The sequence below is a fragment of the Rattus norvegicus genome, chromosome 8, assembly GCF_036323735.1.
Source record: "Rattus norvegicus strain BN/NHsdMcwi chromosome 8, GRCr8, whole genome shotgun sequence".
NCBI lineage: Eukaryota > Metazoa > Chordata > Mammalia > Rodentia > Muridae > Rattus > Rattus norvegicus.
Window position 1 is genome coordinate 131,871,188 of NC_086026.1, and position 123,383 is coordinate 131,994,570.

At 44.4% G+C, this 123,383-nt stretch overlaps 1 protein-coding gene across 3 annotated transcripts; it reads left to right on the plus strand.

The window, feature by feature from the left end:
• Positions 1–16,540: 16,540 nt before the first annotated feature.
• On the plus strand, positions 16,541–112,679 carry Lars2 (leucyl-tRNA synthetase 2, mitochondrial). 3 transcript variants are annotated; one of them, NM_001413842.1, is made up of 21 exons: positions 16,569–16,736; positions 22,534–22,782; positions 29,082–29,210; positions 46,988–47,079; positions 48,998–49,058; positions 61,688–61,777; positions 64,113–64,256; positions 70,214–70,321; positions 70,681–70,840; positions 79,894–79,998; positions 84,218–84,333; positions 88,380–88,663; positions 90,328–90,426; positions 93,975–94,112; positions 101,858–101,958; positions 102,367–102,549; positions 103,627–103,796; positions 105,068–105,145; positions 106,037–106,148; positions 109,534–109,661; positions 111,501–112,679. In NM_001413842.1, exons 2-21 carry the CDS (start codon positions 22,552–22,554, stop codon positions 111,678–111,680), a joined length of 2,709 nt encoding a protein of 902 aa, NP_001400771.1. In that variant the 5' UTR covers positions 16,569–16,736; positions 22,534–22,551; the 3' UTR covers positions 111,681–112,679. The 3 variants fall into 3 exon arrangements, with proteins under 3 accessions (XP_063121930.1, XP_008764949.1, NP_001400771.1); XM_008766727.4 differs by lacking the exons at positions 46,988–47,079; positions 48,998–49,058 and having other exon boundaries at positions 16,545–16,736; XM_063265860.1 differs by lacking the exons at positions 101,858–101,958; positions 102,367–102,549; positions 103,627–103,796; ... (2 more) ...; positions 109,534–109,661; positions 111,501–112,679 and adding an exon at positions 99,088–101,851 and having other exon boundaries at positions 16,541–16,736.
• The last annotated feature ends 10,704 nt before the right edge of the window (positions 112,680–123,383 follow it).

Here is a 123,383-nt window from a genome sequence, read left to right on the forward strand (position 1 = left end):
GCAGTTTATATCAATATCAATTGGTTGTGAGTTTATTGTGTGGACGTTTTGTGGAGTGAGAATTTACTGGTATAAATCTGATTGATAAATTACAAGCTTCTAGAGTTTTGATTGTAACAGGTTACTGGGGGTTGTGACTATAACCACAGGGGGTGGATGACTGAATGGGGCTGGCATGGCGGTGACCCATGCCATGGGAACTAGAAGGGCCGCTGCAGGGCTGGGAGAGTAGCCGGTGATGGAAATTGGAAACTTAGTGAGTCAGATGGAGAGGTTTTGAGAGCTCTTGACTGACTGAGATGAAAACACTCCGCAGATGCCATGTGGCCCTATGGTGCCGGTGATAGCGTGGGTTAGTGTCTCTTTTTTATTTATATTATTTACTACAACAGAATTCTCTCTGTTTTCTTTTTATTGGTTATTTTACTTATTTACATTTCAAATGTTATCACCCTTCCTGATTGAGGTTAGGAATATGAGTTCCCAGTGATTCCTGCCACCATGCCTGCTTTCCTGAAGTGATGATGGACTCTTATCCCTCTGGAATTGTTAGCCAAAAGTTAACCCTTCCTTCTATAAGTTGGTCATTGTGTTTTATTACTGTAACAGACAAGTAACTACTATATGACCCATCCTATTCCTAAGCCTTTCCTCAAGGATATTCTATTCCCATCCTATTCCCAAGTTGACAGTTAATAGGGATGTGTGATGTGTGTGTGATGTGTGTGTGTGTGTATGTGTGTGTGTGTGTGTATGCGTGTATGTGTATGTGTGTATGTCTGTGTGTGTATGTGTTTGTGTATGTGTGTTTGTGTATGTGTGTATGTGTATGTGTGTGTGATGTGTGTGTATGTCTGTGTGTATGTGTGTTGATGCTGAATAATAAATAACTAAAACTTAATGGGGCTGGCAAGATAGTTCAGCAGTCAAGAACACTTGTTGCTCAGTCCTGGGGAATAAAGTTCAGATCCCAGGATCCAAGTCAGGCTGTTCATAGACACCTGTAACTCTAGGGCAGTGGTTCTCAACCTGTGGGTCATGACCCCTTTTCACAGGGGTCATAGAGCAGGTAAGATATTTTCATTACGATTCATAACAGCAGCAAAATTACAGTTATGAAATTGCAATGAGAATAATTTTATGGTTTGGGGTCAACATGGCATGAGAAACTGTATTAAAGGGTCACAGCATTGGGAAGTTGAGAACCACTATAAGGGATCTAGTACCCTCTTCTGGCTTCTGAGCTGTGTATATACACTCATGTAAACCCACAAACATACACACGAAAATAAATAAATAAATAAAATAGTACAATTTAAAACTTTGTTGGTGCTCACAAGGTGAAGTACATGAATCAAGGCTGCTTGGATGTTAAAGAGGAGCAGCTGAGGCTCACTATGCAGAGACGACAGCACTGACCTTCAAGAGTAGGCAACCAACACCGCTTTCACCTTTTCTTTCGTTTGTGGAGAGAATAGGTGGTTATATGGGGGTGATGATCGGGTGACACACTTGTTGATTTTTCAGACATTTAACTCCCTTTCTTCAAGTAAATTTGGGCAGCAAGCACAAAGAGAGGCAGTCTGGCTTTAGTGGGAAAGAGCTTAGACTCTGGAGCCAGACAACATTGAAACATTTTACAACTGTGTTGCAGTGCTGGCTAGTTTTATATCAACTTGACACAAACTAGAGTTGTTTGGAAAGTGGGAACCTCAATTAAGAAAATGACTTCCATAAGACTGGCCCGTGGGCAAGCTTGTGGTGCATTTTCTTAATAGTGATTGGTATGGAAGGGCTCAGCCCACTGTGGTTGGTTCCACTCCAGGGCAGGTTGTCCTATGGTGTATAAGAAAGCAGGCTAAGTTGGGCTGGAGAGATGGCTCAGTGGTTTAGAGCATCTGTTGCTCTTTCTTGGCAGCAGACCCAGGGTCAATTCCCAGTACTCACACGGTGGCTCAAAACCATTGGTAACTGCATTTTCAGAGGATTAATGCTTTCTTTTGGCCTTCATTGGCACCAGTCATACATGTGGTGCACGTATATACCTGCCAGCCAAACATACATATAAAATAAAATAAATATTTTTTAAAAAGTTGACAGAAGGGAGAGAGAGAGGAGGGAGGAAACAGGCTAAGCAAGCCTTGGAGAACAAGCCAGTAAGCAGTACTCTTCATGGCTTCTGCTTCACTTCCTGCCTTGTTTGAATTCCTGGCTTGACTTTCTTCAATGATGGAATCGATGTGTAAATATAAACCAAATAAACCCTTTCCTCCCCAATTTGCTTTTGGTCATGATGTTTGATCATAGCTATAAAGACAGCATTGTCGAACAATATTCATAGACTCTCAGTGCTCCAATTTCTTCAAAGTGTCCTGATTTCTGCAAAATGATGATGGTAGACACACTGTCACCAACCAGATGGCTGATGGTCCAGCTCTCAGCCTGTGGTCTAAGACCTTGTTCCTATCACTTGGCATTTCTCTGGAACACTTCTGGTGACCTGTACCTCTAGGTTCTCTTCTGTGGCTCCCTGTACCCTTTTACTCTCCTTTATTCATCTTTCCATTCTCTTCTATTACCTATTTCCTTGTTCCTTCTCCCTGGCTTGGTTGCTCTTGAATGGTTCAGCTACTCCTTCAGCCTAACCTCCCCTACAATTTGGTGGCTCACTGTTGAGAGGACTCAGGATATCCACCTGTGTTTGAGAGCTGCTAGGACCCCAGTTTGCTGTTTAAGAGCTGGGTACATGGCACGACTGGGGCTACTCAGGTGCAGATGTCCATTTTTGATCAGCCACCAGGCAGGCCTGGTACAGGCCTACTAAGTAACACCAGATGGTATTAAGTTCCAGGTGTACCTGCAGGATCTATTGGCCTGACAGCATTTCAATTGATAAAATGAATCCGAAGTGTATTTGGGTTTTTTCTTTTCTTTTGCTATCTTTTTGTGCATGTCTATAAGTGAACTCAAAAGAAATATGAATATTATTATAAATGTAAACTTTTATTCATGAAATGCAATTGTCATCTTGGAGGCTTACTGCTGAATAAACTCACCCTTTCTAGTTCTTTCTGAACTCTGGCTGGCTGACTGATTCAAACTGGCTTCTCTTGGCTTCTGACTGAATTGCTCTGCTTGGCCTCAAACTAACTCTGTCAATCTGTTCTAATCTTCTGGATCATTCTCATTCTCTGACTCATTTTGTCTTTACCTGCAACCTGTCTCTATAAAATTGTCTCAGCATCCTGTCAAATCCTTGTTTGATTTGTCACTTTGTCTGCCCCTCAATTAGACATCATTCTTTGGGTTTAAAGGTATGCCCTAAAGGTGTTTCTATATTCCAGCCAGAAGGATTAAAGGTATGCCATTCCAGTCAGATCACACAGACCTAAAAAGTCTTTGAATGTGATCCCTTGCCAGAGTAGCCATGTTGCTGGATTAAAATTCTCCATACTATCAATTTTGGAGTCCCACATCAACTTCAGCAAATAGAGTCACAAATGCAGAATCTGTGATTAGTGGGAATCTATTTCATATTCTCTATGCAAAAAGAACACACTGAGATGATGTAATGTCACATGCTTGTAATCACAGTGCTCGGAAGGCTGAGGCTGGAGAATCTAGTGAGTTCTAGAATGCTCTGGGCTACTTGGTGAGACTCTGTCTCAAATGTATAGAACAAAATTCAGTAAGAGGGGTCAAAGCACTTGTTGCCAAACCTGACAACCTAAGTTTGATATCAAGGACACACATGGTGGAAAGAAAAAAAACTGACTCCCAAAAGTTGTCCTCTGACTACCACACACATACCATAGCAAAGCACCTCTGATACAAATAATAAATAAACATAACAGTAATAAAGACTAGAGGTTCTTTGGAAGACTTGAGAGAGGGAAGGAACACCTAGGCAGGAGGATTTTAACAGATACATGATGCCGTGGAGGAACATGGGAGATACTTGAGAGGACAGACAGCAGGACTTTTATGGGGAAAGATGGAAAGTTTATGTCAGTTGAGTATGTGGGGATAGAAGATGGGTTTACTACAATGAACAGAAAGTTTGAGATGTGGCTTAAATACTTACTAAGAGTCCTTATTAGCTCCTGTGCATGGGAGCCCAAGGAGCAATGTGGATTGCAGGCAGAACTTGATCTTACAAGCCATTTCACGCAATCTTAGCAAGTTTCCCCATTCTGGTTCTAGATGGTGTTGGGGAGGAAGGAGAGAGACAGGGAGGGAGAAGGCCAGGCTCCTTAATATGGAAGACAGCAGAGGAGACAGTGAGAGATGCAGGAACACACAGGTAAGAGAGGAACTGAGAAAGCGTGGTGGAGCCTGTCTAGAGGCGTCTGTCCTGTTATCATTGTGTGCCTAACCCCTGCCACAGAGCCTGGATGCCATGGTATTCATGGAACTATTTGAATGAATATCACAGCAGAGTGGGAAGGAGCACAGGGTGGTAGGAAGTGAGATGATATGGGTGGGAGGAGTAAAGCGATCAAATATCTTAAAGAGAAACACTGGAAGAAAAAGGGATTTCCCCCATTTCTATTGTGCGGAAGCCTCTTGTGATATGGGCAAGGTGGTGATTCTGTGAATTTTGAAAAAGGGTTGTCCCTTGAGTCAAAAGAACCTTGGCTCTGGCTTAAGCCTCTCGCTGGGTGAGTCATGAACTTTAACGGTGCTGATCAAAGCACATCAAAGAATCCACTCTTTTTTTCTGACAAAATCTAATAAGCATGCTGATGGTCTGTGGTTACAGTCAAAACCTGTCTTGACCTCTTTGTGGTCTATGTTTAGTAAGACTTCACTTGAATTTCCCCAATCTATGTTTTTAGCTATCAGCATTCTTTTCTAATTCGTAGACCTGTACAGTGCCTCTCCTAAGCCCTACGATAATCTAATTTTTGAAACAAACAAACAAACAAACAAAAAAACTGCTTTGGATGAAAGTAACTATACCAGGGACTGGCAAGATGACCTGAATTTGAGCCTCAAAACCGATATAAAGGTAGAAGGAGAGAGCCAACCCCACAAAGTTTTCTTCTGATCTCCACAGGAGTGCCATGGAACAAGACCCCCTCCTCCCTATATCATACACACCAAAGATAATGGAGATAACCTGAAGCCCACGCAGTCTTCCCTCCTAGTTAGGAAAAGGCCTTTTTACTGTGAGAGCTGACGTCTCCAGAAGCCCATCACAGGGCCCCCTCAATATTTACTGATGAGGGAAAGAGGAGAACTGTGGCAATAATATGCTACTCCCTTGGGGATGGATTCCCCATTACTCCCCCAATATTAGGAACTATATGCTATATCTATTTAGCCCTAAAAGAAGTCAATAGGCCTTTCAATCTTTTTTCAGACAATGTATATGCTGTTAATTTGCTTGTCCTGGTTATCAAGATCTGTTGTCAAAACAGTTGCTAATCCCCTCTGCTCTTATAAACTCTGCTAATTAAGGTCAACGTCCACCATGACCAGATAGCCTCTGGGCTCGGAGCAGTATGAGAGACTCTCTTCATTAGTGGAGTTTCTCCTTATCTGACCTTATCTGGGGGATTCTAAGTCCCTACTTAAGGAATGTCATGTAGCCTTCTCAATTAGATTACAGGATCAATTTCCTTTTTCCTGATAAAACCAGTTGAGCCAGCACCTGAGATTCCTGAAATGCTTCCACTTGCTAAAGAGGCATTCCAGGTGCCCTAAGCCTCCAGCCTATGACCTTTGCCCATCATAGATGTTCCTACTCTCAGTCCCCCAACACTTTATAAGCCTTGAATCACCCTACGTTAATTTGATCTGCATCAAGATCTGGGACCGAGAGCTGGTCCCAGTGTGGTCACTCACCGTTTGTTCTCACAGGGCTTCCAACCTCCTGCTGGACGCCTCTGCTCCTTTTGGCCTTGTGGATCAAATAAGCCAAAGATGGCTAGGAGAACCACACTCCTATAGGTTTCCACCCTTTTACAGGGGCCAATCGGGATCTGGTTCAAAATACCCAGCATGGAGACTGATGACTATGATGACACCTCCCCTTTATAAAGCAAAAAGGGGTTGGTGTGGATCCAGAAGGCCATTTGATGTGGGTGGGTGGGGTGTGGTGTCTAGAGCAAGAGTGAGGTTGAAATGTGTCCAACCCCCCCAAAATCTCATTCTGAGATGAGCAGGAAAGTGTAGGCTGTTTCCTCTGTGCTCTGAGCCTGCATGTCCCAGCTCATGTATGTTGTTGCTGTCCTTGGGGTGGTCATGTAGCCTGGTGGTCAGGTTTCAGGTTAAATGTCCTCTCTCCCTATAAGGATAAGTTCAGCTAGCACCTGGAATTCCTCTTCATGTAAATGAAACGTTCCTAGCATCTGGGCCTCAGTCAATGATAAACATTCACTCCAAAAGTCCCTACCCACTCCCCAAGGTTTATATAGCCCTTTGTCTTAGTTAGGGTTTTACTTCTGTGAACAGACACCATGACCAAAGCACGTCTTTTTTTTTTTTTTTTTTTTTTGGTTCTTTTTTTTTTCGGAGCTGGGGACCGAACCCAGGGCCTTGCGCTTCCTAGGTAAGCGCTCTACCACTGAGCTAAATCCCCAGCCCCCCCCCCCTTTTTTTTAAGATTTGTTTATTTATTTTATGAGTACACTGTAACTGTCTTCATGCACACCAGAAGAGGGCATCAGATCCTATTACAGATGGTTGTGAGTCACCATTTGGTAGCAGGGAAAGAGCAGTCAGTGCTCTTAACCACTGAGCCATCTCTCCAGCCCTCAAAGCAAGTCTTATAAAGGACAACATTTAATTGGGGCTGGCTTACAGGTTCAGAGGTTCTGTCCATTATCATCAAGGCATAAACATGGCAGCATCCAGGCAGGCATGGTGCAGGTAAAGCTGAGAGTTCTACATCTTCATCTGAAGGCTGCTAGTTGAAGACTAATTCCGGGCAGCTACAGTGAGGGTCTTAAGCCTACATCCATAGTGACACACCTAGCACAACAAGGCCACACCTACTCCAACAAGATCTAATAGTGCCACTCCCTAGGCCAAGCATATACAAACCATCACACCCTTGTTTCCCCCAATTTAGAGAGCTGCTTCGCTGAAAATCGTCTACAGTGAAGGTTGTTTTTCCCTTACTTACACCAACTGGATTCTGCCTAACCCTGAGCTAAGCTTCATTCTTTCCAGTCCAGCCAGGTATGCAATGGTTTCTGGATACCCCAAGGGGAAAATCAGATCCCCAAAGCCATATCTACTTAAAACTATGAGCCTGATTAAATGTCTATGGGGAACAAGAACATATAGGTTGGGAACCAAATTATCTTGAACTGTCTTTTCCCCTGAAATAACCATTCACGACCTCTGTTTTTGTGTGACCTAACATCCTTGTGACTTTTAGGTCAAATCCTTTGGGAATGAACAAACAGGCCTCTCAGTTCCAATGTCCGGTTGTCATCTATTGCAGGGCTCTCAGGGTCCTGCTTGGGGTTTAATAATAAAGACACAAAGACATCTGTGTAGTATAAGGCTGTTGCTTGTTTTCTGGGGTAGCCATAATGTAACCGGACTTCTCTGCAATTGCACCCCTCCACGTGCCTCTCACTGCTCTGCCCCCCTTCTGTCTCCTGTGTCTGTCTTCTGTCCCAGCTCTGGCTAAACAGCCACACTCCTTACTTATCTAGTTGGCATTGGTAGCAACATGACCTACCCAAACTACTCCATGGTACCTTGCCTTTTGGGGCAGGTGAGAAAGTGACAAACAGTTACATAGCCTGGTGCAGCTGGCCCAGCAATTAATACAGGAACAAGTCTTACAATATGTGCAGGGATATATTATCCCAGTCATCAGATAGCATCTGAGGTCTATAGCAGATTTCCCCATTTTACTGTAACCCACTCTCCTGATGTTTCTTCTAATGTGTTTGAAAATTGACTTGTTGTTAGTGTACAGGCAATTCCACTGGCCTGCTGGCCTGCACTCCTCTTGGGGACCCAGCAGGTGCTTACATCATGACCCTGTTGCAGCTGCCAGGTGTGCCAGGGGTGGGCACTGGATAAAAAGGACTCTCTCTCTCTCTCTCTCTCTCTCTCTCTCTCTCTCCTGTGTGCTTTCTTTCCTCTGCTCCCACTCTCTCTGTTCTCATGGCTCTCTGTTCCCTATTTGTCTGTCTGTCTGCCTACATGCCCACTTATCTGTCTCTATCCTTCCCCCAGGTCCTCACTCTTCTCCCCTTCCCCAGTAAAGCACTTTCAGCACCAAATCTGTTGCATGGCATAATTTGTCAGTGGTACACCTTGGTATGGGTTAGGGTTAGGGCCCACCAAACGTACCTCCGCTTGCTGCATTATATTTCGTAATGCTTGGTTTATAACTTCCCTTGTTCTGTTGCTATAGAAACTTCATAATTGTTACTGTGTTGGAATGCGATTTTGAGGATAACCTGAGTCTGTGTTCTCTGGCATGATCATTCATAGCCCATTCCAGAACAAACCATTTCTTATTCTTTTTGAGTCAATTATCTTACAACTCGGTCTATGTATCTTCCGGCCTTTGTCTCATGAATTTCTGTGCATTCTCTTCAGGCACGATGGGGAGAAATTAGAAGGAACCTGCTCCTGGCCAAGCAATAAATCTAGTTCACTTAATTGATTTCCGTTTTCTAATTCTCATGGAATGCAGGGAAATGAAGTGCTACATTGAATCAGGATTCTTATAACAAGCAGAACAAGAGAGGGGTTGGTTTATAGACCTAGGCAAATGAGGGGAGAAACAAAAAGAAGTTAGTCATTTCCAAGCTTCTTTCCTTGTAAGGCAGGAGCAGGGAACAGCACGAGGAAATAGTAGATTAGTCAACACTGGGATTTTCCTGATTACTTCTTTTATGTGAAGATTAAAGCAGACAAATGGAACTATATTATCAGCTCAATTTCCCTGGACTTGTTGAGAAACCTACCCATTCTTTCTCTAATCCTGAGCTCTTAGGTCCACTAAACAGCTTGGTGATATAGAACTTGATGTGAATGATTCCACCTGGCCTGGGACTGTTGGAACCAACAGCAAGGCTTAGAAAGACTAATGGATTTCTCTAGTTTTTATTTAGTCATGGGGAGTCATTACCTATGGAGGCTGGAGAGAGAAACTCTCTTGTTTTCTAATTTTTTAAAAGATTTATTTATTTAATGTATGTGAGTACAGTGTCGCTGACTTCAGACACACCAGAAGAGGACATTGGTTCTCATTACAGATGGTTGTGAGCCACCATGTGGTTGCTGGGAATTGAACTCAGGACCTCTGGAAGAGCAGTCAATGCTCTTAACCACTGAGCCATCTCTCCAGCCCTTTGTTTTCTAATTTTTGATAAGATACATAAGCATATAATTTACCACTTCAACCATGGTAGAAAAGCAAACACTCTATCCTAGTCATCTTTTTTACTTTACTTTTTGTTCTGAGTCAGGGGCTCATTAAGTTGTAAGGTAATCTTGGATGTGATGTCCTCCTGACTCAGCTTCCCAAGTATTTGGAATTACAGGCATGCACATCACTCCTGACTTAGTAATCCTCCTTCCTTAATGTCAGGTAAATTTGAAATACAAGCATAGATTACAGTGTCTGACTTCCTTTTCTAAAAAAGAAGGAGGAGGAAGAGGAAAAGAGGAAGAAGAAAAGAAAAAAAAGATGTAACACACTTTACATAGCAAGCTACTTGTCTCTTATTTAATAATGCATCTTTGCAGCATGATCTTTAAAAGTGAAAGGATTTACTTTCATGCTACTGTCTTTGATGTAAAAATAGTTACTTTTCAGAAAGGCAAATGACTTTTAGGAAAATTCCACTTGAAATAATCTTCTAAAAATGTCAATGTTAACTTTACTTTGTAAGAGGACAGAGAGATTTTGAACCAGAATAAGGATGGAGGTTGTATGTCCATGTACTGGGGGAAAGGCATTCTGGTTATATATGGATACAGACATTAAGAGTGACATGTTCAAGGTATGCTGCCCAGAGCTCTCTCTCTTTCTCTCTCTCTCTCTCTCTCTCTCTCTCTCTCTCTCTCTCTCTCTCTCTCTCTCTCTTCCTCTCTCTCTCTCTCTCTTCCCCCACTCTCCCCCCAGCACTGAAGCGGACCACCAGCTGCAGCCTTCTCTCACTTCTGCCTATATCTTCTGTGGATCCCACAAACCATTCTCTCCTAAAGTCTCTCCCCCTACTCGTTGATTTGTTTCAGACTCCAACTCCAGGAGGCACCCCCTACTAACTCAAGGACCTCTCCTCTCAAGACAAGTAGGCTGAAGGCAGACCCACACCTCTCTTACTGCTCCCAAGATCTAATTCTCTTAGTCTTATCCCCAGCTCTGTAACTAAAGACTAGCTGTGGTCACCACTTCCTCTTTGACCCATCCCTAAAGGATCACAAAGACCTTCTCCTCCACACTTCCTTTCACCAACCTATCCCAGTACCCCACACTCCAACATGAACAGATATTCTCTGTGAATGAACCAACTGAACGAGCCAGGAAAATAGGCAACACACAGCTATCACACTTTCCCAAATCCAGAGAGGAAACAAACCAAGGAAAAAAACACCCACCTGACAAAGATAAATCCAGAAGGTAACACCTAGACCTACAATCATCTCAGACCTACAACCCAGACACCTAGACACTAGCATAAAAAATATCAAAACCATCCAGGGCAGTACGTCTTTACTAGAACCCAGCTATCCTACCACAGCAGGCTCTGAATATCACATCATAGCTGAAGCACGAGAAAAGGAGCTTAAGACCGCCTTTATGAATATGATAGAAGTCCTCAAAGAGGAAATGTAAAACACCCTTAAAGAAATCCAGGAAAACACAATTAAACACTGAAAGGAAATAAAGAAAACTGTTCAAGACCTGAAATTGGAAATACAATCAATAAAGGAAACACAAACTGAGGGAAATCTGGAAAAATTATCTAGGAGTTTGAATGGGAACCACAGAGGCAAACTTCACCAACAGAATACAAGAGATAAGGGAGATAATCTCAGGAATTGAAGATACAATTGAAGAAATGAATACATTGACCAAAGAAAATGTTAAATCTAAAAAGACCCCTGAGGAAAAACCTCCAGGATATCTGGGACATTATGAGAAGACCAAACCTAGGAATGATAGCTATAGAGGAAGGAGAATAAACCCAGCTCATAGGCCTAGAAAATGTTCTCAACAAAATCATAGAAGAAAAATGTTCTAACCTAAAGAAGGAATTACCTATAAAGGTACAAGAAGCATACAGACCATCAAACAGATTGGACCACAAAAGAAAGTCCCCTCAGCACACAATAATCAAAACACATAGAGAACAAAAATATAAAAACTGCAAGGAAAAAAGACCATCATATAAAGGCAGATTTATTAGAATTAAACCTTACTTCTCAATGGAGACTATAAAAGCCTTACACAAATATGCTGCAGACACTAAGAGATCATGGATACCACTACTATACCCAGCAAAACTTTCAATCACCATAGATGGAAAAATAAGATAGTTCATGATAAATTCAAATTCTAACAATATCTATTTATAAATCTAGCCCTACAGATGGTTCTAGAAGGAAAATTCCAACCTAAGGAGGTTAACTACACCCATGAAATAAATGAATCTCACAACAGCAAAATCAAAAGAAGACACACACACACACACACACACACACACACACACTCACACAGCCACCACCACCACTATAACCACCACCACAAAAATAACAGAATTCAACACAATTTATTGTTCAATGATATCTCTCATTATCAATGGCCTCGGTTTCCCCCAAAAATGATACAAACTAACAAAATAGATGTTAAAATAAGATACATTCTTCTGCTGCATTAAAAAAATACACTTCCAGATCAAGGATAGACATAACCTCAGAGTAAAGGGTAGAAAAAGATTTTCCAAGTAAATGGACTTAGGAAGCAAGCTGGTGTAGCTATTTTAATATCTAAAAAAAAAGACATCAAAACAAAACTGAATCAAAAGATACAGGTAGAGGTACTACATACTCACAAAAGAAAAAATCCATTAAAACGATGTTTCGACTCTTAACATTTATGCCCCAAACAAGGGCACACAAGTTTGTAAAAGAAATACTACTACAGCTTAAATCACATATTGACTCTGACACAATGATAACAGGAGACTTCAATATCCTATTCTCACCAATGGACAGGTTATCCAGGCCAAAACCAAACAGGAAAATACTAAACCTAACAGATATTACAAACCAAATGGACCTAACAGATATTTACAGAACTTTTCTCTTGAACATAGAAGAATATACCTTTCTACTCTGCAACCTCACGGAACATTCTCCAAAATTGGCCACATATTCAGACTCAAAGATACAAGACTTCAATAGATACAAGAAAATTAGAATAACTCCCTGCATTTTACCAGACCACCATGGATTAAAGTTGGATATCAGCAATAACAGAAAGCTTACAAACTTGTGGAAACTGGACAACTCTCTACTGAGTAAAAAATGGGTCAAGACAGAAATAAAGACTTTCTAGAATTCGATGAAAATGAAAGCACAACATACCCAAACTTTTGGGACACAATGAAAGCAGTGTTAAAAGGGAAGTTCATAGCACTAAGTGCCTACATAAAAAGATTGGAGAGATCTCATACTAGCAACTTAATAGCACACCCAAAAGAGTAGATGGCAAGAAACTGAAGACCAAGATCAATAAAATAGAAACAAAGAGAACAGTACAAAGAATCAATGAAAGGAAGCATTGGTTCTTTGAGAAAATCAACAGGGTAGTCAAATCCTTATCCTAACTAACTAAAAAACAGAAAAATATCCAAATTAATAAAATCAGAAATGAAAGGGGGACATAAAAACAGACACAGAAGAGATAGAGAATTTATATCTACTTTAAAAACCTGTACTCTACCAAGCTGGAAAATATAAAAGAAATGCATATTTTTCTTGATAGGTACCACTTACCTAAATTAAATCAAGATCAGACAAACAATTTAAATAGAACTATAACCTTGGTGAAATAGGAGCAGACATTAAAAGGCTCACAACCAAAACGGCCCAGAACCAGATGGTTTTAGTACAGAAGTATATCAGACTTTTAAAGAAGAGTTAATGCCAATGCTCCTAAAATTATTCCACAAAATAGAAGCAGAAGAACACTGAGCAATTCATTTTATGAAGTCATAGTTACCCTGATATCCAAATAACATATAAAGAGTCAACAAAGAAAGAGACTTACAGACCAATTTCCCTTAGGAACATAGATGCAAAAATATTCAAGGAAATACTTACAAACTAAATCCAGGAACAAATCAAAAATATGCACCATAATCAAGAAGGCTTCATCTTAGGGATGCTTGGATGGTTCAACATACAAAAATCAGTAAATATAATCTACCGTATAAACAAGCAAAATAAAAATCCACACGATGATCTCATTAGATGCAGGAAAGGTTTTTGATCAAATCTAATACCCCTCATGTTAAAAGTCTTGGAGATATCAGGGATACAAGGGGCATACCTAAACATAACTAAGGCAATATACAGCGAGCTGTTAGCCAATAGCAAATGAAATGGACATATGCTCAAAGCAATTCCATTAAAACCAGGAACAAGACAAGGCTGTCCACCCTCTCCAGATCTTTTTAATGCAGTACTCAAAGTTTTAACTAGAGGACTAGTTAAACAATAAATAAAAAATTATAAATAAATAATAAATAATAAAAAATAAAACGACTGAAAGAGATCAAGGGGATACAATTTGGAAAGGAACAAGTCTAAGTATCTTTTTTTTTTCTAGATTTTTTTCCCACGGTACACATAAGTAACCCTAAAAAATTCACCAGGGAACTCCCTACAGCTGATAAACACTTTCAGCAAAGTGGCTGAAATAAGATTAACTTAAAAATAGTCAGTAGTTCTTCTATATATAAATGATAAATGAATTGGGAAAGAAATCAGGAGCAACATCTCTCACAATAACCTCAAATAATATAAAATACCTTGGAGTAACTCTAACTAAGCAAGTAAAAGACTTGTATGATAAGAACTTCAATTCTCTGGCGAAAGAAATTGAAGATGATATCAGAAGATGGAAAGATCTCCCATGCTCAAGGATTGGTAGGATTAACAGTAAAAATGGCCATCCTACCAAAAGCAGTCTACACATTCAGTGCAATCCCTATCAAATTCCAACACAATTCTTTACAGACATTGAAAGGACAAGTCTCAAACTCCCATAGAAAAACAAACAAACAAAAACAACATAGCTAAGACAATTCTGAACAATAAAAGAACTGCTGAATGTCCCACCATTCTTAATTTCAAGGCATAGAAACAGACATGTTGATCAATGGAATCAAACTGAAGATCCAGACATAAATTCATACACTTGTGGACCCTGAGTTTTGATAGAGAAGTCAGAAATACACAATGGAAAAAAGATAGCATCTTCAACAAATGGTTCTGGTCAAATTGGATATCTGTATGTAGAAGAATGTAAATATATCCATATGTATCACCCTATATACAATTGAAGTTCAAGTGGATCAAAGATCTCAACGTAAAACCAGATACATTGAACCTGATAGAGGAGAGAGTGGGGAATAGCCTTGAATGCCTTAACATAGTAGAAGACTTTCTGAACAGAACACCAATAGTGCAGTCAGTAAGCTCAACAATTAATAAATTGGACCCCATAAAACCGAACAGCTTCTGTAAAACAAAGGACACCATCAACTGAACAAAACAGCAGCCCACACATTGGGAAAAGATTTTTTACCAACTCCACATATGATAGAGGACTAATATCCAAAATATATAAAGAATCCAAGAAACTAGATATAAAAAAACCCAAAACAAACAACAAAACAAAAGAACAAAACAAAAACCCAACAATTCATTTCAAGAATGAGGTACAGATCTAAACAGAATTCTCAATGGAGTAGTCTAAAATGGCTAAGAAACTCTTAAGGAAATGTTCAATATCTTGAGCCATCAGGGAAATGCAAAAACAAAACCACTTGCTCAACCATGTTCATTGTTGCTTTATTCATAATAGCCAGAAACTAGAAACAACCCATATGTCCCTCAACAGAAGAATGGACAAAGAAAACGTGGTTCATTTTCACAACGGAGTATTATTACTTTGCTGTTAAAAAAATTATGAAATTTGCAGGAAAATGGATGGAACTAGGAAAAAAAATCACCCCGAGTGATGTAACCCAGAATCTGAAAGATAATTATGCCATGTATTTATTTCTAAGGGGATCTTAGCCATTCAACAAATGAAAATCAAGCTACAATCCGTAGAAACAGAGAGGTTATTTATAGAGGGGTGAGGGGTCTGGGGAGACTTTGGAACCTACCTGGGAGGTAGAATAGATTTTATGGGAGGATCATGGGGGGGGGGGTGAGGTGGGAGGGGATTGTGGGGAGGAGAGAAGGCTGGAATTGGAGGGCACTTCTGGGGTGTGTGTGGGAAACCAGTACAGTGGAAACCTAATGGGAAATATACCAGGGCAATGATGACACAGAGCGGTTTCCAGGTGAGGTTTGATGTTGGTCTAGAACAACATGGTGTTTTGAGCTTTAAATTATCAGGAATCTGTTGTCGTTGTTTAAATCTTGGAAATGGACAAAAGCTTCCTATGTTTTCTGGGTGGCACGCAGAATAAAGTTTTATTCTGTAGGAGTGTACACACACGCCTGCTGGCCTCCTTCTGGACTACATTAACCCATGTAACGACAGAAACTATGATGGAGAATATGCAGCGACTGGATGGATTGTCCGTGAGGGTACAATCATCTTCAGCCCTGTAGCAAAAGATGGCACTCGGACATTGTTTTCTGCTGTACTGGGTATCAACCATTTCGCACTATTAGCAAATCTCAGTATTCTGGAATTCTCTCGTGTGTCCTTAAAGATTCTTCCTTAAAAAGAAAGAGTGCGATTATACCGTTGTTCCTTTGCACTTCCTTGATTTATTACAGGCAAGAAGCACTTGCTCCAGTGTTTGCAGGACGATGGGGCACATTAACCCCATAAGGAAGGTGGTCAGACAGCTTGTCAGTACATTTTGTTCCTGCTCTACTCTGGGTTTAGTAATTCTCCTCCTGGGTTTAGAAGATCTTCTGATACGGTGGATGAAAACTGCTTCAACCCTCAATAGGCACATAATGGATCAAAAAGTCGGACAAAGCAGCCCAGTAGGCAGCTTCTGCGTCGCTGAGATTCAAACCCTGGCCTTGAGCCACCCCAGAGCTCTTTTTACCACCTGTCACCTTCATTCTTTAGCATCTCCCCTGTTTCTGTTCTAATTGTAGAAATTCTGAAGACCTGCAGGTCCTAGTTAATACTGTGGGTCCAGGAAAGTAGACTTTGTTCAAATCTGGAGAGCCCGCGTAGAGGGCAAGGCCTGGGCGGGGCCAGCCCCCGGCGAGAACAGTCTGGGGGCGGAGCCAGCGCCGTCGCTCAGGCACGTTGCCTTTCCCCCTTGGCTCCGCCTCTCCTGTCTGTGTCCGCGGCCTCCGCTTCCGATAAAGTTGTTGTTTTGCCAACATGGCGGCGCCCATAGTGACTGGCCAGGTCTTGTTCGTGTAATGCTTGAAGAACGAGGCAGAAGGGAGCAGCTGGCCAGAGCCTGTGCACAGAAAGCCCCTACTGGGGCTCAGGAGGACGAGAGACAGGCCCCACTTAGCCCCAGGAGTTAAAGGTGCGGACAGGCCTGGGAGCCCCGGGACCGTGCAGTTTTCCAAACTGGGAAAAGCCCCGAGATTCTAGTCTATAGGCTCTTTTCAGCCATGGACCCTGTTGACAGCCTCGGACTCTTGCTCGGAGAACGCACATCTTCACATGGCTTTGTATTCGAATTCTCCTCTACCCCTCGCTCGCCCCGGGTGCCTGGATCTTTGCTCTGGGGGTGGGGGTTTAGACCCAGACGAGGACCATCAATAGTACATCTTTGGGGGTCCCCAAAGTATTAACTAGGACCTGCAGGTCTTCAGAAGTCGTCTGGGTCTTACAAGCTCACAGCTTACAGAGAAGGTGGAGTTACAGCTACGAAATAACTTGTCTGAGATCCTGCAGGAAATTAGAAGTAGTAGCATGTGCTTTTTAACATTTACGTTTTGCAGGACATGTTTTTTGACATTTGTGTTTTTGTAAGACATGTTTGTTGGGGTGAGGTGTGTGTTTACTTACTCGTAAAGGCTGATCTCTAACTTACAATCAGTCCACATGTTCAGCCTTCTGAGCTGAGTGTTAGGATCAGGGATCAGGGGCATGTATCCACCACTGTGCCAGACCTACCTTGGTTTCCTTCCTTACCCCCTGTTTGACTATATTTTTGAAACAGGGTTTTATGAAGCTGGCCTTGAACTCCTAATCCTCCTGCCTTTGCCTTTAATTAGATTTCTTGCATATTCTTTTGGGAGCACATGGATGCCGTTGTGTGCTTCTACCTAGTGTTCTCATTCTTCACCTGTTTCCTACTACTGCCCTAGGTTTCTCTGTTTATGATCATAATTTTGGGCCTATTTCTCAGGTCCTTCATATTCTCAAGTACTTTAACCTTAAGCCTCATGTGAAGTGAGGTCAGGTCAGGTCTAACTTCTTGAAAGAGGAGTACTGGTGGGCTATGCTTTGGGAAGGGGCAGAGGAGACAATAACCCGTCAAGTCAAGAAATAAGTTGAGGCAGAGCTAAGGAAGAAAGGGTCCAAGTTGGTTGTAAATGTAAAATGGGAGTCACATCTTTCCCATTCAGTGTATCCACACCACCCTCTACTAAAATGGCTGCTTTTGATGCCAGGAAGAGGCAATACCTATTAGGACTTCTGTGGAGAGTTACTTGAAATGGCCCAGAGCTGTGCCTAGGAAGTAAAAGATGGTTGAAATCTGAAAGTTATGTAAATTCATAGGTACGAACACAGACTGTTTTTAGTATATTCCCCTAGTGGACAGAGTCTGAGGGTGATCTTGGACCTATGCCTAAGGGTGTGGGCTTTGTTTGTTTGTTTGTTTATTTTTTGCACTGCTCAGGATGGAACCAATGGCCTCAAATAGTGTCAGAGAATTACTCTATCACTAAACTATATCTACAGCCCCCACATTTACAATATTTATTTTATTTTGTTTTTGGTGCTGGGGATTGATCCCAGGAATATGCTGAACATCTGTTTTATATACCTAGTCCTTGGATTTTCTTAACAAATTTGTTTTTGTTTTAAGACTTATTTTTAATTGTCTTTGTGTGTGCGTGTGCGAGTGTGCGTGTGTATATGTGTGTGTGTGTATGTATGTGTGTGTGCGCGCGTGCGTGCGTGTGTGTGTGTGTGTGTGTGTGTGTGCACGCGCGCGTACTCACTCATGAAAGTGTGGGTGCCCATGCAGGCCAGAGGCTTCAGATCTTCCTGAAGCTGGAATCATAGGCAGTTGTGAGGCACCCACTGTGAGTGATGGGAACCGAATGGGGATCCTGTGCAAGGGCGGTATGCTCTCTTAACTGCTGTGTCATCTTTCCTGCCCCTTGTTTGTTTGTTTAAAAACAGGGTCTCGCTAAAAGCCCAAGCTTCCCTACAACTCATGGTAGCCCAGGTTGTACTGGAACTCTTGACAGCCCCCGTACCTCAGCCTCCCGAGCTACTGGCATTCCAGGTGTGAGATATCACAGTTTCTTAACACTCTTGGCATACATACATTGTCAAATTGCTTCAGAGAGGTGTTCTCAATTTACATCTACCAATAGTGTACACACATAATTATCTGCATTGAAACCATAAGCAAGATATTTGTTTTTATTTCTTTAATTAGTTGTAAAGTCTATTTTTTCATGTTTCTTAGCTTTCGTCCTCTGTCTTATCCTCCCCTTGGGGCACCAATGCCCCTTTCCTGGTTCTAGGGATTGAGTCCAGGGCTGTGGGCTTGCTAAGCAAGTGCTCTAGCACTGAGTTGTACTTCCATGCCTAAACCTTTGCCTACTTTAAACGTGTTTTTGTGGTTCTTTCCTCATATGTGAACTCTTAATGGAGTTGTATAGCCTTTTGTCACTGTAGTTTGGGACAAATAATTTCCTTCAGCAAATTGTTTACTCTTTAGTAATTTGTTCATCTTTCTTTTCTTTAAGGCAGGGTCTCCCTGTGTACCTGTGTACCTCAGGCTGGCCTTGGACTTAAGATCCTCCTGTCACAGCCTCCTTAGTGCTGAGATTACCAGCATGTTTTACCCCACCAACTTAATACATATTTGGTATACAGATATTTTATGGTTTTGGAGTAAGATTGATTAATTGTGGTACTTAAAAAACAGTGTTTATTAGCTAAGTTTGATGGTGTATGGTGCCTGTAAACATTTGGGAGGCAGAAGCAGGGAGATCAGGAGTTCAAGGTCATCCTTGTCTGTAATGCTAGTTCAAGGACAGCCTGAGCTAGATGAACCCTGTCTCAAATTCCCACACCCCTCCAAAACAGTGGGATTCATGTCAGTTTATGGTTTACGTTGGGGCTGTAATTTAAATTTTTCTCAAATATATTGAACAATTGGTCATTTTCAGAGCTGGCTGTGGTGGTATACATGTAATCCCAGCTCCGAGGTGGCTGAGGCAAAAGAATAGAGAATTAGAGGGCAGCCTGGGCTATATAGTGATATCCTGTTATTTTTATTTGGATGTACATATTTGAATATACAAGTATACACATGTTGAGTCCAGAGGTCCATGTTTGGTGTTTTAAAAAATATGTTCATTTAACTTTATGTGTATTATTTAATGAATTTTATGTGTATTTGTGTGTGCCTGAGTGTATGTCTGTATATCATATGTGTGCAGAAACCCTTGGAGGTCAGGAGACATCAGATCCCTTAAACTGGAGGTAAAGATTACTTGAGTGCTCTATAGGAGCTGTAGTACTCTTGTAAAGTAAGCTATCTCTCCGGCCCCCAGTGTTAAAATGTTCGTTCTCTCTCTCTCTCTCTCTCTCTCTCTCTCTCTCTCTCTCTCCATTAGTTTTTGTGACAGGGTCTCTCACTGAAACTGAAGCTCAGTAATTGGCTAACTTGACTGGTCAGCGAGCTCCAGGGGTCTTCTTGTTTCCACAAGCCCCACCTCCAGTTCTGGAGTTACAAGCACACATGGTATCATATGTGTGGGGGCTTTTTACACGCATGATGGGGATCTGAAGGTAGATCTTTATGCTTATGCGTCAAGCACCTGGCCCACTGAGCCACCTAAGCCACAGAGACAGTTCCCTATTACTTTCTAATATGCATGTGCTTTTCTCTAATTGCATCACTCACTTGTTTGAGGGCACATGTGCCATGGTCACATGTGAAGGCCAGTAGTCAAACATTTAGGAGTTGGTGGGTCTTAGGGATCAGACTTGGGTTGTGAGGTTTGGTAGCAGGAGCCTTCACCAGATGAGCCATTTACCAGCACTCATCATGAGCTCTGAAAGCTTGTATACACTTGGATCTGTTCTAATGTTCTTAGTTCATTAATTTAAGCAGAGGAGAAGTCATCAGGGAGCCTGTAAAGCGTCTTGTTCGACAGCCTCGAGTGCTGCTGTGCTTTCATATTGCTCCTGTTGATTGCTCATCAGCACTTCGCACATCACGATGGGGACTTGAGTCCCAAACAGCGGCTCCGGTCAAGTTGTATCTTATCATCCTATTATCTATGTAACCGAATAGTCCAGAATGCTCTCCTTATGTGCATCTAGGAAAGAAATGTCGAATATCTGTCTAGGTGCCTGCTGCTAATAGTCAGTCTGTGGTTTCAGAATGTTTACTTAGTAAGAAAACCGTAAAATCCCTAACGCACATAGATAGTTCTAATAATACACAAGTCTAAGCCCTAAAAAGAAATGCAATTGCCTTCCTTATATAAAGCTGGCCGTATAGAATTGCTAATAGCCAGCTTCAAGTAGTTCATTCTAATTTCTATATAGTTGTATTGACCTGTTTTAAAATATCCAAACCCAACTGACAGAGCAGTTCCTTACCCTCCCAGTCTGTCACTTATTCTAGTCCTAAAAGATTAAGAGATGTTGAGTATGGCGGGACGTGGTATGTCAAGAACCTGTGCAGACCGACTTGTGGCAGCAAGTGCCACAGTTCCATGTTCTGTGATGTGCACTCCTCTTTTAGAGCCTGTAGTTACCCCCTGGCAACCTTTGATCCAGTGCCTTCATGTAAGTAACATGCCAAACCCCAGTAGACAAGGGAAAGATTTCAAGAGGATCAGCTGATTTATACCAGTTCAGAATGCCAGGTTCTCTTCTGTCTCTCTTGTCTTTTCACCTCTCCATTGCTGCTACGCAGCGAGGCAGAATGTTTAGGGTGTTTATTTATTTAGTACCACATTCTAAACGTGTGATGAAATCTCACCTAAGCCCCTGAAAGGGGAAAAAGCAGGGAAGTTCTTCATCAAGGCTGTTTCTGCCATTCACCCGAGGAGGGAACCAGGGAAATACCCGAATTAAGATTTGAATCCCAGGTGGTTATCCTGCTGGACCCCTGCACGGTGTTGTAATCTAAAGAGTTCTATAACAGAACCACTGCATCTTATGTCATAGGTTCGTCTGTCATACCTGCTTCTCTGTGTAGATGGTCGCTGTGAAAGAGGGCACTTTGTCCCTTATTTTTCTTTGCTAGGGCTTAGCACATGGCAGGCATATGCTCTTGTGTGTTACACACCCAGCCTGGGACTCTTTTGCTATGTAGTGCTTGGAGCAGTGTATGGACCTAAGATCATTCAATAAGTATTTGGCAAATGAAGAAACAAATGAATACGTAGTTTTCTAAGTAATGATTATTTTTTTGCTTAGTCTGTAAGGGTCTTTTGAACTCATAACACATACAAATATGAATATGAAAAATGTTAATTTTGTTTAGAATTTCTGGTCCTTCTGGGAGACCTGTGTCAAATACCTTCTGGGCACATAGCTAGGTCAAGATGTGCTTAGAGTTCTTCTGGAGTTCAGAGAGACAGCAGTTGGTATGTTAGGAGGGAGGGACTCCATTGCCTCCTATGCTGCTGGAAGGGTGTGTAGAAACTGGCCTTTTGGTGGCTTCCCTTTGTTTCTGTGAGGGTTTTGTATATTTGGTGTTTGGGGCATGGATTACCTTTATTTCTTTTTCATTTTTTAAGATTTATTTATTTTATACATGTGAGTACACTGTAGCTGTCTTCAGACACACCAGAAGAGCATCAGATCCCATTACAGATGATTGCGAGCCACCATGTGGTTGCTGGGAACTGAACTCAGGACCTCTTGAAGAGCAGTCAGTGCTCTTAACCGCAGAGCCATCTCTCCAGCCCACCTTTATTTTTTTCTAATAAAAAGTTGTATATAATTCACCAGAACTTCTAAAATGTTCTGTTAGGAAACGATTACCAAAAGAAGAAGAGAAATCATGTGGACAGGCAGTAAATGCTGAGCTGTGTTGATCAGAAGGACCAGTCGGTCTTGGGTGGGTCTGGGTGGTATATCTCATGTTTCTTTGCCCTCTTTTCTAGGGTCTTCCCCCCTGAAGAATGGCATCAGCCTGTCAGAGGCTGAGTTTTTGTGTCTCTCCTCTGAAAAGGCAGCTAGTTAGTGGGCTACCTGTCATCCTATGGGAAAGAATAATTCCAGGGTGTTCCAGAAGCATCTACAGCGCCACCGGGAAGTGGACAAAGGAGTACACACTGCAGACAAGGAAGGACGTGGAGAAGTGGTGGCACCAACAGATAAAGGTGCAGGCATCCAAAATCTCAGAGGAAGATGTGAGTACTCTAAGGGGGCAGATGCTAAACACCTGATAAGCAGCACCCTAAGGGAAGAAGAGTCTGCATGGTTTACAGTCTGAGGGGATAAGGTTCATCATGGCATGTCAGGTAAGGTGTGGCAGACTGTAGGAATGTGAGGTGGCTGGTCACATCGAGTCTGTAGTTAGGAAGTAGAGAATGGACTGGAAATGGGGCTGGACTATAGACCATCAACTTCAGCAAAGCTCTACCTCCTAAAGCTTCCACAGCCATTACAAATGGCACCACCAGCTAGGGATCAAGTGTGCAAACACATGGCCCTCTGGGGACATTGCACATTCAGTCCACATTAGTAGAGAAGAGGAGCTAAGGACTCGGACTCTGGGCTCAGACTGCTTGGTTTAGGATAAGTTAGATTAATGGCCTTAAACAAAATAATTGAGTATCTCTGTGCTTCCCTCTTCTTACCTAAAATGGAGGGTGATAATAGCACTCACTTGGTTCCCAGGAGGGTTGTTGAGAGGAGCAAAGGAGGTGATATAAGGTTAGGGCGTAAAAAACTTTCCAATGTGGTAGATGTGTCCATGTTAATATTGTACATGATTGTGTGACAGGCAGCCCCGTAGTAGATATTCTGGAGCAGCTTTGGTTAGGGAAAACACAACAAAACAGAAGTACTAGCAGGTGCAGGGTCCTCTTTGACCCTTGGGTGGTAGGATGGAACCCACGGATCTGATAGGTCATAGATGAAATTACCAGAGAGGCCAATGGATCTGACAGGAGGTAGCATGTGCCTGTTCTGTTATGGACTTGGCCAGCAACCTGCTTTGCCTTGAGCATCAAGATCTGAGGAGGGCAGCCAGCATATGCTTTGATGTGATCTGAGGTTGGGGTCTAGCCTTCAGCGTCTCAGTAGATCACTTGGTTTTTGGTCCCAGTCCTCTACCCTAAAGCAGTTGTATGATACATTTGGCTGCTATTGATTTCTTCAGAAAATTCTCTGCCTCCTATTATAATTGGGTCAGAGCAAATACTGGAAGACTTTTATACTAATGGACTTTCCCTTTGTAATAGCAGCAACGGAATAATAATGACATTTGTGGAATTCATCAGATGCGGACAAGGCAAGAAGCTAGTGTCCCTGCTGCTGACACAGTATTGGACTTGCCTTTTCTTGTCTCCTAATTCTTACTAGAGTCACACTCATTCCTTCTGAGAGTGTGAGCTCTTTATTTCAGCTGGAAAGTAGTTTTGGCATTGTTTAGAAAGAAGTCTGTAATTAAGAGAGAAGTAATATCAAATAAATAAATGAACATTGAAAAAAGAAAGTTGAGAAATTTACGAGGAAGACTTGGCCTTTCTCTTAACCCCATGGTTCTCAGTTCCTTACATTGTTTATCTTACAGGTTTTTTTTTGAAAAATCAAATGAGAAAATGTAACTGAACATTTTTGTGATGGTTTATATATGCTTGGCCCAGGGAGTGGCACTATTAGGAGGTGTAGCCTTGTTGGAGTAGGTGTGTCACTGTGGGTGGTATGCGCTTTAAGACCCTCACCCTAGCTGCCTGGAAGCCAGTCTTCTGTTTGAAGCCTTTAGATGAAGACATAGAACTCTCAGTTCTGCCTGAACCATGCCTGTCAGATGCTGCCATGCTCCCACCTTGATAATGTACTGAACCTCTGAACCTGTAAGCCAGCTCATGGTATCTGTTCACATCAGTAAAAGCCCCAGTAAGGCAATTTTCAAACTGAAGACTTCTAAACTGAAGTGCTAGATAGATAGATAGATAGATAGATAGATAGATAGATAGATAGATAGATAGATAGATATGAATATAAAGAAAAAGGGAAGAAAGAAAGGAAGGAAGGAAGGAAGGAAGAAAGAAAGAAAGAAAGAAAGAAAGAAAGAAAGAAAGAGAGAAAGAAAAGGAAGGAAGGAAGGAAGAAAGGAAGAAAGAAAGAAAGAAAGGTCGTGTGCTATTTTTTACCTGGGACTGAGAACCCGACTGAATACTGGTGTATATGAAGATTTAGAATTCACCTCACATTGGTATTATGTTTGAAATCCATCCAAGTGAGTTTTTAGAAGCCAAGTGTCTTGCCACCATCATCAAACCACCATTAAAACAAACAAACAAATAACAATAATAAAAACCCAAAACAAAAACTCCCACAACTTCTTTTACCATGTACTGGTACCATTTTCACTGGTTGAGTTACTTAATATGGGAACAGCCTTGAGATTAGGCATTGCCCTTAACTGGGGAGTTAGAAGCCGGGACCCAGCCCAACCCTCTGAGAGCCTTTGGTCTCTGAAAATTCCAGATATCAGTCATTGATGGAGAATAGACTGATCCTGAGAAGGCATGGGAATTTGACTGAGTCCTCACAGCTCATGGCAAAATAGAGGCCCTGCCTGTATGGGTTCTGTTACAGCTTCAGAGAGCAGTCCCCAGAGATGCAGAAGTCATGCTCTAAATCACAGTCTGATGGAAATAGGGAGCCAGCTCTTAAAAATCACCCTCTTCCCATCGCTGGCATTTGTACTTTCTCTTAAAGGCTTGAATCCCTGCACTTTTATGTAATTATGAAAATTTCCCTTTCAGTCAGATTCCTACTCAATTATAACACAAACTCCTGTCATTTCTTCTCTTTCCACCTCCGGATGATGGAACTCATTTCATTGTCACAGAGGAAAATGACTTAATTCACACAGAAGAGCACAAGGCAGGGACAGGCAGTAGGCTGAATGTATTTCTGCAAAACAAAAATGTTCGTGACTATCGAAGGCTCAGTAGCATTGCTTTTCTGTGTCTCTGAGCTCAGGGTTGGAGGTCAGCTGTGCTTGTCCATGATTATTTGATGTTGCCATTAATTTACTCTTCATTGAATAAACATACCAAAAAGGAGAGGCTACTGAGGAAGCTGTGTATAGAAAAGTCTTGGACAAGGTTGTTAATTAATATGATATAGTAAATAGTACAAGAAGATTGGGTGATTATAATAGAAGAAAATTGTTTTATATAATTACTTGAAAGTCAAGAACGAGAAATTGGCCAGGTGTGGTACAGGCCTGAAGTCCCAGCACTCAAGAGGCCTGAGGCCATCCTGGGCTACACAGCAAGACCCAGTCTCAGAAAGCAAACCTGAGGCCATCCTGGGCTACACAGCAAGACCCAGTCTCAGAAATCAAGCCTGAGGCCAGCCTGGGCTACACAGCAAGACCCATTCTCAGAAAGCAAAAAAAAACAAACAAACAAACAAAACCACCACAAATGTACATGTCAAGGATTTTTACTTCTTTTCTAGCTCCCATGATTATAGTTTTGTTTTTTTTTTCCTGTAGCCCTAAAAGTTCCCAGAGAGAAGCTATGGGGTCTAATCTATTGCAGATAGGAGAAAGGGTTCAGTAAAGGAGACAGTTTTATTTTTGCACCCAGTAGAAAATAGCTGTTGTACTTTTTATAAGAACTTGTTCACAAGGGGAAAGGATTTTCTGTCACTTTGCCTTTTCATTCCCCCCAGTGCTAGGGATAAGGCCCGTGACCGTGAGCTTGCACAAGCTAGGCAAGTACTGTATCATGGTGCTAAGTCACCCCCCCAACCCAGCCTTCTTAAAAGCAGTGAAGCCCACGAGTGTACACCAGCCCCTGCCTCAGGGCCTCCTCACTCCTGAGGTCTTCCGTCCCCCACCTGCCACTTTGCTTATTTAAATCGTTGTCACCAATGGTGCAGAGGACACTTTGATTTTGTATTCTCCAGATTCTGAGAAAAGCTTTAAAAAGTGTTCCTTCTCCAGGTGGTATTGCTCTCCTACTTACCCTGGTCATTGCTAGAGGATACATGGAGTGAAGAAAAGCTGTGCTTAGCATTTTTGCAGGGTGGTGGTTGGGTGATGGTGGTGATGGTGGTGGTGGTGGTGGTGGTGGTTGTGGTGATGGTGGTGGTGGTGGTGGTAGGTGGTGGTGGTGGTGGTGGTGGTGATGGTGGTGGTGATTTTGGTGGTGGTGATTTTGGTGGTGGTGGTGATGGTGGTGGTGGTGGTGGTGGTGATGGTGGTTGGGTGGTGGTGGTGGTGGTGGTGGTGGTGGTGGTGATGGTGGTTGGGTGGTGATGGTGGTGGTGGTGGTTGGGTGGTGGTGGTGATGGTGGTGGTAGTGGTAGGTGATGGTGGTGGTGGTGGTAGGTGGTGGTGATGGTGGTGGTAGGTGGTGGTAGGTGGTGGTGGTGGTGGTGGTAGGTGGTAGGTGGTAGGTGGTGGTGGTGGTGGTGGTAGGTGGTAGGTGGTAGGTGGTGGTGGTGGTGGTGGTGGTGGTGGTGGTGGTGGTGGTGGTAGGTGGTAGATGGTAGTGGTTAGCTATTGTTCATGGTTTTGTTAAAGATTTAAAACCTTCAATGAAACTTAAGAACTTGGCAAGAAGCTGGACATGGCATAGCAACATGTGTCAACTAACACCTGAAATCCCAGCACTCTGGAGGCAGAGGCAGGAGGATTGTTGCAAGTTTGAGGCCATCTCATACTACATGTCAACATCCTGTATCCAAAAAACAAAAACAAAAACCTTTGCTGCAATTTGATTTCTAGTTCTGCTTCCCTAATTAAAGTTGTGTATTAGTTATTCTTGTTGTGATCAAATGCCAGGCAGAAACAACATAAGAAAAGGTTCATTTTGTTTCACAGTTTCAGAGAATGCAGTCTACCATGCATGAATACAGTCTACAGTAGGCAAGCAGAGACAGATGAATGCAGCTACTATTCCTGCCCTCTCTCTTTTTCAGTTCCAGACCTGAGTCCATGGAACAGTACCACTCACAATTAGGCTGGGTCTTCCTACCTTAGTTAACTTAGGTTGGCTGACATGCCCTGAGTCCTGCTTCCTTGGTGATTCTAGGACCTGTCAGGTTAACAGTTGGTATTAACTATCACAAGCAGGCTCTGCCTACCATCACTCATGAAAATACAAGCCAGCGGCGTTTAAAAAGCACCTCCCACACGTGCACAGGAAGGGGTTAGATTTTTCTCTCTGTTTGTGTTCAGTGCTTTAGTGCTTAGGCAAGGCCTTGGTGCCTCCTAAAGCTCAGGAAGAAGTAGGATCTAAGAAGGGAGAGCCAGAAGCCGGAATTAGCAACAGTGTGACAGTAGATGGCCTGTCCTTGTTGACCACCAGCAGCGATGGTCTCTCCCCGATACCCCTTGGCAGAATTTGAGGCCCAGTTAGAGGAGCCTCCAGTTACCTGGACAGGATTTGTAAAGTCTGCTGGGGGATGGCTGTGTCTTTGGTAGAAGGTGCTTCCCAAAGGCCAACAATCACTCATTCAAGAGTTACTGTAGTCCTGTGGGGTGGCAGGAAGGTAAATATCGAGGTGATTAACACATAATCCTGGGGCTGTGCATGAAGTACAGCACTCACCTAACAGGTCTGAGGTCCTCAGTTCTCTCCTCAGCACTGCAGAACTTTCCACCAGAAATGTCAAGTCTTCCATAAGTAATCATCTCCGTAACTAGACCCATTCCTTTGGGCCCTTGTCCTCTGATGTGCATGAGCTCTTGACAGCATTTGACATCCTGCCAGTGGAAGTCTGAGGGTGCCCAAAGGCAGGGACCTCACGGGACTCTGTGCCCTGTCTTCATTATAGTCAGATGTGTAGATTTTCTGTGTTGGTTCATGTTGCTGCTGCCAGAAGCTGGAGAATCATGTGACTCTGATCTGTTTGTCACCACTGGGACACAAGCAGTGCATGTTCCCTCCTCGTTTCCTCCACTTGAGCCTTTCTGTTAAAGAGAGACTCGGAATGTGCTGGTTAGACTTCAAGGCCTACCTGGTCTGAACAGGGGTCTAGTACCAGGAGACCCCGTTGTCAGCACCGGATCTCAGGTGGATGCAACCATGGGGAGCTGAGCAAGGGACTCTAGTTTTGGAGATCTCTGAGTAATTGAACCTCTTCCACTTGAATAATGTGGATGTCTATGTTAGAGGCTCATTGGAAAAACAGTTCTTTAAGATCTGGATAGAAACTGCTTTAGGAGAGAAGCTTCGAAAAGAAGGAGAAAAGTTGAAAACACCTATGCTGGTTAGCCCTTAGCACATTGTTCTGAATTGTTGTGGACATTCTTTAGCTTAAACCAGGACCTTTGAATCTCGGAGTTTTAAATACATTTTTGTCAATTTACATAGTGAGAACAGTTTTTTTTTTCTTCAAGGAATCTTTAAAATGTTAAATTATTACCTTGAATAAAGCATAGAAATATTGTATGCAGAGCTTCCAGAAAATACGTAATAAAAACTTTCTGTCATCCTTTGTTCCTCTTTCCTAGAAATTAAAGCCCAAATTCTACTTGCTGTCCATGTTCCCATATCCTTCTGGCAAGCTGCACATGGGCCATGTCCGTGTCTACACCCTCAGCGACACCATTGCACGGTTCCAGAAGATGAGAGGCATGCAGGTAAGGACACGCACCGTCGTCACTCCAGACAGGAGTGTAGTGCAGTCATATGTGCTCAAGATAATGAAGAAAGCCAGCTCTAGTTAGGATTGAATGGCTTTAAGTGTGAACACAAACAGCTCAGTTTCCTTGTGTGCAGAGAAGCCTCATAGTGAAGCATCTGGGTAAATGTGGAGCAGCTGTAAGGGTTTAGGGTATTATGCTGGGGCTGGACATGGGTGGGCTTGGGGAAGGCAAGAACAGATGTGGGGAAGGCAAGAACAGATGTGGGTAATGCTGCTCCTTTCTCAGGAGGAGCTCTCCCATACGCAGTCACTGTACAGTGAAGCCAATGGTCAACTCTGCACCTCTGTAGAAAGTACCTGCGATCTGGAGATGGCTATTGAGAAAGAAAGAAGGCTTTCTTGTGGCTCCTGGTCTTACAGATACAGTGCATGATTCCAGGGACTCAGTGCATTTGGGCCTCTGCTGAGGATATTGGATAGCCATGGTGAAGAGCACCTCAGAGCACAACTGTTAACCCATGGCTAGGAAGCAGAAGGATGGGCATGCCCAGGATTTCCTTCAAGGGCATGCCCCTCATGATCCAAAGACCTCTCATTAGACCCTGCCTCATTTGCTGAGTGCCAGAGGGGAATAAACCCAGAGCTTCATATGAGCTAGGCAGTGTCCTGTCACTGAGCTACATCCTTAGCTCCTCTTCCCAATTTTAGTTTGAGACAGTGTTTCTCTAAGTTGTCCAGACTGGCTTTGAACTTGAACAGAAGAGCCTTTACTTCTGCCTCAGGCTCTGGAGTAATTGGGAGGCTTGTGCCACTGGACCCCACTAGTCCCTACCTCTAGAAAATTCCACTATTATCCAGTAGCAGCACCCTGGGATAAGGCCTTTAACAACACCTTGGCCTTTGAGTATGCTCCTGATCCTAACTATAAAGCTCTGTGTAGTAGCATACAACTATAATCCCTGCACTTGAAAGTTGAGGAGGAGAATCAGGAGTTCAAGACTAGCTTTGGCTACATTGTGATTTTGGACATCACAAGAGAGATTTTCCCCCTTGTTATTGGATATTTTTTATGTTCTCTGATGAACATGCATTTATTTTATAGTGGGAAAATTTTTCATAGGAAAAATATTTGGGGAATGATAACTGTGGGGAATGGAAAAGAATCCCGTAAAGAGGGACCATCTTATCTTATTACATTTATGTTTTGGTAGGGGTCACATGCTGTGTTATATACAGAGGTCAGAGGATGACCTGCCCAAGTCCATTTTCTTCCGTTATGTGGGTACTAAGGATCAAATTCAGGGTTGATGGCAAGAATCTTTGTTTGCTGAGCCATCTCACTGACCCAGAGGGGCTACCTGTTAATGGTCTTGAAAGACAAATGAAACCTAAAGAAGAAGAAAGAGGATGTACCTGTTCCTTGGCTGATGTGAGTCAGTCCCTTATAGTTGGTTATTCTCTTTCTTTTTAAAAGATTTAAAAATTATGTGCATGTTGGTGTGTGCATGTGAGTGTAGTGGCTGAGTAGGTCAGAGGCATCAGATCCTCTCCGATCTGGAGTTAAGATGTGGATGCTGAGACCTGAACAAAGGCCCTGTCAAGATCAGTAAGTGCTCTCAACCACTGAACGGTACAAGAGTAGAGAAAAGAGAGCTGAGCACAAAATACCCATGCGTTCATTCTCTGCTCTTAATTGTGGCTGTAAGAACCTGCTTCAGGTTCTTGCTGCTGTAATTTCCCTGCAGCAATGGACTAACATGGACCTGGGAGCTAAGATAACCTCTTCTCCCCAGGTTGCTTTGATCAAGGAATTTTATCATAGCAACAGGAAATGAAACCAACACAGTCCCAGAGCCTTCTCTGTAGCCTTTCAACACCTTGTCTATAAGATGGGGTGGAAATAATCAATCATTGTATCTTGCTTAATCACCCACAGAAAGCAAGAGGGGAGATCATACAGTGGCTGAGTAGGAGATGGGGGCCAGATTACCAGGATTCAAATCCAGATTGTATGATCTTTATTCAGTTAGTTACCTCTTCAAGACCTAATTTCTTTGCATCTCTAGGATGAGGATAAAATCGGTTTTCTAGAGTAAAAGAGTCTTTAGAATGAATTTCTCTCTCTCTCTCTCTCTCTCTCTCTCTCTCTCTCTCTCTCTCTTATTCATATATCTAGATCTGGCTATGAATGGAAAAATCCAGGTTACTTGGCCCACAAGGCTGCATGTCTCAGCTGGTCTTTAGTAGATGCTGGAATCTCTAAGAAGTAGGCTTTGATGTGGTGAAGGAATGGACTTGCTAGTAGGGTGAGGGCAAGCAGGCAAAGAGCAAAAGCTCCTTCTTCCATGACCTTTAATCACAGGGCATGGTAGCAACCAAGAGATGCCCTAAAGCAGTGGTTTCCAATCTTCCTAATGCTGCAACCCTTCAGTAGTTTCTCATATTGTGGTGACTCCCTTAGCCATACAGTTATCTTCATTGCTACTTCCTAACTATAATGAATCACAATGAAATACCTGATATGCAGCATATCTGATATGCGACCACTATGTGCCATCACGGATTGAGAACCACTGCAGCAGATACACACTTGGCAGCAGATGTTATTGTAACAGGAGTAGAAACCGTGGGCATTTGGGCAGCTTCTTAATGTAACTTGCTTGTGCCTTCAGGACCTAAGTAGTTACTTCCCTTTGGCCTTTCACTGGCATACACTTATCACACTAAATGTAGAAATAAGTATTGGCAGGTGCCTCCTGTGAGCAGAACCTACTCCACTAGCCCCCAAGAACCAGCTGTGTGTGTCTCTGCTGAGTCTGTTTATTGATCATCTTGGAGGCTGGAGATCTGGTGTGGTGGGAATCAGCAATCCTACAAACTGGATTTTTATTCTGTTTGATAAAGGGTCTCAATAACCCAGGCTGACTTCAAGCTTGATTAAGGATGATCTTCTGCCTCTAGCTCCTGGATTCCAGGATGACAGAGGTGTGCTATCATACCTGGGACCACACTGGGACGTTTTCACTCGAGAGCCCATTGTTGTTACATTTATTGGTACAGCAGTGGCCATTGCTCTTAGAAACCTGTCAGGCCCTGTGTACTACCTAATGTGACCTCTTGTACTTCCTAGGCCTTTAGGAAGGTTGATGTATCTCTTGAGACAACTGGCTGGACATTTTTTTGTTGGCAGAGGTATCCTATAAAAACCACAAGGTCATGTTATCACGTGCTTGTCACTTGAGAATTGATAGTTTACATTGCTGAACTCCGGTCTCTATGGAATTGAAAGGTATCAGTGTTATTCATCATCCTGGTTTAGGAAAGATATTTTTCTCAGTCACCCTTCATACTATTTCCTAAACAGAGGCAGTGCAGACTGGAAAGATGCTTGAGCAATTCAGAGCACTGGCTATTCTTGCAGAAGATCCAAGTTCAGTTCTCAAAACTCAAGTAGCTCACTGTAACTCCAGGCCTAGAAAATGAGACACCTTCTTACCCCCACTGGTTCCTGTACCGTGGTGTGCATGTACTCACACACATAAACAAAATTTTAAATCTTAAAAAGGAAAAAAACAACAACAAACCCAACACTGAATTAATTGGCTTTTTGCCTAAAGTCCAGTTTTTTCCCCCCTTTTCATTCCCACATATGTAACCCAGAGTATTGCACATGCTGGGAATGTGTGCATTGTACAAGCTGGGAATGTGTGCTATCACTGAGCTACACCCTGGCCCATCGAAGTGAAACTAACTTCAAGTATATTGTCTTTTTAAAAATGAAGCCACCTTAATTTGATCGATGTATGCAGGCTTCAGGCACATCACTAAGCTGGAGCATTTAAGCAGAAGCATAATTCGGTGCCAGTGTTTAGGGAAGCCTGCCAGCAGATAGGTAAGGGAGGGGGGTACATGTGGGAGTCTAGTTGTCTTGGATAAGATGAGATGTTACCAAAAGATGTACATGAAGAACTGGAGCCTCGAGGCAGCTCAGGGCCATGAAATAAGGGAATGTTTACTCCCATAGCTGAAGTCCAGAGTCAGAGTGGGCAGCATTGGTTTGACCCCTGTTATGCTACTTCCTAACTGAGGGACCCTGTGTAGTCACGTAGCTTTTCAGAATTCCACTTGCCCTAATTGATCTGAAGGAAGGGTTTGGATGTTAGGCAGCAGCAGAGTGCTCACTTAGCTCATGCAAGCATCTAAACCCTGGAGCAGGAAGGAGGGAGAGAGTGAGAGAAAGAGGAAGGAAGGGAGAAAGGGAGAGGGAGAGGAAGGAGTGAGAGATGGGGGGTGTGGGGGGAGAGACACAGACTGATTTCTCCTCGGGTTGCTATGAGGTCACATTAGGTAGTGCATATGCCACATGTCTGGTGCATAATACATCCCTTAATAAATGATAGCTGTAATTATGATTTATACTGATTGATTTGCTCTGAGCTGCTTAGGAAAGTGATTTTGCTCCATTTAATCAATGAGTCCCTGTAGTCTTCTGTTGAGAGCAGGCTATAGGGCTGCCTTGGTGAAGCTGCTGCTGCTGCTCATTGTTGCCAGGTGATGCCTTTTGTTTGCCACTGGCAGAGTCTGGACCTTGGAGATGAAACTGTTACATATTATTAGGGTTAATGTCAGTGTATTAGCCAAGGCTCTCTAGAGGAACAGGAACAGAACTGATTGAATAAATATGTACATAGAAAGAAAGGGGAGGAGGAGAAGGAGGGAGGGAAAGAAAGAGATTTATTAGAGTGGCTCACAGGCTGTGGTCCAGCTAGTCCAACAATGGCAGTCTGCCAACAGAAAGTCCAAGAATTTGGTAGTTGCTCAGCCCACATGGCTGGATGTCTTTAATATATGCTAGAATCCTGAAGAAACAGGCTTTAATGCCACTGAAGGGATGGACTTGCTATCAACAAGGGCAAGCAAAGAGCAAAACTCCCTTCTTCCGTGTCCTTTATGTAGGCTGCCAGCAGAAGGTGTGGCCCAGATTACAGGTGGATCTTCCCACCTCAGAAGATGTGGATTAAAGGTGGGTTTTTCTTCTTCAGATGATTTAATTAAGAAAATTTCCTCACAGATGTGTGCAGTCACTTGGGTTAGTTAATTCCAGATGTAGTCAAGGTGACAACCAAGAATAGTAACTTCCTACAGTGAGCAGGTGTGCTGAGCTGTCCTTTCTCCTTCTGTTTCAGATACTCTCTTTGTTTTTGTTTGATTTTTCAAGACAGGGTTTCTCTGTGTAATAGCCTTGGCTGCCCTGGACTTGTTTTGTAGAGCAGGCTGCTTTTGAACTCACAACTCACTTGTCTCTGCCTCCCAAGTGCTGGGATTAAAGACATGTACCGCCACACCTGGCCCAGGTACTTAGTTTAAGAAGATATTTATTTTACAATTATTTTATCATTGTTGTTTTTTAATCTGTGTGGATGTTTTGCCCGCGCTTCCTGTGACATGTACCACTTGTATGCCTGTTGCCTCCAGAGGTGAGAAGAGGACATTAGATCACTTGGAACTGAAACTAGATAGGGCTGTGAGCTGCCGTGTAGGTGCTGGGACTTGAACCTAGCACCTCTGGAAGAAGAACCAATGCTATTGACTGCTGAGCTGTCTCCCTAGTTATCTCTACCCAGGAACTATTTATCTTTATAGTTCCTATTTAAGTCAGAGCATTGTGTGTGCAATGCCAAACTTGGTGAAAACTCATCAGCCTGGAATTAATGTGGGAAAGAGAAATAGACATCTCTTTTTCTTTCTTCTTCTTTTTCTTTTCCTTTTATCAGGAGTGTTGAAGATGAGTAAGGTAGCATGCATCTGTCTATAAGCCCAGCACTTGGGAGGCTGAGGCAAGAGGATGGAATTTAGGGCCAGCCAGACCAGTCTTGGCTATACAGCAAAACACTTACTCATAAAACCACAAAACAGTGTACAAGAAGGCTTACTGGATGGTTTGCTGGTTTTATAAACTGTCATATGTCAGTACTGATCCCTAAGTAGTCCTTATACTAAATAGGAGGGAGTGTCTGCTCTGGAACGGCCAGACCAGATTGGTGGATTTGTGTGTTGATTAACTTGATCAACCACCAGCTTCATTACAAACTCTTGGTTTCCTTCTGTATCAAATATAAAACTGATGTTTTAGGTAAAAACAGGCAGTGGACCTCTGCCAAATTCTGCTTTTTCTATAACTGTCAAGTCGTTAATTTTAAAAATATGTTTTTATTGGTCCAGTGTGGTGCACATACCATTAATCCCAGCACACAGGAAGGAATCAGAGGCAGGAGGATCACGTGAGTGAGATCCAGGCCAGCCAGAACTGTTACCATATTTATTTTATTTATGTGTGGACATGCACAGAGGTCGGTGTTCTCCCTCCCACCATGTGGGCTCCAGAGACTGAATCTGTTGTTGGACTTTTGCCCCAGCCACCTTGCTGACCATGGTTCTAGTTCGTTTTCCTGGTTCTTCCCATTGAGGCTAAACTGTGCACATGTATGATTTTTGCATAATCTCCCTTTTCTCTGGTTTGCTTGCTCACTTTAGTTTAGTTGCCAGGTTTGTCTTTTTATTGCTCTATGTTGTTTTTAATGTGTCATCTGGATTATTGACCCTGTCAGTGGAGAGCAGTGCAAACATCCCCTCCCAGGCTCCAGACTGTATTTTGGGAGACTAAAGACTATGCAGGTTACAGCTTGGCTCTGAGAGTAGGCAAGAATGGTAATTCAGAAAGTTGAAGGTTTTTCAGATTATGCATAGGGAGGAAATAAGGTTAAGAATGTCTGTAGCCCTGAGGTTCCCAGACATGTCCTTGTCTCTCATGGAAGCTGCCTGAAAGCATGTGGCTCAAGGTTGTTCCAGCACGGGGTGTGAGAACTCAGAGGTATCATCCTTCTTAGAAGACAGTGACCCCCTCCATTTGGAAGCTGTTTCTTAGGCCCAGATTTTAAACCTTGTCATTCTTCCTATTCCAGATAACAGGACAGTTTTCCCGCATCTGTGCCAGAGACTGGCTAGCCGGTATGACTCTCTGATTATGGTCCTCCAGAGCTAATCCAGGACCCTTAAACTGTCTGTAACCGCATTTTGGTTTTCTTTTATAACCATTTAAACTCTTTTCCTTTGTTTCATTTTATATGAATGGGTGTTTTGCCTGTGTGCATGTCTATAGTACTGTGTGACTGTGTGCTTACCTAGTGCCCAGTGAGGCCAGAAGAGTATGACAGATCTCTGAGACTGGACTTGTGGTTGGTTATTAGCCACCATGTGGGTGTGAGGAACAAAACCTACTAGGTTCTCCGGAAGTGTCTAGTGCACTTGACATCTGAGCCAACTCTCTAGCCCATTTATAATGATTTTTTTTCTCTCTGGTCTGCTAGCCTGACCCTTCTGAATCCACAGTCCTTAATGATGTATGTAATTTTTTTCATAGTGAATATCCTTATTCTTACCTCTGGTTTTCTCCCAGGTGTCTCCTTCTTAGAGGATGTCTCATGCTCCCCAATAAGTAAGTCCTTACTATTCTTCAAGGTCCACGTAATCTTCCTTGAACTATAAACTGGGCTTCAGTTCCGTAGCTCACATTTATCAGCACTTATGAGCAGAACCATAGACTACCTCGGCTAAGCTCACAGGTCCTCTGTGTTTCTGTGCTCTTACCATGCACTGACATGAGCTGATCTGGTTCATGCCCTCTATGTAAGTCAGCAGTGCAGATAACCATAGTGTCCCTGGCTTAGCAGTCTTTTTAAGATTATCACTGAATGTGAACACTAGACATTTCAGAACCAGATAAAGGTACTTTGCAAATAAGCCTGATGATGTTCTGAGTTTACTCCTCAGAACCCACATGAAGGTGGAAGGAGAGAATCAACTTAATGAAGTTGTTCTATGACCCCCAATGCCAACAAATCTAAGCCTCGAAAGCCACTGGGGAAGCTGGGTCCCCACAGCATGAGGCTTTCGCCAGCCGGGCAGCATTCAAGCATTCATGCTCTGTAAGCGTTTCTGTTGTGAGTTCCTCACTATGGGTGGAGGTAGGGCTGGAAGTATTCACATTTTGAAAGAGCAGTCTAGGTAGCTGGGCCAGTTCTGTACATGGTAGATGAATGGCATCTCTGCTGGGTCAAATGGACATGGCTGTCTGGGTTTGACATGTGAGAGGAGAGTTAAAGGGCTTTAGCAGCTGACCTTATCCATAGGCACGTGTAGACTGGGTAAGCACTGTGCAAGTGTGGTTTGGGAGTGGTAAGTCAGAGCAGTGATGTTCTGCTTTACTAGAGGTGATGAGCAAAAGAATCCTTGAGACCTGTAGTGCATCCATGGGTATCACATAACTCAGAAATTCCAGGACCCCAGAAGAGGGGGAGGCAGAAAAATCAAGAAATCAAAGGCAGCCTGGGCTATATGAGACTCTTTGTCAAAAGGCAAGCAAATAAAATACTGTGTAATGCCATTTTGAGTGTAACCCAGTTTCAGTGGCCCCAATAAAGCTTTCCTAAGATTCGCATGTTTACTCAAGGGCCATTTGAAGCCAGAATTAAATCCTTTTTCTACAGTCAGAAAAGCTGTCTGGCTGTTGGTTGCTTCTTAAACTTAAAAGAAGCCTGATGACATACTGAAACTTAGCCATACGGTGATTCTGTTGTGTTTTCATATGTTGTATGCACAGATGGTTGGAAAATAAATGTCCTGCCTCCCACCGAAGCTGGTGTCCCCAGCACCTTCTGGTCCAGGAGCAGGGTGATGAAGCATCAGAAGGACTCACTCATTACCTTTGCAGAGCTGGGCTGGGGCTAATTAGTCTCAGGCAGAAAGCCATAGCCTTGTGCAAGTACAGGAAGACGTTGAGGCTCTGTGTCTAGCAGCTATAACCACTGTGTGATCACCCACAAAGGCTAGGTGCCAGGGACATTCTCAGCGAGCAAGCAGCTGTAGATGTTTCTTCAGTTTGCAGTCTGCAGTTAGTGTCTACGATGTGCCCAGAGTGCATGGTGTGGCACTTAGTTCAGCTTTTCAAATCTCTGTGGTATCAGGAGGTAGGCAGTGGATTTCCAGGCTTAAGGTTTCAGGTGTGGTTTGGGAAGAGAAGGCATGTTGATCTAGCACCTTCGTCAGAAAGTGCCTGACTTGGCCACCAGTCAGGCTCTTCTGTGTTTCCGTAGGAGCCAAGACCTTTGGGAATAGGTGCACTGTTTTTTCATATTCTGAAGTAGTTGATTTTTATATCCACTCTGTGATAATGGTGGTTTATTACACTGGCTAAATGAGATTAAACACTGCATTTCTCATTTCTTGGAAATAGAGTGCTGAACTCACTCCAGAGAAGCTAAGACACTGAAAATAGCTTTTCTTTGTGAAGCAGTAACCATGGTTCCTGGATCTGAAGCTGAATTGGTTTCAAATGTAAAGCTTTATTTTATGGGGGAGGGAGAGAAGCTGGCCATCGCTCCCAACTGGCTGGCCCTGTTCTGGAGGCATGCTCCTGTCTCTGGTGGGGACCAGATGCCTCGGTCTCCTTCCTGTCCACCCCCAAACTCATCTTTGCATGACTCCCTCCTGCTTCCTGTGTTAGAAGGACAATGGCCCTTGCTTGTTCTCCACTGCCTTCTTAAAGTATTTTAAAATTGTACATAAGATTCCACTTTGTCTCGTTTGTAAAATAATGAATGTAGGTCAGGCTGTAGCCACTCTTAGCCATGTGTCCTTTTTGCTGAGTCAGCTTGCCTTCAGCCTGCCTGCCAACCCTGAAATGCCCAGGCTCTCAGTTCTGGAGGACTGTGCTCCAGATGCTAGCCAAGACCTAGCTCCCAGGCCTCACTCTCCTTCCAGCTCTGGTCTGACTTATAGAGCGCTGACACACACTACTACATCCTGGGCTAGCCGCTTCTGGTCTGTGAGGACACGGGCTCCCACTTGAGACCACACATGGAAATGCTCCATCTGCTGTGATAGTAGCCAGCTCTGACTCCCACTTGGGACCTCACATGGAGATGTTGCGTCTGTCGTAATAGCGAGCTCTGACTCTTTGAGAAGTCACAGGGGGTGGTCCATCCATCTTCCACAGTAGTAACCAGCTCTGACTCCTCATTGAGACATGTTTTTACACAGTTCCACCCCTTCTATTAAGTTGTGGTTCTCAAGCTGTGGGATCATCTGCCTAGCTGATCTTTTGTTGTGACTATTTGATTTTGTGATCCAATGAGTTTAATTGGGGTAACTTACCAGTAGCTATTACCAGTGAGGAAAATCAGTATCTATTTCTGTCTTTTTGTCTCTGTCTCTGCACCCATCCTTAACAAACACTAACCACTCTTGGGTGGTGGTATTTTATGAGTTCTTCCCCCTTACCGTGGCTGGATTTTAGGCATAGGAAATCTAGGTGGAATTGGAAGGCAGGTAAATGGATAATTAGGAACTTTCCCCCTGTCACCCGCCCAGCCACTGCCCAGCTCCTTGTGGCTCAGGATCATAAGATAAACATTTACATTCCTGCCCTCACATCAGCCTTGGGTCTGGCCACTGCTGCTTTTGTCTCCTGGGCTCTAGGTGTCCATGGTGTCCCCGTCAGGTTTGAGCTAGTCATGATATCCTGCTCTTTTGAATTTTGGGGTGGCTTCACTGTTGCCGTAGCTTCTGACCCAAACTTACATACTAGAGTATTTGTTGTGAAAATTAGATAGACATTGTGGTTTTTCAAATTTTGAAGTGTACTGATTTTTAATTTAAACAACTGTTACTTCTTGATTCAGCCTCTGAATATTTTTACATTTATTATCTTAAAATTATCATTTCTATCTTCTGCTACCTTTCATGATGCCACATTTTCACTGTTCCAAAATTGACATGATGGATATTTAAAAATATATCTTAAGTAATTTATAAAAATAGGTCAAATATCTGGAAAAATGAAGCTGTAGGAAGCATTCGCATCCAAGAAGAGGTTATCTTAGGAAATAAAAAGGGGTTATCTCAGGAAATCGAGTGCTCAGGATGTGCCACACATCCCTTTATTTCAAAAAGGGGGCCAGGTTATTATGTTGCCCAGGTTGGCCTCTTACTCTCAGTAGTTCTTTAGCTTCCTGAGTAGCTGGAATCATAGGTGTAGACCTCCAGACCTAGCTGGGCTCTAGTATATAAATGCAGGTGCCCTTTTTTCTTTAGGACAGATTACCATGTTTGTACATGTGAGCTATAGGTATAGGTTAACTTATTTTAACTGTGGAAGTCCAGTGATATAAAGAAAGCCAAGTCATTTTAAAACTAACCAACAGAGTCTAAAGTTCTTCTAGTGAATGGTTTGGACAGTCTTGGCTCAGAAGTCAGGGATAAGAAACTACGGCTATCCTTTTTTGCCACAGACCACCCAGGGGAGTATATCAGCAGAGGGACCAAGGCTTGGATTTCAGGTAGAGAACGGATTCGGGATTCGGCGTGACAGACAGACACAAACTCGAGGTGTGTGCTGCTGCAAAAAGCTTTACTTCTTGGCATAGATTTAAGTAGTTAGAACAGGTACATCATAATTGGCAATCATCCAGCTCTTATTCATCACCCCACCAAATGTCCCTTGCAAGGAGGAAAGCTGAATGTACAGTCTAGGAAACAATTCTCAGCTGCAAACAGTAGTTTAGAAAACTGCAGTTATACTGCCAGACTTGTGGACACCAGATATGCATTCAACATTTACCTTTGTTTTAATAAAGTTTAAACTCTATATTTATGGCCCCTCAGAATAACAAGGAAACTTTTGTAACCATTTTATAATTTCTTTCATTTCTTGCTCAATGTTAGTTTCTCTTTTCCTTCTAGTTAACTCTTGATAAGTTTGTTCAACTTGTTAGAACTTATCCATGATCTTTCTAAAAGAGTCACTACTATTCCGAATCATGCTAAACAAAACTTTCCCAAAAAGGGGGAGAAAGACTTTTCTGGAACAGTTATGTTCTTAGTAGCTGCAATTACTTTCTCTCCTATTTGCTGGGAACTAATGGGTGCAGCAGTTGAATTCATCGCAGCCGTTGAGTTCATCAGGACCATGATGGTGTGAGACGTTTCCGTCTCTGAACTCTCAGTTCCTGAGACATCTAAAGGTACATGACCATCTTCCCACACTGCTATATTCTTAAAATCAGATATTGTTGACAGGCTTAAAGTTGCTAAGATCACCAAGGCTAGAACACAGAAGGCACCTCCACCACAAGCATAGACCCTGGTCATCATCTGTTTGTAGGGAGACTCCAGGGACCTCCAGGAGGCCGAGCCACTCCAGGCACACGCCTCTGTCTGGACAGAAACGAAGCACAAGAGCTTCACGTCACACAGACTCCACTGGAGTGGGTGTGGCACTTTTTGTTTTGCATCGTTTGGGATCCAGTCTGTGGCTTTGCTTTTCTAAGTGCTTGAAGCCCAGAGATAATCTCATGTGCCGTATTGTGATACATGATACCTTGAGTTTTGTTTCTGAAGCAGGGTCTTAATGTGTAATCCTGGATAACTTAGAACTCATGATCTTCTTCCCTGAGCTTCCTGAACGCTGGAATTACAGATGCATGCAACCCACCGGAGTAGAGTCCACTGCCAAAAGAACAGAGACGTTTGGGCACATTGCAGTGGTGCTGGCCTTTACTCTCCATCTCTCCCACATTGTGAGTGAGATCCTGCATCAAGGGAACAGGCTCCATATGTGATCCCCAGGGCTTATGACCAGGCATCTTCCTGGTTTAAAGAAATTTTGCTTGCAGGGACGTTTAGTTCAGTGTTCTGATGGATGATAGCAAGACAGTGAGTTAAAGAAGGACCTCCCACAGGGGTTAGACAGTTGAGTTTGTTAATTTTTGCCAAGAATCTGAAATATTAAGGAAGCTTAAGATTTTTCTAACTTTATGTTCATAGACTGCTTGGATAACATGTGACCTAAGAGTATCTTTCATGTTAATTCCATCTGGAAATTAAATTAGAAATGAATAAGTTTGTTACATAAATCTAGACTTTGTGTGTGTGTGCGTGTGCGTGTGTGTGTGTGTGTGTGTGTGACAGTGTTTCTCTGTGTTGACTTTATCTAAAAATCAGGACAGCGCCTAATAGAATGTTAGTGGGCAGGAACATTGGAATAATGTCATTGGTAGTTTTGACAAAGACACCAAGTGGTGATTAAGCTCCCCTTTCTGCAGAACAGTTACACAACTAACGTGTTCTTCCCAGGAGCCTGAGAGAATGCAGTGCAGTATGAGCAGAATGCACTTGTAGGCCTGGCAGTATGGAAGAACTCCTGAATAACCTAGACTAGGGCTTTTTAGTTCCTGGGGGGTAAAAACCAACACAGGAGGACTGTGTCATCTGCGGATAAATCAATATTCCCGAGCAGGTCTATGCCAAGGGTATTTGTTTCATGAGGCTTCCTGGCTCCTGGGGACTGAAACCCAGCTTAGACCAACTTCAGCAAAAAAGGAGTTTGGAGGTTTATTTTTTTTTGTTGTTGTTGTTTGTTTGTTTGTTTGTTTTTAACAGATTCTGGTAAAACTCACAGGATCCAAGGAAATGTTGCAAGAGCCCAGGCACCGTGGGTACTTGGACCAGGTCCTTGAGGTTCTTCTGAGTGAACTTGGACCCACCTCAGCTCCCATTCTGCTTTTTCAGATGTCACTGTGAGGTTGATTCACACTAAGAATTCTTGTGGGTTCCCATCACTACAGCAGCCAGCCTAGCTGCAGACTAGTCCAGGGAAGGGTCCAAACCCATGCTTTCCTTCTCTATCAGGGAAGGGTTTTGAAACTGGCCATCCACACCAAGACTGAGTGAAGCTTAAGAGGAAGCAGTTTCTGAGAGGGGCAGATGCTTTTAGGGAGGATGGGACACTGTATAGGTGAGCCATATTTCATGGGAGGAAAGAGACTATATGCCCCAACTGGGTTGGGGTATGTCTAGTCATGTTTCCAAAGCTGTGCAGAATAGATTCACTCAGCAAATGTTAGAATTCTGTTTTAGAGATTTGCATTCATCATACTTAGGCAGGAGTGAGCTTCTGGTAGACAATAAGGGCAAAGGACCCATGGTGAAAACTATAAACCTCCCATATATGCTACAGCAGGAGGGGGCATTAAGATCAAAAGGAAATGTAAGGGTTAAAAAATTAAACCAAGAGCACTAAAAAAATAGAGACAATTATACTTGCATCTGGATATGAGCTGTCCAAGTGGACCATAAGAGACAATTAGGCTTCAAGAAACAAGGCCACTGATAACGGGTTGGCTGGCTAGCTTTCATAAGACCTTTCCCCTTTGGGAGATACGTGCTAGATACTGTTGCTTATTACATATTCTTGCTTTTAATGCATTGCTTCTAATGCAGCTAATTATAATAGCCCAAGGTGTGTAGTAAGGAGGGCTTATAACAAACCAGCCCAATTTCAGGAGAGAGATCCCAAACTATAACGAAGACAAGTCAATAACCAAGACCACTGCAGCTGCTTCTTGGTAGCTGTGAGAATGGAGAGAGCCCCATACAATAAACAGCACTTGGGATACCCAAGAGGTCAGAAGTAGCAACACCAGCTGGCCCCTGACCAATGAATGACATCAGTCAAGACGAAGACTAGCATAGTCAGGGAGCCAAGTTAACAGCAAGACACCTGAAAAATGAAAAGGATGTGACCCTGACCAAAGTAATTGGCAGCTTAGCAGACCATCATGGTCAATAAGCCTGCATAAGAGTTGGACAGAGGGGCCCTCAACTACTCTTAACTGGGGGCAGTGAATGAATATCAGATGATTATTATATTGGTTGGCCTGGGGGGACATGCTGTGAATATGTGGGCCTTCCCCTGGTTTTACCCATGAAAACCCAGAGAATTAACCATTCTCAATTGTGATTACCTCAGTCTTTTGTCCAGTCTCTGTTATTGCCTATAAGAACCGGGGCAAAGAAAATAGTTCTTCTGTTTTGGAGACTCCAACCTCCCTCTTGAGAGTTTCTTCTCACTTTTTCTTAAGTTCTTAGTTGTTTTCTGATAAGTCTTAATAAAGCCAGCTCTCATCTTACATACTCCCATGAGAATCTGTGTCATTAATTTTCATTGGCGTGTGCACTGGCTGGATTTGTGTGTCAACTTGACATAAGCTGGAGTTATCACAGAGAAGGGAGCCTCAGTTGAGGGAATGCCTTCATGAGACCCAGCTGTAAGGCATTTTCTCAACTAGTGATCAAGGGGGACAACCCAGCTCATTGTGGGTGGTGCCATCCCTGGGCTGGTGGTCTTGGATTCTATAAGAGAACAAGCTGAGCAAGCCAGGGGAAGCAAGCCAGTAAGTAACATCCCTCCATGACCTCTGCATCAGCTCCTGCTTCCTGACCTGCTAGAGTTCCAGTCCTGACTTCCTTTGGTGATGAACAGCAACACGGAAGTGTGAGCTGAATAAACCCTTTCCTCCCCGACTTGCTTCTTGGTCGCGATGTTTGCGCATTAATAGGAACCCTAACTAAGACAGTGTGAGACAACAAACAGCACTGGTGTACCAGGCTGATTGGTGTGTGTGTGTGTGTGTGTGTGTGTGTGTGTGTGTGTGTGTGTACTTGAACATCCAGCATCTTAGGTCCTTAGGTTATGCACAACTGTGTTGTGAAAGGTTCCATCACACTCAGAAACTCTGCATCAGTACTTTTGTATTTAGTACAGGTGCCTGTGATGTAATGTTAAATGAAAAAGGCAGGTCATGAAATATTTGTGTATGACTAGTTCTATTCCCTTAAAATCACACATTCCTATATATGTTTGGATGAATACTTAGCCTGCATGTATGTCTGCACTGTGTGCGTATAGCACCCACAGAGGCCAGAAGAGGGCATGGGATGCCCTGGCGCTGGAGTTACACAGTCGTTAACCACCCCATGAGTTTTGGGAATCAAATCTGGGTCCTTTGGAAGAACAGCTAGTCTCTTAACCACTGAGTCATCTCTTCACTTCTAACTATATTGTGTTTTTAATTTGTACAACAGCAAATGAAGAAAAAATAAATCTGTTTCTGGTTGACTCCAGAAGTGTTCTGAATATTGGAACTTGGAGAGGGCAAAAAATCCTTGAGCACACAGATAAACACTGGAGAAGCCATGAAAGTTAAACACGAAGCTGTCCTTCAGAGGAAGGAGATGTTTACCGTCTTCCTCCTGGAATGCTGAGGACGGATGTAGTTTACAACCTGGCTATCCTTTGTCATCTACTGAGCTAACCCCCATCCCCTAGTATTTATGCCTCTCTTATCCCAGATCCTTTGCCCCTAAATTTTGAGCATTGCTTTAGGTCATAAAACCCACTCATAGGAGAGATGTCACATGTTCTTAAAACAGCCTAAGTGACTTCTTTGTATCTTAGGTTCAGGCCAATCCCGACACCCACAGGCATTCTCCCTAGACCTTAAATCATGGGCAGTATCTCTAAGTCAACAGAACTCATCCTTGTGAGGAAGCCAGATATGCTTTGCAAAGAATTTCAATGTAAACATATCTTAAGTTCTGCTATACTCATGGGACTGAATTAATTGTTATCAGAAAGCTTTTTTTTTCTTCAGAATTCTTCTATGCTTAAATATAGTCAAAATAAAGCAACTGGTGTCAGACTCTCAAAGTTTGGCCCAGCACCAGGTACTGAGGTTGGGCTGAATCAAGTTTCATTCTCTCCTTACCTAGAACATCTGTTTCCCTGTCAGCTGTAAAGCCTGCAGGGACAGCCTGAACCATCTACCTACCCCCAACCCCCACCACAGGAACTGACCTATTAAAGTCATAATTAAACCTAAATGTGGCTGGTGACTGCCACATCAGAGAGCAAGGTTCCATAACTGGAAAATTCTGGCAAGAGATGGACATTTTAAAACCCTTGGCATTTTATTTCTCTGAGAACAAAGTCTCCCTGGCTCTTGGTGTTATTGTTAAGCATGATCTCACTATGTAGACCAGACTTCCCTGGAACTCACAGAGATCTGCCTGCCTCTGCTTCTAGAGTGCTGGGATTAAAGGCAAGCCTGGCAGGGCAGGGTCTTTTAACCAACCCTAGCTCTCCAACCTGTTCCCAGGGTTTTTATTTCTACCTTCAGAGTTGTGGATAGAGGGGGGCTTCTATATCCACTGGCGTTTATGTGGGTCCTGGGCATCCAAACTCCCATTCTCTTGCTTCGGAGGCAAGCACTTTAATTACTGAGCCAACGCATCTCCCAAATCCTGTTTAATGAACTAAAGTTTACTCTGAGACACCCTGGAGTGCCTTTTCCTGAGCCAGTGACATGTTTCAGTCAAAAGACAGTGTTCTAGCCTTCCTCTTGGCCAACTTTTTTCATATGTGAATTGTATAAGGCTTATATGAAGTTTTCTGGATATCTCAAACCATTACTCCCACCTCACTGTCCAGGTATGAAGATGCCTCAGGTGTTATGGGATGATTGATAGAGATTCTGCATCTGGAATATGCAACTTGGAATATGTTCTTTGAAGAGTTTGTAGGGCAGAGAGTTGCTCTATCATTTTCTCTGAAAACTTCCTTTAGGCCAGACTCCTGAATCCCTGTTAACAGGTTTCTGTTAAAAATGAAGGAGGGTGATAGGCAAAGGAAGGAGGAATCATGACCAATGTCTGTCCTGGGACAGAGGTACCATGTGAAGAGGGCAGCCTGCTAGGGTCAGGCAGCGGGAGGAAGGTAGCAGAAGAAAAGCTGTTCCTTCCTGGTAAGGCACGGCTCCTTTCACAAACCCATTTTTATTTTTTCTCTTTAGTTCTCACTTTGCTCTGTTATATCAGGTTATCAACCCCATGGGGTGGGATGCGTTTGGATTGCCTGCTGAAAATGCTGCCATAGAGAGGAATTTGCACCCAGAAAGCTGGACCCAAAGGTAAGTATTTAAGACATACTCAAGTACTTACACATAGAGAAATCTTTTAAAAAGCTTTTAAAGCCTATGCACAAGAGAGAACAGAAAGCAAAAAAGAACACAAAACAACTACAACACTGGCAAATTGCCAGGATGTAAACAGACAGGATTGTGTGCACTGGTGTTTGTCTAGCTAGTTAGTCAGTTATGGGGAAGGTGGATGTGTCACAGTGCACATATGGAGGTCGGGACAGTTTGTGGGAGGAAGCTCTCCTCTTTCATCATGTGCACTGTGGGGAATCAGACTCAGGCTGTCAGGCTAGGTGGCAAACACCTTCACCGTTGAGCCACTGCAGCTCCTGACGCTTGCCTTTTAGTCCTGTAATCTGGAGAAGTACAGGAGAAGATGGTGTGTTTGCTTATTCAGGTGTTGTTCAGATGCTTGTTATGTAGAACTTTCTTTCTCGGAGCATTTACCTTCATGGAGGAAACGAGGAGGAGAGAATTGCATTTGTTCAGTTTCAACAGTGCTTCTTGGCTGCAGGACCTGAGTCTGAACCATAGCCAGATGCCACATTCTGATTTTCTATGAAGATTAAATTTTTGTTTTCTTCATTTAAAAGCAAGGAGCAACTTAGTAAGATATATAGCTACTCAAGGCTGGGTGTGGCTTTCCCTTACTGCCCCATGGCCCAGACTTCCTAGCCTTCTCCCTGCTACTCAGGTACTGAACACCACACATCTTCTGGGACCCTGCATCATCTCACTCTTCAGATGTAGGACAGTTCCAGGCCTGCCTGTCTTTGGAACCTTCACTGCCTCCTCCTCTTCCTCCCGTTTCCTCTCTTCCTCTCCCTTCCCCTCCACTGCCCTCCCTCTTTCTCTCCCTTCCCCTCCCCACCCCACTTTTTGTGTAAAATGCATTCACATGAATGTGCCCAGCTGAGCATATGTCTCTTCCTGTGTCACCTTACTGTCCTGAGCAGGGTCTCTCACTGAGATGGAAGCTCACCACTTCAGCTCGTCTGACTGGTCGGTGAGCTCTCAAGACCTGCTTGGCTGTGTCTGCCCCAAGGCAAGCCATGCCTGCCCTTTACAGAGATAGTGGGACTTGGGTTCTTGCACTTGTGAACCCAGCAGCACCCTTCCACACCCCCATCTCCCCGGCCCCTTTACCACCTTTTCTACCCAAAGCTGCATGGCAGCAAACTCACTGTACTCTCTATCCATAATATAATTAATTCTACATTAATGGAAGTGATCAAAAAGAAGAAAAAAGGAAATGACAACTCTAATAAATAGATCAAGCATGGCATGAGCTGATCCAGCAACAAGAATTACAAATTGATCACTTCTCCCTTATCCAGTTGAGAGCAGTTTTAGGTTCTGATAGATGGAACACTGTGTTATTTGTTTTTAATTTCCCCAGTTTATACGTAGAGAATTGTGTGTGTGTGTGTGTGTGTGTGTGTGTGTGTGTGTGTGTGTGACATTTGCACACTCAGTTCTGGGGCTTACACACACCAGGCAAGAGCTTCTTCCACTGAGCTCCAAACCACCCAACGTGTAAGGGTTTGTTTTTGTTTTTGCTTTTAGTTGCTTTCAGACTTGCTTCTTGACCTAACGGTGTAGAACACAGACATATGGAAAGGCCAGGGTAAGGCCAGGGTCACACATCAAGAGGTTGGTTGTTAGAGTGGCCGTGGGAAGACCAGAGTGGCACCTCGTAGATGGGCAAGTCCAGACCAGGGGTGTCTGCTAGCATACTGATATTGTACTAATTCTTAGGGATTGGTTTTTTCCTCGCCAGGGCAAAGCAACAGTTAAACATCCGTGACTGAGCTAAAGTTTTTAAGTTTTCTAAAATATTCTTAAAATGTAGTTTGTCTGTGGTCCTGATCCCCTCTCAAAGTCAAACTTGCTTCCCTTTGTCTCACAGCAACATTAAACACATGAGGAAACAGCTGGACCGCCTCGGCCTGTGCTTCAGCTGGGACAGGGTGAGTCAGCTTTTCTCCCTGGGGCTGTGTTCAGGGAAGGGCCTGATTGAGTGGGGGGAAGAAGAAGGAAGTGACAGATGTCTGGAGAGAAGGCTTAGCACTCCACAAATACAAAACAATCCAGAGTGGGTATTTTGCCTGCATGCAAATAATTTTCTGTGGGATTAAGCTAAGAGAGCTAACTTCTTTTTTTGACTTCATAATGGGTTGGGCCGTGTGTGTGTGTGTGTGTGTGTGTGTGTGTGTGTGTGTGTGTAGCAAAGACTTTGCACAAGGGTTTCTCGCTTACAGCAACAGTTTAAAAGGATTATTGGAATAAACATAAAAGTGATTAAATGTTAACCTGCTGGTCCTTTGGGTGATGGACTGGCCATTTGTTTATATTTCGTTCTGAATTCAGAATTGGTATGTACCAGCCTATGGTGATTCTGGCACGTACAGTCTTTGGTGTGTGACTCTTCCAAAAAGTCACACACCATGTACCTCAGGGTCATGCCAACCGTGAAAGGAGATCTTCAGAGGCCCAGCCCAGGCCTTGGAGGCGTAGGCCGCTGAGTAAGGGAGACTACTATTTGCCCGTGAGTGAAAGGTCTCTTTCATGCCATGATCCCTCTCAGCACTCACTCACTCACAGACTGGGTGGGGTTTTACTGAAGCACTGGGACCCTTCCTTTCCCCATAACCTCTGGAATGAGATGAGTGCAGTGGGAAAAGACAAAGGTGGTGTAGTTGAAAAGGCCTTGGCTTTTTGGTTTTGGTTTTCTTTTCCTGCTTCAGATCATGTTGCCTTGCACACCCAGTGGCGATTTGTTGGCAGAGAGTAAAATGAAAGGCCATCACAGAGCGCCAGTCCCTCAGGGGTAGCATTCATGGTTTCCTTAAGTGTGTGTGTGTGAGTGTGTGTGTGAGTGTGTGTGAGTGTGTGTTTATGTGTGAGTGTGTGTGAATGTGTGTGTGTGAATGTGTGTGTATGTGCATGTGTATGTATGTGTATGTGCGTGTGTGTGTATGTGTGTGTGAATGTGTGTGAGAATGTGTGTGTATGTGTGTGTGAATGTGTGTGTATGTGTGAATGTGTGTGAATGTGTGTGAATGTGTGTGTGTGAGTGTGTGTGTATGTGTGTGAGTGTGTGTGTGAGTGTGAGTGTGTGAGTGTGTGTATATGTGTGTGAATGTGTGAGTGTGTGTATATGTGTGTGAATGTGTGTGTGTATGTGTGTGTATGTGTGTGTATGTGTATGAGTATGTGTGAGTGTGTATGTGTGTGTGAGTGTGTGTGTTGTCCAGCCCCAGCCCATAATTATTTTCTAATTAGAATTTTTTAAATAGGTATATGGGTGTTTTATGTGTATGTCTATACCGTGCACTTGCCTGTTGACTGTGAAGACCAGAAGAAGGTGTCAGATGCCTCGTAATTGGAATCAGAAATGGTTGTGGGTGCAGGAAATCAAACATGGGACTTCTGGAAGAGCAGAAACTGCTCTTAACTGCTGAGTCATCACTTTAGCTCCTCAAATTCAACTTTTTAAAACAGTTGTGGGAGGCTCTTGCAAAGAATCAGAGTTTAGTTTTGTCTTAGTCAGGGTGCTCTAGAGTCACAGAACTTATGGGTAGTCTCTATAGAGTAAGGGAATTTGTTGATGACTTACAGTCTGTAGTTCAACTCCCCAACAATGGTCAGCAGCAGCTGTGAATAGAAGTCTAAGGATCTAGTAGTTACTCAGTCCTACAAGGAAGGCAGGCAAAGAAGAGAGTCTTCCTTCTTCCAATGTCCTTATGTAGATCTCTAGCAGGTGAGTCCCAGATTAAAGATGTGTACCACCATGCCTGGATCTGGGATTTACTTTGTCCCAGATGACCTTGAACTTAGAAATCTCCTTGCCTTAGTCTCCTGGCATTCATAGCCACTTTGCCTCAAGATCTCCATGCCAAGATCCAGGTCAGAAACTTGTATCTCCCGGCCTCAAGATCAGGATCATGGGTGAGCCTTCCAATTCTGGAATGTAGTTCATTCCAGATACAGGCAAGTTGACAGCCGGGAATAGCCACTACAAGTTTCTAACATCCACAGGACAGCTCACAACCAGGGGGAGCTGATCCTTTCTGAAGGTACAATACTTATGTGGTTTACTTACATACAGGCACACAAAGCACTTAATACATATAAAATAAAATTAAAAATTAAAACCATAGTTATAAGTATCCCTTTTTTGTGATTTCTTACATTTGACATTTTGTTTTCTTTTTTCTCTAGGCATATGAAATTATCAGTCCTAGATTATATTCTGCTAAACCATAGCCATAAAGTTTTTGTTTGCTTGTTTTTAGCAACACATGCTAGATATAACCACTAAAAATATAAAATAGCCTTTTACATTTTCCACTTTTGTTATAACCCTGTTGTCAGAAATTTTAGTTTTTGTAAATGAGGGCACAATGAAACTGTGGTTTCTGCTCCATGGGTAGAAAGAAAGGTTTATTGGGGATCAGACAGCCAAGGCTATCTCTCATGGAGGGAAGGGTGGCAGAGAGAATTGAAAAATGGCAGAAAAAGCAATTGGATTTCACCTGACAGTTAGCAGGGTGGGTTGCATTGCTCTTGCATGAGGTCAAACAAACCTTGGAACTGCTGTCCCAGGACACTGCTGTCCTGGGACACTGTCGGTAACTGCAGAGCCGCCCGCTGCACATGAGTAGGAGCCAGGACAGCCAAGCCGCTGTGCTGTGCAGAGCCTGTGTTTGTACCAGGTCAGGGTTTACAGTCTGGATAAGGCTGGGTGTCTGCCGAGAACATCACTGATACTTTACAGCTTGAAAGCTACTAAGAGTGTTGGCTGTCTATACCTTACAGCCTGGTAAGGCCCAGTTGCCACTGAGTGCTTTGTGGCAGCCATGCCCTTTGTCAACTCAAGCATTTTTGTTTCTTTTTCTCTTGCTTTCTCATCTTGGCGTAATTCCATCAGTAAAGAATTCAGGAGGTTCGAGAGGTGACTCAGCAGGTAAAAATGCTTGTCATACAATAATAAGGTCTAGAGTTTGAATCCCAGCACATATATAATTCGTATAACATGAGTCTTACACACATCTGCAACCCCAGATAGAGTGGGGTAGAGACAGCGTGATCTCTTTGGCTAGATTCTAGCCCAGCCAGCAGAATGTGAGTCCCAGGTCCAAAAACAGACCCTGCCTTAAGGGAATAGGCAGAAAGAAATAGAAGAGGATACTCGGGGCTGGGGATTTAGCTCAGTGGTAGAGCGCTTGCCTAGCAAGCACAAGGCCCTGGGTTCGGTCCCCAGCTCCAGAAAAAAAAAAAGAGGATACTCAGTGTTCTCTTCTGGACTCATATGAATGTCTAGGTGCATCTTCCTGCACACATGTGTGTACACATACATGAGGGGAGTGTTGGAAAGAAGAGGGAGGGTAGGAGGGGGAGAAAGAGAGGGCAGGAGGCTGGGGGGACATGCTTTGGAATAGCAGTTTACACATTTTGTATTTCCAGGGCTGTATTGGGATTCTTCATGCCATGGGCTCATTTGTTTCAGCCTTTCCTCCCCCACTGTTAGATGGTGATTACAGTTCAGGAATAATGTCCTCTTCATCCCAAACACACTGCCCCTGCCTGAGTTCATTTTTAGACACCATGGTTAAGCTTACAGAATGAAAAGTCATTATTACTTCAAGGTCCTGGCTCCTTATTTTTGCATCTGACGAAACATCAAATAAGGAAGATTGAAACCCTAGACATAACAAGGCCTACAGGGTAGCAGATACATTCTTAAATAAGGGGTTTTTGTTTATTTGTTTGTTTTTTGTTTATCTTAAAAAGTACTTTGAAGCAGGTAAGTGCCTGACAGCCAGGTTGGGGAGAAGCTTCCATTGTGAGAGCGCAAAGCCAGTTGCCTTGACAACATGTGGCAGGCACTACAAGCATTTGACTAAGCCAGTCTCCTTTTCGGTCCTTACAAGTGAAACCATTTGTCTGTTCAATCTCTAGCTCTGGGTTTCTGGTGTTCCCTTAGAAGAATGAATGCCTCCTGTAGGTGTTCCCTGTACTCCAAACTCACCTTCAAGGGGGCAAGGTGGAACCTTGGAAGTGAATTTGCTGTGTGTCTCTAGATGTTTCAGTCATCCTGAAGTTCTGACCATGTCTTGGCACATGTACATGTCCAGCTAGGCCAATGTTTACCAACCAGCCACTTCTCTTCCTCCACTGGAACCCTCGCCAAAACAAAACAACAAAGAAACAAACACCCCCAAATTTCTAGGTTAGGAGCCGGGAAAATGTTGAGTCACTAAAATGCTTGCTGTACAAGCACAAGCACCTGAATTTGGATACCCAGCACCTACATTACAATCGGGGTTAGGACGGGCATGGAGATAGAAGGATGCCTGGGATCAGCCCAGACAAAATGATAAGCTCAGATTAGTGAGAGACCTTGTCACAAACATAATGGAGAGTGGCCAAAGATGTCCGTCATCTCTTTTCTTGACATGCACATATCTGAACACAGACATGAACATAGACCCTACACACACACACACACACACACACACACACACACACACACACACACACACACATTGCTGGACTATTAGGTATTTTTTTTAATGACTTTTTTTTTAAGTTTATGGTTTCATTTCTTGGTCCTTGTCTCAGGTAAAATTGTTCACACTGTGGCAAGTTTCTCCAACTCCTTGCTTAGTGGAAGCGCATGTAGCTTCTGTGGCTGCCACTGTTGCTTTGTGGCCTGATAAAGAAGGTGTTTGCTTCTAACTCCTGACACTCAACCATGCCTGAAAAAAAAAATGCCTTTACATTCTCAGGAAACCTAGAGAAGCACTTGTGAAAGTATCTGTTGGAAGATTCTACCCTGGTGAACCTAAAAGTTTGAGAATGTTTCAAACCATACATTCTATCAGTGTTCCTTCCTTTTAGAAATATGGAGTGCTGGCCTCTACCCACCTAGACTGACAATGAATTGCAACTGAAACTAATTAATCTCCTCTGTCACTTTATGGAGGGCGTTCTGTCCCTAAATGTCAAGTTAGCAAAGCTGTGCTTTGTTAGAGTACCTTGATGAAATTGTTGTCAGTTGGCAAAGAATACTTACCAAGAAATGTACCAAATTGTTGCTTTTTGTCTGCATATGGGCAGCTCCTAGGACCTTGAGTACTATGGGTTGGAGAAATTGTCAAGATACCAGGTACATGATAAAAGTCATCTATCTCCCTCCTCTCTCTCTCTCTCTCTCTCTCTCTCTCTCTCTCTCTCTCTCTCTCTCTCTCCTTCTCTCTTTTTCCATCTCTCTCCCTCCCTCTCTCCCTCTCCCCTGCCCCTTCTGAAAAGGAGCTATTTGCAATAAGGAAGACAGTGTCTTCAAAACTGTAGGCCCCAATCTCCCTGCTGTTAATATTCTAAATTTTCTTTTAGAAATGTAGAAGTGAACCTTTCAAATCACTTAAGAACTTAACTTGTGGCCTTGGATTGGAAAGCAAGACCTTTAAGAAAAAACCACACACTGTAAAAGCACAGTCGGTGCCTGGCATTTGTCAGTTTTGGTTTTCTTTAAATGTTCATTTTAAGCCTAAAGATAGTCCTGAGTGGAAGAACATAATCACATGAAAATGAGTGCTTAGACAAATTACTCTGATATTAATACCTTTTCCTTCAATTCTGCAAAGGGGTGAGCAGGAAGAAACAGGAGATGCAGATAGAGATGGAAACTGACAGATTTCAGAAGGAAGAGGAACACAACAAAGAGGCTAGGGGAAGGCCACAGGGGTTTCAGTAAGCCTGGCTGAAGGACTGGGAATGATGGTCAGGAAGGGAGGAGGGAGGCCACATAGCCTAGTGTGGTCCTGACAATGTCTGTCAGGAGTCAGGGAAAGATGCAGCAGGACCCTGGCCTCAGAAGCTGTGAACGTAAAGGTGTCAGCAGGCTTGCTTCTCTTTACCCAAAGGGGAAGATGGGAAGGAATGGGGTAGACAGGCATGGATGAAATGTTGAGGAAGATGGTGAGACCGTAAAAGTCCTCAGAATTCTCAGAGGTGGAGGAAAGGTCATCTTCCTGGACCTGAGCCCAGCAGTGTAGAGCCAGACCTGGAATGCCAGCTCTCCCTGTCATTCTCTTCTCTGGAAAGCGCTCTGTGAGTCTGTAGAGTTGAGTTATGAGTGAGTGCATGTGCATAGTGGCAGATCCATTTTTTCCCTCTAACCCCCTTGCCTACTGGTGAGTGTCTTAGCATAAAGACCCATCAGCTGACCTGGTGGCAGTGGTGGCACAAGCCTGTAATCCCAGCAATCAGGAGACAGAGGCAGACAAGTTTCTCTGAGTTTGAGGCCAGCCTGGTCTACAGAGTGAGTTCCATAACCCAGCAGGTGACCTTATTTGGTGTCTTCTCACTGCTGAATTAAAGAGGGCAGAAGTATACTGATGAGCCAGTATGACATCAAATCATTGTGTCTCCTTCCCAAAGGGTTCTGATCTGGAAATTGCTAATGATGAACACAGTTAGTTCTCCATTTGTCTTTGGGGTTTTGCAGACTGTGCACACAGATTTCTTAAATCACTGTACAGTGTGTTAGGGAAGCTCTTCTCAGATGAACTGCTGTGAATAAACCAGGAGCAATGATATACTCCATTCTTTAAAAACATGCTTTATTTATAAAATTATCTAACATTCTGCCTTAGGCCAGAGTTGCTTTACCTTGCTTTGTTTTGTAAAAGAGCATCATGCTGTAGATCAGGCTAGCCTGAAACTCACTGTATAACTCAGGCTGGGCTCACATTCATGGGAATTCTCCTGCCTCAACCTCCTGAGTATGGAATTATGGGTGCATGTTACCACATCTGGCTTTGACTGTTTTGTCAATATGATGACCCTTAACCCCTGGAATGAATGTTTTGTTTAATGAAGACTCATGAGCCTTCAGTACACACCTGAGGGGTTGACAGTATTGGAAAGTCAGCTTGATCCTCATCAGATCCCTTCATTCTTACAGTGGTTGCAACATCTGTGTCAGAAAACACTATTAAGGTCAGAGAGAGTCATCTGATTGCGGTGGTCCAGGTCATCCAGGGCTGGGGCTTCTGCCTGTAGCCCTGCACACCTCCATTTCCTCAGAGTCTGACAGAGTGAGAAGTGCATAAAATTTAGGAGCATGAATAACAAGTCTAGACAGTCTGCACTACATCCTGAATGAGGGAAAGACATTTGGCCTTTAAGCTTTAGCCTAGTTTGGTGGTGGACTGTTCCTCACTTGTCCTTGTCACCGAGTCATTAGCCTCTCTTATTAACAACTTTTCTTGAGGTTTACTTCTTGTTTGGACTTGGGTGGCTTAGCTGGGTCTCCAGTGAAGGCCCAGGCTAGAAGCATGTGTGTGAAAGCAAGCACACTTCCCCGGTGAGCCATCTCGCTGGCCTTCTCGCTGGCCTTCTCTCTTCCCTTCCTTGTACTGGGGATTGAACCTGAGCCCCTTGCATGCTGCACAAGCTCTACCACTAAGCTCTGTGGTAGCTGCCTTTCCAGCACTAGCACCCAGCTCCTTACCCTCACACTTATCCTGCTGCCTCCATCTTGTGAGTAGGTCACTGTCCTTTACTACTTCTCTTTCTTATCATTAACTGTGAAGTGGATGTTTGGAACTCACTGTGAAACCCAGGCTGGCCTCAAACTTTCAGTCTTCCTGCCTCAGTCCCCTGCTATAAGCTTTCTATGGACAAAGAGAAAAAGGAAAAAGCCCCAGACAAAAACCACAGGAAGAGCTAGGAGACCAAACCAGGACTGTGCTAAGCTGTATCACACTGTATGTCCCTTTTCTGCTGGGGATTGCTGAGGGACCTCTGAGTGTCCCTCCCTGACATCACACTCCTCTAGATATTTCTAGAGCAAGGAAGGAGTATTAGAGCACCAGATGGGTTCTGAATGCCACAGTCCTAACATCCAGTGCAAATCTTCTTCTGTACCATAGACATAATCAAGCTGTGCTGCCTCAGCCTCTTGGACATCGTCGATGCCAAACTATTGGGCCACAAGTCACTGTGACATTGGCTTAGATGTTATTCAATGTCATTAGGTGAGGATGGTTGTTTTCCAAGAGGTTGCTTTGACCCTCTTTGTGTTCTGAAAGAGCCTATCTTTTACCTTGGGTCCTATAAATCTATGAAATATTTTCAACACCAACCTCAGACAGTGTAAAGTGTAGGATTGCAATGTGGAGGAGCCACTTAACTGAGATCCCAGATAGACAGCTATATGGTGCTCTCTGGAGCGCACAGGATATAAAAGCTGATACCTTGATAGTGATCTATGTGGAGTGATCTGCTTTTAGAGCTGTGAACTTGAATTACCTGACTTTGTGTTAATGCAGGTGTGGACTTACTTGTGTATGAGTGATTTTCTGCATGTGTGTATGTGCACCAAGTGCATGCCTGAAGAGGGTTCAGATCTATTAGAACTGACTTTACAGACAGGTCTGAGCTGCCAAGTACATGCTTGGGACTAAACCCCAGTCCTTTGCAGTCCTCTCATTTGAAAACAGGGAACTTAGGGGCAATCAGTCTTACTTGCTTTTTCTGATGATCTCACCAAGAAGTCTTACCAACTGGTGCCATCCATGCCTTTGGGCAGATGAGGATGGCAAGGAGCCCCACCCTACAGATGCAGGGTGCCTGAGTGGGCCCTGCAGATGTGGTTGAATCTGGATATTTGGGTTAGATTCCAGATGATCTTTAGATACTTCGGTGTTGACATCTGTTTTGTGGGAGGGAATAAACCAATGTATCAATAACCACATGCCTTTCTGACTTTAAAACAGAAACATTTATTACATGAAAATTTCTAAGTCAGACTGCCACTTGGGGACATATTAAATTATTTAAAATTTAGATATCCCCCCCCCAAAAAAAAATCACTTGTCCCTAGCAAACAGCATTTCAGCCCTGACCTGTGTCTGGTGTGCGGTTCCTGGTGATTTGCCAGTCATATTCAATGGAAAAGCCAAATCTGATGGAAGAGAAAAACTCAGAGAATGGACTAGCCCCAGGAGATGAGATTCAACTTTCTTTGTCACTTTTGTGGACTGCCCACTAAAGAGTTGTCTGTCTAATGTTCCTTTGATCTGCCTGTAGCTTCAGACTGAAAATGAAATAATATAAACCTTTAGATCAACATTGCTCTATTAACATTTAAAGCCGAAAACAGCACAAGGTGCCTCATTCCTGTAATCCTAATACTTGGGAGGGTTAAGACAGGAAGATTATCCCGAGTGTAAAGTATCCTGGTTTATATACAACCCCTTTCCACAAAAATGAAAACTATGTATAGCTAGATAACTCAAGGGGACTGTTTGTTTTGTTTATCAAGACAGGCTCTTTCTGTGTAGCCTTGGCTGTCTGGAACTCACTCCGTAGAACTCACTTGGCCTTGAATTCACAGAGATCCACCTGCTTCTGTCTCCTGAGTACTGGAATTCAAGGTGTGTGCCACCACCGCCAGACTGGCAAATCACCAGGAACCTCACACCAGACACAGCAGACTCTCTTTTATATTAGCTCTGTAGTATTAACTCACATGTCTACTAGTTGATGAGTCTGTGTGCATGTATGTGCTTTGTCTGTCTCTGTCTGTCTCTGTCTCTGTCTCTGTCTGTCCCTCTCTTACACACACACACACACACACACACACACACACACACACACACACACACACACACACAATGGTGACAAAGTTATTTCTAGACATTGCCAGATAATACCCAGGGAACAGAGTTTCTACATTAGAAAGAAGAGAGGGCCTGTTAATATTTTCATGGGTATTAAGCCCAATGGCCTCTTGACTGTAGAACTGTGTTTTGAGTAAGTAGTTCACAGTGAATATCTAAAAGGAAGGTTTGGATTTTTAGTTAATTGGCTAAACTAAAAGCTTTTTAAGTGATATAATTTAAAAAAATGCTTTTGATGATTTTAGAAGACTAGAATTTTCTTTTGTTCTAATGGGTAAATCATGGAAGGCTCCAAAGGGAATCTTGTGATTCTCAAAATGTACATTGTTTGACTTAGTAATAAGAAGCTGGCCTACCACAGTAGGAAGGTGCAGCATGGGGAGCCACAGTAGTCTCCTCAGTCCTCGTCCAGTTGCACAGCAGTGGCCTGGCCACGCAGCAGCTAGCATTATGTCTTCTGTCGGTGGCAGAACAGATAAAACAGGTCAAGTCTGCATGGGACGTCAGGGAGAAAGTGGGGGTGCAGACTCTTTCACCTTGAGCTAATGATGCCCAAAGGAACACAGGTAGATGGTCGGCTAGATGAAGACTCACTCTACCCTTCCTTTTCTACTTCAGGAAAACTGATTTTCAAAACCACAAACCTAGTTGAAGATAATGCTGTTCTGTTGCTATGTGAATTTTACTCAGTGTCTAGAAGCAGATCCAAGGGCTTAGAGAGTATATTATAAGACATTCTTTATAAAATATTTTCATTACAATGCATATTCATTATAATCCATTATATTACATTAATTGGAAAGATTTGATATTTCATTATGAGCAACTCAAATAAATACAAAATAAAGTGTTAATGTTTAACTTTTTAAGATTTAAGTTTGACTTTTTTACATTTGCTTTATGTACTTCCTTAAAACTGTAGTGGATAAAGGTTTTTTTAAAAAAAGATTTCTACAATAACATGGTCTAATATATTTCTCATAATCCTCACCCATTCTACCCTCCAATTCAGTTCTGTTCTCCCTGTGTGTTTGTGACTACAGCGCTCTGAGCGTTTAGCTGTGAGACTTACATGAGGTGCACAGATTTGCTTTTGTATATAGACTCTCATGTGTCTGGTTTATTCTTAATTCAGCAGCATAGTGTTGGAGAGCATAGAATGATGAGTAAAACAGAATAGAAGATGACTCTTGAAATATGTTGATTAAAAATGGAAGTTTTTAAAGGTATTTGTTTAGAAAACTAAGTCTGTGCCACACTAGCAGGTCAGGGCTGAGAAGGCAGCATTGGCACTGATAGCGGGATCTGGGGAGGCGAGCTGCTCCCTGTCTGCTCGCCTGACCCTTGAGCTGGCAGTGTCCTCATGCCTGGCCCCTATCTATCAGGTGCCTGTGGAGTCCTGGGTGCTCATGACTCACGCATGTGGCAGAGAAACCACAGCTTAGCTTTTGGCAGAGTCCAGGCTTGGAACCACCATTAGATTGGCAGATTTGTCTGTGACTCACGATGGGGAGATGGAGCTGGTAGTCAGAGTTGAGCTATTTTGCATCTTTAGAAACTTTTGTTTATTTATTTTATGTATATTGGTGTTTTGCCTGCATGTATGTTTGCACATTACTATAAGACATCGAGTTCCATGAGACTACAGTTATAGATGGTTGTGAGCCACCATGTGGGTGCTAGGAATTGAACTCAAGACCTTCTAGAAGAACAGCCATTTCTCTTTGCTAAGCCAACTCTCAAACCCCTGTTCTGCATTTGTAAATACTTGTTTTCTGGGCTGAGGTTACGGCTCAATGTTGGAGCACTTGTTAGCATGCCTGGGTTCTGGGTTTGATTCCCAGTAACACCCAGATAATGTAATTGTTTTTTAAAAGTAGGACTCTACTACTTAAAACAGCAACAATAACAAAGCACGTATAGAACAACCAAGAAAAGCTAGGGAAACAACCAAGAAAATGCAGCTCAGTTGATAAGAGTCCTCACCTAACATGCATGAAGCCCTGGCTTTTAAAATTCTATATTAAATTTGTTTTTTAGGCAGAAAGTACACTTTAGGAACTTTTGGTTAATCTCCCCATGTAAACAATAGCTTAATTCATATTATATAATAAAAAGAAAAATAATGAGGCTACACAAGCTATTAGACCTAGGATCTATGTAGACAAAAGATTTATTCTGAAATGAGAATCACATTGCAATGAACAAGTACTCTGACATTCATAGTTGCTTTTCAGATGAGCTATATTCTTGGCCCCCAGCATGTGTTTATCCTAGCAAAAAATGTTCCTAGCCGGATTGGAAGGATGGCTCGGCAGTTAAGAGCGTTTGCTGGGGGGTTGGGGATTTAGCTCAGTGGTAGAGCACTTACCTAGGAAGCGCAAGGCCCTGGGTTCGGTCCCCAGCTCCGAAAAAAAGAAACAAAAAAAAAAAAAAAAAAAGAGCGTTTGCTGGTCATCCAGATGGCCCAGGTTCAGTTTCCAACACCCATATCTGGTGTCTTACAGCCACCTGTAACTCCAGTTACAGGGGATCTGACAGCGTCTTCTGGCCTCAGTCAACAACAGCACTCGTGTGCATATACCCCACACCCACACACAGACGAAAACTATTAAATCTTTAAAAACAGTTCATAGCTGTTTCCTGTACTGTAACTTCTTCCATGGATGATAGGGAAGCGACCTGAGACTCTTCTCATTGAACACATCTAGAAAAGATAGGGGAGACAGTTCAATGACATCATCTCTTTCTTCCCAGCATGAATGGCTTCTTCACTCACTTTTAGTGGAAATAGGTTGGTAAATGCTTTGCAATTTAATTGCTTTTAAGAACCGAATCTCTAAGTTGTTGTGTGTGTGGTGGAGTGCCTGACTGTGCATTTATACCTCTTCCCTTTTTGGCAGGAAATCACTACGTGTTTGCCAGATTACTACAAATGGACTCAATACCTGTTTATCAAACTCTACGAAGCTGGACTTGCCTATCAAAAGGAGGTAAGTTCAGCTTCCCTTTTAAAGTTTTATAAATCCTCTCCGTCTTAGAATCATCACTGCTAGCCAAGTGTGGTGGTGCACACCTTTTATCTCAGTATTTGGGAGGCAGAGGCAGGCAGATCTCGGTGAGTTCAGGCCAGCCTGGTCTACACAATGAGTTCCAGGACAACCAGAGCTACATGGTGAGACCTTGTGTCAAAAATATCAAAACAAAACAAGAATTCTAACTTTTAAGTGAGAAACAAAGTCCCGTTTGTACATAATGGTAAAAATGAAGGCCAATTCAGGCTCACAAAATCATTTGCAGCAGGCTGAGCACTACCAAAAGTAAAGAACTGTTTAGTCCTTTCTTTTTACCTCCTGAAATCTCCCTAGTATTAGTGATAATAAAAGATGAGCCAATTTTCTTAGGTTTATGAATCTGAAACTTTTAGGTCCTAGATACTTACTACCCTGGTCGTGTCGTCTCTATACACTTTATGAGGCAAAGACCCATGTTAGAGAAAATAAACTGTTCAGTGCTCGTCTTTCCATCTGATGCCAGACGGCATAACTTCAACTGTTTTGTGACTCTACTACTTGCAGTCGTAAAATCATAACCCAGATTATGGCTCATGGCTAACCTCTCCCAACCCTGACTTTCATGTAAGTGTGGGAAACATCCAACACATCTTGGAAATCCCACTGAAGAGAGAACATAATAAAGGCCCTGACTGTGCTGACTTTAGCACAGCCTGGAAGGCGGGAACGTGTTCAGCACTGGTGACTTTCAGAGAATAAATACCCTTGTCATTTGACTTGGACTGGAGGGGGCAGTGTTTGGCCTCTGACCCAGCAGGACAGGCTGTCTGACAGTGCTGTAGGCTTTAGTAGCACCTACTTCAGCTCACCGTAGTTTCTCACAGAAGGCAAACCAGCCTGTGGGCCAGAGCTCAGGTAGATGCTGGTCATGAGCAGGAAGGGGCACACAGTTGCTAGCACTGTCTCTTACCAGAATTACTGTGAATACTTTTTGGTGCTGAGGAGTTGCACGTGTCGCACAGTCTACCATTAAATTTTTAAGCAGTGCTTCTCAGATGAGCAGAGCAATCCCCAGATTGCTGTGTACTCAGCCCCTTCTTTGTACCAGGAGGCACCTGAATGTCACAAAGTGGTAAGCGTAGGCAGAGGCATTTGTTTCAAACAAAGACCGAAACTAACAGGAACTCTGGAATGCCTTCATCATGGTTAGGACCACGTATTCTACCAGCCAAGTGAATCTGTGAGTAGGACTCGGAGTTGTTACCATTGGGGAACAGTGTTGAAGGGAGAAAGCATAACAGTTTTCTGGAAGTGCTGAGAATGGTTATAGTGGGGGCTGGAGAGATATCTCAGTGGTTAAGAGCTCTGACTGCTCTTCCAGAGATCCTGAGTTCAATTCTTAGCAACCACATGGTGGCTCACAACCATCTGTAATGGGATCCAATGCCGTCTTCTGGTGTCTGAAGACAGTGACTGTGTACTCACATAAATTTAAAAAAGAAAAAGAAAACATTCTATATTTTAACATGAGTATTGGTTACTGTTTACTCATTTAAACATTCATGAATTGTTCACTTAAGACTTATCTACTTTTGATATATTCCACACTAACTTAAACTATAGTCTTCAAGAATTGCAAGCATAATTTAGTTTCTCGAGACCAAACTCCTTCCCTGTCTGTCAGTGTCTCCCAGACCTTAGGTTTCTTATATTGTTTCTCCACTCCTCATCTTCACTCTCTGTAGTAGTCTTCTCTGAGGACAGGATTCTGATGATTCTACTTACCACAAAGCATTAAAGGACCTCACATAACCTGAGTAGCACACAACTGTGATCCCTGTCCTCAAGAGACTGAGGCAGGAGTAGCTCATGTTTGAAGCTAACCCTGAGCTAGACAGTCACTTAGTGGTAAAACCACTTAGCATGGGAACTAGCACTTGGTTATCGCTCAGTAAGCAGTGTTGCTATTAAAGACCGATGTATTTATTTCCGCTGCAGTAACCCTATTTTCCGAAACTTTAAATAGATGCATTTTTTCTTCTTTTCCAAAGTATTCTAAAATTTTTAATCCTGAATGTTCATTGTATCATTCAAGAAAAACCTAATCGAGTTAGTCATGTGCTCACAGACGTCTGTCTTCCCCAAACCTGTTCTAACAAGGGCATATATGTGTCCTTGTCACTGTTACTAGTGGCCCATTGGCCAGGCAGCCCACCCTAAAGATGGCCTTAGGCTTGGGGCCACACTAACATTACAACCTTGTTCTCCAAGGGCATCACCACAGTGTATTCCTCTGTCTCCTGTATCCTAACAGGCCTTGGTTAACTGGGACCCAGTGGACCAAACAGTGCTGGCTAATGAGCAGGTAAATGAATATGGCTGTTCATGGCGTTCTGGAGCCAAGGTAGAGAAGAAATACCTCAGACAGTGGTTCATTAAGACAACTGCATACGCAAAGGTAAGTGGTAGGCAGAGACTCTCAGCAATGCCCAGGGTGTGGGTATAACACACTGTCAGCTCTGTCAAAGGGGCCTAAGCAGAGTCTTGGGACATGGGAGGCAGAGAACCTCAGTGTCGTTCAGATACATACAGGGTGGTGGGCACGGGTCTTGAAGTTTTAACAAGAAAGACACCTGAAGGTCATTATAGTGCTTCTTCAGTGAGTTGTCACAAAGCAGTAGTAACTCTATCTGCAATTACACATCCAAAAAGGGAAAAGGGAATGAGTCTTTGTGATGCTCCAGAGGGCTCGAGTTCAAGTTTCCCTGTGCCATCCTTTATAGTAGCCTAGAAGTGAAGGACTAACTGGTCTCCAGGAGAGAAGGCCAGAGTAGAAGTGAGCTGGGCCAAGTCCAAAGCTCCAGATGCTACTCTCCTATGCCTCTGATTAATTGTGCACGCTGTCCTGGGCCTCAGTTTCCTGATAAGTAAGATGAGCAATTAGACCTGATAATGCTTCAAGCACCTTCTAGCTGATTCTGTGTTCAGAGATCAAGACAAAGGCAGCCGTGGAATCAGAGTTTCTTAGTAAGTCATAGTGGCCTGGACAAAGTCCTGAGTTCTATGTGTGTGTAATACTCAGTGCTTCTGTTCTGAGCTAAGTCTCAAAGGCAACCCACAGCATGCCCAGACAAAGTCTGGGTCTAATCTGCAGATAACTCAGGTCAGATATAGTGTATAAGGCTCGTGTGCAGAGAAAGCACAGTCCTAAGCAACTTCTGATTTATACCATTCTGGACCAAAAGAAAAACCACACCTACCAGCTCAGCAGCCCCTCAGGGTCCCCCGTAAACACTATCTGCAGTGAGGCTCATTTCCTTTTAGTTCATTTTGACACCGCTGACCCTGGGCATGGATCTGGGACAGGTTCAAAAGAGCTAGTTAACTTGCCTGGAGGAGAGCAAAGGTGAGAGCATAGCTTTCTGTGCAGCCCCTCTTCGCTAGCCTCAGGTCTGTCATATTCCTGAGCAGATGTCATTTCTTCTGCTCTTCCTCCCCTCCAGAGACTCTCTGATGGCTTATTGGAAAGGAGGGGTACCAGTCCCCTCCCTGACGTGCCATGAAACTCTGATGGCAGTATTGGAAGGACAACTAGTTAGCTCCTGTGCTTTGACCTCTGCTTCTCGTTGGAAATGTAATAACCTGACCAGAGGCATTGTTCTTTAAACTGTCAGCTGTGAATTTTCAACTGTTCAGCAGAATGGTGAGTTGCCATGGTAACTCTTGGTTCTTGCTGAACTCCTGTGCAGATTTATTGAAAAAGCTCTTAGGAGGTTAGCTCTGAAAATTGGGAGAAGAGAGAGAGTCCATGATGCTGGCACACGTGGTGGCTGTGGTAGGAGAGCAGACCCAGGGCTGGGAGGCTGTGGAAACCTGCATCTTACATCTGTCTAAGAGCGACATTGACTCCCCAAAGGCCGTAACTGGAAGCTTCAATAACATCCTATGACTAAGGACAAAAACAGCACAGATTGGTTATTTAAGATTAAAAGTAAGCCTCTGTAGGAGTCAATAGAATTTCTAGAAGAAAATAGATCCCAGGGAGTTGAGGGTGATCCAGCACCCCTGTATAGTATCATCTGCAGTGCCTAACAGGTAATAAAGATTACTACATTTGCCTGGCGGTGATGGTGCACACCTTTAATCTCAGCACTCAGGGAGGCGGAGGCCGGCAGCCCTCTGTGAGTTCAAGGCAAGCCTAGTCTACAGAGCTAGTTCTAGGACAGCCAAGACTGTCAAAGACAAAGGCTATAAAGACAAAGAAACCCTGTCTTGAAAAGCAAAACAAACAAAATTACTGCATTTTTTAAAAGCCTGCGACCCAACAGACAGAAGTCGAAGTTAATTGATAGCATGAAGGCATTTGTTATATAAATGAACAGACTTAAAAAAAAACGCTGATTGTTGTGAATCTCAGAAGAGCTGAAACCGCCTTCAACTCTGAACTGACTGAGAATATGGACCAACTGAGTACATCTGGATCAAAAGCTTCAGTGCTTTTCTCTAAGTTAGAGAGAAAAGACATAACACCAACTCTGTGCAGTGAGGGATGTGTGATGGGTGTCTCAGGGCTTCTACACTGGGAAGAGACACCATGACCATGGCAACTCTTAAAAGGAAAACCTCTAATTGGGGCTGGCTTACACTCAGAGGTTTAGTCCATTATCATCATGGCAGGAAGCATGGCTGCACACAGGCAGACATGGTGCTGGAGAAGGAACTGAGAGCTCTACATCCTGATCCACAGGCAGCAGGGAGACTGTACCACACTGGGTGTAGCTTAAGCATGCGAGACCTCAAAGCCCACTCACACAGTGTCACACTTCCCCCAACAAGGCCACCCCTCCTAATCGTGACACTCTCTAGGGCTGAGTATGCAAACCACCACAATGGGGTTGAAAAGCTAAGAGATGGACACAATATGTTAAACTGAGAGCCATGTGGGAAGACTCTAAATAGGTCTGGAGAGGTAATTACGAGCTGCATTAATTCTTACAAATTTTGACCAAGAGCCATATGAAATCATGAAATATTGTAAAGGCAGTGATGTCAGAGTTAAGGGGTAGCCTTTAAAAGAGATCTATACATTTTCAAAAATGGTATGAATGTATGTGGCTCTGTGCATGTGAGTACAAGTGCCTAAGGAGGACAGAAGTTTTAGATCCTTTGAGACTGGAATTACACCTGGTCGTGAGCCTCCCAAGTGGGTGCTGGAAACTGAACTCAGGTTTTTCTCAAGAGAAGAAAGCACTCTTAACCACCAAGCCATCTCGCCTGTCCCCGGAATTGTGTCTTTATAAGAACATTGTGCAATAGACAGAGTGGTGACAGGTACCAGTCCAAATGCTTTTGCAATGGTCCCAGCATGTAGAATCTACACTTAGGTAGGAGAAGTAGAAGGGGGTTAGATAAGTGCTCAGAGGCACAATCTCCTGAGCTTGATGATCTGTTGGGTAAGAGGATGCAGACAGGGATAATACCCAGGAAGACCTGACTTGACTGGGGAGCTCAGGGTTAGACTGCTCTCTTGGTTAGAGCTAGCCCTCATGGGTAAGGTAGTCCTTTTGAGTTCGAGGTGACCATCAGACTCTTCAGAGCAGAGGGAAAAAATAATAGATTGAAAATTTGTTCCAGAATCGTAAAGATCAACTGAGAAGGGATGTCCTGAACACCTGGCATGATAGGAATTGGCGTGCACTAGTAAAGTCCTGCTGTGTGTATAAGGATGAGACATTGGACCAACTAAGGATGCTTTTAGCTCAAACAACTGAAAACCCAAGTCATGGTGGTTTAAGCAAGTGGGAAGCTACTTTTCCCACATAATGAGAAGCAGTTGCTGGGAACAGATTGGTGGGGCGTCTGACTGGGCTTCTCAGGACTTCTCTCGGCCGTTTCTTCCTGCGTGTGATCTTAGGGTTGCTAGACGGTTACTGCAGCTCCAGATACCACATTTCTGTTCAAGACAGAAGCAACAGGAGCAGTGCAAACAAGTCCTTTGTAACCTAGAAAGCAAGAGCTTTTTCAGACTCACCCCCCAATAGAATTCCATTCAAGTTAAAGGAGAGTGCAAAATGGACATGGCTTTTCAGCTCTACAGCCCAGGCAGAGGAGGAGTGAGCTCTAGGACCTGGCTTGGCTTGAGAGCTGTCTTCACAAGGATCTTCAGAGCTCTGTGCTTGCTCCAGTGTGTCCACGTGGTCGGCTTAGGAGCCAGGCTGTGTCCAGGAGCCCTTTCATGTACTTATGTTCCAGGGTCTAAAGACTCTGACCTCAGAAACAGAACTCCGGAACAGAAAACCACTTTATTAAAGGCTGCTGTACAGTGTGTTCTATTGCTTCCCCTCAACCTGCCCTCCAGAGTTATTGGCTGTGGATGGTAAGTATCAACTCAGCCACTGGCTGACAAAGAGGGCTGAGGTGGCAGAAAAGACAGTGCAAGCTAGACCTGCAGAGCAGTGCAGGTCTATCTCATGGGCAGCTATGCTATGTCACCCATGAGGGAGGAGGGTGAATGGCCTTTTCCAGGTACGACTGTTGAATGCCTCATTCCCATTACCAGTAGTTTTAGCTAACTGCCCTTGTTAAATGGGCAGTTAATAAATCATTTCCAGATTGTACCCTGCCTAAGCAGGACAGAGGGGGATGACTTCCTCCAACTCTGACATGTGCACTTCCTCAGGTTTATTGTTATGAATGAAAGCTGCTGATTCACTGATTGGAAACAGCCGTGTAGAGAGGTTAAGATGTTACTAATCCAGACCCAAGTTTTCTTGGGGTAACTCAAGCCCTCTTAGTAACCATTTATTGCTCCTGCTATAGTTGACCTGGCATCTTGGCGTCCATTAGGTAAATCCTTGACAGAATATAAATAGAGTTCGCTTTCTTTGGAATATACAAACAGATCTCCAGTTTCAAACAAGCAAAGGGCTGTGAACTCTGTCAAATGGGATGCGAGCCCCAAAACAGAGCTTTTCTCTCACTGTGCTGTAGCTGCCTAACTGCTCTTAGAACCAGTGCCTTTAAAAAGATTTATGACTTTCTTTGCTCTGTTGCTATCAGAACTTCACATTGGAACATGGAATTTGGTGTAACCTGAATTTCTGGTTCTGGTTCTACTCTAGACTAAACCATCTCTTTTCCTTTGGGAGGAGACAGCTATGCTTTTTGTTTGTCTGGTTGGTTGGTTTTTGTTTTGTTTCATTGTTTTGTTTTGTTTTTTTGTAGACACTTTCATTTTTGAGTGTTCGTGCACAGGGTCTCTTGAACTCTAGTTCATGTTGCCTTGGCCTTCAACATATATTTCACCAAACCTGATTCCTCAGGATTTCATACCATTAAAAAAAAAAGGCTAAAAACCTAGTGTTCCCCCAAATTTTTGTGTTCTGTGAGCCAAGAAGACTTCTATGCCTGTGGTTGGTTGTGATTGGAAGAGTTGCTGCCAGTACTACTTGCCCTGGGTAGACAAGACCAGAACTGCTCCCAGGCTTGGTAATTGCAGCCCCTACAAAGAGTATGGATAACTGTGGCTAGCAAGAGCTGAGGAAATGTCACGCAGGGAACTGAAAAGACCTTGTTTGGTGCTTCATGATACTGGTTTCGTTTGGTCAGTTATATTTTATTTTGTAAGAATATTCATAGATTTGCTTAGATTTTAGGCCAGCAGCATCTGTCTAGAATTAGCACGTGAAAACATTCACATTTCTTCCCATTTGAATGCTTGGGCCTCATCTCCATGTGAATGTTTTAAGCTAAGCAGGAGCTTTCCCATCCTTGACTTGAAATCTGGGAAGAATAAAACAAATCAAAACCACTGGCTGCCAGTATGCCAAGCATATAATGTCAGCTCTGTAGGAGGAAGCAGGAGGGTTGGTTTTAGACACACACACACACACACACACACTGAACTTGAAGAACTTGAAGAATTGGAGCAGAACAGGAAGAAGAGGGAAGGAGGGGGAGGAGGAGGAGAAATGACCCAGTGATTCTGGGAAGGGTGATACAAAGTTCTGTGGGAATTGGAGGCAGTCAACTGGAGTGTTCTATGGCAGGGACAGATGGGGAGAGGTGGTGCTCACTTACAGATCTAGAACTTCTTTTGACCCCCAGACTCAGACTCGGGGAGAGAAGCTATAAACACATTCAGCAAAGATTTAAACTGAGGTCTTTGTCTATTAGCTTTCTTTCTTCCATGACACCTTGAGCAGAGGTAGGTCAGGTCTGTCTTGCTTAGGGGTTTGTGAATCAAGTGTCTCTGTTGTGTTTTGCTACTTCAACTGAGGCAGCAGAATGAGGAAGTCTTGAGGGAGTCTGACATCCGGAACTTTCTTCTATTTCCCCATCTTTCCTACCTCAAGCTCCACACCATTTCATATGACCTTTGCTACTTTTCTGTTCTTTTTTTTTTAATTTCCCTAGGCCATGCAGGATGCATTGGCAGACCTCCCAGAGTGGTATGGAATAAAAGAAATGCAGGCCCATTGGATTGGAGACTGCGTAGGCTGCCACCTGGACTTCACATTAAAGGTGACAAGACACTGGCACAGCATTAATGTGTTTTGATCTCGTTTGTGTTTTGGAACCTTTGAATATATAGCAGCCCTTTACCAGACTGCAGCACTGTCCATCAGAAAGAGAACCGGGAAGACATCTTTCTGAGCATGCTTTCTCTGTCTTCCTCTTGGGATGCCTGGTGCTGAGTGCAGGAGTGCAGGCTGACCAAACACTCCCTGTTCTGTTCTTCTGCCTGGCCTCACCTCTGCACACATTCTTGGTCCTGTGGTCAGAAGCTGGCGTGGCTGTTTGGAAATGAGAGAATGGGTGGCATGGGGGAGTCCCAGCGCTCAAGAAGACTGAAAATAAGATACCATGTTTTATCCCGCCAGGTTGATGGACAAGACACAGGAGAAAAACTGACCGCATATACAGCCACACCTGAGGCCATCTATGGCATCTCCCATGTGGCCATCTCTCCTAGCCATGGGCTTCTACATGGCTGCAGCTCTCTGAAGACAGCCTTGCAGAAGGCACTGGTCCCTGGCAGAGGTGAGCTACAAGATGAAGCACAGGCTCTGGGGTTATCTCCTTCTGCAGGACAGCAGTTCACTAGACCCATACACTTCCCCCGTTTGCCATTTTTCATCATCTGTTCTTTACCTTAGCCATAATTTTTAATTTTTTTTTTTTTTTTTTAGATCCCAAAACCCAAGGGTAAAACCGCTCTGGGAACATTTTAGTTTGATTGTCCTGGGTGTCTCTGAGCCCCTTCTAGAGATTGCCCAGAAGCTCAGGTCTTTAGTTTTGATTTAGTATCACTTTAAAGCTTTCTTCTGATAGGGAGAGAATCTTCTGAATTTTTAATTCCTCTAGCAAATAAAACTACTAAAAAAGGACAGTGAGATGGCACAGTAGATAAAGTGCTTATCTTTGTCAACCCCAGTGACCCACATGGTGGAAAGAGAGAGCAGACCGCAAGAACCCACAGTCCCTTGACTTATACTCATACACATATTGTGAAACACACACATACCCCTAGAAACAAATTAATGTACTAAAAATTCAAAACACAAAGCTACAAAAAGAACGTGTGAAAGGGAGGACCGCACACCTTTGGCTAAACATAAAGTTGCAGCCATCCAGGGAGGGATTTGAGGTATAGAGCCTAGAGGTTAGAGAAGACGTTATTGACAGATGTAGGTCTCTGCATCCTTATGCCTCTTCTTACGCTGCGAACTTTAACCTGCATCTCACATCTGAATTATCGAGGGCTCAGACTGCTGCGGATGACGTAGACTGGAGAGACAGTGTCACGACAGCTTACTTCTGCTCCAGACAGTGATTGTTTCCTGAGTGCACGGAGGGCAACTTAGTCACCTGCCCTTCCTAGGAACCTGCTGGGGCCCAGCCTCCTGGGTCAGACATGAGCTTTTTACAGTCCTGGCTGTAAGTGCTCTGGACATAGGGCAGAAGACTTCCCAGTATAAGGCAGGTCTTGTCATTCTCCTTCACCATTTTTGTTATGTCTTGAAGTAGAGGAAAGATGCGAGTTAAAATTCCATGTGTCCCTTTAAGGCCTCTGTGCCCATATCTCATGAATGCTTGGTCATCAGGGAGTGCCACTATTTGATTTTTCCTGATGGGATTTCTCTGTGTTCCTGGAACTCTCTCTAGACCAGGCTGGCCTGGAACCCAGATCCTCCTGAGTATGGGATTAAGTGGCACTATTTGAAAGGATCAGGAGGTGTGACTTTGTTGGAAGAAGTGTGTCACTTGGGGTGGGCTTTGCTAGACCCAGTATCTTTTCCCTCTGTCTGCAGATAAAGATGTGGCTCTCAGCTATTTCTCCAGCACCCCTCCCGCCTGCCACCATGCTCCCTACTGCCATGCTTCCCGCCATGATGCTAATGAACTAAACCTCTGAAGTAAACAAGTCCCAAATAAGAGTTGCCATGGTCGTGGTGTCTCCTCACAGCCTTAGAACACTGACGTAGACAGTTAGGAAGCAGAGAGAAAAAGGTGACTGCCTTCTTCTTTTCATGACATCCAGGATCCAAGCTCATGCAATGGTGCCCCACATATTCAGGGTGGGTCTTACCCTCTCTGTTAAATCCTTCTGGCCTCACCCTTATAGACATACCCAGAGATTCCAAAATCCTGATAATGAACGTTAATGGTCGCAGGTAGTTTGTTTGTTTGGTTGTTTTTTTAACTTTGTTGAAGAAGGAGGAGGCAGAAGAAGAACAAACAGAAAAGAAAGAATTAATTTAATTTCAACTTTTTGAAGGGAAAACTCAGGTTTTAGACTTTTGAGTTATTTAAGATTCCTTGAAGCTGTGATAGTTGAAAGGTAGATGCTGAAAAACTAAATACTGTAAGGAACCAGCTCACACATTTCCCCTACCTCGTAGTTCATTTGGGGCCACAGAATGAAGTACTTTTAATAATTAATGAACTAGTAAGTTATAAAAGATTGCAGTCCCTGAGACGAAGGACATCATAAATTCAAAGTACCTTCGCTGAAAAGCTGAGGAGTATCTACCTTAGTTACTTTTCTATTGCTGTGCTAAGACACTGTGATCATGACAATTTATAGAAGAGTTTATTTGTTGGGCTTCCAGTTTCAGATGATGAGTTTATGACCACATGGAGGGGAACATGATATTAGAACAGTAGCTGAGAGTTTAAATCCTGATCCACAGGCACGGGGTGGGTGTGGGGGGGGAGGGAGGGAGGGAGGGAGAGAGAGAGAGAGAGAGAGAGAGAGAGAGAGAGAGAGAGAGAGAGAATGAACGAAATATGCTAACTGACCATGGCATGGGCTTTCGAAACCTTAAAGCCCACCCCTAATGACATAAATCCTCCAACAAGGCCACACCTCCTAATCCTTCCCAAACAGTTCTACAACTGGGGACCAAACATTTAAATATATGAGCCGATGGGAATCATCCTTCTTTAAACCACCACAGTATCTAAGTACATGTGACCAGCCACATGTTTGAGACCACTTTGGTGCTAGTGTACCAGACTGGCTTGGTCATTTCATTTTGTAACATCCCATTTGGAAGAGCTCCTGAGCTCTTTTCCCCATCTTCTCTCAATAATCCTGAAGCTGTTCCAAATGGAATATTATGCTTGGCTTTGAGCCTTTACAGTCCTAATCTTCAGAATAGAAACATGGCTTCATTCGGTCTAAATCAGTTCATTCGGTCTGTAGATCAGTTAAGTTAATACATCAAGACTCTGATTTTGTTTTGTCACATTGTATGGTCACATACAGACCAGTATGGTATGTTGAGCGCAGTGCAGTTTTCTCATGCCTGCTCTGAACCCCTGCTTGCTGTGGGCCCATAGCCTCTTTCTCCTGCAGCCCATAGCCTCAGCTGTTGTCATTGCTTACCATTGCTAGCTGGCTTACTCTTCCCCTCATTGTCAGGATTCTAGGGCAATAAGTGTCAAAGTAGTGGCCATAAGGATCATGGTAGCACAGGGGACTTAGTCTGCCACTCTCAATTCAAATTTTACCATTTGAATTCCAGCTTTTACTGAGTTGGTTTCTGAACGCTGGCTCCTGATTTGCCACAGACAACTGAGAATCTGGTCCCATGGCCAGGAATGTATCTCAGTTGCTTAGCCTGTGCACAGGTTCAATCCCTGGCAACATAAAATAACCAAATAAAGGAATCTACTTTCAGATGCATCCTTATCACTATGGAAAGATGCAGTAATTGTATATCTAGTTTTCTTAACTGAGCAGGTGGCTGGTCCTTGAGTTCGATGATTTTAGGTAGTCCTTTTGGAAAGAGGAGATACCTTGAGGAGTTGTAAGAAGGTGACCCAAGTGAACAGGGTAAAGCTTGAATGGCATTGTACTCACAGGGATCAGCTTATCTCACTAGTTGTAGTAGAAAATGATAAAGACCACAGAGCAATGAGAGTCAGTGAAGAAGAGGGACCATCTCAGAGAAGCATCTGGAAGGTGGGTCAGAGGATACCTCCCTGACCTCTGGCCTGGCTGATGGGGCTGCTGAGATACTGACTAAATGTATAAGATTTTTGCTTAGCAAACATGGTGCAGGTTTCTTTATAAGAAAAAGTACAGTGCTTGCTCTGAGTTCTGGGAATTGACTTCCATGATTACTGATGTCACTCCCTTTTCTCCACTGACACCTCTGGCTCATGTAATTTTAATTTTTTTAAACCTTATTTTTAATGATGGTTCTTAAATGCTTTAACCTCCCTTGTAGCCCATCACCCACAGAGGAACTGGAAAAGAAAGGATATGAGGGAAGCAGACCTGTTTAGAAAGTCTCTTTGGAGTGACTCCCATCTGTGTTATCTGGAAATCTCCAGTTTAGTTCACAGGTTAGCAGCACATTTGAAAACATTTTACGGATACACCAGCAGTCCAGTTTTTAGAGTCAGGACAGTAAACGCGAATCAGCAGTGGTGGCACGACCTAGCAGAGACAGCCAGGCCTCAGCCTTGGCTCAGGTCAGCCACAGGGACCCAGAGGGAGGCCAGGAAAAATTCTCAGCTGTGCCTCTCAGCCAAGCGAAGAAGATGGGAGACCAACAAGCACTGCACAGCTAGCTCTATAAGCAAGCCTCAGGGACATCCTCTGTCACTGTGTGTTGAGTCCTGTTTATACCCTCCAAACATCACGTGTCCTCCCTGGGTCTTGCCTTGGCACATGTGTCTGTCTTAGCTGACATCATTCTACTAATCAGCCTGAGTTCACAGAAGTGACAAGAAACAGTAGCGTACCACCAGAAGTTTTCTGGTGCATTTTTCTTTATAGAATCCTGACATATACAGCTTAAATACACGGTATAAGGAGGACCAATACATACAAATTGTTAACAAAGAATCCTTCATCACATGTCCTTTCACATGCTTGCTCTAGCAGAACATCCTCTCTCCTGTGTCTGCTTCAGCTAAATGTTCCTTCACATGTTTGCCCCAGCAAAATACCATCCACTGGCTTTCCAAAGAACCTTTCTTTAAATTTCCACTTCAGACTTCAGTGTTATTTTATTAGCTATGGCTAGAAAGGGCTGGAACCACATAGCATCAGGAAAGGGATGTCTTACAAGTTCCAGGGTTGTCTGTCTCTTAATTATTTTAAACCTATATATAACATAGTGTATACTAGATCTTACCTATTAGGGTAAACAATTGCCTTACATCTCTTCCTCCTCTACTCCTCTTTTTTTTTCTCCAAATTTCACTTATTTTATCTTATGTGTGTGTTGAGTGTTTTGCCTGAATGTATATCTATGTACCACATGTATGCAGTACCTGTGTAGGCCAGAAGGTGGTGCTGGATTCTCTGGAATTGGAGTTACAGATGGTTGTTAGCTGTGTCATGTGGGTTCTGAGACCTAAACCCTTCCCCTGGAAGAGCAGCAAGCGTTCTTAACTGCTAAGCCATCTCTCCAGCTCTTCCCTCCTCTTTTGGAGACAAGCTCTTGCTGTGTAGCCCCCAGACTGGCCTCAGACTTGCCATCCTTCTTCAGTCTCCCAGTGATGATATTACAGGTGCGTAGCATACCATGTGAGAGGCTGTAATGGAGATGCTAGTGTAGGACTAGAGTGCAGCTCAGTGGTAGAGTACTAGGTAGGTAGTGCCCAGCATCCACAAAGCATTAGGTTTGACTCCTAGCACCAGGAGAAAACAGTAGGCATGTATGTGTGTCTGTGACCATTTCTGTGTATGTTTGTGTGTGTGTATCTGTGACTGTGTCTGCGTATGAGTGTCTGTGTCTGTCTGTGTATATGTCTGTGACTGTGTCTGTGACTGTGTCTGTGTATGAGTGTCTGTGTCTGTCTGTGTGTGTGTCTGTGACTGTGTTTGTGACTGTGTCTGTGTATGAGTGTCTGTGTCTGTCTGTGTGTGTGTCTGTGACTGTGTGTATGAGTGTCTGTGTGTGTCTGTAACTGTGTCTGTGTATGAGTGTCTGTGTCTGTCTGTGTGTGTGTCTGTGACTGTCTGTGTGTGCGTCTGTGACTGTGTCTGTGTATGAGTGTCTGTGTCTGTGTGTGTCTGTAATGTGTCTGTGTATGAGTGTCTGTGTCTGTCTGTGTGTATGTCTGTGACTGTGTCTGTGTATGAGTGTCTCTATGTGTATCTTTGTCTGAGTATCTATATGTTTAAAGAAGACAGCTATTGTGAACACATGTCCCTATGGCTTTTGCTTTTATAAATTTTTCCTGAGGAGACATGTCCAAGAATAAATTGTTTTCAAAGGTATGACCATTTTTTCAGCTTCGTCCATGTTGCTTTTAATGGCTTCCAAAAGGGCTTTATCCTCAGTGGTAGGTGAGTCTTACTGCAACCTCACCAGCAGGAGTGACCCTTCTTAAAGTTTTCTCTAATTTATCAAGTGTAAAATGATAAGACATTAAGACTAATTTTTCCCTCTTTCTAATAAAAGTGTAGTATCTATGCCATGTATGTAGGGGTGCTCTCAGAGGCAATAAGAGGGTGTTAGATCCCCTAGAGCTCCAGTTACAGGCAGTTGTGAGCGCATTATGGATGCCGGAACTGAGCTCAGGTCCTGTAGAAGAACAGCAAGTGTTAACTACTAAGCCATTTCTCTCTAAAAATAATTTAAAGAGAAAGAAAGAAAAATTAAGTGATGAGACTCACTGTAGCTTAATGGTAGAGTACTTACCTAATACATATGAGGCCTGGGTTCCAGCTGTGCACGCACACACACACACACACACACACACACACACACACACACACAGCTGTGCACGCACACACACACACACACACACACACACAACAGACACACACACGCACACAGACACACATGCACACACAGACACATACACACACAGACACACACGCATGCGCGCACACACACGTACACATACATACGCACACACATACAGAGAGAGAGAAAGAGAGAGAGAGAGAGAGAGAGAGAGAGAGAGAGAGAGAGAGATTAGCATCTATATTTTTTGAAAGTTAAAGAGTACTAGCAGTGTACCTACAGCTAACCATGGCCTCTTTATGCAGCCGCTTGTAATTTTCCAGGTGTGTGTTTCTCGGTGGCAGACAGTCCAGATAACAGGTGTTTCTTTCTTGCCTTCATAAAGCTGAGTGGGTTTGACAAGTTTATTGTGTGAGATGGTGAGGTGGTCGGAGCCAGTTTTCTCTCTGCGTCCCTGATCTGTATCCCTAGAGCTTTCTAAGCTGCCCTACATGTTGCCTATGTCCATTAAAAAAGAACAGTTCTTAGGGAGAAGGGCTTACCTTTTTTTTTTTTTTTTCTATTTTTAGATAGGGCCTGACTTAGAAGTTGTTTCTGCACATAGCCCATGGCTAGACCTAGCTGCAAAGGGGGCTGGACAATGCTGTTGTTTATTGTGTAGCCAACTAAATATTCTGTTGCGGAGTCATTGGAAGAGGTAGATGTAGTGGTCAGCTGGTAGCTGATACCCAGAGACATTTCTCTGACAGGCCTCTGTCTGCATTCTGTGTCTATATTGCTGTCTCTTTATTCTCCACATTAGCTTTTGCTCTTATTCTGCCCCCTCACTTCCCCTTTTCCTAATGCCACATCATAATATTTCTTCTTTGAGTAAAGACAGTATGGAGTTAGGAATATGGATCCCAGCAACAGGCTCCAGCAAAAGGGGTTTAGCAACTGGATCAGGAGTGCTGGCTGTACCTCAACTTCCAAAGTCCACACTGAATGCCACTCGGCCCGGCCTTCTTCCTGGCCTTCTTGCCTTTATCTCTTTGAAGTGAAAATCCTAATTGTTGGGCTGATTTTTATTTGAGGATTTGTAGAATCTGTTTAGATAACTATATGAAAGTTTGAAATAAGAAATGCAAATTGCAAAGGGCAGCCATTGTGGCTCTGATTAGTGGTGATGTAATAAACACAGGTAAACCAGAGCATTTGTCAGTAACTTCTTGTGCCTCTTTCTTTCCTCTGGACTTTGTATGTTTATGCTTCTGTCCATATATTCTCTAAGGATGTCTACATGTATAGCTCTTTCCCTGCTACTCTTTTTGTTGTAAACTTTATTCATGATAATTCAATGACTGGGTAAATTGCAAGTCATTTGCTATAAAAATGATGATGATGATGGTGGTGGTGGTGGTGGTGGTGATATAAATCAGTTTTCCCTTCCAGCCCCTGTGCCCAGAATGACAACTCTTTTGACACTAATTATTTATTAATAAATGCCTTGGCCATAAGCTTCAGCTTGTTCTCTGACTTACTCTTAACTTATTATCCCTTTTTTTCTAACCTAGGTTCAGCTACCTGACTGTTTTCCCCTCCTGGTTTTCTAAGGTTTGTCTCCTCAGAGTTCCTGAGGCAAATCTCCCTTTTATTCTGTCCTGAGTTCAGCTACCTGCTGGCTTATCGCTGTCTCCTCAGAATTCCAGCTCGAATCTCCCATGCCTCTCACTATTTCCTGAATTCTCTCTTTCCCGGCTGGATATCCCACCCTCTATTTCCTGCCTAAGCTCATTGGCCATAAGCTTTTTTATTGACAGGTGATGCTTATAAAAGATTCTCTCTACAATTTGCCTCATAAATATTCATAGCAGGCTCGTGTATACTACGATTGCATTGCTCTATTTATTTACCTGGTTTATTTTTAAAACAGGCTCTTGCCGTATATCCCAGGTTAGTCTAGAACTCACTGTATAGCTCAGGTTACCCTCAAATTCACAATCCTACCCCAGCCTCCAAAGTGCTGGGATTATGGGCTTGCACCACCAGGCCCAGCCTTACTTTCTCATTCTTATGTAACTTTTTACTTTTTCTAAAATTCAGTCTCTTTCTGTGTGTGTCTCTCTCTCTTTCATTTGCTTTATGTTCTTTAAATTTCTAGCAGAATCTTCTCACATTCTCTATAAAAGTCTTGATGCAGTTTTCTCCAAATTCCAGCCTTCTGAACAATCTTACCAGTTCCCTCTTTTGCCTAGAGAGTCTCCCGATGCTGTTTGGTTTGGTTCAGGTCTGCACGGATGTGACCCGCCAGGCCTCGGCTCCATGTCTAACGTCCTCCTGACTTCTGTCTTGAGTGTTCTTGTGACTTTTCTCTGCTGGGCCTGTTTGCTGTGGCCTACACCTGTCTCTTTTTCCATTAGACTTCCATCTTTCAAGAACACACATACTCCAGTATTTCCTAAGTGTATGTGGGAAGGAACTGTTCTGTCTTTGGATGTCTGGAAATCTCTCTTCTCTCTGCTCCACTGTTTTCTGCTTGCTGGCCACATCGTCACCCACTTGCTTTAGAAGTTCACGCCTCCTCTTTTCACTATGGGAAGGTTTTGCATGTTTTATTTTCACTGCTGGAGATATTTTTGAAGAGTAAAAGGTGGTAATGAGATGCTTTCCTATCTGGAACTCAGAACTCCCTTCCCACTTCTTTGCTTGTATCTGCAGGTAGACAAAGCTTCTGTCCTGTGCTTGTTTAATCTTCTAATTTCCACTGGTGTAAATTACCTGCTAATACCCTTCAAAGGACCAGCTATTTAGCAATTAGCACACGGCATGGAGGATGGTATGATTTTCTTGCTTGTCTGCTCTTGCTTGTCTGGCTGATGAATCTGCTCTTGTTTTCAGATTGCCTCACACCAGTGATGGCCGTGAACATGCTCACCCTGCAGGAGGTCCCCGTCGTTATCATGGCTAAGCCTGACTTGGAAGGCTCTCTAGATTCAAAAATAGGTATGTGGTCATTTAAGTGTCATACATGCTAGTAAATTATGGAAGGTTAAGGGCAAAGGGCTCACAGCTCTTGCTATTACTTGGAGGAGTTTACTGTTGATTCTGTGATGGGTTTTGATTCTTAGTGAAAATTTGTGCTCCTTTTTTTGCCTTCTCTTTGGAGCCGAGGATCATATTTAGTGCTTCACTCATTGTTGGCAAACATTCTACCATGAGCTGCACCCAGCCCTCACCTTCCATGTATCATTTAGTTAAGAACTAACATATTCAAGAGCACAGTGCTACACACTTAAAATTTCTAGCATTCAGAAGCTTGTGGTAGGAAGATCACAAGTTTACCTTTTTTAAATATATTTTTTTGTGTATCAGTGTTTTGCCTGAGTACTATGTAGTTGCCTTGTGCCTGTAGAGGTCAAAAGGAATCAGATCTTCTGGAACTGGAGCTGCAAATAGTTTTAAGCTGTCATGTGGGTTTTTGGAAACTAAACCCAATTCTTCTATAAGAAGAACAATTCTTATAGCTATTGAGCTGTCTCTCAAATCCCAAATCACAAGTTTAAAGCCTGTTAAAACATGGAAAAGTCACATCTTTAATAAACAAAAGCAAGCATACAAACACCAACAAAAACCAAAATTGTGTATTTGAAAGCATGTGAGGGGTTTGGGGTAGGCATAGGAGATGACAAGACCACTCAGTGTGTAAGAGTGCTGACCACTCAAGCCTCCCAATCTGGGTGGTGTTCCTGGAACCTAATTCTGAAAGTGATCTTCCAAACCTCCACATGTGCCTACACACATACACACATAAATAAATAAATTTATTTTGCTTTTTTTTTTTTTGAGGAAAGCATATTAAGTACTTTATGTCATCCTGGTTACTATTGAGAATTTAAAAAGCTTAGGCTCATCAATCATGAGTTAGTTCTAAATACTTAGACACATGATATGGGATAATACAACATAGACTAAAAATCTAAAATCAAAAGCCAAGCCAGGCATCTCGTCCCAGCACTGAGGAGGGAGCTCTTGAGTTTGAAGTCAGCCTAGGCTGTATAGTAAGATCTTGTCTTAACTAAACCAAACCAAAACAAAATAAAATTCACCAAACTACAAGCAAGGGCAAAGATGGGAGTTCCAAGCACACAGGATCCTTGTGGGCTTTTAGAATTGTGGAGGAGGCCAATCTGAGTTCCTTACGAAAGGGCCATGAAGCCGTATCTGGAGGCATCTGAGAGACATTTTGTCATTGGCAATCCTATTACGAGTAATTCTCATCTCTTGTCCTGGGGAAAAAGGAGAACAAAGATTAAGCACCTAATGGCAGCCCTGTCCAAAATGTGCCTTCAGGACACACATATGCACCCCTCTCACCTGCTTTCCTGTGGGAGAGCCCAGTCTCAGTGCAGAGCAGCAGCCCACACAGCAACGCCCTTTCTGTGCTGCTGCGGCAACAGTTCCTATTAAAATGACCTCAGGTCAGTTCTGATGAAGTGTTCTGACGAGATGTCAAAGCAGGAAGCTGGCACTGAGCATTCAGGTCACGTCGGACCATTACAACCATGCATTTTATAATTAGTAAGATGTTTTAAACAGCCAGTCAGAGGAAACAGTGAAGAAAACCTTGATATGGCTTTTGGGGGCAGACAAGGGGTGTTTGACATTTTGGGCTAAATCACTGACACAATATTAAGGTTCTGAAGGATTTAGCTGTTTTTAAGCAAGCATGGGAATTTTTTTTCTGTTGTCTTGTTTTCCCTCGGTTGTGTAACTAGTATTTTCTGAGTACTGTTTCTTGTAAGGATAGAAGCAGAAACAAGTAAGAAATAAAGCAGAATTTTCACTATCCCACCTGCACAGTTAGAGTATGTCACATTTTCTTGTCCTAATGTGACTAGGTCAATGTGGTGGCCACCGAAAGGGACTGGTATTGGCTCAGGACACCCCAAGACCATATTCTCAGCACAGAAGAGATGTATTTGCCCCAGAGTGTCAAAGGGCAGGGAATAAGAGAGAAAGAGCAGAGGCAGAGGAGCAGAGGAAAGGAACAAGGGGGAGGGGGTTGTTTGTCCCAGAGGGGGACAAAGGACTGCCTCTGGATAGAGAGCAGACAGACAGATATGGCCTGTAGGAAAATGGTTTATAAAGGTAAAAGGGGAAACATGTCTGTCACCCATGTTAGGATGAGGTGTTAATTTTAATTGGACATGTTAATTAGGTGATCCGAAGGGGGCTTTTGATTGCTGGACTGTAGTAAGTTGATAGCTGGACCATGATAATCAGCCTCAGAAGGAGGAGGTGGCCAAATAAGGGAACAGTCCTTGATGGCCAGCTTTAGGAGTGTAATCTAGTGGTTTTTCATCAAGGCAGAGGGAATGACTAGAACCACATTTGCTTTCTTGAGCTGGCTGGAATCCCTTCTTCAGTCAGTGTCTGCTTTGGAGTGTCACTGAGTCACCCTAAGCCAGACATCAGAATCTAGCAAATGCCCCTTGACTCCTTGCTGACTGTAAACGTGTGTTGGTGTAAACGTGTGGTGTTTGCTAAGGCTCAGTGTCCGCACCTCCAGTCCACTGACATTCATTTGCTTTACTTTGTCACAACACAGTTGGAAACACTATTACCAGACTTTCTGGACCCACAAGCATTTGAATAATAACACAGAAACTTATTAAATTTTATTATAGCTTAGGCCTTAGCTTACGTTACCTCCCAGCTATCTCATCTGACTTAATTAACTCAAGTCTTCTAGCAAGAGTCTCGCCACGCCCTCACTCTCGCTACCTCTCTCTCACTCCCAGTATGTCTAATCTCCTCCATGTCCTGCTGGCAAATCTTCCTGTTCCCCTGCTGCCTCTTCCAGAGACGCTCTCTTATAACAATACCAACATCTGGCCAGTACTTAGCTCTCTGCTGGTACAGAACTAACAATTGAATAATACCAACACAACCTTCACACGGTGCACCCCAACATAGTGCACCTCAACATATTTTATACTGCTACAGAACTTTCAGTCCTCTGCACCTCAAGCCACGCCACTGGAACTGCTTTGCAGAAGAGCTGGTTTAGCCTTCTGGTGTGACCTTCTACATGTATGTCAACATTTTCCATGAGAGAAGTGTCAGTACCAGGAGACATCTTACCAGCTTGGGAGATTGTGGAGTGAGTTTATAATCCCAGCCTGTATGAAAGACACACAGTCCAGACATTTTCCTTACCAGCCATAAGCCTAGATCGGGCAGGTTTGGAGCTGTCCTAACTTACTCTCCAGCTGTTATGGTCCCTTGTACGGTGCTGTTTTTCCTGGCCATGTATTCATGGTCCATCTCCCCTCATGGCTGCCTCCTCTGCCTCTGTCTTCTTCCTCTCCCTCCACTGCCCAATCACAGGCTCTAGCCTTTAATTGACCCGTTAAATTGGGGAGCAAGGTTCACATAGCATCACTTGGTGTATGTAAGGATCTGCTTGTGGGGAAACCACATCTTAGCATTAGAATACAAGCAGCATCAAACCAGCCCACACCAGAAGATATGTTGTTTGTCTCCACTGAGGAAGTGTTCTGGAAAGGGGCCAGGATAGGGTAGAATATTCCCTGTTGCCATCATGTTCAGAACAGTCCATTTTGTCAGCAGCACCATGCTCAGAACCCTGTCCTACAGAATCAACCACCAAAGCCTGCTTCTGTGCTCAGCTGAAGCCAGAACAGTAGGTCCTACCCCCTCTAGGTGATTTTCTTGTGCCCCACCTCATTTCCTGGAGGATATGTGTGGGTTGAAGAATAAATGCTTGTGCAGAATGTTCTGGTGTTCTCGGGGACACAGCATAGACTCCAACACCAGCTTTCAGTGTCTAGACTTGGGGGGTCTTTCTAAGGAATTAAAATGCCATTGGAGCCAGCACTGCTCCCCACCAGGGACCCACTGGAGGAATTCAAGAGGCTTTCCTCCCACTTACAATATATAGTTTCCATGGCATAGATGGTTAAATTTTAGGGCTGCAACTATGTTTTAAGAAGGAAAACCAGATAAAAAGACCTAAAGAAAATAATCAGGTGTCAGGTTCTCCAAGGCTGTGTCCCATTATCTAGTGAGTTTGGTGTGGCTTTCTGTCTTCTGAGGTAAAAGGGACCTGCTTTGAATGTAACACCGCATGTCATTGCACACTTCTTTGTTTTGAGCACTTAAGAGGAACTAATGTTTTCTATTTTTCCTCTCTGAACAGGAATCCCCAGCACCAGCTCGGAGGACACCAGACTAGCCCAAGCTCTGGGCCTACCCTACTCTGAGGTCATTGAAACTTCCCCAGATGGCACAGAGAGACTGAGTGGATCTGCTGAGGTTGGTGCTCCTGGCCTGTGGCTGAGATTCACTCACTCATGAGTCTGAGTGTGATGAGACACGCTCTTACAGAGTCCTGTGTCAGCTCACCCTTCCACTCCTGCTCAACACAGTGGCCTTGGAGCCCTGCTTGGAGCAGAAGACTGTTCCTCTTCAACACCTAGAAGTTCCTTAGCTAACCCTAGAACAACTTTGAGAATCTTGCTTGAGAAGTTATTTTTCTTAGAGAGATGACTGTAGCTGACCCTCCCTGGGGAAGATGATGGCTGACTCCAGATTATTTGCTGTTTACATCTAAAGTTTAACTTGAGTTTATAGACTGTTTCGTTTAAAGTTTACAGACCCTTCTATAAATGCTCAGTGTTTAATCAAGGTTATCTCTTGTTTGATTTGGTATATTTGGCAGGACATGAACTCCAGCTATGCTGAACTGAACCTATAATAACAATTTTGGAATTTTTCTTTCTTTAAAAAAATACAGAAATATAAGAATGTGATTTCATTTTAATCCCAGATGTAGGGATGTGGGGTTGACTATGATTTGCTGTAGCAGAGGCATGGTTTTGCCAGCTGCAGATAGTTTCTGCGATTGTGTGACATTTCGAATTCTGGGAACTTTTCAGAGGGTATATAAATGCTAGGACCCTGATAGGTGGGGTGGGTGGTTGTTGGTCATTCAGGGGTGGTTGTTAGTAGTTGTGCTCAAAGAAGAGACAAAAGGAAAGAAATTAGATTCAGGGATCTCTGTCTCTCTTTCTCCACTCCTTTATCTTCTCTCTCCTATCTAGTGATAGAGGGGGAATTGGGGGGTAGCAAAAAGTAGCAAAGACCAGCTACATGAACCAGAAACTGTGGTGGAGGAGGCTCTGTGGGGATGGAAGGCTAAAGTGGGAAGTGACTGAAAGCAGTGAGTCTCAAACTTGAGCACGTGTCAGAATCGTGCTGGCCTTGTTAAAACATTGCATAGCCGTACACATCCTGACTCTTCCCAAGAGTTCTGTTTCCAGCAAATTTGCATGGTGTTGTTGCTGATGGTGGTATTGATGCTGGTGCTAGTATTGCTGGTAGTACTGGTGGTGGTGGTAGTAGTGGTGCTGGTCTAGGGACCACTGTTGAGAATCACTGGCTTAGAGCTTTGCTGCTGAAAGTCTGGTGCCTAGATTAATGGCTCTGACACCACTGTTAGGACCATGGACTCCTAGCCCTACCCTAGTCACACAAGGTCCCTGAGTGATTTGTATGCACATTAAAACTTGAGTGCATTAGGGCTTGAGTGTATTCCTTTTTTAAACTTGAAAACACAGTGGAAACACTCAGAAAGTGGTTTAAAATATTGGCACTTAGAAGAAATGTGTGCTCATGCACACCTATAATCCTAACATTTGAGAAGTGAGACAGTAAGGTTAGGAGTTCAAGCCTATACTGGGCTACATAGAATTGGAGACCAGCCTGAGCTATATGAGACCCTTGCCTCAAGAGACAAAACAAACTAACGATCTAATGGTTGAATCCTACCCCAGAAATTGCAACCTAAAAATGAATGAGAGTGAAGACTTGAGTGGTAGACATCAGAGGAGTTACAGCTCCCCAGGAGATTTGAATGTAAACTCTAATCTGGAACCAGTTGGTTCAGCATGTCAGTCCTCCCTCAGTCTAATTATGAATCCTGAAGAAACACCTAGTAATCTCTCCCCTGGTTCTGGGTCTAGTATACCTGAAGATTCAGGTGTTTCATGTTTAGGACCACTTAGCTATAAGGTATCCTGTCTTTTCTGTCTTCCTCTCTGTCAATCTGTCTCTGTCTGTCTATCTATCTCTATCATCTACCTATCTGCCTGCCTGCCTGCCTGCCTGCCTATCTATCTATCTATCTATCTATCTATCTATCTATCTATCTATCTATCTATCTATCTATCTATCTATCTATCTATCTTATCTATCAATACATCCTTTTATCTACAAGAGAATAATAACTTCTATCTACAAGAGAATAGTTTCTGGCTTCGTGCTTGTATCTCCAAATATAAACAGTATTCTAAGGTATTAAAGCCTCTTTTTTCTTGGCCCTCATTTGTGCAGGCCTACTGAGAGGTAGGGCAGAGCCAACCCTAGCTGTCTACAAGTGAGCTCTAGCTCTGGGAAGTGAGGAAGGGGATATCCATGGCTAAAATTAGGCTGTCTCTCTGGGATACAGAGAGACCCCTACTCCTCTGAATGGGACTCTAAGTGTTATTTATCCTCTGTGTTTGCTTTCAGATAGCTTCAGGTGGCCCTGAGTCATCCCCTAGCTCTTTGCTGAATACTCAACCAAATGATGTCACTGAGGGGGTGGAGAAGGGCGGTGCAAGGCCGTTTTTTTTCTTGAGCTTCTGGAGCAGAGGAGAGTGGTGCATGAGAAGACAGTCATTGAACAGAGCATGCAGGGCTTTGTATTGTAACTGTGGATGTCAGGAATGCAGCCTGGAGAACCTCTCTCCCAGAGCATAGCCACCCCTTTACAATAAACTCTGAGAAGACTCTTCACACACTAGCAAGAAGGTTACTTTGATAAATGTGTCTGAACTCTCTTTTAATGACAGTCTTGTGACTGTGAGCTCCTTGAGGACATGAACAGATGACCTTTGTCTTTGTGTCTCTGAGGCCTGGCATGCAACAGGACTGATCCCAGGTGCCCACATTCTCAATGTAGCAAGCCTTATGGCTCCTTTCATCTAAGTAGTTTGGTCTCTGGAGAGTATCAGTGAAGAGAACACTCCACCTTTGGACTAGCAGTGTTCTGCCCTTTTGTCTGTGAAATGGGAATATTTAAATACAAGAATGGTTTGTTTCTTCAAGCTGAGGCAGATCTGGCCCCTTGCTTGCCATAAGATATAACATTGATTTTTTTTCCCTCTGGGTATTTTCTCTCTAAGAGGAAGTGCATACTGTGCATCTCTTCGCTGGTAATTAGACATCTCAGTGATTATCTGGTAGTTAGAAAGTGATACATATTGCAGGGCATATCAGAAAGGGAGGGCTGAAGAACTGGTGCCAGCTACCCACCACACAGAGTGCCCACGGCCAACATTGTTTCTCAGAGCTCCTGGAAATATTTTAATGTTTTTAAAATTTGGAAGTAGAGATGGAGAAATGGCTCAGCAGTTGAGAATACTGTTCTTCCAGGATATCCGGGTTCAATACCCAACACCTACCTGGCTTCTCACAGCCATCTGTAACTCTAGTTCCAGGAGATCTTTTGCCCTCTTCTGACCTCCATGGTCACCAGGCACAAATGTGGTGCTATAGAAGAGCTATCTCAGACCCACCAGATATAAATAATGACACAGGCTTATTAATGTTTTAAACCTTAGGCCTTTTGCTGGGCAGTCTCCCAACTATTCTAACCAAACTATGTCCCACCAAATGGCCAGGTCTACCTCTCTGCTCTGCTCTGGTCCATCGGTTTACCTAGTGTCTGCTGGTTGAATCTCTCCACCTCTGATTTCTTCTCCCAGAGTTCCAGCTCTGCCCAGAAGTTCCACCTTTCACTTCCTGCCCAGCTATTGGCCATCTTTATGAAAGCCAATCAGATACAATTCTAGATTGCCTTCGACAGGTGAGGAAGGAACAATATTTACAAAATATGAGACTAGTGGTGGTCTCTTTGCCGGTACAGAATTAACAACTGAATGTACAGAGATGCACCTTCACACAGTATACCCCAACATGGTGCAGTACAGATACAGACATACATCTTCACACAGTGTCCCCGACATGGTGCAGAGGACATGAAAATAAACAACCACACATAGAATAAATTGTTAATTGTAAGCAAAAAAACCCTCCAACTTTTAGGAGCAAAAGTCATATTTTTCTATCAGTGCAATTGCAAAGTGTAACTTTTTAATGTTGGCTTGAGGAGGAAAGGACCCATGAAGATAATGCAGTGGAGTCCTGACATGGCCCTACCCAGAACCAGACCATTATGAGCATCACAACTGATGCAGTGGTCCCTGGTGCTGAGCAGGGGCAGAGTTTGTCTTACAGTTGCCTCTCTTCACTTCCAGTTTACAGGTATGACCCGGCAGGATGCCTTTGTTGCCCTGACTCGGAAAGCCCGTGGGATGAGAGTGGGTGGACACGTGACAAGTAACAAGCTGAAGGACTGGCTGGTCTCAAGGCAGCGCTACTGGGGCACACCCATCCCCATTGTCCACTGCCCAGCCTGTGGCCCTGTGCCTGTGCCACTGCAAGACTTGCCTGTGACTTTGCCCAGCATCACATCTCTAACGGGCAGAGGGGGCTCCCCGCTGGCCTCGGCTTTGGAGTGGGTAAACTGCTCCTGCCCAAGGTAAGGAACTACAGCCTGCACCCTGGGGTGTCTTGGATAGCCTCCCTTCACTGGATGCCAAATGCTACCTTCTTCACTAGCCTAAAAGGAATATCTAAGGTATGTTGAAACCTTTGAGGAAATAGTCCAGAATCTGGCCTAGGCACTGTAGAGGACCCTGACACACTGATCCAATGGAGGGAAGACTTAGGTTTTCATCATATCACTGTCTGCCATTTCTACTCCACAGAACTTCCAAGAGGTGTGAAAGGTGTTTCTTGTTTCTTCCCTGTTATGGCTGGCCAGTACAGAGCCTGAGATAGCCAAGGAGTATGGGAAAGACAGTAGTGCATTCATTCCTTACCTTGCTGAAGCACACCAACCTTCTCTCCTCTTCCCTCATTTCAGAGTGAGACTGGGTTTTTCTGACAGATCAGGAGAGTGCCTTGAGCATGATTCTCATGATGCCCTTAGTAGACAACTAACATTAAGCTGGATCTTTCCTCTTTCCCTTTGGTGAAATAGTTTTCACATTCAGTACAGCCTTGCAGCCGTGCGTGGGAAGGTGGTTTCTTCACAGGACCACAGAATTTCTGGAGGGTAGAGCCCAAGCCTAGAGTTGACTTCACTCTCTGACTGAGTTTGGTAAACATCTAGGGCTGTGAGCCACCAAGCCAATACAACCAAGCAGGATAGAACAGAGATATGCAAACAGTAGCCTCGAGTCCATCTGAGGACTCTTTATATATTTACTTTTGCATTCTAAGGTCTTGGGCCTGTTTCTGAACCTCTGTGAAACCTCACTCTCTCCTGAAAAGTGGGGCTTAGTGTAGTCTGCCTCATAGTTCCCTGGTATTCTGGGAACCCAATGAGATAGCATTTGTGACACCTTTGACCCAATTCTGCTGCCCCAGAACCTACCTAGCCCAACCTAGTGACCTCATGCTCATCATCTGCCCCAGCACCTCTTCCTGACCATCCAAGGCTTGGTGGTATCAGTGGTAACGCCTAGTTGTCTTCAAGCCCAAGGAGACATTTATGGAAGTGAGCATAGTGAATGTCGGTCAGGTGTGATTGCTTCTGGGTAGTGCGCCTCTGTTCTCCTCAGTGTTCCCCCAAGTTGGGCAAGAAAAAGAAGGTGCCTATCTTCTAGTTACTTCCCAAAATACTGTGTATTCTCAGAAATAAGATGCAACCCAAATAAAGACCTGGCTTTACCTTAGGGAATCACTGTGGGGATTGGCACCTCTCTCTGGTGGCACACAGGATTCCCTGGGGACTCTTGGCAATTCCTGCCCTGAGCAATCCCAGCATGCCCAGGCCTCCTGACTAAAATGCAGGTGCGAGCCCGGTTTGGTCATCTGACCTGAGGTAGGGTGGGAGGACTGATTCCTTCTGTAATCTTCATGGAGCCAGTGTGGGCTGCTTAACAAATCTGGGATGTAACACACAACCCTTCTTTTTCTTTTTAAATTGAAAACAGACTCCAGCTCTTACTTGCTCAGTGAATGGAAAGTTCCTTTTGGAGACTCCATTCCTCTTGTCCCTGCTCTCCAAGAGCACCCTCACTCAAACTTATGCTACTAGAGGTAAAATATCAGGAGGCCCAACATCTCACAAGTATAGCTGGAGGGAACTACACTGAAACCTAGAAAAAAAGTAAATTGATAAATTTCTTTTCTCAGGTGCAAGGGATCAGCCAAGAGAGAGACAGACACCATGGACACCTTTGTGGATTCTGCATGGTACTACTTCAGATACACGGACCCTCACAATACTCATAGGTAATGTCCCTACTGTGTAACAGGTAGCACTTTGCATCCTCCATGAAGCAAAACCAAGATAGAATTAAATATGCAAGGGAGGTGCTGGGAACATATCTGGGTAGGATAGAGAGAAGAGCTGCGCTGGCAGAGGGAACACCCACATCGTGTGTAACTGGCACCCAGAGACAGGAGGAGGAGGAGGATTCAGAGGACCTCAACCATAGCAGAGCTCTCAGTGCCTCAGCAAGGCTGTAGGAAAAATGCCAGTGCACATGACCATTCCGAACCCAAGGTGGCAGATGCACCTTTTACTGGTGCCCTCCTTTTCCTCTCCTGGAAGAAGATGGAGACCAGGGACTGGGCCAGAGGAGCCTGTAGACACAGTGGTGGCTGTTGTTGGTCAGCCGCATACTTCATGCAAGGCTCTCGGTTTGGGGTAGCTTAGAGTACGGGAGAGAAGACTCTTTTAATGCGAGCACATTAATTATTAATTTAGATTACTCAGTCCAGTAAATCCCATCTATAATATAAATTTCAAAAAACAGCTAAAGGAGGATGTGAATGCCCTACACTATGGGGTGGTAGGGGTGGCAGGGGGGGTAGGGGTGGCAGGGGTGGTGGTAGGGGTGGCAGGGGGGGTAGGGGTGGCAGGGGTGGCAGGGTAGGGGTGGCGGGGGTGGCAGGGGTGGCAGGGGTGGCAGGGGGGTAGGGGTGGCAGGGGTGGTAGGGGTGGCAGGGCAGGGGTGGTAGGGGTGGCAGGGGTGGTAGGGGTGGCGGGGGTGGCAGGGGTGGCGGGAGTGGTAGGGGTGGCAGGGGTGGTAGGGGTGGCGGGGGTGGTAGGGGTGGCAAGGGTGCCGGATGTGGACTGCAGAGAGACGGGACAGTGTTGGGGAGAGCTAAGAAGCTTTTACTCATACTGCATGTGGTCAATCAATCTCCTAAAGTGCAAATCAATAATGAATATAAACGTTTTTAAATATTGAAGTAAGAGTGGACGCCAAGAGTGTTGGCATATGTGTATAATCCCAGCAGTCTGGAGGCAGGAACTGGAAAATCAAGAGATCAAGGTCAGCCTGGGCTACACAAGACCCCATGTCAAAGAGAGAGGTGGGGAAGCGGGAGAGAGAAGAGGACGGATGGAGAGGGATAGAATTAAAAGTGAGCAGGTAACCAGGTGTGATAATATCTTTATTCCCTGCACTCAGGAAGCAGAAGCAGGTGGATATCTGTGAGTTGAAGATCCGCGGTTTAAATAATGAGTCCCAGGCACCTGGGTGCTACACAGTGAGACCCTGACTTTAAAAAACAAAAGGCTCAGGCCGGGGTGCAGGAAGAACTGAGGCTAAGACCACTGGTTTTTCATGATAAACTTTCCTGCGCTGTTTGACTTGGACAAGACAGAAACAGGAGAGAGCAGGAGTTAGCCAAGCAAAGCTAGCACGGAAGCTAAAGAAAACCATTCCAGAACCAGGAAAACACACTCTGCTCGGACCTTAGCAGGTTGCTCTTGCACATGGTAGAGATACCCTGGAGCTGAATTATCCACGTATGAGGTTTCCATTCCCCTCATGGAGGCACACACCTGGAGCTCCAGCACCAGACTGAGGCAGGGGTCTGTGAGCTCGAAGGGTCTTGTTCTACCCAATTGTATCTTTTGTTGAACACAAGCAAAGAAAGTGCCCTATTCTGGGTCAGCAGCACAGTGGCATATTTCTGGTTAGACAGACGCTCAAGACATGTTTTGAGCAGCAGAGCTGTGGTTCCGTAATTTGTGTTCAGTTCAGAAATTAGTGGGGTCCTGAAAGATGCAGGGAGACTGAGAACCCCAGAGAATCTCCACGTGAGCCATAGGGGACTGTGAGGGAGGGCTCCCTTCTCAGGCTGCATCCCAGCTGTGCTGAGCCCCGCATAGCCCCTCTGTGAACAGCACAGCTGCACACATCGCCTGGCATGCTGCCCCATTCAGCATTGTCTGGAGTCTTCCGGAGTGGTGTCCTAAGTAGGACATAAGTTGAGTAGCTAATGTTATTTATCCTAAACTTGCTTGTGAGCTAAATACTGCCCTCAACTCTGGCTTTACTGCTGCCCAGAGCAGCAGTTGAATTCATTTATTTACTTACTATAATTTTTTTTTTATTTGAGACAGGGCCTCACTGAGTAATCGTGGTTGTCCTGGGACTTGCTGTGTAGACCAGGCTGGTACTGAACTCACAGAGATCAGCCTGTCTCTGCTTTCCAAGTTTGGGGATTAAAGTCTATGCTGCCATGCCCAGCAACAGTTGAATTTCTTTAAGAAACTTTTTTTTTTTTTCATGAAGAAAAAGAAAAGGCAGCTGGAAATGTATTTGTTCATTTGATTGGTTGATTCGGGTGACCTTGTTTAGCTTTTTTTTTTAATTTTAATTTTGAGAGAGTTCTAACATAGTTGTAACTGCAAAGAAGCTTATGTTAAGAGGCACACTGCTTGGCCAGGCTTCCTGACCTGCCACCTGCCACCGGTGTTTCCGTTTCTATTTCTGAGCTGTTTGGCCAAGAGCATAATATGGGAAAATACTTTATAGCATTGGAGAGAAAACTCTGAAATTTTGAAGCCAGGGAGCACAGATCCTCTAAAGCAAAATTTCCTCAGTTAACTTTGAGCGGTGGGTTACCTTGGGAACAGGGGGCTCTATTCCCAATCACAGTGGCTCTTTCCCAAGGCAGCAGCCAATAAATGACCTGGGGAGTCCTCCCACTCTGTACATCCATCTAGTAGACAGAGTTACTAGAATGTTTTATGACAGGCCCTAGATAAATTTCATTCCTTCAGTAAGCCATATTTGAACGCTTACTGGCTATTTCAAATCACTTTAAAAATAAGATTGGGGTTGGGGATTTAGCTCAGTGGTAGAGCACCTGCCTAGTAAGCGCAAGGCCCTGGGTTCGGTCTCCAGCTCCGGAAAAAGAAAAAAAATAAGATTGATTTCTGTTTTAAAATGAACATTTAATATCATGCTGATTTCTGTTATAAATGCTACTATTGCCCTCTACTGGTGAAAATTTTAAAAATCTCAATTGTCTAACCATACTAAAAATTAAAGCTAACCATTCAAATAAGCATCCTATGGAGACGCTTTGTTGCTGGTATCTTTTTCTTTTGTTCTTGTTTTATTCAAAAATTATTTGTTGTTGTTGGTTTTTAGAGACAGGGTTTCTCTGTGTAGCCCTGGCTGTCCTAGAACTTACTTTGTAAACCAAGCTCGAACTCAGAGATCGCCTGCTCTTCCTCCCAATGCTGGGATTAAAGGCTTGCACCACTACCTCCTGGCTCAAAAATTACATTTTTATTACACTTGTTTAGTGCGTGTGAGTATGAGTGTGTGTGTGTGCACACACAGAGGTCAGAGGATGGCTCGTGATCCAGTCAACACTGCTCCTTTTCTACTTATTGTATGCATTTTTCTCTTATTAAAAGAGTCATTTTTTCTGACATTAATTATTTTCAAGGCATATGCACATTACAGTAGGTCTAATTTATACAGTTGTGGCAAAGAAGGTATTACAATGCCTACTTCTCTTTCTTATAGTCCTTTCAGCTCGGCACTGGCAGACTTCTGGATGCCTGTGGATCTGTACATCGGAGGGAAAGAGCATGCTGTCATGCACTTGTTCTATGCACGATTCTTTAGTCATTTTTGCCACCGTCAGAAGATGGTGAAGCACAGGTGAGCATCTGTAGTGTTTCACAAAACAGTTCTGTTCACAAGCAGTGACTGGAAACAGGTATCTGTTGGGAATCAAGATAATATGTGTATACCAAAAAAAAAAATCTGTTTTTCATATATACTGTAGAGGCCATTGTAGATCTTTACAATTTGAGGTCCATTTACACAAACCTCTTAGTTAATCATTTGGTGTGGAATGTTTTGGGCTTGTGTAGAATCCAGCTTTCAGTGCATCCATCTGTTAAGTAATTTGAGGTTTTTACTTTTGAGGGAAAAAGGAGGGTTGTGATGTTATGCAGGTCCTGAAGCATCTCACACATTTGTCATGCTGGGTAAACTGTACCTCTAAGCTTGGCTGAATTCTTCTCTAAAACGTCACTCTGCCACTTGTGTATCACAACGGAAGACAGCTTTGTAAATCCATTGACAGTTCTCCTGCTGGCCTATAATGTGTTCTCACAGCATCCAAAAGATGTAAGAAAGGGTGGTGTACCTCTGTAATCCTAACTCAGGAAGCAGAGACACGAGGAGGGGTGCAAACTTAAGGCTAGGCTTGGCTGCATTGTGAGCTTTGGGCCATATGGAGAGACTGTCTCAAGGATATAGTGCATGCTTTTCCCCATGAAATACATGTTTAATGTATTATACTTGGGAGTCTGAGGCAAGAAGATCATGGTTTGAACCCAGCCTGGGCTACATAGAAAGACCCTGTAACTGGTGTTTGCTACTTTGTGGGTTCTTTTCTCCACCCTTTCAACCCCAAACAGTAGGGAAGCGGGAAAAAAAAAAAGGATAGAGAGGAGAGGAAGGAGATCCCCGAATAAAGTCAGGGGTCAGAAAGGGGGTGACTTTACACTGCTTCCTGCTGACTAGGGGTGTTGAGTTCCATGGGGAAGGTTTGAGTTCCCCATCAGGATATCTGATTTCTTCCTATTGTTGTTTCTTCGTGGCACACAACTCCTTAACAAACCAGGACCAACAGCAACCAGGACCACCCACCCCACCTCTCAGGGCCCCAGCCTTCTATACCCTCTGAAAAGTCCCCAGAATTCCAAATGTCACAAAGTCACAGAAACCATCTGCAGCTGCAAAATCATGTCCCTCCCAGAGCATGAGGTAAATCATAGTCAGATGCTTCAAAACAGCCCCACACCTGGGATTAAAACAAAAACGTTCTTATACTACCTTATATAATTTTGCTTTGTTTTTTAAAGAAACTAAAATTAATCACCAAATTGTCACTATAAGACCCTGTCTCTAAGAACCAAAAAATAAAAAGTAAATGAACATTCAGTATGGGAAGTAGAACGATACCTTACTCATACCTTGGTGCTCACAGGATGCCCCCTGCCAGTCACATCATCCTCTTTCCACCATTGTGGGGAGGGGCTTGTGTGTCGCAGCATGCATGTGGCAGTCAGAGGACATCCCATTGTGCAGCCTGGAGTTCCCGTTGCAGAACTTGCCTTATACAGCCACAGCAGCACAGAGGCTCTTCACCTTTGAAGATTTCTGTGCTAATTGTTTTCATTGTATACATTGCCAAATATTTCCTTATTCTTGGCTTATCTCTTATTTATTGCATGCTTTAATGAAGAGAAATCCTTAGTCTAATATAGTAAAACTTAATATTGGGGTTGAAGATGGGGTTCCGTGGCCTGGTATGTACTAAACCCTGGATCCAGTCCCCAACACACACACACACACACACACACACACACACACACACACACACTCTAAAATAAAATAACCTTCCCCTCCATGGCTATTGCTTTTCATGCCTTTGCTCCATCATGAACATCTCAGCCCTCTCCCCACTGTTCTGTGGTCCTCACCATGAATTAATGCTTTGCATCCACTAGGACCTGCTGGTGGGATCTCTACTCCATACACTGATGGCTTGAGCTCTGTTGTGCTGGTTTGGTATTTATAGCCTTTGTTATTTTAATATACAAATCTCAGTGTCCTCTTCCTCTTTGCCCTTTTCATTCCAGGGAATCTTTCTCTGATCACACCCTTGTTTTCTTTTTTCTTTTTTCTTTCTTTTTTTTTAAAGATCTATTTCTTATATATGAGTACACTGTAGCTGTCTTCAGACACATCAGAAGAGGGCATCGGATCTCATTACAGATGGCTGTGAGCCACCATGTGGTTGCTGGGATTTGAACTCAGAACCTCTGGAAGAGCAGTCAGTGCTCTTAACCACTGAGCCATCTCTCCAGCCCACACCCTTGTTTTCTTTATCAGCTTTAGATTCACCCTGTCAAATTCCAGAGCACACGATGGGCGTGTTTCTTTGGTATTGCACTGGAACCAATTGGCTACTGCCCTCCTCATCTTCCACCCTCTCAACTTAACATCTCAAATAATCTTTTTGTCTGGAATAAATCCTTCAGTGTGACTTTTTGTTTTCCTTATTGATGGTCCATGTATTTGTTCTTTTCTCTAAAAGTAATTTTATTTCAGCATCATATTTTCAAACATCTTTTTATTTTTGTTTGTTTGTTTATTTTTTGAGATAGGGTTTCTCTGTATAACTGTCCTAGCTGTCCTAGAACTCATTCTGTAGACCAAGCTGGCCTTAAACTCACAGAGCTCTGTTTGCCTCTGCTTCCTGAGTGCTGGGATTAAAGGTGCCCCCCCCACCGCCTCGCCATCTGCTTATTTCCTGGAACCCCACTACTTGGAGGGCAAAGGTAATAGGATTGGCCCTGTCTCAACCAAAAACTGTGTGTCTGTAACTCTCAGATTCTCCATAAACCAGACAGGAATTTAACTTCGTTAGAATGGTGGTGCTGGGTGCTCCACCTGCCAGCTCTGGTTAGAGTTCACTGTATGAAGTACATGCTGGGGTGACTGAGTGCTGAAACCTGCTGTCTGCCTCTAACCCCAGAGACCTCGAAATGTGAGAACAACATCTGCATCAGGACACTAAACGCTGATATCACTGAGCCCATCAGATAGTTAGTTAGCATGCTTATGGTCTAGGTCATGCTCCTCAGTTCATTGTACAGTTCTGTGTCTGTAAGAACAGAGCTGCTGGTTGTGAGATGTAGGTCCTGTTACTATCATGGCCACATGGAAATTTAGTTTATGCGTTTTCTTTTTTCTACACTCGCTATCTGGCCCAGGCCAGCCTAGAACTCTTGTTCTTCCTCCCTCAGTGTTGGGATTGTTTATAGAGTGCACCACCCAGCCAGACTTTTGCAGTGGTTACATAATAATTTAAAAAAGCAGCCATTTACAGAATGTAGTCTGCAAAAAGGAGACCCAGGGAGGTTCCTGGTAATTTTGGGTGATGGCAGGTTGGTTTCTTTCAACTTGGTTTCTTTCTGGTTCTACATCAGCAGTCACCTGGTCAGGGGAATGGGCAGCTGTCTGTCCAGGGCTTCAGTATTCATAGAAATTACACCTAAAGTAACCTGTCAATCTATGCTGAGAATGTCCTGAGCTTGCTTCCTCTCTTCCTTCTTTCCATCCTTTAAACGTTGGACAGAGGAGGAGCCTGGACTTAACCAGTAACGGTGAGGACTCCAGCACTTATCTTCCTGCTCACACAGGTCATGCTTCAGTGTCAATGAAAATAACCTGCCTCCAGGGGTGCAATCGAAGGGGTCAGGAGGACCAGGGTCTCACAGGAGGCAGAGAGGCCCAACATGGCGCCTCCCCACCCTCCTTCTCTTGAAAGATACCTCTGTGATGCAGGAGTCTTTCATTCTCTTGGCTAATGTAGACCATATCTGCCTTTCCAGGAGAGCCAGCCACATTGGCTCAAAGAAGTCTGCAGAAGTGAAGGGCTGCTGAGACTCAGGGGAGCCTGGAAGCCATAGCCAGGCCACTGGAACTCATGCCATTTTAAAATCGTTTTATTCATGTGGGTGTTTTGCCTGCATGCATGTCTGTTCACATATGTAGTGTCAGACCAGAAAAGGGTATTGGATCCCTGGAACTGGAGCGAAAGACATAAGATGACTTATAGGTGCTGGGAATCAACTTGGACAACTAGTGCTCTTAATTACTGAGCCATCTCTCCAGCTCCTGCCCCTTCCCCATGCCAAGTTTTATCATCCCTATGCTAAATCAACTGTCTGAGACAGTGCCTGCTGGGCTGTAACTGGGAGAAGCTGGAGTCTAGATGGACTTCAGAGATCTAGTAGCATAAATTTCAGAAATTGAGACACATTCATTATCAGAGTCTTGGTCTTGGTACAATGCTGTCCTACAGACACCTGCCAATTATGGAGAAAAGGCCACTGTGGACACCCTGGGGCCCTCACTCAGAAGCTCTTTGTAGTAATTTTGAAATAGAAAAGTAAATAATTTGGGTAGTAGTCTAACTAGCGAGATGGCAGTGGAGACAGTGCCTGGAGATGAGGGCCACACTAGGTGCTGTTTGCACGCCTGTGTTTACACAGGTGTCTGTGTCATGAAGATTCACCAACTTGTGCCTACCCTAGAACTAGTGTACTTTTCAGTGTGAGTGCTAATTGTCATTTGACAGTTTGCTTTAAACACAGGAAGGATAAAGGAGGGGGAAATAGAGACAGTGAGAGGGAGTGGGAAGAGAGGAGAGAGAGAGGGAGGAAAAAGAGGAGAGAGAGGAGGAGGAGGAGAGGGAAGGGAAGGAGAAAAGAAGAGAAAGGGAATGGGGAAAGACGGGGGGAGAGAAAGACAGAGAGAGGGAGGAAGAGAGAGAAAGGGAGTGGGGAAAGACGGGGGGGAGAGAAAGACAGAGAGAGGGAGGAAGAGAGAGAAAGGGAGTGGAAGAGAGTGAGATTTAAAAGCCAGGGTACAGTTAGGTAGATAAAAAAGCCAGGGTCAGGGTCTGGCTGGCAAGTTGCAGTTCTACACATCCCGAGAAGGTGGCAGTGCTGGGTCACTTGATTATATAAAAAACAAAACCAAACAAAACCTCAATGATAATAAATAACAGGATTCCAACTCCCTATCTTTAAGTCTTTTTTATTTCTTTCAGAAAAGGTCATGTATATCCTAGGCTGGCCTCAAACTCAGGATCATCCTGTCTCAGCTTTCTGAGTAGCTGAGGTACAGGTAGGTAGCCATATGCCCGGGAACTGAGTCTTAATGCTGCTGATTTAACTTGCTCTAGACATGTTTTTGATACTGAGCATAAATCCAGGGCCTTGTGTATGGTAAGCATGCATTGTACTACAGAGCCACACTTCCACTTCCCTGAGTTCCTCTTAAGTGTGACTGTGCCCAGTGTGAGAAAGGAGATAAGCATGCACCTGGGTGTACCCAGATGAGCCTGTGGAGCTCACTGGCGGTGCCTTGCTGTTGAGCTACAGTGCTCCTACTCTGCAGTGCGTTCCTTAATGTGCTGTTCATCTTAGATGTATCTGCATCCAGAGCTGCCTTCACCTGCTCAGCAAAAAGTGGCTGTGCTGGTTGGTCCTCGTCCACTTGACACTTTGGTGCACATAGAGGAATCCCTTCTATCTTGACACAGTAGCATGCTCATTTGATCCTGTAACATCAACAAATGTGTTTATGCACTGAATAGGGCCCCACAAACATGATACTCAGCATTTCCTTTTGAATGTTAACTGCACTTGATTTTTTCCACCTTTGTAAATGTGCCCCATCTCTCACCATTGCTTCGTTTTTTGTTTTTTGTTTTTAAGATTTATTTACTTATTTTACTTTATTTACTTGTTTTAGGGCTTTGTACTAAAACAAGTAAATATCTGTATACCAGAAGACAGCATCAGTTGAACTTGGAACCTCTGAAAAGCAGCCACTGCTCTTAACTACTGACCAGCCCCTCACCATTGCTTCCTTATACTCCTATGCAAGCACTGGGTGTGCGCACACACACATACATGCTCACTAAAAGACCTTTAGAACAGGATGATGGGCTACATCTCAGGCAGAACATGTACTTAGCACCTGGACCCTGAGGAGATTATGGTGCAGTATGGGACTGACACACACAAAGGTCAGGAATCTTGTTTCTGGCTCTCATCTCTGACAATCTCTGTCTGCTCTCTTGAATCTACTAGAAAATGTCCTTCTCCTTGTTACTACCCACCCGTAGCTGTTGGACAGGGACCACTTGGGCCCCTACTCACCTAAATTGGATGACCTTGAATATGAAATAAGGACCTTATAGGATCAACCTGCAAGACTAACCTGGTCTATAGCTTGTTGGGCCTGTTTAGGTTTCTGGATTTCTGATTCCCTGAGTAGAGGTTCCCCAATATCTGCTCACCCTTACCCCCCAACCCCATGTCAGTGAACTTGCACCCCAGAGCTGGAGTGTTGGAAGGTCTGCATGGCAGTGTAAACGAGTGAGCCTCTAGTTGTCCAGAGCAACATGAAAAACTTGCATAGGGTGGTGCTGAAATGCATCAAAATAGAATCGGACAGATTCTTAGAAAATAAAATAAAATAGGGTAAAGAAATTGAGTGTTTCTTAAGAATAAACCACTGTGGTGACTGTGGTGGCATATGCCTTTAATCTCAGCACCCAGGGGACAGAGGTAGGCAGATCTCTGAGTTTAGTCTACATAGAGAGTTCAAGTCCAGCCAGGGCTGCAGAGTGGGACCTTGTCAGAGGACTTGGGGGAGGTATATGTGGGCACAGGACTGGAACATGGATGGCTCAGCAGTTATGATCACTGGCTGCTCTTCTGGAGGACTCACCATGACTGCCTTGCCTGCTGCTGTACTTCCCAACTACGATGGTCATGAACTCCAGCCCTCTGCACTCATGATCTCCAAATTAGATACTTTTGTTTGTAAGTCGCCTTGGTCAGGTTGTTTTGTCATGGTGTCTCAGGGTTTTATTGCTGTGAAGAGACACCATGACCAAGACAACTCTTACACATGAAACATTTCATTGGGGCTGGCTTGCAGGTTCAGTTCAGTCCATGATCAGCATGACAGGAAGTAGGTATGGCAGTGTGCAGGCAGACGTGGTGCTGGAGTAGCTGAGAGTTCTGCATCTTGATGTGAGAAGTCCACACTGGGTAGAGCTTGAGCAAATATAAGACTTCAAAGCCCCACCGCATGGTATTATCTTTCCTCCAACAAGGCTACACCTAGTGCCACTCCCTATGGACCAAGCATTTAAACACTAAGTCTATGGAGGCCAAACCACCACAAGTAACTAACACACACACCAGCTGTTGGTAGCTGCCTCCTTAGAGTGTAATGGGCCAGGAAGGACAGGTAGATAATACTTAGATTTTAGTAGAAATGACCCATTCCTGTCCAACTCATCAGATCTAAAACTTGAAGACAGTACTTCTGAGCGGGTACTATGTTAAGGGAAATAGTAAGCACCCTTCACAAAGACAGACAGCCTTCAGTCCTCCCTCTAGGCCCTGCTGCGCTGAGCCTGATGTGTAGCTGACACTGGCTCTATTTGCATCAGTCACTTGATCCCATCTTCCCATTCATAGCTTAGCAAGCTTTTTTTGCTCCCATGTTATAGGTTAGCAAACTGGACTCCCACAGCCAGTAAGTGGCTTTTGTGGCTCATGGGTAGAAGTAGGTGAGAGCCAGGGCTTCCAGATCTGAGGCCTGTGCTCTTTCACTTCTCTTCAGCACAGAGTGGATCTGTACTTAAACCTGACTGCTGCTCTGACTCAATGATACTAATGGTATCCAAGGAGCCTACTCTAAGGTGTGGTCAGTAGTGATGCTCTCTGGATACCTAGTGTCCTGGCTGCTCCACCCACCCTGCCACCATTTTGTGTCTGTGTGTGATCTTTCCTCAGGGAGCCTTTCCATAAACTCCTGGCCCAAGGCCTCATTAAGGGACAGACATTTCACCTTCTGTCTGGGCAGTGTCTGAAGAGGGAAGACATAGATTTCACAGGTAAGGAGGGCCCAACCTGGCTGGGAAAGGTAAGAACCACGGCCAGGGCCAGAAGCTCTTAAGAAGCCAGCATCTGCTATTGGACCCCAGCTGGTTGTTGAATCCAGGACAGATCCTGGTCAGGCCTCTGTGGGCTGCTCCTGGGACTGGGTATATAACTTCGTACCCAGCCCCATCCTGTGTAATATAGTATTTCCTTGGACACCTCCGCCTTGCCCAGCTTTATCTGACAGCCCGTTGCTGGAGAGAGCCTCAGACTCAGAGCATGGAGTCTTCTAGGATCTTTTCCCTCAGGCCTCCATGCAAAGTTCAAAGTATGGAATTTCTACCCTGCCCACTTCCCACACCTCCCCTGTCAGGACCCATTGGGAATCATGTATTGTTCCTGAGTACTCTTTTGGCATCTAGGTCCTACTCCTGTTTGTGCAAAAACGAAAGAGAGGTTAGAGGTGACGTGGGAGAAGATGAGCAAGTCCAAACACAATGGCGTGGACCCTGAGGAGATTGTGGCCCAGTATGGAATTGACACAATCCGGCTCTACATCCTCTTTGCAGCCCCTCCTGAGAAGGACATCTTGTGGGATGTGAAGAGTGAGTCTGCCTGCTTCCTTTACTGGCTGCCTGGGCTCGGGAGGAACTGGGGAAGGAAGTGTTTCTTGCTGGAAACAGAAATGGAGAATTCTATAAGTAATCTTGTGTAGGCTTCTGTCCCTCTCCAAGGCACTAGCTCTCCACTGTTCAGGGGCCTTGTCCCTGTGGTGGGCGTGAAGGGGGTTCCCACTGCCTGTGCACATTTCCAGTCCTCGTGGGTCCCAGATATCCACACCATTGCAGACTCTGTGCTGATTATAATGTGAGATGATGCCTGGATACTGGGACACGTGCAACCTATCAGCCACTCTGGCCACTTCAGGGATGAGATTTGTTTCTCCAAAACGTTGGTTTTGCCCTTGTGATCTGCCTGGATGTGGATTTGGGAAGCGGAAGCCAGTGGCTGTGGGAGGAGTCCGTTCTATATGAGGATTGGCTGGCTTCTCACTGTATCTTATGGTGGTGGATCTGGACAGTTGTGGCAGACGAAAGCCCTAGCAAACTGCCTCTAAGTAACAGGCAGGACATGCAGAACTGGGTAGGCACTCGCTCAGCTTTCTCTTTTGTACGCGGGCAAGTCTCCAGCTGTCCCTGCTGTGTCCCCACTCTTGAGAATATCCAGCCCAGTAGCCATAGGGTTCAGGCATCTGCACCCATACTCACTTGGTCAGCTGTGTGACCCAGAACCACCAGCTGGTCTGTTCTGCTTCCCCAGGTCAGAGCAGTGGTTAGACTTGGTGAACACGTCTGGAATACATAGCAGACACACCTGGCAAGGAGAGGGGTAGTTAGCTGACCTCACACTGTGTCGCAGGGCTATTCCTCAGCATGTTGTGCAGCTCACCTGTCCTCATGAAATCCCAGCTTCACTAGTAGTGGCAACTGTGTTAAGCCTCCTGTTGGCCCCAATGCGTATCTGTCACCACAAGTTTGCTGACCCAGAAGGCAGTGTGCTACTTTTGAGCAGCCCTGCTGCCATTGCTCAGGTCATCAGGGATCCTGAAAGGAGTTGTGACTGACTCTGGGAGGACTCATTCCCTTCTTACCAGCTCTCTTTCTTTGTCTTCTCGAATGCAGCCGATGCACTTCCTGGAGTGCTAAGATGGCAACAGCGGTTGTGGTCCCTGACAACAAGATTCATTGAGGCAAGGACTTCCGGGACAGCCCCCCAGCCTCAGCTGCTGAACAACAAGGAGAAAGCCAAGGCCCGAAGCCTCTGGGAGTACAAAAACGCAGTCATAACTCAGGTCAGAGTCCATGGACTGGGCCCTGTGTCACTGTTTACTGAGGGAGCCTTTGCCCAGTGGTCGGTGAAGCCTTCAGGCTGGAGTGCCACAAGAGTCTTCTTTGTGAGGTGGCCTTGTCGCCTTAATTGCCCTCATTACTTTGGTTGTTTACAAAGACTTCCTGATGGAAAGAGATACTCTCAAATGGTGGCTGTCCCTCCTACCTGTCACCTTCTTCCACTAGACCTCAAGAAGCCACCTGTGTCTCTGGACTTGACCTGCAGGTTGATCCGATCTAGTATCTCTGATGAGACATGGCGCATTGTATTGATTGACAGGGATGCACAGTTGACAGCAACAGACGGCCATAAAACACCTTCTCGTTTCATAGATGAGGTTGAGACTCACACAGGTCCGAGGCCTTGCTTAAAGTACGACAGCTAATGAGGGATGAGCACAGATGAGACCGAGCATCCTGTGCCCCTCAGCTTTTCCACTTGGTTTCGTTGGCACCGAGTGTCCATTGGACTTGTTCTAGGTCAGTTTCTACAAATATGAGGTTATTCTCAATGGGTTTCTGATAACCAAATTCTTCTTAGGCCGATTTGTTTTTCACTTGCTAATTTGGGACTGGTGGTGTTTTGAGTGTGCAGTGCCTGGGGGAAGCTGTGCTGATTGAAGTCTGTGGAGGCCTCCAGGACCCTTCCTACCTGGGCTGTAGCTCAGGTGACAGTGATGACATAGCAGGGCTTGTTTGTTTGTTTGTTTTTGTTTTTGTTTTTTGTGACCCATGGCTCTAGGTCTAGCCTGCTTATCTAATGGCATTTCTTCAGCTTTATTTCCATCCTTCCGGTAGAGGGAGTCACCAGTGTGACCTGGGGATCTGAGTGCTGCCAAGTGGTTGCTCTCATACCATGCTGTATCTCTCTTGAACATAGGTCAGATAATTGATGCTGTTTCAACAGCTGTGAGCTCTTGACATCTTAAAGATGCAGTGGTGGGGAGTGAGCCCCAAGCCCCACTCCGGCTATGGAGAGCACTCCCTGATCTGTATCACCTGCCCCTCAGGTCGTTATGCTGCTGATCTGTAGCTCCTGCCTCCTAGTCCAGCAATGAGCACTGTCTTCTTAAGCATATGCTCTGGGAAACAACAGTCAGGCCTGTTACATGGAAAGAGAGGCAGCCTTAAGTAGTGGAGACAGCACTGACTTTGTTTATTATCACTCTTTTTTTCTGGAAAGGAGTTTTTGAAGAAAGTGAGTTTTTAAAAAAAAATCAATCTTTATCAACAGGTGACCACCCATTTCACAGAGGACTTTGCCCTGAATTCCGTAGTTTCTCAGCTGATGGGACTCAGCGGTGCCCTCTCGGTAAGCGGCTGGATCTCATGGGTAGCTGCAGAGAGAGGGTGAAAATGTTGGGAACATTCCTTCCATGGTTACATCCCTGTCATACTACTTCAAGGTTTTAAAGGTTATCTGGGCAGAGCCATTTGCTTTTCCTGAGACAGGGTCCTTCCTGTGCAGCCCAGTCTGGCCTTCAACTTATGATGATCCTCCTGCTTCTGCCTCCTAGCTGCAAGCCTCTCCTAAGAGGCCATGGAGGCCTGAAAGGTTAGACTCCATGTCTGACTGACTAGTTGCAAAGCCACGGCCAGGCTTAGGCCTCTCTGTGTTCTAACCTTCTTCCCCTATGACCTGATTTCCTGAATGTTTCCTTGGCAGCCATAGTGTTTATATTTGCTTAACCGAGGTGGCACAGAAGTACCCCCACTGACAAGAGCTGTTACCTTCAGTACTGCTCTTCTTTTTGCTGCACATTACTGCAGTTGTTCTTGACAAGGGAAGAACTTGTCAGTAATTGGTGGACAGAGAGAACCCTTGCCCTGGTATTCCACAGTGGGGAACCTTAGGAGACAGTCTTTGCCTTTTCCCCTAGGCCACGACACATAGGAAGCCTTGCAGAGTGCTTCCCAGAGCAGCTCTTCCTCGCCTGCTGCGACTGAGCCCCCCACTTGTCAGATGGGGTACAAACCCTGCCCTTGCGGGCAGTTGTGAGCGCTGGGTGTGTGAGAAGCTGGGTGTGTGAGCGCTGGGTGTGTGAGCGCTGGGTGTGTGTTCTGAGAGAGAAGTCTAGTCTTTTGGGCAAAGAGTAATGACTGTTTCTTCCACCTGCTCAGTCTCTGCATTGCCTTCATTCATTGCCTTCTCACCCTGCTTACTTGTACCTCAGTCTCAAATGTTCCTCTTCTTCCTCTTTAGCAAGCCTCTCAGAGACTGGTTCTCCACAGCCCTGAGTTTGAGGATGCTCTGTGTGCTCTGCTGGTGATGGCTGCCCCCCTGGCCCCTCATATAACCTCAGAACTCTGGGCAGGTATGTAAAAGTGTCCTTGTCCAACTAGTACTACTAACTATCATTTGTCCAAACCTCTAGTTGATCATTAGTTGTGGCTCAGCAAAAGTCTGTCAGAGTACTCTTCATCCCTTAAGGATTCAGTTTCTCTCTGTCTCTGTCTCTCCTCTGTCTCTCCCCTGTCTCTCCTCTCTCTTTCTCTCTCTCTCTCTCTCTCTCTCTCTCTCTCTCTCTCTCTCTCTCTCTCTCTCTCTCTCTGTGTGTGTGTGGTATTAACAGGGTGTTATTACCTACTGTGTAAGTCAGGTTAGCTGCCCCAAGAACTACTAGAGATTCTCCCCCTGTCTCCACCTTCTGTCTCCCCATAGCAGCACTCGTGGACTACAGATGCTTAGGTTACTGGGTCCAACTTTTACGTGGGTTCTGAGCATCCAAACTCAGATCATCAAGCTTGCTCAACAAGCACTTTTACCCACTCACCCCAGCCTGTTTTCATTGTCGTCTCATAAGCTCATTCAGATTTTGTCTGTTTTGGTATCCAACGCACTTCTAAATGTTCATCCAGAGTCTCCATCCCACCAGGCCCTCTGATGAGTTTTGTTTGTTTGTTTGTTGTTAGTTTATGGTGTTGGAAACGTAGTCCAGCTTTGTACATGCTAAGTGTATGCTCTGCCACTGAGCCACTCCCCAGCTTCTGATGGTATATTCATGCAATCTGGATGCTGTTCTTCCAGAAACATTTGAGCAAATTCATTCCTCTGGGAAAGGTCAGTGTTCAGTGCCCCTGCTTCCTGCTCCTTTTCTTGGAATTGCCATGATCTCTATAAGCAGTGTAAGCACAGACCCAGGGCCTCCTGGCCTACTCAGTGGGATCAGTAGCACACACAAGGATGGGGAGGTGGGGGCAGGGGCAGCTCCAAAATGCCACCAGAAGAGGATTGCCACCCACAGAAACTGACCACCACTCGGCCCTCCAGCATTCACTGTGGGCCACCAAGGCAGCCTGGGACCCAGTCCTCAGGTGGGAATGGGGAGGCTTGTTTATGTCTTCTGCAGGAAGGTCAGCTCCCCAGAGTGGGGATGAAAGGGTGCAGCTGGCCCTGCATGCTGGCCCTGCATGCTGGCCAGGCCTGTGTCTCTCACCTCCTGCATTCAGACCAATCCCATTTGTTGACCTCTCACCTTGGCTGTGTCTTTGTATTTGCCATACACATGTTGGTTATTTTCACTTAGAAGAGCAAAGTGGCAAAACCTGCACATATGCAGGGTACTAAGCTCCACCCTTGCAGCCAAGCTGCACCCACCATTCAGGGAAAGCCTGGCTAGGGACCATCCCTATAAATATGCATCCTGATTACTTCAGGAAGTCTGGGCTTCCTTGTTTTTCTCAGTGGAAATTATAACAGCTTCTGTCCAGAACATTTTTATTCAAGATCCTTTCATCTCCTAGGCATCCTGTATGACTTCCATACGGATGTTTTGGAAACCTTCCCAATACATCTGGGTCACAGGACAAGCCCCTACCAGCTCAGCAAATAAAGACACGATTGTCTGTTTTCTGTGACCTCCATTTTACTTTAGAGGAGGAAGAAGCTGGGATCTTTCCTGCATTTATCAGAAGGCCACTAAGTTCATTGAGAAGTACAATAGCTCGGGCCAGGACCTGCTGTGTGCACCAAGAGGAGGCTAGGACAGCTTGGCACTGGGAGGAGGAGGCCAGGCCGGTACTCCTTGGGCCCTAAGGAGCCTTCACTTCCTTCCTAGTAACTGGCAATACCGATCACCTAGGTATCAGACAGGAAAACTTTAAAAGCTGCAGTGAATGCAGTTGAGTCAAGGCAGTGGCCTGTCCACTGCTCAGGCTTACCTAAGGTCTATTAGTTTCAGTCTGTGAGAAGAAGGAGAACTTGTGATGGGTGTAAATGAGCAATTACTAACTCATGGTTCAGTAAGACTGATCCTGTGTTTGTATACACATGCATGCACACTTGTGTTTTTTCGTGTGTGTTTGCAGTCCTGGTGTCAGACCCAGGTAGTGTTCATGCTAACAGACATTGCTCACTGACCTGCATCTCTGGATCTTTTCCTCTGAGTAAAGGAAGCAGCATGTGTTGACGCACATCCTGGCCCAAGTTCTACCTGCTTGCATACCCGTACTTTGAGTATCCGAAGCCAGTGGTCCCAAACCAATCCCAGTATAATAATATTTAAAAGAAAACCCACAAATCAATGGGGAAAGAAAGCTTTATGCAATAACTGGGTGTGTAAAGTTTACTTTGTGTTTTTGAAGATAATTTTTACATTATAAATAAAATAAATTACTGGTAAGTTTGAAAGTTAAATAGAAAAAAAAAATGAAACTTTCCAAAGAAACCAGAAGAAAACTGTTGAACTGATTTCACAGTATACGTAAATATCTTTTCAAACTACAAAGGAGCTGTGAGTGTAGCTCAGTGGTGGAGTTCTTACTTAACACATGCAAACCTCAAGTTCATCGCAGCACAACTGTAATGCACACATAAGCAGTATACGTAGAAGAATAAACTTCTTATGAAGAACACATAAAGCATTGTTCTTAGAGAAAAGGAAGATCCCGAGGTACATCCCAGTGCTGGGCCTACTTAGCTGGAGGCACTGGGTTCCATTCCTAGCTCCAAAAGGAAGACGCCCCAGCTGTCCATTCTTGTGACCCACCCTGAGCCAAGAGTCCGTTCATGAGGGGTCTAGTGAGGCAAGATTATGGAGTAGGGTGAGAATGCTAAGTTCCCAGGAGGGCTGAGGGCATCCTTCTGTCCAGTGTACTCTGTGTGAAAAGGGCTGGGGACAAGATTTTCAGATCCCGATACTCATGGCAGGAGAAGCTTGTGAGGACAGCCTGTCCTTGGGGCCTGCTCTCAGGAAGCCATTCCTTCTCCAGCAACAGGGTAGCCCCACGACATGGCAGCCTGCTTGTCCACTCATTTCAGACTCCCATGTCCATCCATCCTCACATCCCTGCATGCTGTTAAAGAAAGCCAACTGATACCTGGGATCACACCAGCTGTGGGAAGAGGTCAGCTCCTCCCTGTGCAGAAGCACACCACTTGATCCTCAGGCCCTAAGCAATCTTGATTTCTAACCCATTGATCAGCCATACGTACAATCATAAGAGTGTCAAATAGGAAAAAGTTTTAAAATTTATAAGGAATCTCTGATATTGGCACAGGAACCCAATGCAGAAACCTGCGAAACAGAAACACAAGTACTACTCAGGGTGGCCAGTCCACAGCCTCATGGAAAAAGTTATCCATTCAGGACTTCCCTCGCCTCCTCAGAAGGCTCTAAGCCAAGGGCAGAGCCTTGCACCCTGTTCACGAATTGCCCCTGTGTGTTCAGAGTGGCCTGACCTTCTGTGTTGGTGTTGCAGGCCTGGCGCTGGTACCAAGCAAGCTCTGTGACCGGTATGCCTGGGATGCTGGTGTGATGCTTCAGGCCTGGCCCACTGTGGACTCACAGTTTCTTCAGAAGCCTGATATGGTTCAGATGGCTGTTCTGGTGAGTGCCACCCACAGGGCCTGACTGGTCTACAGACTATCGCTCTCCTACCAGTGACCCATCACCCCAGCCCCCAGCCTCCCCTTCCTCCTGACCAAGCCTACAATACAGAGGTTTGTGTTCCCTTCTCTGGACCTTCAGTATATCCCAGAAACATGTAAGCTTCAACTCTCAGGGCCTGGAAGGACTGGAAAGGGGAAACACCAGCCCAGTCTGCCTTAATGGCTCCAGGGTCTTCCAGCTGCATTTAGGAGCACCTGGGTAGGTTTAGGGGACACACATAGAAGGTAACAGTAAAGAATCCCTCTGTTGTGCTAGAGAAATGGCTTGATGGTTAAGAGCACTGGACGTTCTTCCAGAGGATGTGAGTTTGGTACCCAGCACCCACATGGTGGCTGACAGCCATCTGTAACTACAGTTCCATGGGCTCTGGTGCCCTCTTCTGGTCTCCACTGGCACCAGGCATGCATATGGTACACAAATATACATGCAGGAGACTACCCACTCACGTGTGTGTGTGTGTGTGTGTGTGTGTGTGTGTGTGTGTGTGTGTGTATAATCTCAAACATATCTCAGTAAAGCTACATAAAACTTTTTGGTAACTGTATCATTTTCGATATATAAGAGTATAATGTAGGGGGGGAAAGTCAAAGGTTTTGTTTTTGTTTTGTTTTTATTTTTGTTTTGTTTTAAGACAAGGTTTCTCTATGCTCTGTAGACTCAGCTGGCCTCAAACTCACAGAAATCCTCCTGCCTCTACCTCTGCCTCCTGAGTGTTGGGATTAAAGGCATGCACCACCATGCCCAGCCCAAAGTTCAAATTTTTGTTTTATTTTGTTTTTAGCTTCTGGGGTTGAGCCTAGAGCCCAGTGCATTCTGGTCAAGTAGTGTCCTGTTTAGCTGCATTCCCAGCCCTCTTCTTATTTCTCACTTTAAGACCAGGTCTCGGTAAATTGCCCAAACTGATCTTGAACTTGATCTGTAACCTACATTAGCCCTGAACTGTCCTCTTGCCTCAGCCTCCAAGCTATCTAGAGTTACAGACCTGCGCCACCAGACCCAGCAAGAATTGGGCCTTTTTGTTTTCCCCTTAAACCTTTTTATGTAAACACTAGGTCCCTGTATGTTCCCTCTATGCAGGTTCCGTTTGTTTAATATGAGGAAAATGCTATGGCTCATGTGGCAGACGATGAAGATAGGGATTGGTTTTTTCACCTGATCCTCTGGGTGACAGGTGGACTGGAAGTAGGTCATTTTCATCCCGATGTGATTTTCCTTGTCTTATTCTACAGGAGGCTACACCATTCTTAGTTAAGGAAACAAGCTCAAAGAAATGACTTACTTTACCCATGTCCAGTCCTGACTCGAGGCCAGGCACAGTGCTAGGTTCTAGGGGTACAAATCAAACAAAAGCCTGGCACTGTGGTTTGCCCTGTGGTCTCAGCACTTGAGAATCTGAAGCAGGTGGACCACTGTAAGTGTGATGCTGCCAGGGCTATATGGTAAGAGTTTGTCTCAACAGAAACAAAGTCCCAGTCGGGCAACAGGGTTCCTATCTTCATGGAGCCTAAAGTCCAGGGAGACAGAAGAGCACAAAAGAAGGGAAAGAATAAACAAGGTGAGCATGTGCTGTGGAAGGTGCCAGCATTACACTCCACCCTGGAGGCTGAGAAACAAAACATCTCCTGAGAGCCGTCTGGCCAGCCTGGCTCCAGTGTACTTGTGCCAAACCTGTGCCACAGGAAGCCATGCTCAGACAGAATGCTGAGCTTGAGTCTGAGCCTCCTCACCCTACCTCCCTGGGAACTCCCTCACTCTTTCTGTTCTTTTTCTTCTCAGATCAACAACAAAGCCTGTGGCAAGATCCCTGTGCCCCAGCATGTTGCCCAAGACCAGGACAAAGTCCATGAATTTGTTCTCCAGAGTGAACTAGGCATCAAGCTGCTGCAGGGGAGAAGCATCAGGAAGGCCTTCCTCTCCCCCAGGACGGCCCTCATCAACTTCTTGGTGAAGGAGTGACTGGGGCTTCCTCCTCTGTCCAGATCAAGGGAAGGAATGTTAGCTGAGACAATGAGACAAACATCAGGGACATTGGCTTTTGTGCCAGGACCAACTGGAGTCAGCAGGAGGCCTGTGTGCTGCAGTCTAGACCTAGGTGAGAATGGATGTGGGCAAAGACGAATGAGAGGAGAAGATTCATTCAGTTGTCCTGTACCCCTCCACTTCCACTCAGGGCATGAAGCCGCCAGAGATGCTGCCGAGTTGGAGTAAGAAGCGGGCAAGGCTGGCGAGCTCGCCAGGAGCTTTGCACCTCACCATGGTGCTGTCTCAGGTTCTTCCCAGTGGTCGGGTAGACCAGAGGAGCCACTTAGGCCCAGGACCTGCACAATAGTTGGCTGTTCAACTGTGGAACTGGACATGGACACAGGTGTCTCTGCAAATTGTTCTGCAGATGTCTCCAGCACCCTTCAACTATGTCACACAGGTCTCGTCCACTCCCACCGGGTGGTCTGTTCTGAGTTTAATGAATGCTCTGGGACAGGACTCCACTTTTGAGTCTGAACAGAAGGACTGAATCACAGCCACTGTTTCAACATGTAGAGTGTGCTCTGTGGTGAGTAGAGCATTGTTCTGAGCTGCTGATCCTCACCAGAACCCCATCACAGCCCAGTGGGGGGCTTGAACCCCAGATGGCTCACAGGGGCCCCAGATAGTGACACCACTGTCATTGAGTTGGCCCCTGTAGTGTTACTAACAAAAGCAAGTTCATCAGAGAAGAACAGAACTGTTGCTTCCTGGGTGTGACACGTCCTGTGTGGGAGACAGCTATATCATAACAGGTGTGGACCAGTAAATTAGGCAAAGCTGACTTTATGTGGGTCATCAGTAAAATGCTATTACAGTCATGACCTGAACAAGCTCTGTATCTGTAATCTGAAGTCACCCAGAAGTGGCTGTAATGTCATCTCATGCCTTCAGATGCCTTTTAATGTCATAAACATATCACTGTAAGTGCAACTTTTATTCTCCTGAAGCGACTGTCTTCTCAGAGGCTTATTGACTCAGTCTGCTAACCTGGGCCTAGTCTGAAAGCTTCTAGCCTCCATACCATCTAATTTAGGTCTAGAATGTTTTCAGCCTCTGAGACCCTTTCTTGTTCTTTCTGAGCTCTGGCTGGCTGATCCAGCTGTTGTAGCTCAAACTCCTCCACAAGCTGACACTGTCTGATCCAGTCTGACCTGCCCCCCCCCTCTCTCTCTGTGTGTGTGTGTGTGTGTGTGTGTGTGTGTGTGTGTGTGTGTGTCCTGAATCGATCTGCTTGACCTCAAACTAACTCTAGCAATCTGTTCTAGGCTTCTGGCTCCTTCTCATTCTGTTTTTCTCTGTCTTCACCTGTGTCTAGCTTGTTCTCCAGCCTTCCTCTGTAAAACTCTCCCAGTAAAACTGCCCTCTTTCCCCCCTTTCTCTGCATTGCCCTCTCTTAATTAGCTTCCCTTTCTTCACTCTTTTCCAGAGCTCTGGCATATCCTATTCTGTCGAATCTTTCTCTGATTCATCGTTTTGCCACTCAATTAGACATCACTTTCAAACATAGGTGCTTCCTTCTGCAAGCTTACTTTACCTTCATTGTTTGGAAGTGAAGGTGTATGCTAAGGGTGTGTCTATATTCCAGCCAAAGTGATTAAAGGTGTGTGCTAAGGTTGAGCCACACCACAACTAGAAACAGATTTTTTTTTTTTTTCAGTAAATAACACAGTTTGTCTGGGTGGACAAATACCCTGCAAAATATCAATTCGAGACATAGCTGATCTTGGTACAAGCCTAGATTCCAGTTCTAAGGGCTAATGGGGAGCAGACCAATGTCTTTTACCATCACAGGCCCTGGCTCTGTGCTACCTCCCTGGAATACCTGTGGTCCATCACCTTCCGCTCATACTCCATTCAGACAATGCTCACCTAGGCCCACAAACAAAAGGGTCTTAAGTTTGATACTGTGCCTGGTCTCAAGGCCTAGAAATTCCAACTTAATTATAGCTATCATAAAGGATTTTTAAAAATGTTTACAAATGAGGACCTAGCTTGGCAAGGTCCTAGGTTCCATCTCCAACAGGAAAAAGCAGGACAACTCTACCAAAGAAACTAATTACACACTTGTAATCCCAATATGTGAGAATTGAGGAATGAGGATCATGAGTTTAAAGCATCCTTGGTTACACGAGACTCTGTCTCAAAGAAAAACTACCAATGCTCCTCATGGGCAACAAAGTTTGAAAACCACTGAGTTAATGGATGTTACGAACCATAATTTCTACCCAGTCCTCTCTCCTTCATTTTCATCTTACCTGAGATGAGGTTAGCCCAGTACCGTGAGAAAGTAGAGTTGGGAGAGATTATGATCAGAAGGGACGGCAGGGCCACAACTCTGGAGAGTTGTTTTAAGAGGACTCTCAAGATGACACAAATGACAGTCCCATGACACACAGGAAGCACATGGATGGTTAAAGTGAGGGGTTTTTAGCTTTGTTTTGTTTTTTTGTTTTGTGTTTTCCTGGAATAAGCTCAAGTTGGGCGTTATCTGCCCCAAACAGTGGACCAGTAAAGTCTGTAGGCTGCTGGGATGACACACTGGACATTGGAAAACATTCTCTCCAAGAAGATGAAACTTGGAAACACAAGCTCATGGTACTTCATATGAGGCAGTAGATATGGTAGAGCATTTGGACAGAAAATTGCTCCCTGTGGAGTGCATGGGGTGGGGCATGAACTGAGTCAGAAACTCATTATCTTGGTTAGTTTCCATTAAAACCCTAGAGGGTAGGAATTATTCTCACAAATATGAAGAAACTCAGGCTCAGTAATTTGCCTAGTTTTCAAAGTTAGTGTGAGGAAAAGGCAGGGTGTAAACTCTTATCTGACTTCTCTTAATGCTGTCCTGCTGTGTCACCAGGCCCGTCTTGATTACTTTGTGACAACATGATGAGATCCCAGTCTTTCCAGCAATCTGGCTGGGACTCCCTCATGGGGAACTAGTCAGTCTCTAAGTCTGTAAAACACAGCAAGCAGTGCCTGTTCTGTGGGGCAGTTGAGAGGCCGTGAGCCTGGACTTGGTTCTACATGGGCAGGAAAAAGGTTGTTGCTAGCTACTGGGAGATTCAAGCTCCAAGAGGATGAAGGTTATTTGTGTTGAGGAAGTAGATGAAGAGAATTTATGAGCAAGAAAAATTGTGCTCTATGTGGATCCTGCCAGAGCGGGCATGTGCCAAAGAAAATGAAACTGACTCCAAGAACAAAAAACTAAATGAGGTGGTAGACTGCCCGGGCATTCCTCCTCGCAGCTCGAGTGCACTCCTTCAGAGAACAGATCATTACACATAGAAGCATCGAGTCAGTGGGAGAAAAGGCAGCCAACTAAAGTCAGTTTTTACAATTGTGACATGGAAGTGTGGTCCTCACCCTTTGAGCCAGCCTCGCTCCACAGCCCATGTTGTGCTGTAACTGACAGATCTTCCTGCCTCATCCTCCCGAGTACCGGGATTTCAGCTATGCATCACCATAATTTTAAACTTTTATTTATGTGTACGTGTGTGTACCAGCTTGTCTGTATGTATACCATATATGTGCAGGTGACTGCAGAAGCCAGAAGAGGAGGTTGGGTCACCTGGACCTAGAGGTACAGGAGGTTGTGAGCCTCCCTATGTGGGTGCTGGGAACTGAACTTCAGTCCTCTGTAAGAGCAGCAAGTTCTCTTTAACAACTGAGCTGTCTCTCCACCCCTACAAATCACTTGAGGGTCTTTCCTTCTGTTTATGATTTCGTATTTTCTTTTTCCTTTTTTGGGGTGGGGGGCATCTAGTATTTCAACAATAGGGAAGATATAAATGTGTATAAAGTCAGCTCAGTGTGGTAGTGCATATCTACAGTCCCAGCATTGGGTAGCCTAGGCAGGAAGATCCCCAAGGGGATACTAAATGGAAGAAAAACAAGTATAGTGTGACAACCACGCACCTGAATTAGGATCTGGGCCTTTGTCTTACTTTCATCCTTTGTGTCAGGGTGTCCAGCGCTCTGGGAATATGGGTAGAGTTAAGGAATATTTCTTCCTTTGCATGAAACCGAGTCCAGAGAGTCACAGCAACACGAAGTCAGCATTGGTCTAGGCACTAGGTCTGAATAGAAAGGGGGGCTTCTTCTAAGCTAGCCTTGTGATCTTGTAGAAGGTGCTCATGTGTCTGTATTGAGCAAGGCCCTCCTGCCCTTCAAGCCATCAAGATTGTTGATGAGATCAGACAGAAAACTCAGCCTGGGTCAAGACCCGTTCCCATAAGCTCTCTTGAAATCCCCACTCCACAAATATCCCACTTATAGAATCTTTTGCAGAATCCCTGTGCTGCTTTGAGAATGTGAGTGGAATGACTGCAGAGTGGGAATCAGTCACACCCTACATAGCTCATGGGAAGGTGGAGGAGAGCCCAGGGAGAAGAGCAAGAGAACAACAGCTACTTGCTTTGTGGGAGGTCAATGGCTCATATCCAGGATGATGAGTTCAGAAAATGGAATCTGAGATGACCAGCAGTGAACAAGTGGGAACTCCTCCTGGAGTGTAGAGGGTGGGGATGACCCTGCAAGGCAGGGGAGGACAGGACAGACCTGAGACAAAGGTCTCAGCTCTAAGTCCGAATTCCCAGAGTTGACCCCTCACCCTCGCCTGCATCCTTGGAGAAGAAAAATAGGTAGAGGAGTAATGAGGCCCTAGGGGAGGAGGCCAGGCCTGCTGGAACTCGACACCTATGACTTACATCCCTGACCCACACACCCTGAACCTAAATTCCAGTGTTCGTTCAGCTTCTGTAAGAGCGCAGCTAAGCCAGTAAGCACTTAGTGTAGAGATGCTGTGGACTGTGAACCCTGCTGACAGCAGCAACAAGGCTGTTCTGTATCACATAAGGAGCCTTGCTCAAGACCATACAGAGAAAAGAGCAGAGTTCCAACTCGCTCCACTGTTTTATGGAGCCAGCCTGCACCCTCTGGGCTTCCCAAGGCGGATCTGATGTCTAGGTTCTCTCATGTTCCCAAGCCACCCTAGGAACTGGTGAGTGGGCGTTTCCCCAGCCTGTGACTGAAAAAGTTGGTTACCGTTGATAAGCAACCGAGCCTGGCACACGTGAACCTAGACTCACCAGCCTGAAGAGTCGTTACCCGTGACGGACAAAGGGAGTTTCCCCTCAGCACTGTCACCAGGACTCAGACATCAGGAAGTAACTCTAGCGTGGCCGCACATACTGAGGAAAGTTTGTGGAAAAGGAAGCTGAAAAGTAGGATGGGGCCGACTAATAACGTTTCTAGAAATTTCTCTAGGACATCCTTTCCACAGACATGGAAGAGCCTATCCAGGATTCCTTAAGCATGGCCTGCCCTGGAATTAGGAGATTGGATCCTAAGAGAGGAATCTTCTTTCATAGGCGTAATAAGACATGGGGATTGGGATGAGAGGTGTTGGCGGCACTGCACTGAAATGAGGAGGCTACACCATGTGGGTCACTCCTCAAGAGTAAGGGCAAGACCTCTTCTCTAGTAAAGGCCAGAGGGGTTTTGTCAAGTGGCATTAGGCAGACAGACCAGCTCCAGGGACCCAATTTGTGGCCTCAGAGGACACCTGTGTGTGTGTGTGTGTGTGTGTGTGTGTGTGTGTGTGTGATAAATAAATAAATAAATAAATAAATAAGTAAGTAAAATAAAGCATTGGCATCAGAACCCAATGCTTAACTCCAGTGTCTCACAGGGCAAGTATTATTCCTGACAGTCTAATTCTCCAGAGGAGAGAATGGGGTGAGGGGCTCTGATCCATGAATCCCAGCATGCTGGAGGGTGTGAGGTCCTAGCAGCTACCATCTGCAAAGCCTGGCTTTTGAGGTTGCTGAAGATATTGGTGTAGCCTACCGAGAAGTGGGGAGGTGGAAAGCCAGAAGAGATTGAGAACTAGATCTCAAATTGCACATAGTCCTTTTGCCTACTTCCTCTTGGCAAGAGTTGAGTCATAAGAGGTCAGCCAGTTTGAATGAAGCTAGGCAGCTGCTCCCAGAAACAGTGCTTCCTTGGAGTGGAAACCTCATCCCTGAACTAGAGAGGAGGTCCTTAGCCCTGCAGGAGAGGAGGACCCCAGTCCTGGCACCCACATGACCATTCTTAGTTGTCCAAGTCTTGAAATGTCTTTATCTTGTAAGAATCTAAATGCTCTGCTGACACTGCTCAACAAACACATCCTGAGTGATAGCCATGTACCTTCTAAATCTGAGAGCAGCTGACTATGGTCTGAAATAGCTGTACAATCAGAGTCCTTTGCTGTCTGCCAAACTGGGCCACTAGCCCTCTGCTCTGGCTCAGATCCCACTCTCTATCCCACAATGATGTGTGATGTAGACCTTCTTTGTGCTGATCTTGGCACCAAGGGTTAGCTCTTTGATCTCCAATCCTCCCTGTCTTCCATGAGACCCACACATTGGTTTGTATGGATAATAATTTAGAGTACAAGAACTTTTGAAAGGTATGGAGGTGCCCCACAGGAAAACTGAGGGTTCTTCCAGGTTTCTACTTCTGAAGGAGCATGACTGTTCACGCAAGGTAGAAATGGGTCACTTCTTTGAGTGTCTCTATGTGCCGTGGTTCTCATTGCATGCCAACACATACATGTGCCATCCCACCACACTCATACACATACAGCACCACCTACACATTGTATATACCAAACCACATATGAACACACCATATACTTCTAATTACACATTCATGTCTCACAAATGAACACAGCCCTCCATACAACACATGCACACACATGCACACACACACACACACACACACACATATATAAAGTAAACATACATCCATACATCACTCTCCTTATATAGCACATACCACATATATGACACACAGCAACAGACCTGATTTAGGAAAAGGTATATGGTGATTTGGTTTTGTTTCTCAAAGAAATGTGCCTTGCACTATATGCCTGGTGCAGGGGGACAGCTAACTCAAGAACTAATAAAGTCCCAGCTATGAGGTAGTTGCCCAGTCTAGAGCCTGAGGGAATGACTGAACATATTGTTCCCCTTCTCCCCATGTGTTCAGACAGAACAGTAGTCCTGCAGTTGTATACAAGTGTTCCCATCATTTGACAGTGGCTGGACCTGATTCTCACCACCATAGCAGATTAGGTCTCCTACTGGCTAAGGCCCTGAGTGTCTAAAGGCAAATTGTGACTCATTCTATTACTAAAAGTCACAACCTTGGATACAAATTTAAAATGCTAATGAGACCTGCAATGCATGAAGTTGTTTGTACAATGACACACACAGATACAGATCCGAGGAGAAGCTCACACTATGCATCTATCTCCACTACAGGAGAACCCTAGCTCTGTTCAGTGGGGCTATCTGAGCTACTAAACTGCCCCAGCCAGTTCCTGCCTAGAAACGTCTCTGTTTCTGTTACAGTTGTGTCGCTGCATAATCCTGTATCTTGTTACACAAGAACCTGGAACCCTGAGAGGCGTATAATCGAACCCCGACCTGCCTTGGTTCTCCCTTGTCTCTAGCATACTCCAGGTTTAATGTCCCCTCCACACAGTTCTTCCTCAACTGTTTGCTCCTCCGCCATGTCTTGTCCCTCCTGCCTGTTGTCTCTGAGAAGTGTATCCTTTCTTCCTTGATGAAGCCAGAGAGTGACACTCGTCTTCTCAGCAGTTTGATTTGCTCCTGTATCTTTTATCTGGGGCAGCAGTGATCTGCCTTGCTGTGGTGGCATACACAACCCTCAGGAGGTGAAGGATGAAAGCTTGACAGTGAAATGCTGTCCTGTCCCCAGTTCTGCCTTCTGGGGCTCTGAATACTCACATTGAGGCTGTAGAACCTAAAACACTGTAGGAACCAGATGACTCCTGAGCTGGGATTTTGTATTCTTTTGTTTGGTTGTTTGGTTGGTTGGTTGGTTTTTAGGGCTGCGTTGAAAAAGTGCCACAAATTTAGCAATTTAAACAGTAAACAACCATCCTTTCACACTGCTAGAGGCCATGATTCCAAGGCAGGGTGTGGTAAGCCACTAGCAGGTAGTGTTGTCCTCCTTTACTTGAAGCTTCGCCCCTCCAGGTCCTGAGCATCACGTCATAAACAAGTGAGGAAGAACGACTTTACTCTGAGGTAAGCTGCAGCTCAACCCACACTGCACAGCAGCTTGACTTTTTGACATCAACAGAGCTGGCAGGACAACATGTGGCCAACCACCAACAGAAAAACAAGACCATCCAGGAGCAGCTAGGATCGGAGCAGCCAAACAATAAGACCACCAGCTGTCCTCTGCTTCGTCACAGTGGCATTCCATGTCTGTCTTGCAGGACTGCCCGCTCTCATCATGTACATACCTGACACCACAACACATCCAGAAAACTGGATAAAACAGAAAAAGGAAGTAAAACCTACTCTAGGTAACCCAGACCCACTCCTGGAATTCCCTGTCTTTTTTCATGCTTGAACTCATAAACAATTCTTCCTTGCTGGGTGAGCTATCTAAAATCCCTGGGGAGGTGACCTTCTCTTGAAAAGTGTGCACTTTTTTGTGAGTGGGGTACTTTTATCCCGTAATAAATTCTGAAGCCTTTCTCAGCTGTGACTTCTTTCCCTCCCTCTCTCCCTTACTCCCTCCTTCCCTCTCCCTCCCTCCCCTCATCTTCTCTTTCCTCTCTTTCTAAGACAGGGTCTCACCTCATCCCCTCCTGACTTCCATTTCCCATCCTGCTGCTTTCCACCTTCTAAGTGCTGGATTAAGTAAAATCCACCATGTTTTACTTACCTTTCATAATTCTTTTTATTTTTGAGACAGGGTAACCTTGGTTATCCTGGAACTCGTGTAGGCCTTCCATAATTCTTTGTGTAAGGGTTTTGCCTGTGCCCATGGAAGTCTAAGGAGAACATTGGATTCCCTGAAACTGGACTTATAGATGGCTGTAAGTCACTATGAGAATGCTGGGAATTTAACCCGGATCCTCTCTAAGAGCAACCAGTGTTCTTAAGCTTTGAGTCATGGTCTCCAACTCTCTTTCATAGTTTTTAACTGGCACGTTCTGTAAGAAAAGTTAGGTCAGAAGCCAGGTGTGGTGGGTCATACCTTTTATCTGAGTTCTCAGGAGGATCTCTATGAGTTCAAGGCTAGCCTGGTCAATATTTTGAGTTCCAGGCCAGTCAGTGAACCTTGGACTGCTGTTTCAGGAATCCTAGGTCAAAGTTGCTGTGGGTAGCAGGCATGTTGTAGCTCTCAACAGGGGCCAGCTGTAGCATGCCCTGGCAGGGAGCATCCAAGGGAGCTGACTCAGCACAGCTCTGGTGATAAGTCTGTAATAGTGTATAAGGGACCCTAAGGAATTAAAATTTCATCAGGTGTGGTGGCACGCCCTTAATCCCAGCACTTGGGAGAAAGAAGCAGGCAGATCTCTGAGTTCAATGCCAGCCTTGTATACAAAATGAGTTCCAAGACAGTCAGGGATACACAGAGAAGCCCTGTTTTGGAAAACCAAAGGAAGGAAAGAAGGAAAGAAGGAAGGAAGGGAAGGAAGGAAGAAAAGAAAGAAAAAAATCTTCAGGAACTCCTATGCTGTGTACTGGTGGTGAAAAAAGCCTTTAGCTCTGGCTCCATGGAGGAACTGAAGAGAAGTCTGTCTCCTGGGAGACCATGAGGTCTTATTTCAGGTGCTGGCTTTTGTCCTTTTCTGTATATTGTAACATGTCCAGGAGCAAAGCATAGAAAACCCAGGAGTTCTTCCTTCCCCTATTTTAGCCTAAACTAAATAAGTCCATTCTTGTTACTAGTTTTTGTCCCCCAGATCTCTGGGAAAACTGCTAGCAGCAGACCTCAGGTTCTTGTTACAGGTCCAAACACAACAGCCAGGCATCTAGGGTTTATCCCAGGGTAGGGCCAGGATCTACAGTGGGCCAAGGGTTCTGTTAGTTCTGGTTCTCCCCAACTTAAATTATGTCAGTTTCCAACTAGGTGCAGCCATGGGAAAGAGGCAGCCAGTGCTATCAGGACTCTCTGTCAACTAGAGAGAAGGTCAGTCAGGACAGATGACCCCATAGCTCAGGGAGAAGCCGAGTGGGACTTAGATCAAGGAAAGGTAGGTGGTCTCCCAGAAAATTAAACCTTTTCAACACAATCTGGAGGTAATTATGTGTGGTGGTAGTAGGATTGCCATAGCTACACAGCCATTTAGGTGACTACATATTGAAAGATGGGATAGCATAAAGCCAGCCTGCCTGGATTCAAGTCTCAGATTCACTACTTCTAGGCTAGTGCATTACCTTTAGGCAAGTGCATTTTCTCTGGAACACCCGTTTCCTTATCAAAGAAGCAAGCCATGGGGTTTCTGGATGGGCTGGTTCGAAGGATACAGTAGACACCAGTGGCCTGTTAGCGGTTAAGATCCATGATTCTTAACATCCATGACTAGGATATGAAGGAAAACCTATGTGTTCAGAAAGAGTCTGAGTCCTTTCTACTGCGTTGTGGAGCTGCCGAGAACACAGTGCTTTCTCTGCCAATGGTGGAATTATGTTTCCAACAACTCACCCCCCCAGTATGGAAAGTATCAGAAGTTGAAAATGTATTTATACCCCCAATAAATCCATTCTAAAGTAAAAAACCATGAAGCTGTTGAAGTACAGGCTATCTGTGTTCCTTACACGGTAGGTGTCTATCCCATAGCTTGACTTGTACAGTGTGTCTTAATTAGGGTTATTAGTACGGTAATGAAACACCATGACCAAAAGCAAGTTGGAGAGGGAAGGGTTTATTTGGTTTATACTTCCACATCATATTCCATTATTGAAGGATGTCAGAACAGGAACTCAAACAGCACAGGAACCTGGAGGCAGGAGCTGATACAGAGGCCTCGGGTGGATGATGTTTATTGGCTTTCCCAGAATGTCTTGCTCAGCCTGCTTTATTATAAAACCTAGACCTACCAGCCCAGGAATAGCACTACCAACAATGTCCTCATTGATCACGAATTAAGAAAATGCCAATCCTGTCTTGAAATATAAAGACAAGAGAAAAAAGGAAGGAAGGAAGGAATAAAAAAGAAAAAGAAAATTCCCTACAGCTGGATCTTATTTTCTCAATTGAGATTCCCATCTTTCAGATGACTCTAGCTTATATCAAGTTGACATAAGACTCTTCAGGACATAAGGAGACCTCGTTGTAAATCATCCCCCCATGTCTGTGAGAAGGAAATTGTCGAATCAACCAAGGAGAGAAATATCAGCTAAGAGAACAACATGAGATTTCTGAAATTATTGTTCAGTGCAAAAAGCCAGAAGCAGGGAACTTATAAAACTTTTTGTTTTAAAATCATGATGAGCAGGGTGATGGTGGTACCTGTCCTTAATACCAGGACTCCAGGAGACAGAGGTGGGGAGATCTCTGATTTTGAGGCCAGCCTGGTCTACAGAGTGAGTTCTAAGACAGGCAAGGCTACACAGAAAAACAAAAACAAACAACAAAAGGTGAACAAGTCTCCACATACTTTGGGAAGGTGATTATGCCTGGTTGTTGGCTGTGGATCAGGGTAGAAAGGACACCTTTGCTACTGCATGCTCATTTGTACCTTATGAAGTTGAAGTCATGCTGGCGTATCGTTATTTTGTGTGTTTATATGTGCATGTTGGTATGCAGAGTTCAACC

What these genes read in the sequence shown, in the direction of transcription:
- Lars2 (NM_001413842.1), top strand. Translation starts at nt 22,552, where the DNA reads ATGGCATCAGCCTGTCAGAGGCTGAGTTTTTGTGTCTCTCCTCTGAAA. An exon ending in AGAAGATGAGAGGCATGCAG is followed by an intron (nt 29,211 to 46,987) that starts GTAAGGACACGC and finishes CTGTTATATCAG; the next exon opens with GTTATCAACCCCATGGGGTG. An exon ending in GACTGAGTGGATCTGCTGAG is followed by an intron (nt 84,334 to 88,379) that starts GTTGGTGCTCCT and finishes CTTCACTTCCAG; the next exon opens with TTTACAGGTATGACCCGGCA.